At 31.0% G+C, this 124,799-nt stretch overlaps 5 protein-coding genes across 7 annotated transcripts; 2 read left to right on the top strand and 3 right to left on the bottom strand.

The window, feature by feature from the left end:
* Positions 1–1,290: 1,290 nt before the first annotated feature.
* On the bottom strand, positions 1,291–5,711 carry LOC108777469 (uncharacterized). The gene is made up of 4 exons (XM_018544379.1): positions 5,499–5,711; positions 5,115–5,272; positions 3,170–5,018; positions 1,291–3,094 (listed from the first exon to the last, which is right to left on the bottom strand). The coding sequence occupies exons 3-4, from the start codon at positions 5,016–5,018 to the stop codon at positions 1,365–1,367; spliced, it is 3,579 nt and encodes a 1,192-aa protein (XP_018399881.1). The 5' UTR covers positions 5,115–5,272; positions 5,499–5,711; the 3' UTR covers positions 1,291–1,364.
* Positions 5,712–6,919: 1,208 nt separating this feature from the next.
* Snap29 (Synaptosomal-associated protein 29kDa) lies at positions 6,920–8,418 on the bottom strand. The gene is made up of 2 exons (XM_018544381.1): positions 8,017–8,418; positions 6,920–7,459 (listed from the first exon to the last, which is right to left on the bottom strand). Exons 1-2 carry the CDS (start codon positions 8,278–8,280, stop codon positions 6,938–6,940), a joined length of 786 nt encoding a protein of 261 aa, XP_018399883.1. The 5' UTR covers positions 8,281–8,418; the 3' UTR covers positions 6,920–6,937.
* A 12,538-nt stretch (positions 8,419–20,956) lies between these two features.
* LOC108777474 (calcium/calmodulin-dependent 3',5'-cyclic nucleotide phosphodiesterase 1A) lies at positions 20,957–112,516 on the bottom strand. Of its 3 annotated transcripts, XM_018544384.1 has the most exons (12): positions 112,361–112,516; positions 38,258–38,422; positions 37,137–37,347; positions 35,784–35,897; positions 33,894–34,046; positions 26,799–27,048; positions 26,286–26,543; positions 25,538–25,707; positions 25,029–25,274; positions 22,721–22,947; positions 22,153–22,248; positions 20,957–21,265 (listed from the first exon to the last, which is right to left on the bottom strand). In XM_018544384.1, exons 1-12 carry the CDS (start codon positions 112,383–112,385, stop codon positions 21,174–21,176), a joined length of 2,007 nt encoding a protein of 668 aa, XP_018399886.1. In that variant the 5' UTR covers positions 112,386–112,516; the 3' UTR covers positions 20,957–21,173. The 3 variants fall into 3 exon arrangements, with proteins under 3 accessions (XP_018399886.1, XP_018399887.1, XP_018399888.1); XM_018544385.1 differs by lacking the exon at positions 33,894–34,046; XM_018544386.1 differs by lacking the exon at positions 112,361–112,516 and having other exon boundaries at positions 37,137–37,342; positions 38,258–38,350.
* Positions 45,957–55,139, top strand: Hbg3 (alpha-glucosidase). Its single transcript, XM_018544387.1, has 8 exons — positions 45,957–46,110; positions 46,749–47,086; positions 48,532–48,657; positions 51,915–52,325; positions 53,094–53,349; positions 54,156–54,351; positions 54,487–54,624; positions 54,979–55,139. Exons 1-8 carry the CDS (start codon positions 45,957–45,959, stop codon positions 55,067–55,069), a joined length of 1,710 nt encoding a protein of 569 aa, XP_018399889.1. The 3' UTR covers positions 55,070–55,139.
* A 3,932-nt stretch (positions 112,517–116,448) lies between the features above and the next one.
* LOC108777465 (histone-lysine N-methyltransferase SETMAR-like) lies at positions 116,449–117,015 on the top strand. Its single transcript, XM_018544375.1, has one exon. It carries the CDS (start codon positions 116,449–116,451, stop codon positions 117,013–117,015), a length of 567 nt encoding a protein of 188 aa, XP_018399877.1.
* Positions 117,016–124,799: the final 7,784 nt, after the last annotated feature.

Here is a 124,799-nt window from a genome sequence, read left to right as displayed (position 1 = left end):
CGGCGATGACCTGTAGCTGCACCCGGACCGACATTATCGAGAAGGAGCCGTCAATCATTGAGGATTACGATCCATACCGCAGCTGGCACGGTTCTCAATACGGGTCGAGGTTTGACTTAATTACCTCTCTAAAGCGAATCGCGTGACTCGCCGACAAAGTATCTTTATTAATTGCGTCAATAATATATGATTACGCACTGTATAACCATGCGGCATGATAATCACTTAAGTGCCTCGAATCGATTATTTATTGATAACCTAATGAAATCGCTGTCAGATTAAATACGAATTTATATATATACACATATATATATATATATATAATCATTTTTGAAGTCCTAGAAATAACTGAAACCTTTTCGGTAATATTTTAAAAAGATTGCAGATTCATTCTGTAATGTTTAACAACGTTTCAACAAAGTTCCATATGCAAGAATTGTAGACTTTTTGCTATTCCAGAACTGCCTCAGAAATATTGCAGACATATTTTGCAACTTTTATGAAATGTTAATGAAAATATAATATATTCAGTCTGCGATGCTTGTACTTTGTGTGTGCGCGCGCGCGCACTCAGCACACATCATCGCTTTCTTTTTTTTAAAACATTAAATATATATGTATTTCATTTTAAGTACACTTGGAGATTTCACGACACACAATTTAGAATAAAAAATTTTTTTGTTATACTTTTTGTTATTTTCCAAATCTCTCAAGTCTTTTACTTTTCATAACAAGATTGTTCAAGAAAGATTATTTTATTGAAAAAAGTCATTGTGCGCCGTAAAAAGTACGTCCATTATTTACTTAAATTGGTTTAATATAATGTATTGAAATAAATAATATTGTGAAGCGTATTAAATAATTTATAATTAATTAAAATGGATATGTGTTGTGCAATATTTATATAATTATATATTAAAGTAAGGTATTTATTTTAAAGTATATTTATTTATTTTTGAGAAATTTTTAATATATAATTTATACATTACGTTTTAGGACGGGTATATCAATGTAAAAATATGCATGTCTCTATTTTATTCACCGAACTAACAGCTCTTATATATATCATTTTTTCAAAAAACATTTTAAATAATTTTCTGAAAAAGAGAGAAAATATTCGTAATTTATCTTGCAAAAATAGAAAATATTCAATAATTATTCTATTTGAAGAATATTTCAATAATTATTTAACAATTTTTTTCTATAAAAATTCAATAACTATTAAAAATATACGCACTAATAATGTAACATATATAAAGGTTTTACGATTCCATCAACATTGTGTAATAAGAAAATGTCATTATTTATCGTAACAAAATATTATCGCGGAGGATACACAACAATATATAACTCACTCGATTCGTTTAAACAATTTTCAAGTGCGTTTTATTTAAATAATTGCATAAAACAGTCATGGTAGCAAGCTCCTCATGCATTCCTCGTAACTTTTCAATGATTCGATCGTATCTTGCCATGTGTTTCGTATGGATCGTTGAAGGTAACATATTCACAGCCATAAAACAGGAATGCGTATTACCAGCTTCAATGAGACCTTCTATGACACTAAGTTTGACTTCTTCCAGTTCGGAATCTTTGTATACTTCGTCTAAGAAGTACTCGAGAATCTCAACCATAAACGAGACTAATAGCGGTGAGAAAATGTTAATTAATTCATGTAACTGCTGCCCGAGTTTCAGGCCAAAAGAGTTCTTGGTTGATTCTTGCAACGTCTTTGCGTATGTCAACAACAAATAAGACTTTGCGTCCTGGCTGGGTGATAAGACAGATAGAAATATCATTTGTATGTCATCGATAACTTCTAGGTTAATAAATTTATTACGGTAAAACTTATCATTGATGTAGCTAATAATGAAATCATTTACGAATAAACGCACGGCTCGGTTGATTGGATAGATATATAATTTTTCAGGATGGGGTACATTCCAATAAGTTACCACTGCGTTACGAAAGAGGTCAGCAAATATTTTAAAGCGTGCTGCATATTTATCCTGATCAAATAAAATATGCGATATTGTGAAACGTCTTGCTTCGTCGGATACAACAATATCGATATGGAATAAAAATCTTCGAAGTAGATTTTCAGCAAATTCTTCTGATAAAAGATTGAAAATAGATGTAGTAAGTGTTTCTAAGAAATCGGCAATGTATTCGTTTTTGCTTTTGTCGTCCAATCCTTGAAAATCGTCTATCGTTTTGAGCCATAGATCCAGAAATCTTGTAACGTATTCATTAGGGATCTCGGGAAATAGCTTCATCTCTGAAAGCAGCAATGTTTTTTCATCGAAACTCAACGTCGGTATAGTTTGACAATATAGAGACCATGTTTCAGGATTTAGCTCTTTAAGAAAATATTTTTGGAACGTATGCAATAAAACTTGTCGTATTGAATGATGCTTCTCGGTTTCCAATGCTTTCTGGAGAAAATCTGTAAGCTCATGCTTAGTCGCTATCAAATACATCAGCCTAACTCCATGCTTACGTGTGCTCACACGCATACTCGTCAATTTTTGTACAGTTGATATAACTTTAGGCAAAGAAGTTCGCCTACTTACACTTGTTAGTGTCATCAAAGCTATTGATAAATAATCTCCTACACACAATCTAACTATGAGATCGAGAGGTATTGGTGGATTAGAAAGTCTCATGCTCAATGGTAAATATTTTATAATTTTATAGTTATTTTTAGCATTGGAATGATTGATATCTATCGTTGTTTCTGTGGGTATGAAAGGATCGATCAGTTTTGTCAATTCATCACCATGACATAGAAGAGCCAAGACAACTAGGCTTGATGATATTTTATTTGAATTTTCATCGTAAATATAATTCGTGCAACGTTCAAAAAATTTAATGGGCAAGTCTTTATACCATCGCGTGGCCTTGATAAAGCGTTGTACATGTTTTATATTATAGTTCTTCATGCAATTTGCTAAATATTCTTCCCAATTATCCAGTATGTTTCGTAAATCTCGTTTCAATCGAGCGAGCGCCGCGTTTGACGTTACATTTGCGATATTTGAAGGAAACCAACTGCAGTACAGTTCTGGTTCATTTTTCTGCAATATATTTTTTAAGATAGGATTTCCATTATCAAAATATTTATGAGAAATTTCGTCAGAATATTCGTCAGAATTTTCATCAAACTTTTCGTTATAATTTTCATAAAAACGTAGAATTCTGTAAATGGCATCCATTAACCAAGGATAATCTCTAATTGTCATTTTTTCTATTTTGATGCACGATTTTTTATATCTATTGTTAAAATCATATATTGCTTCAAAAAATTGGCAGAAAATTTTTTTATTAATTGTTTTCATTAATTCAAAAGATTTTTTATTAATTGGTTTCATTAATTCAAAATATTTTTTTTCAATTTGATTTGCGAAAGTTACGAGACATTGTCTCTCATATTGTGGATATTCTTTAAGTATGTTAAAACATCGCTTTTCTAAAAGCATATTGATCAACCCCTCAATTGGCATATTGTGTATAAGTTTGAAATGTATTGTAGCCACAAGTATCTTTTCCGGTATGAATTGATTTTTTATATAACATAATTGAACAATGTCTAATACAAGAGAAATCAGCTGTTCATTTGAATAAGGTAACTTGTTTATTTCTGAAAGTTGATCGAATATTCTTGTGAACACATACAAGGTTTCGTTTTTATGTCTATCTAAAAAATATGTTAAGACATCGAACAAGGCATTATCATCTTTATTAACATTACAAACATTGATCATTTGCAAAAGGAGATCAATTCTAACTTTTTCTTCTTTAGTTACATTTAATATTTCTTTGAAAAACGGAATAACTTCGTTAACAGGTAAACAACAAATCAAATCTTTTTTTAGGAACGAAAGGTTTACACTAGGTTTATATAGTTTATCGAATTCCATATAGACTTTATAACGATTCTCATCTAAGTTCAGCTCCTCAATAATTTTAATTTTAGTCTGTTTGATCCGTTCCTCGACAGGTAATAACTGTAATAAGGCAGTCGTGACATTTTTTGTTTCGTCAAGAAGATCAACGTTATATTTATCCTTGTATGATTTACGAAGCAAATCGTATTGTTTATCACATGGATAATGTTTCAAGTACCCGAGCATATCATCTGTACGGAACTCAGACATTGTTGGAGGCAACAGACCAGGGAAAACTTTTTCCATTAAATCCTTATTAATTTTTTTGAGTGGTAAGATACGAATATATAACTGTGGCTTTTGTATCAGGTGTTGCTGAGCTTTCTTAAGAAATATTTCGGCGCACTTGTTGCTCAAAATAATATTCGGTGGAGAAGTTTCATGAATCTCAAACAGTTCTATAAAAGCCTCCAGTCGTTTCTTTATTAATTTAGGGAGGAAAGATTTGTATCTGTCAATACCGATCGCGAAGGAAGTACGCTCAGTCGCACTTAGTTCACAGGGTTTCAATAATTTGAGAAAACGCACTACCAAATCCGGATTGATATAAAAGATCTTTTTAACAATTTTTTTAGGCAACACTAATTCCTTCTGCACAATTATTTTATAAGCGAAAGTCTCATTGCAAGCTATGATCAACGGATAAGCGGTTTTAATGCCATAAATCGATACAATTTCTGTAAATATTTCCTGCGCAAAAATTGGATCCTTGCCAGACAATTGATGTGCAAGTGTTAGTACAATACGTGTTCTTGTGTTTATAGAAACGTAAGGGAAAAGATGTTCGAAAAAATACCTGACGTTAACAATTTCTTTATGGCTACCATCAAAAAACCAAAAGGCTTTAAAGGCACGGTTTATTATCGCTGAGTCTTCGCACTTAAGAGCAAATGTTATATCTTCATGTTTCTTTTTTTTGATGGCAGTTTCTACATTTAATATAGGCAGTAATTCTGGTGGAAGTTGTTCAAGATCACTACTGCTCTGGTACAAAGTCAATCTTCCGATCCAACGTAATTTCTCATTGGCAGTATCGCCTGGTATTTTTTGAATTGCCCGTAAATAAGACATCTGTAAATCATGAGGTATTTTGTAGTCATAATCCACAGTGATGGTTAAAAACGAACAGACGAACAAAACAAAATAAAATATTCTATGTATACATACTTGGTAAATATTATGTGTCAGTTGTGAAGGTGCAAGTATATGAGAGAATTAATTGCTTTATTTTCTTGTTATCTGACGAAATTATCACCATTGATTGAATGAATTCAAACGTCTTGCTTATTTTGTTTAATCAGAAGATCAAGTTGATGCGGATTAACCTGTTGAACGTTCCGATATGAAATTTTTACATGGAAAATGAAACGCTGCGTAAATATGGAAAGTTTATTTCCAAAATATACGATACCAATAATACCATCAATATACGGTACAAAATTTAAAAAAAAACCGATATACGTGGCATAAAACCGAAATATATTTTTTGCTAAATACACAAATGCAATTTCGTCTTTGGCGAGAGGAACGTTAGTACTGCGTAGTACTTACTCAATTCAATATTGCCCGTACTAATTGTAAAGTCAGTCCGGACTGACTTCTTCTTCTTAAATTTATTGGCCTTGCAGCCTAACTGGCTGAAACTTTACCACTGAAGCAATTCTCAATTCTTGAAGTGAGTGGCTTCGAACATGTACAGCGTCGACACCATTAACAGTACATATACATAAAGTAACGCAACTCTCTCTCGGCACCTTTGATGTAGTGAAGCCCGAAATGGAGTGCGCATGCGCGAAATAAGCTAGTTTCCCAGTAACGTCATCTAAACTTCTATTTCACTTGCTCTTTACTTTCCATCTCTTTCTAGTTACTCTAGCTCATTTGTAGGTACTACATGTAATAATAACTTAAAAAAAATAGATCCATAATTGTAATGCATTGTAAAATAAAAAGATAAGAAAATATAAACTTATGTAAATATTGTATGATATAAATATTATACAATGAAAATATTTTAATTAAAGTCTGCGACGTATACAATGCGTTTCTTCCTGTTAAATTTCTTGCGTTTTTGTAAATTATTAGAATTTAAACGGAAACGTTTAAATGGTCCTGATAGAGAGAGAGAGAGAGAGAGAGAGGGAGACACAGAGAGGACAGATAAGAAGAAGTGAGATAGAAATGTAAATAGCGCTACTGCAAGCATGCTGCACTGTCCGAGTGTTGCACTGATGGGCGATAGTGCAGCCAAGAGAAAATGCTATAAACATTATGAAAGAAAGATTGTTCCTATAATTATAATTTATAGAAATGTCATTCCATCTATTTACACAATAAATACTTTTACATAAAACTAAAAACAGTATAAATTATAATTTTCTCGTTATTATATAAATATGTTCACGTGTATAATTTTGCAATATTTTTATTTCTTTAGGAAATTAAGTGGTTTCATACTTTTGTAAATCAAGATCTATTTAGAATAATTGTTATAAAAAAAATTTCTATTTGTAATTGTCATACACGAAAATGTGTGTCTGTGTGTGTGTGCGCGCGCGCTTATCACAATTCTCATTTTAAAAGATGACAAAAGACCTCAAGAAATATTGAAAAAAATCTTTTATTTAATATTCGTACGTAAAGATATCACGTTTAGTTTTATAGTAAAACAATTGTAGAAGAAAAGGTTTTTCCGCATTAAAGACCATAATTTCTAATAATAAACATGTTCTGTAGGTTTCATTATAATTATAATATAAAGATTGCATGTATAATCTTGCTTTGTGAAAAACTCTATATAAACACATCACACAATATAATTGCAAAGTGCAACATACCGATCCAATACAAATAAATGTAAAAAAAATTATTCTATTGCTCGATATATATATATATATATAATACATCTATACTTCATAGAAGTACAGTTAGTACATAGTATTACCAGTAAAAAGTTTCTGATATATGACGGATTTTGATATATATCGAACTTATTTTTTCAATAAATGTAACATGTCTTTATTTTGTTGTTGCAACGTTATATCAGCTTTCTCAGTTTTATCAGTGATATTATCGATTAGGTCATTCTGTGAATCTATTTCTTCAGATAAACCAATTGCTAGATGTTTCAGTCTTGCCAATGATCCACTCATTTCACTTAGATTCTGTTCGAGAACTTTAGTTACTCTATCACCGACAGGTTTAACATCTTCCGGAGTATGATCATAACTTCCTCTTATCATTGTTGAAGAATATGAATTGTTTATGTCACTTTGTACTTGTTCTAATGTATTGGACAATGCAGGAGATGTCATGGAACCAGAACTGGAAGATTCTGATAACTTTGTAGATGGTATCGGAGTATCTAAAGATTTGCCACTGAGATAATTTTTCAGGCTACCAAATACACTCTTTATGCCCTGTATGTGTTTTTGACTAAATCTTAATGTGCTATTAATATCATCTAATCTTTTTTCTGTCCTCTGCAGTTGTTCCTTTTGTCTGATTAATTCCTGGAAATATAGATTTAAATAATAATTGATTAAAGAATAAAAGTGCCTTTATTTAAGAAATAAAAGAATAAAAGGCCAAACACAAGATAAATATGTGTAAATAATTTTATTTGAATAATACAATAATTATAGACGTTTCAATCTTCTCAATTTGGATCCTTCTCAATATAAAAATTTTAAATACAAATCATATAATAAAGTTTCTGCTACATGTGTGATGTTACAAAAAAATGGTTTCATATTGAGAAACATTACATTGGCGATCAAAACATTTATAATTATTGCATTATTTAACTAAAGTTACTTACTCGTTTATCTTGTGCTTTGCTCATAAAGGCACATTTATTCTTTGATTTATATTTTTGCAAAGTCTCTCCTTAATATTAATAATAATTTATACACCCATTAATGACAATATAAATGTCACAGAGAAATCAAAATTATTCTATTAATCAAATATGTTAAGCAGACATGAATCTTGTGTCAGTTGTCATACTATCGGTACACAAGTGACGATAGAAAACTGACAATGAGATGGGTGTATCAATAACAATTACCTCGGCTGTGGCTACACCAATTTGCTCCGAGTCTCTCAGAAGCGAAACAGATCTTTCAGAAGACTGTACCGTACGCTCCTCGATTTCCTTTTTACGTTGCAACAATTGCTGCCGCGTTTGCATAATGTCATTATCGAGGTTCTCATAACGCCCCGCGGGTACAGTTCTAATTGGAGCGTTTCTCAGAAACGTCTCGTCGTCTACGTCATCCTCTAACGAGAAGAACGGATTTTTAGGATCGTTCAAATAATTATGACTCGCCATTTACCCGACGATTTTTCGCAACGTGCCGGGATCAATGCAAGATACTCTTTTGGCGATATTCGTCGACTGCACTTGGATCGAATTATTCACATTTGGTTGGACGTTCGTTCATCAATCAATGGCTGCTTATCCACTGCTATCCTCGCTCGACGATCAGAAAAAAACTAAAAGAGGACATATCGGCTGTTTCCCTGTTACCGACGAAGTCGTACACTACCGCCAGTACATTCATTTTCGATTTGGGAACTATACGTGACTTCATCCATTTTCTGACTCTATCGATAACATCGTAATGCCGAACAAACGTGTATTTGTTTCAATGGTTTCACTCATAGAGATTTGAATAATTTATAGATCAGACGGTGCAGGAACAATAAGGGAACAGAGAATAAGAATTTCAACCTATCAGAAATCGTATACTGTGGAATAAACAGGTGAGTATTCCATAATTTTTCTGGAACTTGTCAAATTTCGTAAAAATTTTCAGGTTTGACGCACGTTTATTTATGTTTGTGTAACTTGACGGAATATCAGTTAAGACCGCGGCGTTTTTTGAAATACCAGTCTGAAAAGTAAAGACTTCAAGCTTTGATATACTTTTTTAAACATATATCTCGATTCGACGATTTTTGACGAAGTTATTTTATCTTTGAACAGAATTCCGTAACAGATGTAAGAAATAAATCAAAAATCGTATCGTAAATTGTAATTATCGGAGAACAGTAAAAATGTGACAAATTTTAATTACTTTTTGTAATACGCGAGCGCGTTAACGAAAATTTCGACGGTTATAATATTAGACGGTTAGTGAAAACAATCCTTGGCAATTGTTTTGATGTGGAAGGGCGGACGCGGGTCGCACATCCCCCGCTCACCCGGCTCGCCGATGAACCGAGCGGCGAACAGTCATTTCATTACCGCGAGTTCCGAAGAGCCGCTCGGCCGCGGCGGGCGCGTTTCAGATCGGGTGCTTTCCGTTTTATATTTTTGAAAGCGTTGCCGACTTCGACTGAGCAATTGAGCCTCACTGATGAGTGTCCGTGGATGGGCTCGTCTCGATTGTTCGTCGTTTTGACGACTGGGATTCCTGACGCGCGTTATTGCGACGTGACGACGCCGTAGAAACACGCGCCCGGTATTCGTTCGAGCAACGCCATTTTCGCGGGCGTTGCATCCCCCGCTGTTGTACCTACATACGAAAAAGACGAAATCTATTTTGGACGTGATCTGGCGCCGTATTGCCTCCGCTTGTGTATATAAGAAGAAGAAGGAAAGATTTCATTACCGCGGCTCGGTGTAAGTAAGTAGCTGTACCGCTCTACTTAATATTTCTTTCTGAAACGTATTTTTGTGACAAACACTATTAAAGGTAATACTGAACGTTGTATTTTACATTCCAAAAACTTACTTAAAATATTAAATAAGAAATAAGTTAGAAAAAGTTTTTTTAAAATACGAAATGTTAAATAACTGCTTCACACATTTTGCTTTTACATAATTTAAATACATATTAAATACATATACATATATATATATATTTGAAATATATATTTTAAATAAAATTATTTTAAATACTACCGACTGCTGACTGGTAAGGCGTATTTAAAATAAAAAACATAAAATAAGTTTTAAAAACTTATTTAAAATAATAAAGATTAATCTTTTAATCTTTTTTACTAAAAACATCTATTTTTTTTAAATAAAGTAATAAAAAACGTTTAATTCTTTAAAGAATTAAATTTAAAGAATTAAACGTTCTTTATTACATAACTGGCACTTAGCTCATCAATTCTGTTCTATTTTGTATTATTTTTTTAATAGGACCAAATTGTATATTAGTATAATAATAATTTGACTTTAAATTATTTGAAACAGAGTGAAATCCAATTAGTATTTTATCCTAGAATTAATGAGACAATTTCTAGCAGTTTAATTTTAACAGCACGAATCGTTTAATATGACACTTTAATTGTACACCAAAAAACATATTTTACATTTATTTTATAATTTTAAATAATTCGTATTAACTGTTGTGCTGACATAAGACGAAATAGATAAAAAGTGGTTTTCACTAGCGTAACTTTTTTGCATAATCATTTACGTGAAGTGCTTGTAACATTCCATTATATTTCAATTTTTATAACTCTCTCTCTCTCTCTCTCTCTCTCGTTCTCTCTGTTTGTTTGCAATTAAATCGCATCTTTTGTAGTATAATCCGTATAAAAACAACTTGTACGTATGTGTTAGCGTAATTATAGAACTATTTGTCGCTAATAAAAGGAATATTTCTCATTTTTATTAATTTCTAGCCCATTTCATGGATCCTTACTGTGATATCTAATAGTTATTATAATAAGAGATCCAATCCTTTTATCTGCTCTTAATTTATTTCGTGACAAATTGATGTGTATTTAATATTCATTTTTAACTGATAATTGCATAGTAATATTAATAATAAATATATATTTTATTTTTCAGAATTTCATATATCTTCCCTCTCACGGGTACGACCTTGACGTGGTGAGAGGGCTCAGTACCCCGAGGATGTACACGAGGAAGTAAAACGATTTTCCTAAAGTATCTCAAAATTATCGAATCTATCTAAATGATACGTATCTAGATAAATTTTTAGATACTCGAGTAAAGTCGTTCTCTTCTCGTGTAAAAATCCAACGACGGGGAAGCCAACGTACCCTTTCGTCGCCGATTTAATTGAAAATATACGAACCGCAGCCGGTTCGTCGCGTTTGTTTCGGGAGTGCCGTTGAAGTTGTTATCGGACTAATTGACACGTGTGGTATTGATTCCACCAACCGAAATGGAAAACCTATCGTGGGTTTTTTGTAAATCCGGAAAACGTCAGTGTCGCGCGAAAGACTTTGGAATAATTATAGTCCGCGCGCGATTGTAGTATGCTATTCGCGAGTGTTTTACGCGAGTGACCAGTGCGAGAGGATATCAATCGAAATCTGAGAGGAGGAGGAGGACCGGCAGAGGCATCGGGCACCGGTGGAGCAACCTTGCGGTAAATATTATTATTTTCTTATGTAAATCGGTATCTTTGCTTAATTTAATATCTTAAATAGTTTTACTTTACTATAATTTATAAAAATACTATTTGATTAAAAAAAGGATTGCTTCAAAATTTGAAATTTTATAAAAATGTTCCTAAGAGGTCTTTTCATAAAATTTATAATTGTGTTTTAATTTGGATTGTGTATTTTTTTTGTTACAGAATCATCGTAGCGACGTTGCAGATGTAACTCCGCTGTTGCGCATCGGATCGGTGAGTGATAAATCAAAAACTCTTATTGAGGTAATGGATGTATTGGTAATCTTATTAATATGGGTATGTTAAGTCAGCACCCCAACTATAGTACTCGGGAGTTCTAATTAGAGTTCCCACTTCCTTTTGACGAGACGAAGAGTTCTCTATAGTTAATAACAAGAGCTCCGCTCAATAAACATTTTTTTTACATCATATCTTAAAATTGGCGTGTCACACTTTTTTGATGCCTCTTTTCGTTGAGGTTGTTGGAATTCTCTGATTTTGATGTGGTTTCGTATTCGGGGGTTTTCGGGGTCGATTATTTCGAATCTGTACTCAAAAATTGAAAATTCGAAATAGTGGATCCAATATGGCGGACGTAAAATTAACGTAAATCCTAAAGACTGTTTGATTTTGGTGAAATTAGGTATATTGGTGATTTAGGGGGCGTTCGTTACGAATCGTGGACAAACGTCCACTGTTTGTTCACGTTTGTCCACCCGTTATTTTCATTGGACCACCCTCCAAAAAAAAGTTATGCACAAAAAAAATTGTAACACCCCCAAGTGATTATTTTACACTATTACGAAAAATATAATAAACGTAGGGTGGACAAACGAAAATAATGGGTGGACAAACGTGGACAAACAGTGGACAAACGAATGCAATAATGATTTTACCAATATTCGCATTTAAGGTGCCAACTTCACAAAAAGCAGTTCTGTAAATTTGGAATCTGTATAAATGCGAATATTGGTAATATTATTATTCCTTTCGTTTGTCCACTGTTTGCCCACGTTTGTCCAACCGTTATTTTCATTGGACCACCCTCCAAAAAAAAGTTATGCACAAAAAAAATTGTAACACCCCCAAGTGATTATTTTACACTATTACGAAAAATATAATAAACGTAGGGTGGACAAACGAAAATAATGGGTGGACAAACGTGGACAAACAGTGGACAAACGAATGCAATAATGATTCTACCAATATTCGCATTTTAGGTGCCAACTTCACAAAGCAGCTCTGTAAATTTGGAATCTGTATGAATGTTTTAAAAAATTATTATATAATAATTATTAAGCGCATATGTCGTTAAAAATCATAGAGAACTCTTCGTATCGTCAAAAAGAAGCAGGAATTATCAGCAGAACTATTGTATCTAAAAATTAATTTCTCTAAAATTTTTAATTTTTTTTTTATTATTCGAAAATTTTTTTTACATATTAGGAACTCTGGGCAATCGCAAATTGAAGCTATTAAGCCGCTCAGAACTATTCCACCTCGAATTCGATAAAAAGTTAGCACCCCATTTTTAAAAAATGTAGAAAAATGTTTATTGAGCGGAACTCTTGTTATTAAAATTTAAATTGTAATAAGGCTCAATAAATTTAAAATTAATGAGAGTATAGGGCTACGAGCCATAGATTCATTAAAATCTTTTAATCTTATTTATTCTAATATATTGCGTAGAATATCACGTAATGTTGGCGTTTCGTCCCGGCTTCCAATACTGGACTCATCAGTAAGGTATTGTAATGGAAGCCTACCTTAGACGCCTGTTTTAGTTATTAAATCGAGATTCTATATATACAGATATACGCGTATCAAAGCACTTGCGAGAATCTTAGCGAATATCTATAGACCTCTGATGGCGGGTCGACGTAGTAATATTCTTCGCAATATATTATTCAAAGTGATATATGTATATGTATCCCCCCCCCCCCCCCCAACTTGCGCGCCGAACAATCGTCGGTCTTGAAACGCAACTCTATCTGAAAAATTCCCCCAAATTGCTATTAACTATAGGGAACTCTCCGTCTTGTCAAAAGGAAGTGGGAAGTGGGAACTCTAATCAGAACTCCTGAGTACACTATAGTTGGGGTGCTAACTTAACATACTCTAAAAGATGTTGTTTTCTAAGTAATTTCATCTATAGCCTCATAATTTGTAATTGTATGTTTTTTGAAATAATATAAAACGTTTTAATACTAAACAGTATATGTTTCATACAATTCATTTTGTTTTTTGATATAAGACGTTTTATAATTTCTGATTATTATTATCTATCTCACTGCACTAACTTTAGCTTAAACTTTTATAACCTATCCATATGTAATAAATTAGTAACTGGATTTTATACCAGTTAAGGTAGTAACATGACTTTAGATTCAATTTATGTTTTATCACAAAATAAAATAAGAATTTTTTTTAATAACTGTTTTAAAACTGTGGTCAAATTTCCGTCATTTGAAATACTTGATTTTGACATAATTATTATAAAAAATAATTCTAATAAATTATAATTACTATTAAAAAAGTGTCTAAATTGACACTATTGAGGGAAATTTATTTTCCCTATCGAATCTTACGTCATTTTTCTGAATTTCTCATCTCCGCATGCTTTCGAGATGAAATTCAGTAACGAATCGGTCGAATCGATGTAAATGGGCTAGATTCTATCAAATAACAATTGATTGAATAATTCCTTTTCATTTATTTTTAAATTATAATTTTATTTTTGTTTTATAATAAAGTTTACGTCAAAAACAAATCTGAATTTTATAATATTCGCGATAAAGCATTTTTGAATCAGATCAGTATCTCAAGATCAATACAAATATTTTCTTAATTAACATTTATTTTTAATCTTTTATATATATTTTAATAAATAGATACATTTTTAATTACGCAGAAACGCGAACAAAGAATAGATTATTTGTATATTAATGGAAATATTATAGTATCATTGACGGTTTATTTTCGTGTTTAATATAGCTCTTCGCGACGCGTCCGTGTTTCGCGCATCAGACAAAAGCGTAAAAATTTTACGCTTATTGCCGGTAACGATAAACGTCAGGCAAAAAGGAGTTTCTCCTTTTTATGTCGATTTCTGGCACACGAAGCCAGAAATTATTTGCCAAGATCAACAAAAGGTTGGTTCAATTTGGCCAGAAAAAAGAAGACGAAGAGGATCTACAAGGTAGGTTGGTGTGTAACACCAATCAAAGGTACAAAGGTAAATGTAAAATGTGTAAGTTCAATGGTCTTAGCGTTGAGACACTACCGTGTCTCTTGAAATTTGGGAGGGTAATCATCTTTGGGAGGGCAAAATTGCTTGCAGTCTAAACTGCGAGCAATTATATTTTTAAAATTTTCTTATTCGTTTGATATCGTGTTTAGGTCATCCCACCTGTTCATAGACGAATAGAGATACGGGTAGGCAGGACAATAGGTATAGATAGGCAAAGTTGAAATCTCTCTCTAATTAACGTACTATATAGGTAGGGAAATATAAGTCCCTATTCCGTTTCACACACAATGCGCAAGTTATTTAATTTTATCCTTGTCATTTACCGAAAGATGAAATGATACATAATGCGCATTATACGTGAAACGAAACTACTCATAAGTATCGTACAATACTTGATAATTCGAAAGAAGGATAAAATTGAATAAAACTTTAAATTTTATTCACTTTTATCAGCATTCTGTTCCAATTAGCAAATATCGAAATGATCTAAATTATTTTATATTTTATTGTATTTTTAGGTGTATCGAAATAAAATTTTTTTTAAGAAACGACGGTCTAAATTGAGCGGATAAATAAGATCTTTTGTCGCATATAAATTTTTTTTAAATTGTGGTAAGATATTTTATTGATTATAAAAGATTGAAAAGAATACAAGTTAATTAACAAGTTACATTGTAATTTTGATATCGATTAATTACACAGGCCCACAAAAAAAGTATCCTGTACTCTGATGGACGCCATATTAGATCGGTCATTTTGTATTTCATACTTTTGACATAAAATTTAGTTTCAACGACCCCAAAATAAACTCCCAACACATTTTACTTTTTAAAATTTTCAATTTATTTCATCTATAATATGTTAAATGTACTCCTTACCTTTTAGGAGTAGTTTTTACTCTTTAGAGTGAATCTTTGCCGATAAAAAAAATACGTATCAAATATTTTTCCTAATTCTTCGTAAAGTTTCATTAAAATCGGTGAGTGACACCACCGTAGGTTTATTTATCAGAGTCCATCGTTAGAAGTTATGCAAGAGATGTAGATCACGTAGATACGGCATATAGACGTCTGAAAAGTATTTCTCGGGAAACATATGGTCTAGGTGTAATCATAAATTTTTGCCAATATCAATAAAAACAGATTTCGAGGTATTTGACCCATTTTTTTTGCTCTGGATTGAAAATTTGTCCAGAATGGTTATATTTTTATGTCAGATTCGTATTCAGCGTCTTAAAATACATAAGAATAGCTGGGTTTCAATCAGAGTACAGAATATTTTTTTTCGTGGGCCTGTGTTATAGTTATAGCTTCTATGAAACCGTATTTGAAAAGTTATTTATAAGCTAAATTAATTGAAAAGAATTCTTTGTTATATGGACCACTTAGAATATATAGGATTAAGTTAATTTTTGCTTCTATGTAAAACAAGTATTAGATTCATATATAATACGTTATAAAAAGGCGATTAAGAATCATTTTATTCCATCTTCTCTCTCTCTTATATATGTATGTATAAGCTACTCAAATTAAATTGATAATATTTAATCGAGTATTTTTATTTCTTTGTAAAGTTACGCAGAATACAATGCTAATTATACACATGACGTATCTTTGTGTAATATATTAATATATCTCTCGTTAAATACGTTTACATTTCATTACATCACATTGAACGGACATGGTGCTGAAGTTACCGGTTATGTACACACTCTTGTATTAAATTGTGCTGAGAACTGAATCGAGAATGTTCATACAATCATTATAATATTCGCGATAATACATTTAGAAATGATTAGCGTCAATGTAATGGCGCGAACGCGTCGTTCTAAGATTTATAATAATTATAATCAAGACTAATAGGATTTACAAATAGTATATGGACGTATTAATTTGAGAGAATTAAGTAAAGACTTGTAAGAAAAGAAAGAAGATTTACGTGTGCACTTTCATCTTAAGAGTTAGTAATATTGGTCGAGTATTATTGAACCGCCTTCATCATCCGAGCAATATTGCAAAATTCTCGCTCATCTTGTCAAACGAATCATTTGCATATATATCAAACATATTTGGAAAGTACTTCGTCTCAAACGTAATAACATGTTTGCAATACCGTTAAATATCACCGTTATTTTATTTCTTTCTTTCTCTCTTTTCTTGTGATTTAAATTATCTTGTATTATCGCATATATATTGTACATACAAGGAAAGGCCAGTATTAAGTTCAAAAATTCTAGACGATAAAATGACCGAGTCACGTAAATAAATGTGTATGTTTGACGTAGAACAGATTAAATGATCTTTCGAGTTTAACGCCTAGCAATACATTTCGCCATTCATTTATTAAAAGCGAAAGTGCCATGCAAACCCAATTAATGTCTTTACACTGTGACTAATTAATTTTATTTACGTGACTGATCAATAATTCTTTTGATGCAATCATGATTTTAATGTATTTTAATTCTATCACGCGTTTTGGCCCCTCGTCTGCAGAAAAAAATTTATACACGACCGGCGTACAGCTCTCGATTAAAGTCTGTCTTTTATGAAATAATTAAGCTAATTTTTTACAATGTGTACTTACAATAATATACAACGTGTGTTATTTGCACGCTTGCAGTAAGAAATAAAGTAAACGTAAAAAGAAATAAAGTAGAAAAAATTTTGCTCATTTAAATTTTTGAACATTTATTTGCATAAAAGTATCTAAATAATGTTTGCGTTAAAGAAATTTAATTTAAAACAAGATTCAGTTAAGTATAGCGATTTTAATTTTTTTAGAATTTGTTCAGTTTTCGAGCTATAACATTTATGTTAAATTTTTGATTTAGTTGATTTGGTCAGACTACGTTACAAGATGATTATAAGAGGATAAACATTACCTGTTATATTACATTAATAATATGAAACATCTGCTTCATATAATAACGCGAATTCTTAAATAAGAGAAATTAAATAAATACAGGACGGATATGTTCAATCTCGAAATGGTGAGATTATTCTATACTATACATCTATATATTAATATATTATATGTATGTATGTATACGTATGTATGTGTATATATACGTATCATACACGCATATATATATATATATACATATATGCATGCGCGCATGCATGTATATCTATATCTCTCTTTAACAATAAAGCGTTCCACTCGAAGTCTGCTAGCTTTGTGTTCTACTTTACACTATACATATACATATATGTGTATACGTATACGGTACATATATATACAGGGTATCCGGTAACGATCGCATAATCTCTCTTAAGCTGACTAAACTGACAGTGAGTAAAAAATCCTGTATCATCCTGCAATTTTCGCAACTTTTTTTAGTTATTCAATGAGCAGAATGTCTAAAATCGATATATGAGACAACTTTAAAACATCTTTTTAAGAGTATTAGTTATAATATAAGACTCTATAAATATAAAACAATCAAGTAATAAAAGGGCAAAGAGCCGACAATCTTTTTAATAGTTCCTTAAGAAATATTTTTAAGATATTTAAAAAAGAACTCTGTTTCAAAAAATGTTTCAAAGTTACCTTATTACGCGTTGATTTTATTCACTTATTCGGCACTTTTTATAGAAATTAATATCTCATTAATTATTGCGAAAATTGCAAAATGATAAAGGACTTTTTAACTCACAATCAGTTTAGTTCGCCTATCTGCCCACGAGAAATTATGCGGTCATCATCTGCACTCCGTATACAGATTTCTCACACACACGTACGCACGCACACACACACACACACACACACACATATATATACACACACACACATATGTATAATATAACAAATTTTTTTATAGAGACTTATCAAATTATTGCCACGTACACAGAATCGGATTTAATTTCGGTAAATACTTTCATTTCTTTTATCATTTGTTATAAATTTAATAAGCAAATAAGAACAAATTAAACAAAAATAGAGGAATAAACAAATTAAACATTCTCTTTTCTATAATGTAACTGATTATAAAGAAGGTAAATTACTATTTTGTTACAATTTAATTAATATACAAATTACCAACAAGAGGAACACTACCATATATACCAATTTTGATGAAGCTTCTATTACTAAGAGTCTTGCAAATTGTTCATGTTTAATAGGAAAAATTGAAGTGTTTATGAAAAATTTATGAAAATTGAAAAAAATTATTAGAAATAATGATGCCTGAATGAAGTAAACAGGTTTACGAAATGTTGGTATTAACAATAAATCACGACACGGCGATAACTCGTAAAACCTTTTGGCATCTCTGAAAATATGAAAAAATTATAATATTTAGCCACATAAATATGAATAATTATTTTAGATATATTTTTGCTTGCGGAACACAAATCTGTTGTATAAATGTGATTATTATATCACAATTTTGAGAAAAATGGCGTTAAAGAAGTAACTTTCAAAATTTTTATAACATTATATAGCATCGATAGAAGCTTTTTTCTAAATTTCGTTAATGTCACGCGAAATCAACTATAAACTTTAAAATAAATTTTTTTATTTCGATATAATATTTCGTTTTCGAAATATATTAATTTGAAAATGGGTCTGTTCTTTTTTAATATAATACATGGAAAAGGCTTTTTATTCCATTTTAATTGTTACGTAGAAAGTAACTGCTTTTATATCTGTAAAATAAAAAAGTATATAAAATTTTGACAAAATATATATAATGACAGGATAATTATCAAACGAAGAATTATAATATTCCTGCCGTATTGTATTTGTTAGTTTCACATTTGTATTTAGTATGATTCGATTGTATTATTATGTAAGTACAAAAGCATTTATTTTTCACATAATAACAGTATTAATATGAAATAAAATACTTTTTTTTATTATATATTACATGAGAAAAGGGCTATTTTTAAATTACTATATCTCGAAAATAAAATAGTATTATGAAATAATTCATTTTAAAAGTTGATATTTTCGCGACATTAATAAAATTTAAAAAATTTTGCCGACGCTATATATTGGGATAATGTTATAAAAATCTTCAAAATTGTTGTTTTATCTCTTTGGAAATAATTATTCACAATTATACTGGAAAGTATAATTTTTTCATATCTTTCTTTATTTTCATTATTTTTCTATAAATATTCTAATTATTCCTTTTAAATATATTGATGATTGCCGATATGGCATCACTGTTCATCATTTCGTAAATACTTTTAGTAATAAAAACGTCATTAAAATTAGTATGTATATGTATATTAGATAGTATTTCTTGTAAATAACGTGTGAATATACATATAAAATATTAAAATAATATATTTATAAATCGCGAAATATAGATTCTGCAATAGCAACAACATTTCTTTGCATAATAGGAAGTAAAAAAGAGATAAAGAATTTTTAATCGTTTACTGCACCGAAGTCTCCGATTCCTTTACGCATATAACATAAAATGATAATGATGTATTGATACAATGGCAACTATCCGTCATTATATCAAGAATTTATGCGTTTTATAATGCGCACTCGTTTATGGATATCTAAATAAACTTAAATACGGACATGTGCGTTACTAATATGCGCTAACATGTACATTTTACAATTACGATATCGTAAGGAGTTCAACAAAATAATTTGTTCTTTTTCTTTCTTTTGTATAATAATATGTACATACATATACACGGATTATATCATACGTGTACATTGATAAAACACTAGCCATATTTTCTTATTTGTTTTTCTTTATATATTACACATACATTAAAGCTGAACCAGTACGTGTATACATCTAACAAATGTACAAGAATACTTTGTTTCCTATAGATCTTTTCGCCGCGAATAATTAATAAATATGTGAGAAGAAAATTTTTCACGCTTTCAAGTCTCCAAATGTCTCGTGACTTTAGATTCTATTATTACTTTCTTGTTCTGTGTGATTAAAAATAGTAAAAGGAATAATTCACATTCTATATAATAATAGTTGCAACATAATTCAGAATTTATAATGTGTGTCGTTCTTTTATCAATTTTTCTACTATATATATATACCGTATTATATAGCACATATTTACTTATTTATATTTATTTAAACAATTTAGAAAAATTTTAAGATATTAAATCGTTGATAAAATATATCTCACATAAAAATTAGAAACATTCGCAAAAATAATTCTTAAGGAGTCTTTAAAATCGAGAAACATTTATGTCTAATCTAATTGCAATATCGACGATTATCTTGAGGAGCACTGTAACTAACGTAATGAGATCAAGTATGGAACTGTAGAAAGCAATCGGTTACGATATATTATGTGAATATTCTACAGAAATAGCAGGATAAATATATAATTTAAGTCTTTGGTGTCAATCCAAACAAAGTATTCTCCAACAAGTATTTTGTGTATGTGTATTTTTGTGTACATCGTCATTTATTTTTCAATTACTTATCTAATATCAGTGTGTCTATTTGTACTACCGAATGACGCTTGGCTATCATTTATAAGCGTAGTAAGAAGTTCGTAAATTTATTATAGATGTCACCTAATGTAACCACAAACTTCCTCGCAACCTAAAGTTGTAGAGACTTTTAAAAAATATAATTGTCCAATGTATCTTCTTTCATTCTTCGGCCAAAGCTTGCGCTCCCCCACCGTCTTCGCGATTGCTGCTAACCGTTTGTTCTTGTTCTTTTTGTGCTTTGACTTCTGCATCTGAAGATAAAATATTAATCCATTATGCCGACGAGAACATGCCATAACAGTAAAGCTAGATCTCTGTTTCTATATAATTACGTGTGAATTTATATACTACGTTTGTAGATTCTTAATTGAGCGTCGAATTTTCTTCAGACTTGAAACTTAACACTACTAAACTATTGCAGTAATATCACGAGTTAAATTGACTAACAATTTAACAATTTTTGATGCTCTTTACACATCTTTAGATCGATCTTAATAATGTTGAATATGACATATTAAATCTGTAAATCATTAATTTTTCCTTAAATTAAGCCTTTAGACTACAGAGGCCTCCGTAATCTAAACTAAAGATTTAAAACGCTCGCACGGAATACCAGAGATCCGGGTTCGACTCCCGGCCGAGGTAATATTTTTCACAATAAAAAATTAATGATTTATAGATTTAATGTGTCATTCAACATTATTAAGATCGATCTAAAGATACGTAAAGAATATAAAAAATTGTTAAATTGTTAGTTAATTGATATTACCGTAGTAGTTTAGTAGTATTGCGTTTCAAGTTTGAAGAAAATTCGGCGCGCAATTAAGAATCTACAAACGTATATAAATTCACACGCAATTATTATATATAGAAGCATCGGAGAGCTCAGCTTGACCATTATGCCATGTTCTCATCGGTATTCATTTGGTTCTAAATTCTCACGGTCTAATAAGATGTGATTAATCCGTTATATTTCTTATTATTAAAAAATTATTAGCTAAATAAACTGCATGTATAATACTAATAATGTATAAATAAAATGTTCATAATTCTGTTAAAAATTCTTTGCTAAAAATAATTCTAAAATTACAACTGATTAAGTAATCTCCATTTAATTGTGATAACATTTATAACGTGCCTCGAACTGCTTGTTCCTTCCAGATCTTTTTATTCTCTGCAAGACAGGAAATCCAAGGTTTACTGATTTTGGACCTTCTATTTTCTCCTCCCGAACCTACAACATTATCATTGGATAACTGTTAACAAATCCATAGAAAAGTAAAATTTCAAATAATTCAATTGCACACACACACACACACACACACATATATATATATTAGGGAGGGTCAAAAAAATTCTTTTTTAAATCGATTAGGAATACTCCCGTAAAATTAGCTATGGTAGTATTAGTAATTTAATGAGGTCATAAGTGAATTATGAAGATTTAATGTCTCATTTGTTTATATACTTTTCAATCTTCCTCTTAAGAAAGATTACGCCATGGTTCTACAATGTACAGTAGATGAATATTTGTGAAATTTAAGAGGAATCGAAGATCGAAATGTCCGTCTTTTAAATAATAAAACATATATATATGTATACACACACAAACTTCTTGTGTCGGCCCATACTCGCATGTTCCAACTTTGATTTAATTTTTGTTTATGCCTAAAAAATATATGCAGCACGTGCTGAAAAAGTTTTACCATTGCTGGGTTCATCCGTGGTGTCCTTGACATTGAGCGGCGCGAGAACGATTTCCAGCATGTCACTGCATACTTGCATACTAGGCTCGACAATGAATTCTATGAATCCTATTTGAGATTCGGCTACCAATGTATTATTGCGATCGCATAGAGGAGAAAATGGCAATCCAAGATCTCTCTCTTTATCACCTTGTCTGAAGAACTCTTCAAGAAGTTGCATCGTCCATCTGTGTAAATTGAGAATTACAAATAATATTTATTATGATTTTAATGTATCGCTTTGTTTCTGTTTCTATTAGAATGTAAAAATTAATAGAGAAGAGAAATCTTTATTAATTTTTCAATTTTTCTTTTATTTTTTTAACTGGCTTTAAAAATATATATAAAAAAATAAAATTTCAGTAGACAATCCTAATAAATTAAATCGATTACGTATGCAATAAGACATTTAAAACCAATGCTGAATGTGATTGCAAAGATCTTTATTGTATAAGGCAATTAAATTAGTACGTTTCGATCCTTGGGTTTTTAATCCTCTTAAAATACATTGATTAATAATTAAAATATATGTGCGCAACAGTTGTCATTAATTATAACCATAAAGAAATGTTTTAACTTGTATTGTTTACAAATTATATTGTTCGTCTTAGAATGAACAGTGGATAAGGTTTATTCGCATTAATATGTCAAAATTATTCATTAAATTATCACGTTTACTACACAGACCATTTTTTTCGTCTAGATATAAATTTTTAATAAATAAGATAGAAATGAGACTATAACCGTTATAATACTATATTGAAAAGACCATCTATCAAAGTAGGCGATGAACTTCCCAGATATCATATTAATTAAAAACAATAACGCAATCATACAGAATCTTTATCGAACGTTCTCTGATCGGTTTTAAAATTTTTTTTCTCAGCATCCGCTATGTCAAAAAGTAGGCATTATAACAGGACTAGTCGATCGAATAATTCTTTTATCAAATCCTAGATTTCATTTCAAAAATTTTGATAAAGATATAAAAATATTGTTAAAAAATGGATATTTACTCTTTTCATCTAATTTTTTCCCGAATCACAAAAAGATTACAAAAAAGTTTTCACAGATAAATGATAGGGCCATCAACTCGCAGAAATTTAAAAACAGATGAAAAAGACAAAGAAAAATGTCGATATTTTTGTATTTCCTTTATTACTAATATATCGGAGAAAATAAACTTTTTCAAAAACAATTCGACGATACGAATAACATATACAGAGATTAATGAACTGAGTAAATTTATTAAAGTACTTAAAGATAAATTTTCTGTCATGTCAAACTCGAACGTGGTTTATAGAATGAATTGCAAAAATTGCGATGCATCGTAGGTCAAACTTTGAGCAGAATGCTAAAGAAGAATTAAGGAACCACATTAATTGGAAAATAATTGGTCATTACGACATACAAATTAGAATATGGAGATGATTTTGATTGGAAAAGAATATTAAAATTTTGGATAAAGAAAGGTTCTGAAACAAACGACTAACATTAGAGATGATTTACATACATAAGCAAAAAAATGGCCTTAACGTACAAAGTAATATCGAATTTTTAGATCCGTTATATGCTATTTTAATTTCAAAAAATTGATGTTTCTCTTTCTTACATAATCTTATTTGCTTTATATATAATTTCGCGTCAATTTATATATTGATACATAATATGTAGCCTTTCTAAACTGCGCGCCGAACAATTGTTGGTTTTGAAACGTAACTCTAATAGACTACCGCAGTACTATCACGAATTAAATTGATTAATAATTTAATAATTAATTGATGCTTTTTTGGCATCTTATATCGATGTTAAACTATATTAAAAATTCTTCTTATTGCGAAAAATATTACCTCGGTCGGGAGTCGAACTCGGATCACTTGCTTTATACGCAAATGTTCTAGCCAATTTGCCTCGGTAGTCTAATTGGTTCTCTCTATACGAATAATAATTTGTAAGTAATACAAGTTAAAATATTTCTTTATAATTATAATTAACGACAATTGTTGCATATATTTAGTTATTAATCAATGTATTTGCTGATTCAAAATCAAGGATCGAAGCGTATCTACTAATTTAATTGTCTTACACAATAAAGATCTTTGCAATCACATCCAGTATTGGCTCTAAAAGGCTTATTGTATACGTAATTGATACAAAAAAAATTTGTAAAAATTATATTTTATCTTTATAATAATTTCTTTCAGACTATATTTCATCAAAATTAAAAGAGAAAAAATATTGACATTCTCTCTGAGTAATAAAACTTCACCTATTATGAAGATCCCATCTTTTTGCGGGATGCGAGATATCGCAACAATGAAGGACCAAGCTAACGGCTTTACTTTTGTCCACGCTTGGCTCTGCCAAACTTAGTAAATTTTTCATATTTTTTAGCTGTTGAAAGTGAAAACTCATGTCGGTGGCAAGAACCATGTCAATCACAAGCGATCGAAATTCTCGAAATTCCTCTCTTGACAAATTCTGTAGTATGTTACAATCATCTTCTCTAAGTATCCTAAAATATGCAATTGTATAAGATATAATATAATATTACTATAAATTATGATAATAATGTATTATTTTTTTTTTTATAAAAAACCAAAGCTATTTAAATAAAAGAAAATTTAAAAAAGATAGAAAAAGATAATAATTACTGATCGATATTTAAAATATTTAATTTAATATTTGTATAAAGCAGTTTTTAAAGTTACTTAAAATCCGATTAAACTACGAACTGTTCGAGATTGCAGTAACTATCGCAAAATAGAATGCATATACCGAAAGCTGGCCGAGATGTGATGATTTTCTAGCACGGCTCGGTCGTTATATAGGAGCGCTGTATCACTACCGGACATTACGTGAAAATTGTTTGTGGTCCCAGTATGCTCGTAATCATGAATAATAGCTGCCACAAGAGTAGCGAAAATCTCGAGATCGGTCAACCAATTCTGCAACGAATTATTAACCTGAAGCTGTCTCGAGTACAATACATATTGAACAAAGAAACATAAAAAAAATAGCATATTCAAACTGAAAGTAGGCTCCCTATATACCTTTTATCAAATTAATCAACAATTCGAATTAATTAAACTCTTTTTATTTACGTCTATCTTATGTCTATGATTTCTATTTTTTCGGACAAAGGAAGATTGCTAAACAAAATTATACTAACTCTCTTTTTAAAAAGTACATATTTATATAAACTAAAGGTAGATGGGAGCGGTTCACTTGCACATTGTAGCTATTGCCCACTGCCTATCACAGCAACTTCTGCGTAGGGAATTTTTTATTTTTTTCTTTTTCTAGCGTTGTGATTGGCTTGTATGCAATTGATTGATACACCCAAGATAGATCATCAGATTTATGTATCCTAATATGGGTAATTATACCGAATAGGGATATACTTTAATTGTACATAAGTACATAAAGTGAGGTCATATATATAAAAGTACTATATATACTCCTTTATTCATCCCCCCCTCTCTCTCTCTTTCTCTCTCTCTCTCTTCCAAAAAAAGATACTCACCATCAAACCCGTCTGACACAAGATGTAATGCATTGTTTGCGCAACATCAGCAGCATGGAGGTTGTTGTGATATGGATTTCGATGCCTACAATAACCCTCTTCAACTCTTCCGAGAAAACACTCCAAAACTGCGGGAGGTACTTTAAACTTGTGTATCATACCATATCGATTGAGGAGGTCATAGCCCAAGTATTTCACTGGCGTCCCCAGAGCGGCCTCATTCAAAGAAAATACATCGAACGACCAATCATCTAAAGTCTTGAACGGTAAAGAAAGGAATTTGAGCAGCTTAAAATTTTGTTTTATTGCCAATAAACCAAATTTTCATGTACAGAAATATTCTGATCTCTTCAGTACTTTTATTACAATTTTGTTTAAACGTTAGGGGGTACGATATAGGCGATTTCCCCCCTATATTATATAAGTATATTATTATATGACGTAAGCATAAACATAACTACATTAGTTAAATCATATTATGTAAAGATACCTTCCAACTACGCGACAGATTACCTTAAGTACTTTCACAACTTCCGGCGGAAATTGCATGAGAGCGGTGTTTGTAACCCTCCTATAGATTCGATCGACGAATATGCCTGCTCTGATAGCATGAGCGACCGAACGGAATTTCGGTTTCTCATCGGCTTTCCGTCTAGTAGTGGCGAGTTGCCTAGTGAAAGTCGATGCCAACCATTCGCGCACTTCCGGTGGTACCGCATCTGGTTGCACCTCCGATAGTTCGTCATCTTCATCCGCCAGTCGTCTATACGAGAAAATTATAGGAGGCGACGTTATAGATCAGCGACGAATTAACTCACTGATACATTTGACATGAACAAAATGTCTACCTTTACTACACACGCTCGAGTATCAAGAGATATTCGATGTTCTCAAAAATTGATCATTGTACTAACTTGTTTAAAATTCATATTAGGTTCGCTCTACATCATTATAAACGAAGAGAAAAGACTGATGTATATGCTCTTTCATATTGGCTTATATTATTTGACTCAATGTAATTTGCGCTACCTAGCTATGTTATTTTTACATTATAAATATCGTGAATTAATAGATAATTAAAACGTTATTTGTTTCAAATCGTCTCAGGTAATGGTTCATGAATCAATTTTGTATATGCGATAAAATAATGTCGTTTGCTTGCAAGTCGTAAAAGTAAATTACAATAAATTACGATATACATCCGAAAAGGTAATCGATATTCTATCATACTATATTCTTTCTACTGTTGTACATACTGCATTCTATAAGAATGTAATGTATAAAATATCTAAATCTATGAAGGTATATTTTCAAAGCAAATTTTTTAATACATATATTATTAAAATCAATGAGAAGTAAGTCGTAACGGTCAAACGGGATCTTGAATGCTTTATAATTGTATGTGAATTTATATACTATTACGTATATAGATTTTTAACACCCCGAACTTTTTTTAGACTTGAAACGTAAGCTCTATTAAACTATCGCAGTAATATCATGAGTTAAATTAATTAACAATATAACACTTTTTGATGTTCTTTGCGTATCTTAGATCGATCTTAATAATGTTGAATATTAAAATCTGTAAATAATTAAATTTTATCGCAAAAAATATTATCGCCGGGAATCAAACCCGGTTCTCTTGCATTCCGTGCGAGCGCGTTCTAAAAGTCTTTAGACTATATCGGGGCAAGTCAATTTAACTCGTGATATTACTGCGGGAGTTTAGTAGAGCTTCCGTTTCAATTCTGAAAAAAATTCGGCGCGCAGTTAAAAATCTACATATGTAGTATATAAATTCACACGCAATTGTAGAAGCATCCAAGATTCACTTTTCTCATTACAGCTTGTTTCTCATTGGTTTTAATTTTCACGATCCTTTAAAATTTAATATTACTGTGTATTATTAAAGTATTTTTTTAACGGTTTCATATATAAACCATCTTATATTGGATTTTCTAAATGCGTATCAAGATTCTATTCTATTCTATTCTATTATATAGTCCTAAATATTTACTCGCTAAAATTCACACTCTAATTAAATTAATATTTAAGTATCGGCAAATATTTTAACTAGTTCACACAGCACGGAACATCTATGATAAATATTCATTATTTATTATTATTTAGTTTTTGAAATATTATATAAATATTTTATACAAGCTTTATATATTTTTGAAAACATTAAAATATAGACTAAACATTCTATATAATATTTATGATAATATTTTTCATTTAGATTATAATGTCTTATTAAGTATTTTCGTAGCATTTACTACAATATATACTTTAATTATTTCATAATATTTATAATAAATATTTATAATCTAGGCAATCCAACAATAAGACCACAAAAATATTTACAAAATATTAAAAATAAGTCTTACAGATATTTTGTAAATATTTTATAAATATTGTGTGCTATATCTAGGAAGGTCATACAATTTTATCACTTCAGTGAGGAAGTTAAGTGTGCGAGTTATAAGTATGCGAATTGGAGAGGAATATTGCATAAAAAAGCGAATGTAATGGGAATGAGGATATAAAAACTAAAATTTAAATAAGCCATTATGATCTTTCGATTTTTGTCTCCTTTTGATCGTAAACCTGACTTGATGTACAGATCGCAGCAGTGATTTGATCATAGACTCGAGCAAAGCTCTACGACAATTAAGTCAATTAACTTGACAAATAATTTTGAAAGTGTTTCTCAGTGTCAACATTAATGCAACTGTGATAACGGTATAAACAGTACTATACTACAATATGTGCAATGTATCACGATTTTGATTAAAGGTACATTTTCGATATATACTCGTACATTAATCTCGGGTATGAATTACACAAAATACAGAACACCTTGTAGAAATTATTGCCGGTAATCGGGTGCAAAAATTTATATTGGTACCACTATAAAGGGCAATAACATGTATGATAGTTAAAAATGAAAAAACAGTTACGTGTGTAAAATGTATCATAATTGTATACATAATTCATCAATTATGGGTGATAATTAAAATTTCAGATTAAGTATTAATTAAATAACTAATAAATTTTAATTACATATATATGCAAAAAAGCTTCATGTGTTTGCATGCGCATCATATGCTGCTAAAAGTTATTGCGTTATGTGTAAAGTTTCAGAGCCAATATAAACAATACATATATAATATATACACACAAATAAGTTTTTCTATTCATAAATTTCATAACTTTTTCAAGTAAATTTTCCCTTAACATACATACATTGGTATCTTAGCGCTATACATTATATATATTTAAATACATATATATATATATCTAAATATTTATACATATATATTTAAATCTTGAATATATAATATCAAATCTTAAATTTGTAATCAAGTAAATTTGCGTTAAACTTAAAAAATTACGATATAATATCTCTCTTATCTATTAGACTTTAGAGATGCTTAATTAATAAGAATTAAAAAATTTCAATGTTAAAAACTCTGCTCTACTTAAATACTTTTATTGATCATTAAAATAACATCTTAGACTATCCTGCAGTAATATTCATGGCACAAAAGAATATAATAGATTCCTGAAACACCTATGTAGTACATATAACATGTACGAAAAAAGCGAGTGTGCGTTAGTGAACGATTTTTCATGCAAAAAGAGCTCGATGACACCAAGCTCGAAATACAAAATGCAAAGAATGTAGCCTCGTATGCATTTTCGTAACTCGCGCTCAAGAATGGAAATTTTAGGAGAAACGAACCTACGGCGTATACCTGGACGACATGTGACGGTTGATTCCGTATGCTCGGCATCTCTATAATATGAAATACGAAGGAAAAACATGTATCACATTAAAAGGTTTCACATTTATCTAAACGCCTTGCTACATTCAAGCAAACATCCCTGCATGCCAGCAGCGCGTAGGATGATTTGATAAAAAAAACTCCTTTTTTCGTACTCTTCGGTAACGTTTCCCTGGATGAAGATTATTTCGGGGTAGCTATATCCTTGTAATCATTCTCGTAGCTTTTTCGAATCCCATGTGCACAGTTATATTATACATATATCCACAATATACACATAGACATTACGCGACGCGACAAATTTATAGGGGATGCTTGAGGAGACCACCCGACGATAAACGTCCTACATATATACATGCACTTTTCTCGGGCAAGAGTAGTGCCGGTAGGGAACGGTCTATTATCGTGAAAATGATGCATGTTGCACAGCAGGCAGATACGTCCGACAAATTGAACAGGTTACACCTAGGAATCTAGAAAAGACGTAAACTAGAGACGAAAAGAGCGAGAAAGAAAGAGAGTGAGAAAGATAAGAAAGACAATCCATGCTATGCTTAAAAATGTCATTTAATCCTCAGAATCAATCTTTATCGATTTATCCTTTTAGCGAAACTCAACGATTGTATATGAGAGATGCAGAAATAAAAATAAGTGAATTGATAAACAAAGTTTGATAAGTATGGTTATAGGAAATTAAATTAATGTTTCTTATTGTATTGTGTCCAATTATTCAAATTTATTACATGTTGTGAAACAAATATTTTCGTAGTAAATACTTTCGTGGTGCAAAAATGCAAAACACTTAAATATAATTGTTTCCGTATTTATTTATATGTAACATACGCAAAAGTTCTATGATTAAATATTAACTGCAATAATATATGTCAATAATCTCGAAAACCTGACGAAAGTCTTTATTAATATTGTCTAGGAGAGTCTACTCACAACAATTTAATATAACATGCGAATTTTATATTGTGAGACTATCAAATATAAAATAATTTAAGTTCATGGTCTGCTAAAAAAAAGCTTTATTAAAGAACTAACGCATAGCTATTTTATGCGTTTTTTTTTTAATTTTTATACTAACATCAACTAATCTAAAAAAAATACAACTATTCATGAAAAGATCAAAAAATTTTGACACGTTCACTTAGCGCTCTAGTATAATTGGCATGTTTACAGAGGAGAGCGACATCTTGAATTTTTTTCAAAAGAAAAAAATTTCTTAAAATGTCGGCGTAAAAAAAATGTAACATAAGATTGTTGTTTTTATATAAATTGGTTTAATATAATGGTTTAATATAAACAATTGGTTTAATATAACAAAGCACGTCAATTATTATAATTTTAATTAGATTTTTTTATTTGATTTGTAAAAGATATAGTACGAAATACTGGGTGTTCGAAAATTCAATCGACAAACTTTCAGAAATTGTCGGAAGCGTTCTTTTAATGCCCCCGATAATCTCTGAAAGTTTGTCGGATGAATTTCCGAACACCCTGTGATATCTTGAAAATATCGTTGCCGCTTCTCCATGATTAGTTGTCAATCGCGTGCACAAAATTCAAGCCAGTGATGAATATTGGCAGATTGACATTCAGCGGTTAACTGAATACTGAGAACGATCAATAAACAGCAAAATAAAGTGTTATATAAAATATTAAACGTCATGTAAAATAAAATATTGGAAATAACAAATATAGAAGATTTTATTACAGAATAATGAAATATGTATGTATCAAACTTGTTTTTGCTTCAGTTCTTTGATATATTTTTAAAGTTTTATGATCTATTCACCATAGATTACAGTAGTAAAAGACTTTGATTACTAAATTAAACAAACTGTTCGTCTTTTCAAATTTAACAATTCTTGTCCGCTATCAATATTCAGTATCAAACGCAGCATTTTGATATCTAACTAAGTAATCTTTGAGATATTTGTACATATCTTTTTATATAAATCTATTTTAAAATTAATTAAAACTATTTTATTTTTTAATTAATTAAAACTTGTAATAATAGAAAGAGTATTATTATAATTTTATTTACGTTTGTAATTGTATTAATTGATTATCATCTAATATATCGTTCATGTTCATATCGTTGTTTTAAATGATTAAAAGGAACAAAATTGAAAGGAACACTTATAGATACTAAAAATAAAGTTCCAAGTATAATATATACAAAATGTATTTAAAAATCTGCTATTTATGTTGTTCATTGATTTTAAATATTACATATATATTATATGTAATATTTGAACTCATAGTTCCAAATCGGACTGGAAAATGCATTTTTACATTTTTCATTATAGTTCGACACAAGTAAGAGATACGTCAAAACGGTCTGAAGCAAAAATGAAGGGGAAATTAAATGATCTTTCGAGCGGCACTATTGGTTTTATGATCGGACTTCATTTACGCCTTGTAGAAAACAAAAACTGCAACTAGGTCCGGTTTAGACCACTCTCCCCTATAATAAAAGGGCTACAATCCGAACAAGACTTTGAAGGTTCAAGAAATAAAAACAAACGTTTCGACACCAATCGGGTCATTATCAATGTTAAACGCAAATTTAAAATTATTACGTAAAATTGTCAATTATGCGAACAATTTCATAATCAGTTAAACATACAAAGGTAATCTCATCTATCCAACAAATCCATGCGTTCAATTCGGTTTAAACGAACAAGTGTGGTTTATCACTAATTGTACTACGAAGTTGATGTAAAATTCCTTTTATACAGATAGTCGCTCTATCAGAGAGAATATAAGAAGAAAATAATCAAACAAACAACGGTGTTTAACACATTAGTGCTATCAAAAGGGCTAAATTTATGTTTATTCTTTGTCTTACAATTTATATTCTACGTCATTTTTTGATTCATGATTGTACTATCTTTTTACACACCTCTTTTTCGTATTATTGTAGAAAAATGACTCACTCATCTCTGCTACTATGTGTAGAACTTTTTTGTCTGTTGTGTGGAACTCAATAAACGTATATCCGGTATATTCAAATTAATTGTGCCAATTTACTGCCAAAAACCTATCACGCTCCAACAGTAATTATTGGACACGATTGGTCTTTTTATAAATATAAATTCTTGATCAATGTGAGTTAAACGACTAGCCAAAATTACAGTCAATTAAAATAAATTAAAGCAATAATGCAATAAAGAATAGAATATAAAAATATCCAATTCCATATCAAAAGATATAGATTTAAAAAAATGGTATCTCTATATTATACAGACAAAATTCATGATTGTCGCTCGCCGCCATGATTATCAACGTTGGTCCTTAAGAGAGAGAATATTTATATATATGTATGTAAAATTATAGCCAATTTGAGCCAACACTAGTTGTCGTGTGAATTATAAGTAACTTTAAAAATCATACAATAATATGTATAAGTAAAGATTACTTTTCAAATTTTGATTCTTTAATTAAACTTATACTGATGAGGACCTAAACGAAAGATCGAAACGTTTATTTATATTATTGTATGATTTTTAATAAAGTTACTTATAATTCACACGAACAACTAGTGTTGGCTTACAATGGCCATAATTTTACATATATTTTAGATTTAATCTCTTGAACCTATGTTCTTAGAGAAGCTTCTAAGACAAATGCGAGCATTCTCTGGTTTGAAAAAGAGGATGACAAAGAGCGTTGACGATATGAATACGGTGTGGGAAAATCAATAACAAATAGGGCAATTAGAAAACGAAGGAGAATCAAAGGATTTATGTGTTGTATGGAATCAAAACATGGATCGTAAAGGGGGTTGGAAATGTGAATGTTTCGCAACCTTGCCCAAATGGGGGTGCGAAGTTTCCGTTTCTGGGTTACCACCGTGTGGCCCTGTGGTCCATCTGAGTCCAAGCCGCCCCCCAGGGATGTAGACGTCAGGCCCGCCCCCCTACGTGATGACCGAGCGCACTCATTCCCGCCTGAACTCACCCTGCGGTAGTGCTTGTTAGTTCATGTGTAAAAAAGATTAGAATAATACAAAATTACAGTTTTTTTTTTACATTTTTTCCTTTTCATTTCATCTTTTAAATACAATATTACGGCTATGGCATCGCACTGCTGCGCTCTCATCGATGATTCCTCTCTTTCACGTTGCAATAAATCTAGTAGGAATATATTATAATAAAGCTATAGTTAGAATAAAATAAGATACCACTCGATGTGTCGTGCTTCACGGCTGCATAGTATCGTTGCTGAAAATAAAGAATATGCAGGATATGTAAGCGAGCTAGTTACATTTCCATTGTATGTACACGATTTATCGCAATTGCGTGAGCAAAAAAATTAGAAATGAGATCAAGCATTCAACATCGAAATCTTCAACTCCGAAGATTTCATCATCTTCGAAACGGAGAGGTGTATAAGATGCAAATAGCCAGCTGTGTGCATTTGTCACGCATTTGATGTATGTGTCGCACATGTCTTGTACAATGCGCGACATTTAAAACAAATGGCATATCATAGATAGAAATTTTTCACAAACAATACTAGAAAAATGAAATAAAAACTTTGTATTCATTTAAACAAATATAATTTTAGGCATAAAAAAACGCGCGCCACAATTGGAATTATTAGACATGGAAATTTGTAAAAATTTTAAAATCATGCGATTCAGTATAAATTCTGCGTAAGTAACGTAAGAAATCGAAATCATCAGAGATAATTTAGTGCGCCCAATTATTCAGATTCTATGAAATGCATAAAACGAACTGTAATAACATTTAAAATCGTACTAGAAGCCAAAATTCACTTGCTTCTTATGAGGATTGAACTCACAATCCTTGATTTACAAGATCAATATATACCACTATGAGTCGAAGAGGCGTTGACGTCAATTTCTCTCGGGCAAATCCACAGGAAGGATCCTGTAGGGATTCGAGGAAGAATCCTTACGGATCGTTGCAGATAATGTTACATACGATTTGTCCAAGTTGGAAAATACATCGATTCTCTAATGTCACATTCGAGGATTTAGTGCTTATTCATTTTATATGATTAATCCCGCTTACGGATATATGGGAAATAATCTTTGTCCTTCATAGTTAGCTGAATTTTTGATCGTCTAATAATTGAACAAGGATTGTGAGTTTCATCCGGTGTCGTGAAAACAAAAAGTTCTCAACGTTCATATTATGACAAATCGACGTAAAATTGATTTCAGTTGCATCTACAGCAAATGGGAAGGGATAGTGTCGTGTTACAGGTCATAACTCCATAATAAAATAGACCGATAATTAATACAGTTAATCGCAGTGAACTCCATTGCAATCATCATGTTTCGTAAAACAATCAAATTGATCAACATTATTAATCACGTAAAATGCGAAAAGTCGATTAGATATATATATTCGTTCATGTCTGATCGACATGTAAATGCTACCGCATAAATAAATTATATTATTCGATATAATAATTAATATATTATTAATCTCGTTTTTATCAAATATTCAATAACATTGACAATAATATCTACAAAAAATATTTGTTATTAACCGTAAAATTTAGGATATTGAAATCGTTACATACATATATAGGATGCTATCAGTGCCTACAAATTTTGATAAAAAAGTAATAATACTTGAAATAGTTGCAGATTATGATTAGTATAGAGACTGTAGCTTTCCATTCGTTCATGAGATTTGAAATTCTCGCTTATAAAGAAACTTACTTGGTCTCATCGATGAAAACAGCCTCGAGTACGCGAGCTGCGTAGTGCAAGTTTCGTTGAAGTAATTCGGCGGATATCTCCCCATGTTGTAGCTGCCTCAATAAACACCTCAATCTATGAAAAAAAAATATCACGGAGTCATTTCCTGTGCATCATACATTTTAAATTAGACGTTTATTTTCAATCGCTTTTCAGTAATTACACGACAAATCGAGATTGCAAACGCAATTCTATTTAGAGGAGAAATTAAAGGAATATTTTCCATGACATAGAAATCTTACATATAAAATCTTAAATATAAAATATTTAGCGCGCGAGATAAATAAATAAAATGTTACAAATATATTCTTACAAAAATCATTAACATAAACTTATATACTACTACAATAGTTCCGAAGAAATATGCAGGTGTCGACCCGAGTACTCCTCGTTTAATATGTTTAAATAATTTTTTAAGTTTTCCGCTGGCACCGGTCTCTGTGAAGTCAGCACCTCAACTTTAAAAATCGGAAATTTTAATAACGGTACTGCTTGCACCCGCAATAGTTCTAGAGTTCCTGATAGGTTTCATCAATAGTACTGTTTATTTAGAGGCCAAAAATTTTAAAAAATAAAAATATGCGGTGCTAACTTCGCGTGGCACCGCAAGATTTGAAAAAGCCGATTTTTATGACGGAATCTCACAGTACTCGAAGAGTACTACAGTTCCTGATCGATTATAACAATAGTACCGGCCATTAAATATTTCTAAATAAATATTTCTAAATAAATTTTTAAAAAAAGAGCTCGCACCTCAATCTTTCAAAAAAATTATTTTTTTTGCGCCATTTTGTAGTACTCGAAGAGTACTACAGTTCCTGATAGGTTTTAGTGACACTACCCACCTTTTTAATATGTTTAAACAATTTTTCGATCCGCGCGCTAGCACCGCACGTCAAGAGTAAAGTACCCCTAAACGGCCAGTACTGGCCGACTTTTCGACTTTTTCCGACAGTACTAATACAATTAATAATTATAAAAATTGTATGACAGCTAAATTCAACAAACTAATATGAAATAATTGTCATATTATTTATTTAATTTGTAAATTATAACAAATTGATAACACAATTACCTATGATACAATATTGCTCGCATATTGTAAAAACGTGCTCCAATAATAATAATTATTTAATTCAATACATGTTATATGTAAATTACGAATTACAATATGTCGTGCGTTAATGATCAAAGAATTACGGATTATATATATGTATATATCTCTGGATCCAAGATTAAACTTTTACTTTTAGATAAAAAATATTAAAATTATTAACATTAGTATAACCATTGTATTTGTATAAAATGTAATACCTAAGGGCAGCTTTATCGCATGCATCGGGAGTGTCAACAGCAGGAAGTGTATCTGTCGTAAGATCAACATTATCAAGAATCTCTTCGAGATCGACGGATTGGCTCGATAGATACGAAGTATCAGGATTATGCGGTGGTGGAGAGCTTTCAAAATTCCCACCGCTTTTGCTTTTGCTGGAACTTCGGCGTACTATCGTCAAGGTGCCCTGTTCTAAAATAAAATATTATTAATATCATCGTAATCACTTCTATTAATGTGATAGAATGTGGACTTGTGTGAAAGAATACATATTGAATCATTGAAAAAAATGTTTCAAAAAATTTTATATATTGTAGAAAATGATTTAAATTATTTAAAAAAATAAAAATGAAAAATTTGCTAAAGTTCTCTATATAATTAATTATGTAATAATTATGTCCTAATTATATATGCAAGATTGGGAAATAACGCGTTACTAGTAATGACGTTACCGTTTTCGTTACCTTTTTTTATAACGTGACTTTTTTCTCTCTATAACGGTATAACGATAACGTCGTTACATTTTTACTTAGACGGTCACAGTATCATGTATCTTATATTAGTTCCCTATTATTTTTACACCTATTCAATATATATATATATATATATATATATATGTGTGTTTGTGTGTGTGTGTAATATAATTTTAAAATCTTATAACTTATTTTAGTATTATAAACAAAAAGTAACGAAAATGTAACAAATCGTTATTTTTCAAGTAACGGTAACGCGTTACTTTTTGGAGATAACGCCCACAACCCTGTACATATGTATATATTACACATATATATGTATATATGAACTCGCAAATAATTCTGTATCAAAAAGTGTAATACGTCCAGTATCTTTCTGTCTGACTGAATAACGTGATCGTTCTACCAAATAGTTTATACGTATACGATTTTCTATAACAATGCGAATATTAAAGAACTTTATAGCAAGTTGATAAAAAAAAAAAGAAACGTGTATGGATGTATTTACGAATACGATCGGTAAATAATACACAGATATAGAGATACATTTGTGTGATCGTGTAAATAGATAAAATCCAATTGTCGAAGCATATCTCGACCATCTAGGGGGTAATACCTCGGAAACTTACTGGAGAGTTGGCCATTTCGACCAGGAGAAGAGGAAGGATTGCGTGATCTCGAAGACGCGCCGCTTACACTGCTGCAGCTGGTAGCAGCCGTGTTATTCACCGCTACACCGGCCGAGGCTACTCCAATATCGTCTCTTGTAACTCGTCTATCCGGCGGAGATGCAACTATAATTTAAAAAAACAGGAAAAATAAAACAACATGTAAACAATAAGTGATTTATTAGGACCGTATAATGTAAATACACAATAAGTAAGAAGCAATGCCTATACTGGTCAAAGATGCATCTTGAGTGCTTTAAATGTGTTAATTCATGTGAATTTAGTATAATAAGAGGGTATGTTAAGTTAGCACCCCAACTATAGTACTCAGGAGTTCTGATTAGAGTTCCCACTTCCTTTTGACGAGACGAAGAGTTCCCTATAGTTAATAACAAGAGTTCCGCTCAATAAAAATTTTTTTTACATTTTTTAAAAATGGGGTGCTAACTTTTTATCGAATTTCGAGGTGGAATAGTTCTGAGCGGCTTAATAGCTTCAATTTGCGATTGCCTAGAGTTCCTGATATGTAAAAAAAATTTTCGAATAATAAAAAAAAAATTAAAAATTTTTGAAAAATTAATTTTTAGATACAATAGTTCTGATGATAATTCCTGCTTCTTTTTGACGATACGAAGAGTTCTCTATGATTTTTAATGACATATGCGCTTAATAATCATTTTTTAATATTTTTTAAAAAATGGGGTGCTAACTTTTTAACGAAATTCAAGGTCGCATAGTTCTGATCAGCTTAATAGAAGTATTTTGTGAATACCTAGAGTTCTTGATACATAAAAAACATTTTCGAAGAATAATAAAGTTTAAAAAAAAATAGTAGAAATCTTTGAAAATTTTTTTGAGAGTATCGAGTTGTTCTGAGTTGCGTTTCTTATAGTACTTGACGAGTTCTATCGCAAACTGTAAGGTGAAAAAGTGATTGGACCAACGGTTTGCAAGATACAGCGACATTTGTTGGAAGATCAACAATTTTTAAAGTGAGTATATCTCGGAAACCGTTGGTTCAATCGCTTTGAGCCCTGATATTTTTCGATAGAACTTGCCGAGAACTGTCCAGAACTCCGAACAGAACTACTCGGTACTCCCAAAAAATTTTCCGACGTGGGACTTGGAAAAAAATTTTTGATCAAAATTTTTTGGGAGTACCGAGTAGTTCTGATCGGAATTCTGGACGGTCCTCGACGAGTTCTGTCGAAAAGTATCAGGGTTCAAAGCGATTGGACCAACGGTTTATACTTATTTAAAAATTGTATGATTTTACAAATGTAACAAATGTCGCTGTATCTTGCAAACCGTTGGTCTAATCGCTTTTCCACCTTACAGTTTTCGATAGAACTCGTCAAGTATTATAAGAAACGCAACTCAGAACTAACTTTCGTTAAAAAGTTAACACCCCATTTTTAAAAAATTATTAAAAAATGATTATTAAGCGCATATGTCATTAAAAATCATAGAGAACTCTTCGTATCGTCAAAAAGAAGCAGGAATTATCATCAGAACTATTGTATCTAAAAATTAATTTTTCAAAAATTTTTAATTTTTTTTTATCATTCGAAAATTTTTTTTACATATCAAGAACTCTAGGCAATTGCAAATTGAAGCTATTAAGCCGCTCAGAACTATTCCACCTCGAAATTCGATAAAAAGTTAGCACCCCATTTTTAAAAAATGTAAAAAAATGTTTATTGAGTGGAACTCTTGTTATTAATTATAGGGAACTCTTCGTCTCGTCAAAAGGAAGTGGGAACTCTAATCAGAACTCCTGAGTACTATAGTTGGGGTGCTGACTTAACATATCCATAGTAAGACCACGTTTATAACTCTCAAATTGCGCGTAAAATTAATTTTCCAGACTTGGAAACGCAATTAAACTATAATTACAATAGTAACATCACAAATTAAATTGCTTAGCCCTGTTTTCACCATTAGTGACATTAATCCAGAGAATGGAAAATAAAGGCCTTCACACATAAAACTCCGTAAAGACGTAAAACGTAACCATAAGGAAATCGACCAATCCCAATCGAGTATTCAACTCCCGGAGGGATCTTCATGGAGATTTATGTGTGAAGGCCTTTCCTTTTTAAAAGTGATAAGTTACAGTGTTACTCATTACCGAGTAAAAAAAAAGTAATAAAGTACCGTTACAGTTACTCGAAAAAGTAACTTTCGGTTACTTTTTTAAAATCAGTTTAAAAATGTACTTTTCCAATATTTTTTGTTCAAATGTAGTAAAAGCAATCAAGAAACACGATAGTGTCTCGCGCCAAGTGAACGCGAAGCGAGATCGCACCGTATATTTACGCGAGTCGGTGAATTCCGGAGCACCCGAGATTTCGGTCTCACAATAAATGACTGAATTAATCGACTTCTCAGTATTCTCAATTTACTCAGAAGTTTGAATTTTATAATAAATTTGTTTTTTATGGTCTACATATCCTACGAATGGAGATATGAAGTCCGAATTGTCAAATTTTGATGTCAGATGCTTCATCATTATCATCATTATCGCCATCAGAAATATTGTCTGTTTCACATTTTAAACGTCACATGACACTCGTTATCTTATTTTATATCGATGTAACACTATAAATCTTTACCATACGAGATAAATGAACATTATAGTTACGAATTTGAAGAATAATAAAGTTTAAAAAAAATAGTAGAAATCTTTGAAAATTTTTTTGAGAGTATCGAGTTGTTCTGAGTTGCGTTTCTTATAGTACTTGACGAGTTCTATCGCAAACTGTAAGGTGAAAAAGTGATTGGACCAACGGTTTGCAAGATACAGCGACATTTGTTGGAAGATCAACAATTTTTAAAGTGAGTATATCTCGGAAACCGTTGGTTCAATCGCTTTGAGCCCTGATATTTTTCGATAGAACTTGCCGAGAACTGTCCAGAACTCCGAACAGAACTACTCGGTACTCCCAAAAAATTTTCCGACGTGGGACTTGGAAAAAAATTTTTGATCAAAATTTTTTGGGAGTACCGAGTAGTTCTGATCGGAATTCTGGACGGTCCTCGACGAGTTCTGTCGAAAAGTATCAGGGTTCAAAGCGATTGGACCAACGGTTTATACTTATTTAAAAATTGTATGATTTTACAAATGTTTCAACTCCCGGAGGGATCTTCATGGAGATTTATGTGTGAAGGCCTTTCCTTTTTAAAAGTGATAAGTTACAGTGTTACTCATTACCGAGTAAAAAAAAAGTAATAAAGTACCGTTACAGTTACTCGAAAAAGTAACTTTCGGTTACTTTTTTAAAATCAGTTTAAAAATGTACTTTTCCAATATTTTTTGTTCAAATGTAGTAAAAGCAATCAAGAAACACGATAGTGTCTCGCGCCAAGTGAACGCGAAGCGAGATCGCACCGTATATTTACGCGAGTCGGTGAATTCCGGAGCACCCGAGATTTCGGTCTCACAATAAATGACTGAATTAATCGACTTCTCAGTATTCTCAATTTACTCAGAAGTTTGAATTTTATAATAAATTTGTTTTTTATGGTCTACATATCCTACGAATGGAGATATGAAGTCCGAATTGTCAAATTTTGATGTCAGATGCTTCATCATTATCATCATTATCGCCATCAGAAATATTGTCTGTTTCACATTTTAAACGTCACATGACACTCGTTATCTTATTTTATATCGATGTAACACTATAAATCTTTACCATACGAGATAAATGAACATTATAGTTACGAATTTATTTTAAGTTGAATAATGAAATAAATATATGATGAAATTTTAAGGTTTCAACAAATCTCAAATGTTTTACACACATATTTAAATGTTTTATATTTCAAACGTTTTATATATTTTGCTTTGATGCCGATAGAGTTTCAAGACAAAACCCAATAACCACGTCTACTATCACTTTGCATGCAATGGATATTATAACATCGCAAATGCTATACATCAGGAATCAAACGTATATTACCGTAATTAATTTGACAAATGTAATGTTACAACGTGTAAGGCTGTATCACTGCAGTAAAACCGCGGCAGTAGAGCAGTTATCGATCGGTAGTACCTGTCTGTAGTCCGCGAATTAGTCTCGTAGCTGATCGATCGCATAAGAGTTCCTAATAGTTTCATTTATGGTTATGATAACCACAAGTTGAAGTATTTCTAAACGTCAAATATCGTTTACCACGAGGAATTTAACGGAAGTAGAAAATAAATATAAGTATTCATATTAAACATCGTAAAAGCAAATCCTGTTTAAAGTAAATCTCATTTAAAGAGTTATTTTTTGTTGCTCCCTCTCAAATATGATATTAAATTAAATATGAATGCAATAAGAGTTTAACATCGGATATATAAATGACATATTTATTTTTGAACATAGCTGAGACAATAAAGAGAACACAAAATAAAAAGTAGGAATATTATATAATAATTGAAATGAGATTAAAAAAGACAAATTTAGCAAAATCAAACCACCTTCATTTCTTAATGGAACAAAATCAAAACTAATAAAATAATATAACCCAACAGTTAAAACGGAATTATTGCATGATAATGTATTTCCATTTCTATTACCTGGTAAATCCATCACCCGTGTGAAGCTGGCTCCCCAATATTAAGAAATCGATTTTTTTCTTCTAGCATTCGTTTGATCATCGCTTGCTCACGTAAAAGTAACTTTCGGTTACTTTTTTAAAATCAGTTTAAAAATGTACTTTTCCAATATTTTTTGTTCAAATGTAGTAAAAGCAATCAAGAAACACGATAGTGTCTCGCGCCAAGTGAACGCGAAGCGAGATCGCACCGTATATTTACGCGAGTCGGTGAATTCCGGAGCACCCGATATTTAATCTTAATTTTTTAACTGCGTCATTTTTCTACCTAAATCTTAACACATCTACTTTTCCCGGATTTCCTCTAAACGTTGTGTAAAAAATAACGACGTGAAAGAATAGAAATAGATATTGAAGATATTCCACATACTTCAATAATATGCGAACTTGAAATTAATTTTTATGTCAAATATATCGATATTAATTTCGTTTTTCATTAAATTTTCTATCACGCATAATATAATTTTGTTAATAATAACCGCTTGTATAACGCGTTATCTTTCTTTACATACATATTTTTATTAATTTCAAAACTTTGTCCAGCAAAGTTGACATTGTCAAAATGTTAATTTTTGATGAATGTTTTTATTACACTGTTATATTATGTATCTACATTGATGCATTGTGTTTAATCATTGTCTTGGTGATAATTGTTATTTTCATCATAAAATTTAATCTCATATCTAATCACACCAATTTTGATATCTTTACCGCATTCCGGGATATTATTTTAACAAATAAACAAGTTTATTTGCACAGAATCATATAGTTTATAAAAACAAGTATCGAAAATAAGATTATTTCAAGTATCAGAAGTAAAACAAGTATCGAAAATAAGATTATTTCAAGTATCAGAAGTATCAAAGTAAAGTATTTAGTGTGTGTGTATATATATGTATATATATATAAAATATTTAATTTTAATTCTATTGTGGATATGATTAAATATAAATTAAAAAAATGTTTCCTACGACAATGTTTCTTATTAAAAATTTACGATGTATCTTACTGATTACTGACATTATATGACGTCATTATAGATATCAAATATTATAGATATGATATATCTCGCCAATTATCAATAAATTTTTGTAATCTCACCGGAAACATAAATATATACAATATATATAATATCATCTTTGTTTTGCAGAAATTTCTCGGAATATTATCTCAGATTGGTAGCATATATATATATTTAATATATATTATGAATATTAATTTAATATAATAATTAAAACACTTTTGTATTAAATGGATATATGGATGTCTCACACAACATTTTTTTTAAAAACGTATTTTTGAAATAATATTATGACGAGAATCTTAATACAAAAATATCGAGGCTATAACAGTGCTTAAATTAATCGCAATTAAATTTCGCTAATTACACAGCTGACATTTTGCGTGCTTAGGCATGACGATATGATAAGTGATGAAAGTGTACCACGAGGGCCCCCTTAACATGCAATATTTTTCAGAAGGTTGTTTCTGTTTCTAAAACCAATTTGTACATTTTTAATTATACACACAAATACATATTTAATATGCATAATTAATATCGGAATAGTATGCTATCATATATACTATTATATATACTATATTATTATACTGTTATATATTACTGTAGTATAGTATTCTAATATTATATAATATAGTAATAATTTTTACATGAACGAAATCTCTATATTTTGTTTTAAATTTTGTTTTAAGAAATGGATTTCTTTCACGCGTTTCAGAAAATTGACTTCAATAGAAAAATTAAATCTGGAGGCAATCAGAAGATCTTTAATGAAAAATGAATATATTTAAAGCATGACATTCTGTGTACATATTTCAACATAATCTCTACATTCTAATTATTCAATTTTCTCTCGTTTTGAGAGACACTGCTTTAGTTGTTATACCATTAATGACTTCTTATCTTGAAAGAATTAGATAAAACACAGATACATATTTCGCGATTAGACATATATTAATATAACGTCACATAATTCGCGCAGTTGTGTATTCATTAGTTATGTAGACGAAACCCTATTTGATTGTAATTATATAACGAGGCTATAAAAGAGGAAAGACTCGTTTATTTTACCACAGTAGATCACAAAGCAAGTGTCCGGACAGTATCCAAACATAAACATTCGGTCCGACGAGTTAGTAAGTACAAATATATAGAAATAATTTAATTGCTATGATAGTTATCATTTTGTAAACTTTATAATAATACACTAACAAAAATTAAAATAATTAAATGAAGTGGTTACTATATTTCGAGGTGTCTGAAAATATAGGTAATACAGATAGATATTAGAATAATGATAGAAAAAATGACAGGTATCTTGTAACATTTTAGAGATAATTTATATTACTGTTCAAAAATTTCATATTCTCTATTTATGAATTTTCAGTTATATAATATAAAAATTATGTATAATTATAAATTTTAATATATTATTTCATATATTATTTCCACAATAAATCTTAAAATTTAATGGACATTAATTCTTTCAAAGAAGTGTTAGATGGATGCGATTTTTAAAATTAATTACACATAAAAACACATAATGTATAACTAATTGTAAGTCTAAGAATCAATTATGTAGTAATCTTACTTCTCTAATTTACTTTTTATTTATTGAAGAAGACCTTAGATGTGAATTGAAAAAAACGTCTATTTAATTGTATCAAACTAAATACCGATAAGAACATTCCATAACGGTCAAACTGGATCTTGGATATTTCTAATATATAATTTCGTGTGAATTTATATACTTGTTAATTAATGAAATGCAAAATGATAAAAAATTTTTTTACTCATTGTCAGTTCACTCTATATGTACAAGAGCGCTTTAACAAATATCTCATATGCCTTTTATTAAAAAAATGTTTCAGATAGAAATTTTAGAGTTTTAACGGCACATTAAATAATAATATTATTATGACCATTATGACACTTCATTTGGAGAATAACAGTCTATACAAATATTATTACTGATATTTATTTATATTTATCGCACAAGTAATTTTTTATAATTCATATTTAGCTCTAACAAAAATGAAGAGTATAATATCGCTTTGTGCGATATTATTATTGTCTAATCCCGGGTATAGTGAATCTACTCCAAAATGGTGGCAATCGATGTCCCTTTATCAAATTTATCCTAGAAGTTTCAAGGATAGTGATGGTAACGGTATCGGAGATCTTAAAGGTATTTAAAAAAATTATTTTTCTATTTGTGTGAAGTAAAATCCTAGAAGAAATTATTCTATTTTCATAAAAAGAGGGAGAAGCGAGGAAGCAAGGAAGGGAGAAAGGGAAGGGGGGGAGAAAGAGAGAGAGAGAGAGCAGTATACTTTGTATATAATTATATATAATAAAAATATATCGTTTTAAATAATAAAATAGTATAGTAGCATTATAAAGAATAAATAATAGTGAATAAATTATCGTTTTCGTATCATTTTATTAAGATTTCGTTATTACAGTAATATGATTTTATAGGTATTTAGAAATGTAGATGTTTTGAAAAGAAGTTTAGATGTTGAGGTATTTTATATAAATTTATAAATTTAGAGTTTTATTAAATAATTCTTTATCAAAATGCATATAGAATCGGTTAAAAAAGAATCTTCAATCCTTGCACCTTTCAAATAGTTTGAAATAGATTTATTAAATTTTTTAAATTGTTCATATTCTTTTAATACATTATAATTGTATAACTTAATAATTTGATTGATTACATATCTACTTTTAAAATTAAACGTTATTGTATCTATTTACTTACACACTAAAAAAATAGCAGAAAAATGTTTCGTGAAAGGAATTGGCAGATTTTTTTACATACAGGTGTCATGAGCAAACTGGAACATCTCGTTGAGTCAAATGTCGATGCTTTTTGGTTATCTCCGATTTATCCTAGCCCGATGGTTGATTTCGGTTACGATATTTCCGATTTTGTCAATATCGAAGAAGTGTTTGGAACTATGAAGGATTTTGAGACACTAGTAGAAGCCACGCATAATGCGTCAATGAAGATTATCATGGACTTTGTTCCTAATCATTCATCGGACCAGCACGAATGGTTCCAAAAAAGTTTACAAAAGATAGAACCTTACACCAACTATTACGTATGGCATGAAGGCAAAAAGTTACCGGACGGAACAATTACAGTGCCGAATAATTGGGTAAGTAATTAGGTAACTCGAAGCTACATGTAACATGACTGAGGAGACAGCCTAAACTGACGAGGCGAGAGATGTGAATGGCCGTTGCTAAAGTCGATAAATTAATCCAAGGCTGAATACGCGAGCGCAAATACGATGTTCAAATTTCAAGTATCCTCCTTTCATGCTCTCTGAATGAAATTAAGCGTAGCTTTTGTTATTAATTTCCTATTTCGCAGTGTAATATAGACAATGATTAAAGGGATCCTAAAGCAAAGCTCGAACTCTAACGAAATCGCCAGATATCGCTATTTTACAACACATTGACATATCATTTATATACTATCACACTAATATCTCACACAGACAGTGATGTACGCAGCCGCATTACGACGTGTCAATTTTCGTATCGTAGATTCGTCGCGATAAAATGTATAAGTTTAATTCTAAGCACTCACTGTTTGTTCATGCAAACTATGTAACTGTGGACTACTATTTATTAAGTATAGATTGTGCAGCTTTTATATGAAACAAATGTTGTTACGACGTGACAGCTCTGGAGTGCCATATTGGGCAAAAAAATAATAAAGAAGAACTCAATTTTGAAATTTTTTATCATTTTCAGCGTAGATTCTACCTCATAGGCACGTATTGATGCATATACTTTAACCCTATAAAAAGATTTTCGAATCTGTGAATAACAAAAAAGTATTTACGATACAAAATGTAAATTTTTTAGTCGGTAATACAGACCACTTTAGGATCCTTAAGGATACTGGAGTTACCGACGGCACACTCATTTCGTATTTCTCAGTTTTTGCAGTATTTCAGTAGTTTGCATGAAGAAACAACGTGAAGTTCTGAGATGTCTTTTAAAATATTATTGTTGTACAAAAATTTATGTGTATGTGCGTGAGATATTGATGTATTACGTAGTATTTTGTACGTAGTGATGCGTCAGTATATAGTATTAAGAGATTTTTATTATAATTATCAAACTAACGTCTAGATATATACAATTAATGCAATACAATAAATTATCTTCAATTAAGATTAAATGTCGATTCAATTGCAATAACAAAGGCAAGCGGATTTAAATTAATACAATGCGTAACTTCTGAAAAACTTATACTTCATCCCCATTGCGACATATCGAAGATACTGACGACCCATCCATCATCGTAATTACAAGTTTTGTATGCGTGAAATGATTCGTCCATTGCAACATCATCAATATCATATATAACGTCACACGGTGCAACATGAAATAGTATATTCAAATATTTACTTGCAATATGAAATAATACATTCAAACTGAACAACTCTGCTATATTCTAGATAGCACAAACGCATTGTTCTTTTGAATATCCTGGTGTATTATACTTGAGATTTTGTATCTGTAAAATCTTTTTAATGCATAACATACACGTATAATAAAATAATTGTGCGATTATTTGCACGCATAGGTAAGCGTGTTCGGTGGACCAGCATGGACCTGGCGTGAAGAACGTCAAGCGTATTATTTTCATCAATTCGCAAAACAACAGCCTGATCTCAACTATGAAAATGAGGATGTAGTAAATGCAATGAAGGTACGTACAAAGTAATAATTATGATGACGTTTAGATCAATATTACATGTCAAATTATTTTGACAGACTAATTGTCTAATATTAAATTATGTTTCATTAGTATAAATATATTTTGCGAAAAATATTGATAACCTTATAGGTCTTATAACAAGAATATATGCTAGAACCGCTGTGACTTTTCGCTTATTTATTATTATAATCTTGTCAGTTAGATTAATTTCGTATTTAATAATGTAGAGACAAAATTCGATAAGTGGCCCAATTGCAACTATATGTAAAAAAAATTATCATTAATGAAATATCCATGGTTCTCGCACGATCAGAACTTATGTTAGATTAAAACCGATATCGGATTATCTTATTATCTCGTTGTCTTGGGGATTCACGACAGCAAAACTTGCGTAAGGGCAACGGATTACAACATGTCGTCGATGTCACGAAGGGTGAAAATAAATCCGACCAGTATATATCATGCAAGGACATCGTTTTTCCCATCATCGTCGTGTGTGCGACAAATTTTCCGTTCATCATTGCGCTGCGAAACAAAAAGCAAACACATCGTTCTGTTTTTTTTCCGCTCTTTCAGCAATTTGTTTGAAATTGACATTTTAGAAAAATAATAATCGCGATAAAAATCAATCGACGGTACGATGTATTATACGTAATCATATTTATCTATTTCGTATACAAAGTTGCATTCTTCTACACCAAAAGTAATTAATTCACACATAAATCAAGACAAAAGAAATTGAAATATACATAAAATAAACAGCAAATGTTTTCTTCGATCACGTTGTCGTGTTGATTGACAAACGGATGCAATTAACTGCTCGTTGCACGAACGCGATGAGCGTAAAATTATGTTTGCGGAAGGAATCAAGAAGCAGGTGTACAATTTGTCAATTTTTCAAAGATCACACTTAAAATATCATTCATATATGCCACACTAACACGATTTAATGAGGAAAATAATCGATAATAACGGTCCAACTATAGTGACAAATAAATAGCGGGCGTAAAGCGAGATAATTACGATCAATTCAATAAACAAAAATTCCCCGAGCTGGAATAACAACTTTTGAACAAATTATTTGCTTAACATCGTACTTAATTAAAGGTCAAGCTTTTCCATGGTCGTTATAATATGTTTCCTCTTCTTTTTATGTTACAGTCTATAGAGAATTAGTAGAATTATAATACATGAAAGTTTTGTGAACATTCATATTCTACGATCAAATCCTTTGCGCGTAATTTGAGAAACAATGAAATGGTGAAATATCTAGCCGCGTAATATCGAAAGTTATAAAGCACACGTAATAAAATCTGGATTGAAACAATCTATCCTGTAGTGAATAGAGCAGCAAGCTCGCGTGACGCAACACAATCTATACGAGGGCAAGTCAATAAGTTTTTAGAACAACATGGTAAAGCACATTTTTTTGATCGATTAATTTTTATTTCTCAACATATATGACTATAGTCTCCTTTCAGTTCGATACACAACATTGATCCAACGATTCTCCAACTTTTTCGAGCCGTCCGAATAATGATTTGTCCAATCCTTCAAAATAAGCCTCTGTTTCGGCGATGAGCTGCTCTCTCTGGTGGTGATCTCTTTCCTCCGAACCATTTCTTCAGGTTTGGAAACAGGAAATAGTCGCAGAGAGAGAGCTAAATCTGGCGAATATGCTGGATGGGGAAGCAATTTGTAGCGGAAATTGTTGAATTTGGCCATCGGTGCCGGGCACGTGTAAACCCGTGCATTGTCTTGATGGAAGAGCACTTTCTTCTTTCAAATGGGGACGTTTTTTCTTTAAAATGTTGTTGAAACGGTCCAATAAGCCTGCGTAGTAATCGCCATTGATCGTTTGCTGACGGAAGGTAATCGATATGAATTATACCGCGTGCATCCCAAAAAACTGTGGCCATCACCTTTCCGGGCGACTTCACGGTATTCGCCTTCTTCGGAGCTGGTTCACCCGGTGAAGTCCATTGCTTTGACTGTTCCTTCGTCTCGAGTGTGAAGTAATGGATCCATGTTTCATCCACAGTAATGAATCGACGCAGAATTACGCAGGATTACGTTGAAACATCTCCGAACATTGTTTTGAAATCGTCACACACGATCGCGCTTTGATCCACAGTGAACAAACGCGGCACTCATCTAGCCGATAGCTTTTTCATACAATTGTTCGTGCAAAATTGAAATCACTGTGCCATGTGATATGCCTGTGATGTCAACAAGCTCGCGCACTTTCACTCGTCGATCAGTCAAAACAATATCGTGGACTTTATCGATGATCTCATAGCCTCAATTTGGACGTCCCAAACGGGGTGCATCACATATGTAGATGTACGACCACGTTTAGAATTCATTCACCCAATTGTATACAGTCGCAAACGCTGATGCAGATGTGCTATGAACATTATCCAACTTGGCTTTGATTTCTTTAAACCTTTCGTATGTAGATGTTTTATCACTGCCACGAAACTCGTTTTTTTCCATTTTGCAAAAAATAAAAAGTTGTTCGCTTTAATCGTCTACAGAAATGAAACCTCTCAATAAATTCCGCTTAAAATTTGACAGTAATTAGTTGAAAGATGCTACTTGTCAAAAAGTAATGTGACATGACACTGCGAGTGCCCTCTGACAGATTTTCTAAGAACTTATTGACTTGCCTTCGTATCATTTTTGTATTTGGCTCTAAAAACTCGACGAAACAAATATCTTTCGTTTGTTTTATTTTATAGTTACAAAAACCTTTTTTTTCTCATTGCGTATTCATTAAATTAGAACAGTATGTAACAAAAATCTTTTTGTCATTGTGTATTTCGTTGCTCGTGTCCGACAGATTTTATTCAATTTCTTTTCTTCTATTTCACCAAACTATTTCACAAGATACTTCTTTTTATCATTCCTGCAAATCCCTTATGACATATAAAATTTTCTCAGAGCGTGCCACATTCATAATGTATTCCCTTTAATTTTGGTTCTATTACCGATATACTAATCAGGTTTCCAAAGTAATTGATTTTAAGAGATTAATTGATAGATGGATGGTAAACATGTCTATTACAACTATTATTTCAAGCGAGTGTGCCTCTTTCTCTTGAGGAAGATATAGTCTAGTAATATTTTAATCTATATTTGAAGATACATATAGTAGATCAAGTAGATGTAATAGTTGCTGTACTTAAGCACGTATAGGTACATATATATATATATATATATATTGTGCTCTCTACTCCTGCCCTCAGAATGTCATGAGATTTTGGCTCGACAAGGGGGTGGATGGCTTCCGGGTAGATGCGGTGCCACATTTATGTGAGGACGTCAGATTATTGGACGAACCACTCACGGGTAATCCAAATCCTGATGACTACGGTTACACAGACAAAATATACACGAAAGACATTCCGCATACCTACGACATAGTCAAAGGATGGCGAGAAGTGCTGGACGAATATTCAGATGAAAAAATTATGATGATCGAGGCTTACTCGAATATGACGATGACGATGAGGTATTATGTATACGGCGCAAACTTTCCCTTCAATTTTGGTTTCATTACCGATACAAATCAGGATTCCAAAGCAATTGATTTCAAGAGATTAATTGACAGATGGATGGTAAACATGCCTATTTTGAAAGCAACTGCTAACTGGGTGGTAAGTCGAATAAAAGAAACTTGTCTATCGAATCTTGTAGAAGAAATCAATCTTTAAATATCTCCACTTTATTAAAAATTTAATATATAAAATAATAAGGCTCAACAAAATTTAAAATATCAAACAAGGAAAGGGCAACGAACCCAAGATAAAAAGACGTTAGTAAAATATAATAATATATTAATTGTTAGCAAACAAAACAAAACAAACAAACGTTTCGATCCCCATCGAATCATCAATGTTAGATGAATTTAAATGTTTGGTAACAGTAAAATTAAGTATAATGTCAATATAATAATAAAAAAAAATATAAAAAAAATTAATAACGATAAGAAAAGAGTTGTTGCTCGAAATGTTTAAATTTATATTGATGTTTAAAACCAGTGTGATGAGAGTGAAGTTGGAGTTTATTCTCAGTGATGTTTAGAGACAATATGATCAATATTGTTTCTAAACATCACTATAGGGACGAAACGTTTGTTTGTTTTGTTTTGTTTGCTAGCAATGAATGTATTATTATGTTTTACTAACGTCTTTTTATCTAGTAATCCTAGTTGCTCTTTCCTTATTTGATATATATTTTTAAAAATTTAATATTTTTAACATATTATAGATACTAATAATAAATATACAATATACCTTTTTTTTTAAATACTGTACAATTCGAGATACGCTATTATGTATAAACGTCTTGAGCTCTATTCTTAAAATTAGTAATAAATTAAATTGATAATATAATTCATATAATTATACTCTCCTTTTATATAGGCAGGAAATCATGACAAACCGCGATTAGTCACTCGTTACGGACGATATCGAGCGGAAGCAATGACCATAATAACTCTATTGCTTCCTGGAGTGGCTGTAACTTATAATGGGGATGAAATCGGCATGGAGGATACGAGGATCTCATGGGAAGACACCAAAGATCCACAAGGTTGCAATGCCGGTAAAGATGGTTACGAGAAAGCATCTCGAGATCCCGCAAGAACGCCGTTCCAATGGGACAACACCACTTCAGCTGGTATACAAGTTTATTTAAGTAACTTCTAAAATCATTATGTCAAACTATCAGTTAAACTCTCATTGAAACACAATTTAAATTGATTATTATTTGCAGTAATAACTACGAAAATTCACGGAGACTGCAGTTGATAAATAGAAACTAATTGTAAGCTGATAGCAAAATTTGAAAAATTACCTTTCGCTGGTTCAAATAATAAAATATTTGAATCATTAATAAAAAATGTGTTGCTCATCATTTTGTAAATTTATTAATAATATTAAAGTAGAAGAATATTTAGAACGTTATTATTTGTTTTAAAACTTGAATATTGACGAAGTTAAATAGCAATTTAATTATGTTTTCGAAAACATTTCTTCTAAAAAAAAAAATCGATTGATGATTGACCTGTTAATAAATAAGCGAGAAATTCCATTAAATAACGGATTATTGTTGTAAAACTGGTTCATATCAAACGCGCGAAGTATGTCATTTTAATATCAGTCTCATGTCATGACCGACATATTAAGAATCAACGCGACATGTTCATTAGGTCACGCGTCATATTTTGAGATTATGAAAAGAAAGTGGGTGAAAAATTCGAGATGAAACAGATTGCTTACAATCGAACGTATTACAACATATTATCGCTGTCAGTTGTAACTTATCATTTGCAGCGACATAATCTTGAAAAGGCAATACATTTGAAAAACTATAATATCATATCACATGCAATATTGAAATCATAATTGAACTCAAACGTGATATACATATAATTATAGAATTTCTTTATATTAAAGAAATCTAATTTGTGTTTATAATTTCAGGATTTTCCACAAGTGAGACAACCTGGTTACCGGTGAACGAGAATTACTTAACGCTTAATTTAGCCACACAAAAAGAACAGGACAACTCTTACAATGCTCTGTATAAAGCAGTTTCTGCTCTGCGAAAATTGCCTGTAATTAAACGTGGAACCTTAACCACGACATTATTGAATGATGATGTTTTCGCTTTTACCAGGTACAATAAATATTTAATCATAAAATATAATAAAAAAACATGTAGTCCTCTAATAATATTGTTTTTTAGAAATTTAAAAATATATTTCATTTTTTTATGTACCAGTAGAATATATGTATCTATATATTATTACAGGAAAGTTGATGGAGACGTAGTTTACGTAGTGGCAAACTTTGCAAATAAAGAAGAAACCGTTGATTTATCAACGCTTGTTTATGCATCAAGTCAATTAAACGTTTATTATGCCACTACTAATGCTCATCATCTTATTGGGTAAGTACTTTTTCATACATAGTATAGCAATTACACACTGTTATAAAATAAAATACATGTTATATATAGATATAATATAAAACTAAAGGCCTTCTTCACTAACTCCGATTAACGCAAATTGATGGTTAACTTAATTATCACGATTGCTAGTGTAAGAACCAAGTTTGTCTCGAAAGAGGGAGAGAGAGGAGGTTCTTATACATTAAACTGCTGTTGGCACTTTTGTGAGTTAATCGTTAATTAATTTAATCAGAAATTGATGAAAGAGGCCTTAAAGCGTAAGAGAGAGGCGTTATATGAATTATTTCTTTATCTCAAACGTGTACTTACATTTTTACATCTTTTCAAATATAGAAACATCGTCAAAGATGTTCACACCGTAAAAATTCCTGCATCAGGAGCTATAATATATACTAGCACCATTGCACCATATAATAGCAAGTAGAAAGCCATATTCGAACGAGGCAACATATTTTTTCAACCTAATTATATTTATATTATTACGCTAAATAAACGAAGACATAATTATACGTTAAAATAATTATATTTCTAATCTCTTACATACTTTGCCGTTTTCGATGTTCTATATTTGTCTTATTAATCAGATTTGTTTCCAAAAAATACTATAGATAATAACATACAAATAACACATGATATAACAATGAAGTAGTAAAATAAATAATAAATTATTATAATATAAATTAAGACATACTAATGTTAAATATTTCAAGTAATGTAAATTTTAGTTATCATATTTTTACGTATGTACATATTTATATAATATTACATTTCTATATATATAAATTTTTTTGTCATGATTTATAATGTATGTAATAAAATAAATAAATAAGATAAAGTTTTAAAAAGTTATAGTTATTACCATATATTGTATATCCTCTAAATATATCATTACTTATATCGCGTAATACGGGCTATGTTTATTTTTGCATGCATTTATACCTTACAGGCCTACAAGAAACCATTACCTAAATTTTAAAGCCACGAGAAATTGATCAAACACAGTCGAATGAATCTGACTATATTCAAGAAATCCTGATAAGATACAATATGGAGAACTGTAAACCAGTGAAGACGCCGTTAGATGTGAATCAAAGACTAGTCAAGAATATGGAGATAAACAATGACAGCGATTTAAATAATGTCAAAAACGTATACTATAAGAAAGCTTTAGGTAGCTTGATATGTATTTACCGGGTAACACGTCCAAATTTAGGTTCGGCAATGATGACTTTAAGTACATTTGCAGAAAAATCGAGTAAAGCGCATTGGAATACATTGAAGTGTACCTTAAGGTATTCGAAAGGGACCAAAGATTATAAGTTAAGGTTTAATGGATTAGATAATATGAGATTAATAGGTTATAGTGATGTCAATTGGACTGGTGATATAGATAGTCATCGATCAATAAGTGGCTATATGTTCTTACTTGGTGATAGTGAAGAATTAATTTGTACACCTAATATATTTCTACCAAAAGCGGTGACTAGAGATAAAAATAATTTCCGTAATGACGGTATGAATTTATGTGAGTAAATTATTAAACATTTATTATTTGTTTTCAATTAGTATCTCAATAAGCTAAGATCAACAATTAATAAATACGAATATATTCAATTAACAAAAAAGTAGATTATCGAAAAATGTTTTTTTCAAAGTGATCAGAAGTGTGAGGATTTGATTATGTTTCAATGAATATCATCTATAATTATCTATATGTCATTGATAATTTTGTATAATAAATAAAAGATAAATAAACAATATATCGTGAGCAAGAGATTATCGTACGATATGAAATTTTCAAGTGCATACACGTGCGATATGACGAAATCATATCGCACGTGTATGCAATATTAATTACACTTTGTTAAGTGTAATTAAGAGATATTTTTCTTTTTCCCTAATATAATTAAATTTCAATATTATGTAATAATTAATAAGCTTTAAGCAATTTTTCTTAAGGAAAAATTGCTCACGATTTAATTAAAGATTCGATCTTTCAATTTCTAATAAACGTACAGACAATTCAAACTGTAATTAAATTTTCCTATAAGAGAAATTTAATAAAAAGATTCATGCTGAATAAGGAGAATAGACAAATAAAATAAAATTACCGCTGCGCAAAACAAAATTTCAGATTGTTAAAAGTGCTTAAAAATTTTTCTTTTTAACTTGTCTATGATTTTTTCTTTTTTCTAAATTTATAAAATGATTACATCGAACAAAAAGCCATCCGGACTTAGATGATTAGATCTACTTTCAATGTACGTTTACTACCAATTTTCGGAAGACATATGCTTTATTACACAATTTTATTCGCCCGAAACGGGAGATTGTTATCTATGATTAATATTATCCAGTAAATCCTAGATAACACTGCCTATCAAATAACCTGACAATTATCACAAGCTCGCGAGATTTTTCTAGTTCGTTCGATAAGGCTCATTTTTCCAATGTCATCCGCTTCATATATAAATTACGAATGTCAGAAAGCATGCTACGTATGTAATTGTAAAGATACTCGAACCCCGCAATACCGCGTCATCCTCCTAAGTCTGATATTGACGATTGTCCTGACGTCTAGAGAGATCACGAATCGAGGATGATGGAAACGTACGGTTTTTTTTTATCAAATTTATCCTCGCAGTTTTGGATTTCAACAATGACGGCGGCGTGAGTGATCTCCAAGGTGAAACAAAACAGAAAAAATAAACAATTTATCGAGCATTAAAAACGCATTGTACTATTATAAATGTATACATTTGTGTTATATATATACATCCGTGCTTCGTCTACATAATAATTTTCATATACTTTCGTAATGAGGAGAAACTCGAATAGTTATTGCTTTGAAATTTTACTGCTTAAGTCATAGCGCGTGGGAGTATATTTCCAATATACGGTGAGTGCAAGAAGTATTTGTACAGAGAAAATATCTTTTTTAACTTATTTTTAAAAAATAAACATTATCCATTAAGTTAAACCAGTTTGACCACCGAAGCCTTACTAATATTCTTCGCGATATAAATTAATTATTTACAGATTTTTAATATGTCATTCATAGATTTTAATATGTCATTCAACATTATTAAGATCCAAGATGCTATGAGCATTAAAAATTATTAAATAGCATATAATTGATAGATAACTTAACTCGGTGATATTATTATAATGAAATTTCGTAGAGTAGCGTTTCAAGACCGAAAAATTGTTTGGCGCGTGGTTTAAAAGACTACGTAAGTAAGATATAAATTCATACGAAATTATAATAGCACCTAAGATTCAGTTCGATCGTTAAAGGGAATTTCTTATGGTTGTGTTTCTCACAACGGGGTTCTACAAAATTTAGTATAAAAATAAAAAGTCATTTAATGTATCAGTATTTCATTATAAACAGGCATTACCTTCTACTAATGCGTGATTAAGTTTGTAAAATTCGTATCAACTCAGCATATAATCGTAGTAATGTGGACAATAAACGGAGTGTTTATCAGATAGAGTCGTCGTCTCGTGGCATCCGTTCTCAATGCTCGTCCATCGGTTTCAAAGTATGAATTATGCATTTCGCGAGAACATCGATATTGCTTCTGAACAGAAGACGTTCGAACCACACTATTACAGTAAGAAAAATGATTTATTGTCTCCTCTCTCTTTAAAAAACTTTCAAACTTATGTTGTGACTGAGATAATTGAAGAACGTATCAGGAAAGGCTAATAATCTGTAATCGAGTCTATAATATGTATAATATAATGCTTTTTTTATATTCGCTTTATATGCACATTAATAAATATATACTCGTAAAAAAAACATTAATATCACAGAAAAACATATTAAATTTCTGTATCATATTTAAAAATCTTATATCTTTATGCAATAAAATTTAATTAAATTTAATTATTTAATTAAATTTAATTATTTCAGAATAGTTATGCTAAAAATAAAAAGGAGAAACAAACTAGAGATGGGAACCATTACTCTATTACTCTTACCATTATTTTTACTTTCTAATATTATTACTTTCAAATCGAAATATCAATTATCATGTCTGAAAGTAAAGATTTCAATATTTAAAGTGTCTTTTAAAAAAATTTTTTTAATCATTTTTGACTAACGATTATTTCTTAATAAAATAATATCGAGAATATGATATGGAGGACGAAATTATTTCAGAATAGTTATGCTAAAAATAAAAAGGAGAAACAAACTAGAGATGGGAACCATTACTCTATTACTCTTACCATTATTTTTACTTTCTAATATTATTACTTTCAAATCGAAATATCAATTATCATGTCTGAAAGTAAAGATTTCAATATTTAAAGTGTCTTTTAAAAAAATTTTTTTAATCATTTTTGACTAAATTACACTCTCTTGAAATTTTGCCTATTTTTGGGAGGTAGGATGACGCTTTAATTTTGTTGTTGAGTGTGTATATCGAATTCTGCATATCGCTCACCGAAATCATTTTGACTCTTGAAACGCAATCATGAACAGAACTCATAATATCATATAAATTACTCGACAAACAACTTTAATCATTTCTTTATATTAATAAGCATTTTAAAAGGCTATATATTAAAAAAAATAATTTGAAAATTTTATTCATACCCTTCTAAGATGCTTATTAGCACCACAAACTTTTTAGCTGCAAAAAAAATTACACTCTACATACGATGGGTCTTATATGTATTAAAATAAATTTCCGAAACATTCTTGTCGAAAGATACGCGCAGGAATTAAAGATTTCGTAACATTTTTAATAAAACAAATCCTAATGCAGCAATGGTGCGTGCATCTGACACAAACGAAATTGTTTTCCAAATCTTGACACAATTCACGTATAATCATTTTACACTCCAACGGGACTTTGAAGCTCTTATAACTGGTTTGTCGCAACCTCTTTTCTGTTTCTGCAACAATTCTCAGTGACATACTGCCGCTTTTATCAGACACGAAATATGCCTTGTAGATGAAGCTATTTTTAGGTAATATTCCTATAGTCAAATTCAATTTAGCAAATCTATGCTTACTCATTACAAAGACTTATTAAAATTGTTGAACAAACATATACAATATAAGATATGTACGTGTGTATGATATTTATTATAATATTTAGAATATTTATATAAAATTTGTAAAACATTTATTAGAATATAAATATCTAATACGCGTGCGCACACAAATTTAGTATTTTATATATTAATATCTAAAATACTTTTTTTAAACTGTCTCGTGTCTACCTCTTTTAAAAATAATAAATAAATAAGTTTCCTATTACTTAAATGTCATTTAGAGACTTTCTGCAGATCATTGATTCTAATGGATCGTGCAATATCATCCAATTAATAACTCGATGACAAGTATAGGTAGAGTAAATGTCAATACTATCTCATACAATAGATATCGCTAAATTGAAGAGTTTTATTTCGGAAATAATAGAAGAATTCATCGAACCGTATAGTAACACGTGCGGCAGATCAGTCGTAGTGTTTCTGGAAACAAACAGAAAAAAACTGAATCTAGTATGATTTAAAATCTCGTTAAACAATTAACGACTTTTTTTTTTTAAGTTTTTTATCTTGTCATTATTCGTAAAAGGGAATAAAATTGTGAGTTAAGATACGAAAACAGATTGTATCTCTTATTTTCATAATTATACGTAAAAATGAATTTTCGGTGCAAAAATAAAAATAAGAGTTGCAATCTCCACTTGATCATAACAAATGTCCAGATCATGATCCTGAACAACATTCAAAAGGTTTTAGCCGTTCATTGGATACCTTGGGTAATATTGTAACTTTTAAGTCTCATAAAGTACTCTCGAAAAGTACTTAGTGGAAATAAACTTTATTATAGTGTTATGAAAAGCTGTTGAAATAAGTTATGAGAATATATAATAAAAAAATGGAATATTCCATTAAAGAAAATCAATATGCCCTTGATCTGAACTTGCCACCCACGATTAAAATTATCAGATCAGTAAACAAAGCTTTTTAAGCCTTACAACTTTTATCTGAAATACTTTTCTGTAAAACTTACATTTTCTAAAATATTCAGGAGTCCCGACTTTTTTTGGATACCCTGTATATATACACAATATACAGTTATATGTATACATTGACGAGCAACAGCATAATCATTAATTTGCGAAGACTTGTTAAAAAGAATTGATACAAAAGAAGTAACTTGCTTTTTCTACGCCAATCAGAAACAAATACTGATTTTAATTAATCTTAAATGTTCAATTTTTCAGAAAAAATATTTCTTTCAAATATGTCAATATCTTATTTTGAGAATAAAATTAATACATTTACACGAAGTATTATATATATATATATTTTTATTAATTACAAACAAATTGTAAAAAAATTACTATATGTTATTTATGGAAAAAAGATAGATTCATGATATTACATTTTTTTAAGAATGAATAATCATTCATTATATATTCCATAGACACATAAATCATGCAAGAGTAATACAAGAGAAGCAATTAACTATCCATCTAAAACGCGACATTTATGTACAATCGATTGAATGAGTGGATGTGAATATTGAAAGATTGTTACGATATTTAAACAGCGAACAATTAATGCCATTCAATAAAGAACAAGTATTTATACACTTTATTTATCTATTTCATAATGTTTATATATATTAGTATATATATATATATATACGCGCGCGCACAATAAAAAGAGAAAGAAAAAAATGTTTTAATATAAATAATTACAAATTTGGGACTAGCAAATTAATTTTCGAGTTTTTATAACATCTTAGATATAATCCTGACGAATTAAGCTTAATGCTAATTGTAAGTCATATATTATTTGTATTGCAATGACTCATACTAAAGAAAATTGATGGATAATGAAACGATTTGTGCATGTTAATAGAAATTGAAAATGGAAATAGAACGTCAACTTTCTCTTTCGTCGTAAAATTGTCAGATAAATTAAGTTCGCAAATTAGAAACATTGCGACAATATTTCTTCTAAGCTCTCTCAACATACATATATTAAAGAAAACGAATAGGCATTCGAAGAAATTTAATCACACAAATAATTTCTTCATAAATAACGGTCATGGCATTAATTTCCTCGCAATAAGCGGACAGAAATGTCAAGTTAAGTCAAGAAGATCGATGTCAATAAAAGACGTTAACCTCATTAAATAGTTCTCGTCTCTGACCTCGAACTTTGTATAACCAAAGACTTTGCGGATTAAAAGATTTTCCAACGAATTTACGTTCGAGTTGTTTTATGAAATTATATACAAAAAAAATACAACAGGTATTTTTTTATCTCACACATATAATGTGCATGTTATATATGATGATAACAAATAAATCTTGCATATTACGCGTTGAAAAAAAATCTAACAAGCAGGAGCGCGCAGAAAGAAGAAAAAAGAAAATAAGTGGATCACAAAAATGAAAGTCTCTTTAAAACGAGGCGTACGTCTTTCATTAACCGTGAACGACCCGTTTTTTTTTTGCGGACGACCTCTTTTGAATTCGCTTTAATGATAGTAGTTTTCGAGTTATGTCGAGTTGTGGTAACAGCGGCCATATACGCGACCCATATTAATTTATTTTCTCTTTCTCTCTCTCGTATTCTAAAAGAAAAATAAAGTTTATACCGGGAAAGGATGCAAACACGTTTCGTTCTTGTTTTCTGTCACATTACTGCATGCAAGATAAGTGCAAAAGGCTTCGCATGGCGTGGCCGCGGCATGCGGTGGTTTGGCGCAGATTTGCATAATTCTTAATAACTGCTCTCGTACATTCGCGTGCACAGTTTTTTAGTTGGGCATCCGATTACGCTTTCGGACATTATACACGCGATACGCGATACGCGATACGCGATATGCACAATAATGCTGCAACAAGATGCCACGATCGGAATATGTATATTGCGGCTAACGAATAATTAATCATTAATAGTGAGATTATATATGTAATTACAATCAATTTGTATTCCAACTACCAAATAAATCCCGGAGAAACGTCGGATCAATTCTAAATTACATTGTTGCTCGCATTAATTAATTACGTTCGTCGAGCACAATCTCGAACGATGTTAAAATGGATAATAATTACGCAGAAATAATCATATTGTAATATATTATATCTATGTGAAGCAGTCAAAGAAAGGCATCGACTTATATTTATAAATAACATACATTAAGTATGTACAACTTTTATTTTAATATAATCTCCTATTCTCTATGAAACAGATCCCTGTATGGATATTTTTTCGTACATATATGTAAAGAGTAATTGTAATATAAATATATATATATATACTACACATTATGTATCAATATGTATATATGTATATATTTTTAAATAAAATTTATAGAGGGTGTAGAAAAGATTAAACTTTGCATTATCATTAAATTTTAAATTAAAGTGTCATACTAATTTTACTTTCGAAAGTGAGAAATCTATTAAAATATTGATTTTATAAAGAGTACTTCGGAATCTAAACTTACATCAGTTTTAATATACTACATATAAGAAATCTATAATTGGATCTGAGAAAACCAATAATTTTATCACAACGGTCACAAAAATATAAAACTTCCGCAAAAGCGCCCAAACATGATAAACTGACGTTAGTTCAAGTAGACTTTCAGTATTTTAATTTTTTTAAATCTAGAAGAGAGATGCCGAATGTGTACTGGTCACCTAAATCATATCTTGTCAATATTTTATACAATATCATTACTTAATATGGGCAATATTTAGTAACAATAATATATTATAAAATAAATAAGAAATGAGAGTAAATGTCTAGATTAGGGGTTTTTTTAACGTAAAAATTTTTAATTTCATCAAAAGGTATCGTGTTTCTAATCATGCATGATTATAGGGAATGTACAAAATTATTTATCAGGCAATAGAATTAATTAAAGCAAAAATTTATGCCTAATTTTTATGATTTCCGAAACAAAGACTGTGTTCAGCAGAGAAAACAACTTTGCAACTATTGTAAAATATGATTTATACGTTTAGCTCTATAAGGAACCAAAAGCAATCGTATTGAAGAATTTTACAACAGTTGCTTCCTCTGCTGAAAGTAGCTGTAAACAATTTTCCAATACTTTTTATTTTTACATATATTCTAATCTTCTAATTGATTAAATTGGCGTACTTAAAATACAAAATTTTTGACACGTATGAGTTCTTTATGCGTTTACATTATCTAACAATAAGTAATGTAAGAGAGCAAAGATTAGTTTATAGAATGAATCAGTATTTGCATCATATTAAATTAATGTTATTTTTTTACTTAAAAAATGTTTAGTCAATATTGTTAAGACTTGTTTCTGATCAAACAAAACCGTCAGATAGACAGAAAGTATTAGGTGCACAAATAAGTTTTAAAGCGTTCTTAATGAAATTTAATATTTATTTATTTAGTAATGAAAACACACTTAATTATCAAAATAATCCCCGTCATTATCTATGACCTTTAACCATCTTTCGGGCAACTTGTTAATTCCAGAAGCGAAGAAGATCTCGATGCGATAAAATTGTCCACCCATTTTCGCACTTTTTCAAATGCTCGAAATGACCGGAATAAATGATAGTCTGAAGGAGCTATGTCTGGGCTATACACCGGGTGCGGTAGAATTTCCCAACTAAGCGCTAGCAACATTTTCTTCACAGTTCATCAACATGTGTTGTCATGAAACAATTTCACGGGACGTTTTCCTTTGCCAGTAAATGGACAATTTCGTTTGATTTCTTGATTTAAACGGATCAATTGTTGACTGTAGCGATCACTGTTAACCGTTTCGTTCGGATGGAGCAGCTCATAATATAGCACACCCTTCATGTCCAACCAGATGCATAGCATAACTTTTGCTGCTGTGGATGTTGCGTTTAAGCATTGATGCGGTGGGTTGTCCTGGATTCACATAATATTTTCTCTTTTTAGGATTATCATAAAAAAATCCACTTTTCATCACCAGTTACGATTTTCCTCAAGAAAGATTTTCTATGCTGTTTATTGTACAGATTCACACACTTCTCAAGACGATCATTTTTTTTTTTCTTCACTTAATGCATGCGGCATCCACTTTCCTTCGTTCAGAATCTTTCCCATCTGCCGTAAACGAATTGAAATATCTTGTTGAGTTACTCCAAGTTGCTATGCAAGTTCTTTTTGTGTTTGACATGAATTTTGATCGAATAATGCTTGCAATTGATTGTCTGTAACCTTCTTGAGAAGCACCACTACGTTTTCTATCGCTAACATCAAAATTATCCACCTGAAATCCTTTAAAGGCTAAACCAAAACTCACACGTACTTTTGGTTACAACATTGTTTCCAAGAACAAAACAAATTGATTCACATGCTTTAGCAGAGCTTTTTCCTTGATAAAATTCGCATGGAATGCAGTGTCAAATAAATTGCTTGTCGCTCGCCATTTTAAAACCATTTAATTTTGAGATTAAGTTTCCAATTGTGTGAAGTTAATTGTTTTTTACATATTAAGCGCCACCACATATCAGAAGGGCGCGAAGATATTTGAATTCTAAGTTTAAATTGTACGTTACACAAAGAACGCTTTAAAACTTATTTGTGCACCCAATAAAATAGAAATAGAGAGAGGAGGGGAAACTCATTCTTAATTTGTTAATTAAGAATTATTCGCTTTGTATTATATGTTATTGAAACTTATTTCTCTCAATATTATAATTGTACGTTGCGTATGAAAAATTATTTTATATAAAAAATAAAAAATTAAAAACAAAAAATAAAATCATGTTTAAGAATATATTGAATTGTAAATATTAGAGCTATATTCTATTAGACTTATAATTTGTAATTATTTGTTATAAATGGTTAGAGTTTGTATATTTACAAGTACCATCTGGTTCAAATGCGTATAATCTTAAATATAATTAGATGTTAGACGTTAATGTGTCAGTAAAGTTCAAACTCACATAGCAACTACATTACATCCCACGGCAATCTATACAATACTCTCTCTAATTATCCTTCAAGATAACAAAACGACGTATCATGAATTTCAAAACTGTGTAAATACACTTGCTTTACTATGGAATTAAATCTTTATAACAATAAAATAAAGGCATTCTCTCTATAATCTATGTAAAGTTATTTTCAGCAAAAAAATATTAAATATAATATATATGTAATTGAATTCAGGATATTAACCGAAACGTTGATTAAAAACCAATAATATGACTAAGGAATTTTTACTTTTTATTATAATATTTTATATTATTGGCAGTAGTTACGCTGTAATAATGTGTGTGTATTATATAAGAAGGTTTGCAGGTTGTCACCATATGCATACATGTATCAGGGTACACCTCGCCCTGATGAAGTGACAAGGTCATGAAACATTGGCATTAGCAATGGATAAAAACGGTGATAACCCTTCTGGTACAATTGAAGATAATACCCGTGAAAGTCTCAAATGCGTTATTAATGTGTGTGTATATATATACAAAACACACACACACTCGACGCACGCACGCACATTATTGCAGAGTACATAGGTATACATTAGACTGACATAAAAAAGAAATTTCGGCCTCAGCTTAAAAACTTCCATTTCATGCCAAAAGAACACCCCAAATTTTTATTAAAAAATCAAGATTTAAAGGTCGCTAGTGAACGATTTTTAAATCAAAGTTTCGAATTTCCTTAATACATGTTTCATTTGATGCAAAAATGGCTTCATTTGGATTTGGAATGTGGTATTGTATGTTTTTTTTGATCGCTGAACACAATGTAATAATTCATTTAATTCTACGTTTTAAGAAATATTGCAATTAATGCGAAAAAATGACCAAATTTCGACCGAAGGTCGATTTTAGCAAGGTTTAAATGGGCCGCTACTTCTCTTAAATTTCCGGTGAACACATTTACGTATTGATTCACTCTTATTTGCTCCTTACTCTCGGAACATTTCGGTCCACTGCAAATATTTATAAAAAATCATGTAATATTCAATTACTATAATACAAAAAAATATTCTTTTATTTGTATTGTATTAGTCAAGTTAAATGAAACTTTTAAAGATCTTGTAAGAGGTTCCGAGAAAATTCCAACCGGATTTTGCTCTGGGTGAACGGATCTACAATTTAAGAGAAGTAGCGATCCATTTGAACGTTTGGAACCTTGCTAAAATCGACCTTGAAGTCGAAATTTTGTCATTTTTTCATATTAATCGGGAAATATTACTTAAAACGTATATCGCAGAATTAAATGAATTATTACATTGCGTTCAGCGATCAAAAAAAACATACAGTACCACATTTAAAATCTGAATCAAGACATTTTTGCATCCAATCAAACATGTATTAAGAAAAATCGAAACTTTGATTTAAAAATCGTTTAATAGCGATCTCTAAATCTTAATATTTTTGAATAAAAATGTAAGAGTGTTCTTTTGACATGAAATGGAAGCTTTTAAGCTGAGGCCGACATTAAAAAAAAATTTCTTTTTTATGTTAGTTAATATATATGTATAGTATATATACACACACACAGACACATACATATATATATATATATGTGTGTGTATATAATACGCTCATCGATCGTTCCAGTTATTGTTTTCACATTCACTGAATATGTTATCATGATCAAACAACGTCATAATATAGTTGCATTTCGAGATACACAACAATAGAACACTAATTGTAAATAAAATTAATTCGACGTCAGTGCTTATTGTCACATATAACGTAATTCAACAATATAATCCTGTAAAATCTTAAGCCAGATTTGAAAGAAGAGAGATTCATGTAAATGTTTTAATGTTAATTCGTTTTTTACTTTATTAGTTATAAAAAAAGCAAATATATGGAATACTATTCTTACTCTTGTACCATTACTCCTACTACTCTTCCACTCATATTTATGTTGGATATTTATATGAGATGTATAGTTTATTTTACATATATCGTAATAAACATGACATAAACGCCTCTCTCTTACATTCAATTATTATGCATTATTATTTATAACATCTTGATGCTTATCTAGACACGCTCTCTGTTATCGTTTATCGTACATATTCGAGATATTATCGCGTCTCTACTCACCAATCACGTAATTGTATCCGTCCAAGGTTAAAACGCACTTGCGCGTGTTTGGCGAGGACGGAACGCATGGCACTTGTCTCCGTGAAATTCGCTTGCTAGGACTACACGAAGAGCCAGTTGCGCCAGGATCTGAATGACACTTTTGCACAGGATCTTTGCCAGGTCTAGACATTGTCATCAATGATTCAGTTTTATTTCCTCAACATCTTCGCCGATTTTCTCGTTCAAATATGGAAGCGGCGCTCCATCTTTTAATGTAACTAGCACTTCATTAATCCTATATCCCTCATCGCTATCAGTCAATGTCCTAAGCAATCCTTTCAATTCCACTGTCGCAATGTAAATTGATGCGTGATCTTACCCCTGTTTATGACATTTGTAAAATCCGTCTATGAAGATTTGTATTTTAGCAGTTCAATTTATATAGAAATTGTGTCCGTTTATTTCCAATATCGCGCTTTATATTGAGGGCATATGCAACGCATCGAACGCTGCGGTTCGACACAATCAGATTTCCAAGCTCTCCGTGTGATAAACTATTAGAAAGTAGAGATGTTTATAGTTCAATCCTCGATTTATAGTTTCTTCTTTACATGTTTCATGTATATTAAAATAATGTCAGTTATGTTTCCTTCAGACGTGAACCAAATTGGAGCACTCGAAATGTGAATAATCATTTGTTTTATCAAGAAATAATGGCACAGCAATTTAATTTTTAACATACACCAAGAGAAAAATGAAAGCTTCTGTCCTTTCATAAAAGTACACAAGGATTTTATTATAAAAGAATACATTCATCTTTGTTTCCTTTACAATTCACATATTATCTTGATCTAGCACCTTTAAGGACGCTTTACACAAATTATTTCTTACATTTTAATAATTTTTTTGTACGTTTTATACACAACATAGTTTTTTTTCCTTTGCTTCGTCTGCAATATAATTTTTCATCAAACTCAAATAGCAATTTGAGTTTCAGTTCCGATCGACGAGTCAGGCGCGATCATCATACGAAACAAGAATCAACATTTATCACAATCTTGTCAAAGTCTTGATTCTCGGTCGAAGAATATATTCTCTAATTAAGACGTTTCCTGTCATAATCGCCAGTACATAACCGAGCGAACATTCTGTAAAACAACATGAACTGTATCTTCGGTGAACTATTTTGTAGTACATACAGTACAGTCAATGTCTCCTTCGTAGCGTAAAGAATGGCTTTCAAAAAACCGAAAACAGACTTTTGGGAAAAGTGCGCAGGTTTATTTTGAAAAAAGTTTGTATGTCGTAGAAAACATTGGCAAAAATAGAATTTCGTGTCTACCCTCATTAGATCGTATCTACCCTTGTCGTACCGAACACGCTTATGAGCGGCGAAAAATCACCGACGTACTAATACTCCGTGATGTGCACGCACGTCCGCCTGCGAGTTCTTGCCCTGACAGATGGTATGGAGGGAGAACGAAAATCAGGCGATCGATTCACGTTACCATAACGTTAACGTCGCAGGTTGGTTACCCGTACCGGTACGCTGGCGCGCCCATGTCGTCTCGCTTCCAACCATGCCGTGCTGCGCGGCTGCACGCACGAGTTTTCACCGCAGGATACGATTCGAAAATGCATGACAGGTATCATTGTGCAGGATAGACTCCTGGGTCCTTTACGCTCCTCTTTTTGCGATCACGTTTCACGCGACAAAATCCAGGAGAAATTTTCTTATAACTGCACTCGGAACAGGATTGCATTCGCGTTGTAACTTCCAAAGTTCCCGCCTTCGTTGAATTCAAATTGCACTGAAAAGCTAGGATTTTCTTTTTCTTATCTTACATATATGTGTGTGTGTGTGTGTGTGTGTGTATAAATTCAAAAATAGAAACGTAATGTCCGATTTTAGTTACATTCGAATAAACGTGGATAAATGGAACCTTTTTTTTTTTTTTTTTTCAGAAATTGTGATCAGCCAATTCGACGACTAATAACGGCAAAAGAAGAGAAAATAATGCCATCAGGATATGTTTGTTAGGATTAACCCCCCCCCCCCTCTTTCTATATATATATATGTGTGTGTATAAAATTGATATTTCTCAATAAAATAAATCGTAACAGTTGCAAGCGTTTGAAAGCTCTGCGTACGGTTCGTAGTGAAAATGGGAAAACGGTGACGGAACGTCACATGCACCGTGCGACTAGTAGAAGAACCGAACGCCTGATCAGACGCCAACGACAGAGTGGCAAGAGCTAGTGAACGAACGAAGACAAAACGCGGAACTAGACGGGACGAAACACGGGATTAAACGAAACCAGACGAAACGTAAGAAATAACGCGCGCGTGTAACCACGATACGTGCAAATTGTCAGAAAAAAATTAACGCGAACGGTCCGGTCTCAACCACGGTGTTCCTACAACTGAACCATTCGAAACCTCCACCTCTCGCCGTCGTCCTCCCTTCTCTTTTCCGCGTCCCGCTTCCAATACCCCGGCAACCCATTTGACCTCTCTATCCAACCACCATCCGCTTTCATCTCTCGTTCTCGCTCCCCGGTTTTTTCGCCATCGTGGTCTCTCTCCCTCCCCCTCCCTCCCTCCCCCCTTCTCTCTCTCTCTCTCTCTCTCTCTCTCTCTCTGATATCTTCCCCATTTTCCTTTCTTTCTCAACTGAAGCTTGCCCATGCTTCTTGTTTTTTTCTCCTTCATTTGCACCGTATTTGAGATTGCTTTGCCCTTCTACGTGTACGTATTATAATATGCGTGTGTGTGCGTACATGCGTATGTGTGTCTGACATTGACATCTCCCGACACTTTCTACAGCGCTTATTTCGCCATCAGTCCCGCAAAACGATACTCAACGTGAGATCAATTAATTTCATATCTTTGTTTTTTTCTCTCACGTTTTGTTATCTTCATTTATTTAATTGCTAGCAAATTCATCGAAGATTGGTTCAAAACAGGGACAATAATTAGATGTTAACAGCATTGAGAAGGTTGAACTTACTCTTATCTTCGATTCTTTTCCTAAAATTTAATAACAACGTAATGACAATATTGCCAAATCTCTCAATTTCTTTGTTTTGTTTGTAAAATGTATTAAAAATTTTTAATGTTACAGAAAATATAATAAATACGAAAAAGTATACAGATAATATAGTGAAATATAATAACTATAAGAAAAAAAGGAAATAACATGAATACAAGATCACACACGAATTGTATATATATAAAATTAACATTTACACTGAGAAAAAATTCTAATAAAATATTTCTAATAAAGATTTAATCGCAAAAATTTGCAAAATTGCATTAAAACATTGAGATAGGCGCCTAATATAAGATAGCGACGTTTCTGCTAAACTAGTAAACGCTATCTATTGATTCCACTATGAAATTATTGCTCTTGAATTGAAAACTATTTAGTGGAAAATTCATTGTTGGATCATACCTACCGTCATTGTAAAATAAAATTTTATAATTTATAATAAATGTGTCTTCAAGTTTCATTGAGATGAATCTTTAATCTTTGTTTATTATTTAATAAGTAAATATTTGGCAATAAATTCTTCATGTAGTGATAGAGTAAGATCATACTAATAGAAAAATACGGAAAAATATGTTGAATTATATTCAAGTAAAGAAGTTAGACTTGATAATAGTAAAACCGTAATACGTGATACTCGTAATATGAGATACCCAGGATATTTCTAATATGAAATAATTTCTTGTGTAAATATATTCTTGTGCCCGAGTGAAAATCGATGCTAAAGTATAAATGTTATTGTACAATAATAAAAAGGATAACCGGAATAAACATTAAGAGTCTATTTCTGCGATACTTATTTTTATTTGTTCCAACTACCTGTGTTTCTTCATTCTTATTGTTATATAAATTTACTTACTTCTTTATCCGAATACTCGTTTATAACATCCATGAAATTTTTTATTTTTGGTTTTTTTTCTTTTATCAATTAACAATAAAATTTGCTACCTCATCGTCACTAATTTTGTTTAGAAACAAAAATCGGTTAAACGCCATTACTTCAATCTAATCGCGCTTACCCAGTAGTGTCAACAAACTGCGCTGTCGAAATTGGCAGTGCAAGAAATTTTGCACTCGTTCAGTTTGCTTTATCTATCCATCCGAATATAAAGTCAGTGCCACACTAGTGTAATAATTGTGACTAGTGTAATGTGAGCATTTCTGAGATTCTTCTTGTATGGTAGTTTGTTTCAGTATTTAGAATTGTAACTCCTTCCCAATCAAAATTGATCAAGAGAGAAAAAGAGAGAGAGAGAGAGAGAATTACAAAAATAAAATTTACGTCTTTTACATAACAAATTCTTAAACTGATCGCCTTGACGTGCAGATTTATACTTTTCTTTGCGGAATTTTATAATGTAAGGCAATCCTCTTCTTTACTTGCCATCGAGATTATAATCCTAGAGGGGAATAGCAGATTATAACGAAACGATGTAATAGTCGCCAGACAAGCTATACAGTAGTCAGCGTTTATTATAAATGCAAATGCATTCTGTTCGCGATATTTCTGCTCTGATAAAATGGAGAGAGATAAGGGTGACGGCAATTTCGATTACGACTGGTCGCGCGTGTCTGCGAGAAGGACGTCAATTTAGCGAGAAGATAATCTTGCTGTTGATTGCCGAGCCTTTTCTAATCTTTCTCAAACGAAATTCTATCTCAAGAAATTCTCTTCCGTCGCCTCCATAGGTGAGCAATGAATCTTATTCACCATCCTTCTCTCTGTCATCCCCTTTCTGTTTTCTCTTAGCTCTACTCTACTCTTTTTTTTTTTTTTATGATAAAATCAGTATATCGTACTAACATATACATTAATTCGTCCAGTTTTATAAAAACGCAAGAATAAACACAACAAACTGCTTTGTTAAATGCGTCTTCACCTAATGAGTCAATGCATTGTAGTTGTTAAAAACACGCTTAATTTAATCAAAGATATAATGGTCAATAAGGACAACTTAAGTACAATGTAGACCTAACAATGTTTGCTGCTTATATATCTGTCCGCCGATTTGATAAAGAAATGGAAAATAGAAACATAGAAACAGTATTTTCAACAGATATTCGACAATTAATTTTCAATCTAAGGTGTACTATACGCAAACATGGAACAGCACGAAAATTATTCACTAACAGATAAAATTATTCTATCACTAACAGATACCAACTTCCCACACACCACGCACGCACACACCTATTATTTTGGAATTTTGGGTTAGAAAATTGTTTTACTATTTTTCTTGTGTTCCTTGCTAAGATTGCTTCCAAAAATCACTTTTATTTTGGGGGGGCCCTGGTTATCGTAGTGGAGCCTTCTTGTAAAACTTATAAGAACTTTTTAACACTTAATTTAAGTGCTTATATCTTTATACAATATCTTTTTACAGACAGCTTTTTACTATAGCTATAATATTTATAAGAAATTATAAATATTTACTAACAATCATACATCTTACGATACATATGCATAAAATTAGAATAATAGTCATATATTAGCTGTTTATTATAAAGAAAAAGATTTCTTTGAATTTAATAAACTTTATTATATTCAAATAAATTTGTTATTTGGAATGGTCCAAACAAATCAATATTTAAATCAATAAGTACAACTGTTTGAATTTGAAACAATATATTTTTATTTTAAATACATTTATTTGAATAGACAATGTCTATCTTTGGCATTTGCGTGACCAACTATATGGCACAAACTTAATTGATATAACACATAGCACTGCTCGTTTAATCTTGTTAGACGTATAAACCGTTTCTACAATTTCGACTAAAAAATTTAATGGTTGTTCTAAGAAAGTAATTGTATGGAATAAAACCTCTATCAATATATTTTCATATAAATAATTAGTTTTATTTTCTTCGTCTTTATTATAATCAAATAATATATTATTTGATTAAAAGATATTACTTCAATAATACATAATGTTAAAAACAACAGTAAGAAAAGGCATTGAACCACATTCGCATAATTTTAGTAACGGATAATATGCTGATTTATTAATTTAATAGTATTAATATATATATATAAACGAAATAATGTTATTTCTGTCAAACAATAAATGTTTCTCGAATGAAACAACATGAAAATTTTTATTCAAACAAATAACGTTTCCTACAAGCATATATTGTTTCACTGAAATAAATTTGAGTCAAATAAATGAAAATACTAGTACTCGTACTAAATACAAAGAAACCTTTTTTTTCTCTGTCCATCATATAAATGCTGAATGGTTTTTTGGAAACATCCTGTGTAATGCTTAATGCAATATCGTTTGTTAAGAATATTGGTGGCCGGTGGACGGACCTACGAACAATCATAAGTTATGCGCGAGTGATCAATTTAAGGAGAAGAGAGGTGAAAAGATTTAAATTCCCCCCGATATAAAGCGTCCGGTGTTGTAAAAGACGTATATAAACGCATAATTCATCCGATGTTGCTATAACGTGGATATTTCCACGATAAAAATGCTGTGACTTACGATAGTGCTGGATTCACCTCTATTTATCACGCGCAATATACTTAATGGCGACCGCTGTATACCTATCAGTTAATATCTATGTGCTCATCAAACGGACATAAGAGAAATGCGATGGCGGGGCATTGGATTAAACCGATGTTGAAATCAACCAATTATATGTAGAAACTGTATATTCCTATCCGCAGCGCGTGTATGTCCTTTGTCGACTTAATGTCGTATCAATTATCGACTACTATTATCGGCCCGATAACAGATACTACATTGTAAACCAAATTCGTCAATGATATCGATGACGATCTGATTAAATAAAGTCATTGCACGGAAAAAAAAAAAAAACGATATAATAATGGCTCACGTGAATATTTCATCGCTTATATCAGAAACGTTTTTATTTCGCGGAAAACCGATACATCCTAAGTTGCATTTTGTCACAAACAGAGCGAAATTCTTTGATCTCGCGAAAACATCGTTGATCACTAATGACTAAGCGTATGTAATTTATCTTCATGATCGAGATAATTAATTATACATATATAATCTTTATAAAAGCAGTATTCGCTTTTGTTTGCTTTAAAAGCCTGTTCCTGCAGTTGAGTGAACATTAGTTGCTACAATCTCACACGCTGTCTAATAATTGTGACTCTATGTATGTCGGAAAATTCAAAATAAATCGAATAACTGTTGAAGTAATGACATCACATTTACTCGTAGCGAAAAAAAAAGTAAATAGACAAACCTGTTTAATTAATGAGAAAAAGCCAAGTGTGTCTAAATTAGTAATATTGCAATTAAGTGAATAAGTGAGTGAGTAAATGAATCAATAAATGAGAGAGAGAGAGAGAGAGAGAGAGAGAGATAAAAAGAAAAACAAAAAGCTGTATCAAATTATTTAATTTAATAAAAACTCGGTTTGATAATATCGCATGAAGTGAATACATTACTATTTTAAACGTAATAAAAAGATTAATTAATTTTCTCAATTACAATTAATATATTAATTAAAAATATAAAACGCTTGTTATATTAAAAAAATATATATATTAATTAAACGTGAACATTATAGTATTTTATATTATATATATGTATGTACATTATATATATAATATATATAATATTGAAGCATTTTTAAGGGAACGTGTATCATGTATTTCTTTCTGTGTTAGCATATGACTATACGAAATTGGATCAATGAAACGTTAGGAACAATGGCTCAATTAAATTACTTCGTCCGCAATTATATATCATTAATTTAATTAAATTCTATACACGGTGAGACCCAGTAATAACGGGTAATAATCTGATTAAATGTAATATCAAAAAGTGTGTAACAATAACTTTTTCGCAGTTTCCGTAGTTAATTAAATATTCACATTAAAGTAGCGGACAGTTCTGTTTCTCCCAAGAGAAACCATTACTATATTAGAACTAAAATCAACCGCACGATTCCAATGGTGACCACACGTAATCCGGGCTTAAGTCGAACTACACCGCAGACGCGTAAACTCTGGCCTAATTTCGCACACACAACCTAAATTCAATCAACGTTTAGTAAGTTAGCTCCATACCACTAACTGTTTCAATTTAAGACCACCGAGTTCGAGTGTCTTGGCAAAGTTTATTGCAAAAGTGTCATTATGTGATAAAATTTCTACGCTGCAACGTTGCAGCAAGTATTCATCCTTTCTGAGAAAAAGTGTTTTTTCTGAGAAAATATATTTGGAAAAGTTTTTTTTTTTTTTTGAAGAATGAAGCCAATCTAAATGTATTCTCATTACGAAAAAATCTATTTCTAATTCGGATTACAACATTTGTGATAAAAATTAGATCGATCTTTTTCTATAGGGACGCATACTTATTACGTTACGTGTATAACGTTATGGCTGTCAATGCATAAAATTTACACTAATTTCTTATAAATTTCCAACAACTTGATTGTCAGGAAATACCTTGGCGCACAATATTATCAAGAAGATATTTATGTAAGATACAACAGTGTATGACAGTACATTTGAAGATGACAGTCTTACGGGATATTTCAGATAGATGTCTATAAGGTTGATTAATAAAGGTGACTGCCAAGTTTCCATCGTCAACTAAACGGCCTTATGGCTCTCGATTATGCTGATCCACGTATGCGAGAATTACGGTACAATAAACAATAAATCTAAAATTGTCATGCATACTGTTAGATATTGTGGGAATTTTCAGAAACGTGTGATGGAACACTCATTTCGTATTTCTTATATCATTTCGTTTTCCTTATATAAAATAAAAAATCCTTTTCCAAAAGAAAAGGAAAAACACAAATAAATGCGGAAAAGTACAAACTGCAGTATAAAAGAATCCCTTAAAAATTGTAAATTATTAAATTAGTTTTTTCTGTTACCATGTAGGTTTCTTTCTTCATATATGTATAAATAAATGCAAGCATATATCCAAACAAAAAATATTTTCTCGCATTTAACTAATTTATAAGATTATTATGAGACCTCTTCGAATTATGATTTTGAAGCTTACAAGAGAATTGGTATGAGAAATACGATTTGAGTGTACATTTGAGTCTCACATTCAAACGATATATAGAATATAGCAGAACAAGAAATGTATGTTTTACTTAATGGCTTATTTAATGTACGTAATGTTTTACTTAATGTATGTAAATAGTTTCTTGATGTATGTAATATTTTGGAATTAAAAATCTGTTTTATCGACATCGATTAAATCCAGCCATCTCTCCAGCATCGCCTTAAAGGCAATTTCTTATATATATTTAGATTTTATTATATACATATAAAGGTAAAGATAGTACACTTTTACTTTTTTAATTTAGTAGAATTTATTGATAAAGATTGTACCACACGAGTTTATAAGATGGTACCACTTGGGTTTTACTTTTTAATTTGGTAGAATAGGATTTAACTTGGGGTCGCTATTGATATCAAATCTTTTATCAAATGATACATATTAGAATATTATTTACTTAATTAAATAAATGATAAGAATAATACCACTTAGGTTTTTAAAGATAAAATTTATTTTTTTTCTGCGTAGGAAAATCTGTGAGATTTAGGCCTAGGTTGTTCCATCTTTTGATAAATTTCAGCTTACTAGCTCTCTCGCTCTCGCTTTCTCTTTCGTTTTTTTTCTTTTGTCTGTTAGATAAATTACTATATAGTTATAGAATTCACCTAAAAGTAAAACAGTCCTAAACCAGTAAAGTTAATTAAGATATAAGATAAAAATAACTGTGAAATATAAAAACTCCAGTTTATAATTTCGACAATGCAATTCCCTGCAATATCCTCTCTCTAACTGATGCATATGTTATTGTGAGAGGTTCTCACATACATAACATTTAAAACCAAACACACCAGACAATGCAATCGATTTTTGTTCTTAGCTTTGCTGCAGCTCTACTTTACCGACCTCCGCCGGAAATTATGGTAGGTTACATTTCCGGTTAATTTCATAGGCATTGACAAAAGGGATATTAATGTTCGACAGAATTAAAGCCACGCGTTTCCTTCAGTTATCTACTTTTCGTTACAAGTATACTGCCGCCGCATAGACTGACAAAATTCTTATTACAAGAATTGTTTCTTATCAAACTATTTATTTTTCGATGAAAATATCAAATCTAATCGCATCACATTAAGAAGAATTACATTAATAGTATCGTCAAACAATCGGAGGGTGAACTTTCAAAAACGTCCAGCACTCGCGAGTAACATGAATTTTAATAGAAATACTCTAAATGATGTCAAATAAATGCCCTTTATTAAATGGATTTTTACCGACAAAGAAGTTTAATGCCAAAAATGTTTGAATGAAATTATAAAAGTTCAGGGGCGCGCGACTCTCTCCCCTGCCTGGGGGCGCTGACTTCCGCGCGAAGCTAGAGACTCTCAATCAGAGGTCAGAGGGCGAGTTCAAGACGGCAAAGCGGCTAGGTACGCTTGCCGAGCGATCGAATTTGATTGGTTGGATCTATAAGTAATAACCAATTACGTTCGATCGCTCGGCAAGCGTTGTACCTAGCCGCTTTGCTGTCTTGAACTCGCCCAGAGTCTCGCCATAAAGATAGCCAGTTTTGATTGGTCCTCCTAAAGTGGGCAACTCCCGCTCATACTTTAATCGCTAACGTTATCATTAATGTTATAGCGTTATATTTCGACAATACAAATAAAAATTGTTTTAGCACACTGAAAAAAGAGTTTGGTTGGATTATTTGAAAATCTGGTAGATTCCACCAGTATTGTCTGTTCAAAAACGAACGAATCAGAATTCTTGTAATAATTACCGGATAAATTTCATTAATTCCTTCTAGTTAAATTTACCAGAATTTCTTGTCAATAGAATACATTTTTCTCGTTAATTAATTGTATTAACGATAAATATTTCGTCGAATATCAATCCACATTTGAAGTCTGTTTCTTTATTAAAAGAGGATTGGAAGACTTCAAATTTAAACCTGGAATATCAAATAAAATGTTTGATTTTTTTATATATTTTAAAAAGTCAAACATTTTATTTGATATTCCAGGTTTAAATTTGAAGTCTTCCAATTTTTGTGATAATGTTCTTAAAGTGAACGGCTATCATGAGCGACAATCATGTCATCGTGCGTTGAGTACATCCGGAAAAATTAAATTAGGTTTAAAGAAGAAAAAGGATGGATGTATATTCTTCTCTCTCTAATTTTGCTTACTCGCCTTATGGCGAGACTCGTGATTGAAAGTCTCTACTCGACTCTGACCCGACTCTGATTTGATTCCAACCCTCGGTGGAAACTTAGTCAATAATCTCTGTTTTTGGACCAAAGACGTATTTTTAATTTTCATATTGATAAATTGAGAATTCTATTGAGTTTCCAGATTGTGCCTAAAGTTAGAAAGTTGAATCTCTGTGTTTGTGTGACGAATTAAGAATTCTATAAAGTTTCAAATAAAATAATTCAAAATGAAGTAAGAAGCTTAATCCGTTCAACTATTGAATCAACCTTTAATGTTAATTGATATTTCTGTTTATTTTTACAGAGTTTTTAAAAATATGTTTTTTCTTCTTTGCAATTCCAAGCCACAATTCTAATGTGGAAAGAATCTTTAGCTTGATGAAGAGAACGTTCAATGGAGTTAGGAGAGAAATAGACTGAGTGTTGATACCATTAAAAAAATAATTTGTTAATGATTCAATATATATTTTAAACGGTTTGATTGTTTAGAATTTTACGAATGTTGCACGGAAAATAAAAAATTATTAGCAAAAGCAAAACCAAATACTCATTTTAAAGAAATATACCTATATTTATGTATGTAATATATATATATATATACGTTTGTTACATAAAAGTTAAAGATTTGGTTATATATTTATAGAAAAAAATAAATTTATTAAAAATCGGATGTTGGACGTTTTCGGAAGTTTATCCCAATCGAATATTGTCACAGCGAACACTAAAGATGTTTGATAAAAATAAATTGCCGAAATATGGCAGGCGTTTAAAGTCTTATCCCTGTTTCTACAAACAAGTTTTATATGAAATATTCATACGAGCGAAATATGAAAATGCGCTTTACAAAATACAATGCAACATAAACGACGCAAGTTTACGACCTTCACCTTTAAACGCACAACGGAGGATACATCAACGTCTCCGAACAAATGCACCGTTCGCGGCGACGCGCGTCAGTAAATACGCGCGCACGAATAATTCATCGTATGTGATATTTATTGTTGCGCCACCCGCATTTGAAAAGTAAGCGTATTCTTACTTGAAGACTCGTGTGCACATGGATATATTTCTCTTATTACCAGTCGCAACGCTTTAATAACTTGCGCATGCTTATCGCCGTTATGCATTGTCCCTTCATATAAGAGAATATCTCACATACCGGCTCGAATACTCATCTCGACTATGAATATTTTATTGCCGCATCATGCCCATGTACTCTATACATATACAGGGTATCTCACAATTACTACACTTTTTAAAAGACGTATTTTTGAGATAATTTTATGATGAGCGAATTTTAATATAAAAATGTCGAGGCTATAATAGTTTTTAAATTAATCGCAATTAAATTTCGCTAATCAAGGAGCTGATATTTCGCGTGCTCAGGCATGACGATATGACAAATGTTTATCATACGAGACAAATGAACATAGTTACGAATTTATCTTAACAGATAATACGTATCGTAAAATCTTACTATTGAAGTGACTGATATTTTACGATATACTATTTCGATATTAATTATACATATAAATTATGTGTATATATACTTAAAAATTAAAAGTGTACAAATATTTTTCAAACAACTTCCTGAAAAATATTGCATGTTAACGGGGCTCTCATGGTACATCACCGTTTGTCATATCGTCATGCCTGAGCGCGCGAAATGTCAGCTCTGTGATTAACGAAATTTAATTGCGATTAATTTAAAAACTATTATAGCCTCGACATTTTTGTATTAAGATTCTCGTCATAAAATTATCTCAAAATACGCCCTTCAAAAAAAAAAAAAAATGCGGTAGTTGTGAGACACCCTGTATACAATCAACAGAATGTTCGGCGAATAGATAAACGAATAAACGGATCATCGTATTGAACAAATGTTTTAAAGATTAGGAATTGTTGACATTTTAGTCGAGAAAAAATTTCCGAATAATATGAAGCCTATATTCGCTAAACTATTTATTATGGAGAGAGGGGCAGGGGAATAACCAGAATTTATAAAACTATTCAATGACAGAGATCACGATCATAAATATTTTTTTATACATGCATACATTCATCAAATTAATCAGTTATCAGAAGAGTTAATTAATTAATGGACAAGAATAATATTGCGCTGAAACAGGACCGTGATATCGTTGCAAACAGAGCACCATTCGGTATCGATCGAGAAAAGTCGAGTTGGAGAAAGCTCCATCGACATTTTAGCTGGCGAGCGGCCAATCCATGCATTCGTGGCAAGAACTACCGACGTGTGTCTTCCCGAAAATATAAGTGTAAATCTACATTTGTCATTATTTTCGTACACTCCTGCATCCGAAGAATTTTTAATCAAGCATGCTGCATTTCATTAAAAGAAAACACTCAAATATGTATAAATTCAGTAACAACATTTGTAAATGTCCACACATATTGCAAATTATCTAAGATTAATAAATATTTAACAAAACAACAATCATTCATGAAGAACAATTGACGATTATTTAAAAAGAAAATTAAAGTTTACTGTGCATATTTTTTTTGGAACTAATACACATAAGTATGCATGTATGTATGAGACAATACTAATGAAATTGAGAAATATACAATATATTGCATATATATACATATAAGGTGTCCTGAAATTCGAGAATAATATTATTGCAGCGTGAAATTTTATGAATAATCAAATAATAAAAGCGTAAGCCATTTTCTTTTCGTAATTTTTCAAATATAAACGTATAGAGTTTGACCTCGAGTTTGACTAATCATAAGTATTGGTTGAAAAACCATGTGTCTGTGTGATGGTGTGCATATAGCGGTAATGTTTTGTTCAGTATTCAATATTATTATACACACGTCACACGGGTACACAACTTTTTAACCAATGCTTTATGATTAGTCAAACTTTAAACGTTCATACTTGAAAAATATACTTTACGGGGAAAAATAGCTTACACTTTTATTACATAATTTTTCACAAAGTTTCATGCTATAATAATATTATCCTTAAATTTCTATATATATATATATATATTTTATATAAATCGAACATACCCTAGTATATTTGTCCAATTTATAAAATAAACTTGTATAACACCCGAAATTCATATCTTGATTAAAACTTAATTAACACATTGTTTTATCGAACTAAAATAATTTTAATGCAAAACTTATCTAAAATAAAACAATCTTGTGATTATCGCGGAATACGCGGTGTAATAGACCTATGTTGTACAATATATATTCGCATAATACCTTACTGTTTCTAAGTTATTGACATCATAAAAAATATATATTTCTGTCAACCACTCACAACCTTGCCTGTAGAAATTAATTATGAGATTCATTAAATTTCTTGTACACATTGCGAAATGGCGTTGTTCAACTTGATGACTCTATGCGAGAGATAGCGAGACACTAATTAGAATTTTTCTTTGACCCGAGTTCTTAAATTGTAAGATCCCTACGGCAAATTTTGTGGTGCTTAAAAAGGGTTAAAAAGGGTGCTTAACAATTAATGGAAAGTGTACAACTTTTGCAAAAGTAGGACAATTTTTTTTCGCAAGAAAGAATTTTATTATTTCGTAAACTTACATTTTATATAAAATAAGAATTTTGTTAAAATGTGATGAGTTTATACGAATAACGTAATCATAGAGTGACTTTCTTTGTCATTATTTATTAAGAAAGAGAGAGAGTAAGAATAATTTGTTAAATAAAGATTATCATTTAACAAGTTAAAAAATTATAGAAAATATTGCAAATTGAAAACGGGATCATCTACAATATATTTAAATTCTTGCAATTGTCGTTTTAACAAGCTAAATTGAACAATTTAAAAAAAGATTTTATTAAGTTAAACAAAACGCTATTTCTATAAAAATACGATAACACAACGTTTCATTGATGACTATAATACAACCTATTATAGTTATCTTGGCAAGAGAAAGCAGACTAAAGGTTTAACGATCGTTTATGAAAGCTTATGTAGAAGATATGTCACTACGACTCACGCTATACATATATAGAATTCTAATTATGTTTTCGACATAATGATCATGTTTCTCCATAAAACTCGCTAAACTCATCGTGCTTCCATTACGAACATGCGTTCGTTGCGGTTTATGACGCTGTCGACGAATATATATAACCAGCAAATCCGAGGAGAAAAAAATCAATGCATCTTTCCGTTAAACGAACCAGCATTGAATCGACATATGGCTGATATGATTAATACGAGAACGGAAAAATGTTGATCCAATACCGAAAGCGATACCGCTCAAATACGTACCACGTACGCGGACGATATAGCTTCCATTGGAATGACTTCGTCACTGGCACGTAATCCCATTCATCTTGTCACTAACTCTAAATTCTCATCGATATTTACCGCTCAACTGTCGTACCGTGGATAGATGAATCATTGATCTACGTACGTATTTTCTCGTCTCAATTGTACTTTATTGCTAGATGTACTTGAGTTACAATATATTGCAACTTTATCAACCGATAGATAATGCGTAACTATTATACTTCTGATACAAAATGCTTCAAATAAAATAATCCGAATGCGGCCATAAAAAGACAGCGTGCAAATTATGCACATGAATATCACGGACTCTGTCGATGATTAAATTGTCTCTGACTTAATTAAACGGACGACTGATTTGGGTATGTTAAGTTAGCACCCCAACTGTAGTACTCAGGAGTTCTGATTAGAGTTCCCACTTCCTTTTGACGAGACGAAGAGTTCCCTATAGTTTATAACAAGAGCTTCGCTCAATGAACATTTTTTTTACATTTTTTAAAAATGGGGTGCTAACTTTTTATCGAATTTCGAGGTGGAATAGTTCTGAGCGACTTAATAGCTTCAATTTGCGATTGCCTAGAGTTCCTGATATGTAAAAAAAATTTTCGAATATTAAAAAAAAATTAAAAATTTTTGAAAAATTAATTTTTAGATACAATAGTTCTGATGATCATTTCTGCTTCTTTTTGACGATACGAAGAGTTCTCTATGATTTTTAATGACATATGTGCTTAATAATAATTTTTTAATAATTTTTAAAAAATGGGGTGCTAACTTTTTAACGAAATTCAAGGTCGCATAGTTCTGATCAGCTTAACAGAAGTATTTTGTGAATATCTAGAGTTCTTGATACATAAAAAACATTTTTGAAGAATAATAAAGTTTAAAAAAAATAGTAGAAATCTTTGAAAAATTTTTTGAGAGTACCGAGTAGTTCTGAGTTGCGTTTCTTATAGTACTTGACGAGTTCTATCGAAAACTGTAAGGTGGAAAAGCGATTGGACCAACGGTTTGCAAGATACAGCGACATTTGTCAGAAGATCAACAATTTTTAGAGTTTATCTCGGAAACCGTTGGTCCAATCGCTTTTTCACCTTACAGTTTTCGATAGAACTCGTCGAGTACTCTCAAAAAAATTTTCAAAGATTTCCACTATTTTTTTTAAACTTTATTATATTTCAGAAATGTTTTTTATGTATCAAGAACTCTAGGTATTCACAAAATAGTTCTGTTAAGCTGATCAGAACTATGCGACCTTGAATTTCGTTAAAAAGTTAGCACCCTATTTTTAAAAAATTATTGAAAAGTGATTATTAAGCGCATATGTCATTAAAAATCATAGAGAACTCTTCGTATCGTCAAAAAGAAGCAGGAATTATCATGAGAACTATTGTATCTAAAAATTAATTTTTCAAAAATTTTTAATTTTTTTTTTTATCATTCGAAAATTTTTTTTACATATCAGGAACTCTAGGCAATCGCAAATTGAAGCTATTAAGCCGCTCAGAATTATTCCACCTCGAAATTCGATAAAAAGTTAGCACTCCATTTTTAAAAAATGTAAAAGAAAATGTTTATTGAGCGGAACTCTTGTTATTAACTATAGGGAACTCTTCGTCTCGTCAAAAGGAAGTGGGAACTCTAATCAGAACTCCTGATTACTATAGTTGGGATGCTAACTTAACATACCCGACTGATTTTTGCTGAGCAAATCGATACGATCATCGGCTGCGATAAAAATGGCAAAGTTAATTGAATAAAACGCAAATAATATGTTAATGGACAACAAAACGAGTATAAAGTAGACACTACACGTATTATTATATTTCGAAATTAAAGTATTCATAATGAATTACATTTAAATTAAAATTTCGATATTGTGATTTCTTTGCATCGGCTCCTCTCCCACCACACACACACACACACACACACACACACACACAGAATGATCGTATCGTTCCTACAAAAGAAATATGCATCCTCTCATTGCATCTCAACTATACGTATGTATGTACCATACATATCATTTAGACAAAAATTGACAATATCATTTAGTTGTGTGCATCAAGCATATCATTTCCTATTGTCAATAGATAAAAGGTTTTTGCGTAGCTTCCGGAACTTTAGAAAATATGAAAGAAATGATATACGTGAACAATGAAAACAACCAAAATTACTTATCTTCATTATTATAAAATACGATGCGAAGAGTAATCACTTAATGCAATCGTGGGACGGAGTCCCTGAAATCATTATAAAATTTATATGAAATTCCGATATATAATCCGATAATTACATATGCAAGTAGAAAAAATAATTGTGTAATGTTACATAAAGTCGTTTATTTTACCAAATGACCGCATATATAGCAAGGAAAATTATTTGTCATCAAATAAAATTATATAAAATTAAATGAAATCATGTAATTTGTAGGACAACATTTCAGATAGTGGTTACCCCCTTGATACGATATTTAAAAGTTCTATAGCTGAAACAATGTTTTTATGTCATGATTGTTTATTAAGTTCATTTTGATTAAAATGGAATTTTGCAAATTTTCGCGATTTTGTAATACAAATTTATGGTAATGAGGAAGAAGTACATATACTATGGTTCTTGTGACAAAAACAAGGTCAGCGAAAAATATTCGTTTGCGAAAAGAAATGATACTATTATCATCTTCTAAAGAAGCGATTGTATATAAAACGATACCAACCGGAACAACACGAAACGCTGATATATTCGTCTAGATGATAAGAATAGTACGCTAGAGAAATTGGAAATCAATATTTAAGCCCATTCGTGAGGTGTCGTGACCAAGCTGGATTTGCGTGCGATACTGAATAGATAAGAAGAGTACTAGAATAATATTAGAAGCCGTGCATCTTATCGAAAGGAAACGTGTCATGAATCCATTACTTATTATCGTTACTTTTTATCATAATAAATAGCAGCTTAATCGACTACTTAAGTATATGATCAGATTTAATTCGATATACAATAATAATAATAATACCTTCATTGTGTGTACTGTTAACATTAAAGAGATCAAATACAGTAATGTTGATATTACATATCAGTTGCACACTATAATAGGGTGGGCGATAGCTAAGCAGCTGATTTGAAGCCGTACCTGAATATCAGAATAAGTGATTTACAGAAATTAAATTGATTCAAGACAATTAACATTATAAATACATAAATACGTAGACAACTTATAAAAATCTGTCCATATCTTTTTTTCAACATATATGTATATTGAATTCATCGTTTTAATTTCTACAAACATTGCGTTTTGTTCTGCAGTTTCCAGTAGAAAATGATGTTAAAGAGAAAAGAGCATATGTATAGAGAAATAGAATTATCGTTAATCATATGAGCTGTATAGTATGTAATACAATGAACCATACACACGCAACGCTTGGAAATAAATATTCAAAAATGATAAAATGAGATACATGCATAGAAAGAGAAAAAGACAGAGAACATCGATAATAAAGGTTTTAACGACAAACGATTACTTCAATTTCTTGTGTAAAACAGCGTGATCGTATCATGGAAGAAAATAATCTAAAGTTTTAATTAAATATCAAAACAAGAATTTCGAATTATTAATTAGTTGATTAATTACCTATAGTTTGCGTTTTTAATTTTTTAATATTCCATACATTCAGCTTATTGCATTGCTATTGACATTTACGCGAGAAATACTTACACATAGTAAAAAGATAATTTAATTCAGAACTTTGAAATCAATCTTATAAAGATATATTTGCATTTTAAGAGAAATATCTATTTTACAAAAGAATATTTTTGACACACGAATGTACCAAACAATTTCATACATGTTTTACTAAGAAAATAATAATATATATAGTGGAAAAAGCTGGCAGTAATATATCTAGACCATCTTATTTTACGGTAGAATAAATGTTGGTGAAACTAAAACTCTCAGCATTAGTCTTTAAATTCCGTTTTTGCATTTGGGCCGTGGCAAATCTATCTTCACGCTTGGTAACTTACGAAAACTCTCCATGAAAAGACGTGACCCGTGATATACTTGACGTGGACTTTTCGTTTCGATTTATTCATTCCGTTTTATTTTTCATTATGCACGACCTTTCCTTCAAAACTTTCGACAACAATTATTCAATAACCACCCGAATTCTTTATGATTTAAAGTTAGTACTAATCAAATTACAAACATTTTTTCATTACGCGATATTTTCTGATTTTTCCTTCACGAAACTGTACATTCTATTAAACAGATTTATACAGAAAAGTCATACCTATCGCATGAAAAATAATGGCACATAATGTTGAATATTCAGAAATTGTAACAACAATTTTTATTATAAGAATAAAAATTTACTTAAAAAATCTGTGGTAAAATTTAACATAATAAAATCCCATTTCAAAAGCATAAATTATGTATATTATGTACGTATTTAAACAAATAATATTATTATTGCATATTGTAATTTGTAATTTTTAATGCGAGAAAAATAATTGTTATAAAAAATGATAATGAGTTATTATATCTCTCTCAGACTTCACAGTAATGTTTAAAAAATGTATTTAAAACGTATATGTTGGACGTTTTGGACATATTAAAAACATCCAGATTAAATCCATGGACATTTTAAAAACATCCAGTTTTGCCATTTTGGACTTCTTAAAAACGTCATTTTAGGATGCAATGGACTAAAACTAGACTAAATTAATATAACTATTAAACAAATTTTAAACCATAATTCAAACAAATCAACTTTCGCTGATTTACCAAATAAAAAGTTTTTTTAAGATCGCACGAGGAGATTTACTTTTGTTATCTCTAGTAACGCGAAAATTTATCAAATTAAAGCTTAGTTCAGACAGCAAGCGTCAAGCATCATATTTAAGAATTCTACAACAGTTGCAAAGCTGTTTTCTTTGCTGAACGCAGCCATTGGTAAATCAATACGTCGCGAGCAGATTTAGATAATTTATTGTATGAGATGAATATTTTTTAATTACATTTTCCAAATGTAAACCTATTTTGTATGTTAAATAACGTACATTTTTAAAATATTCGTACTAAGTTCATGGACATTTGGACCAAATTAAAATCAAGTCTGGATGTTCTGTGCTGTGTCTGGGATGTATATTCATTGCAAAGAATGTACATAAGACATATGGTGGAAGAAATTTCACCCACCATAATGTTTAGAACGTATTTTCAGAGATAGTCAAATTGATTTAAATCTGAACTAATAAAGCTGTAAACTTGAAATTCCCATTACGCGAAAAAACAGTCCATATAGTGAACGCTATAAATTAAAGTTTCACTACTTTTGATGAGTATTGTTTGCGGATAAGTGGTTTCAGCGACACATCCCAACGCGTGTGAAGCTGGCCCCACAATATTAAAAAATCGATTGTTTTCTTCTGGCATTCGTTTGCTCATCGTTTGCTCACGAATGCTCAGTTGGTATTTTCGTTTGCTCATCCTTAGTTCAAAAGATATACGAAAATTATGTTTTGGGGGTCCAACTTCACCCTAGCCCCCCAATATTAAAAAATCGATTCTTTTCTTGATGCATTCATGGGTCACATCCCACGTATATACATATCGACATTGGATCACAGCAATTTTTCACAAAGGATTATATTATACATATACATATTCTCAATAGCTTACAAGCGGAACTTTCATTGTTGTACTTAAGTATTATATATTTTTTCTGCAACGTACATCTGAAAATACTTAATAGATTCATACAATCGTACAATGCAACATATTGTGCATCTCATAATATTAATATAACATAATATGTATATATATAATAAATAATATAAAAACAGTACATAACTATTATATTATGTACATATATCTAAATAAATATGATATAATAGTATGAAAACAAAAACATATTAATTTTTAATAGTAAATATGACTGCTTAAAAATTAACAAATATCCGTCTATTCCAAATTGCTCTATATGCTATATATTTTCATTTTTTAATTCAAAATTGCAATATTAACTCAATTTTATATTATTACAATATAACAATATCATATATGATATGTAACGATATTTTATTAAATTAGAATTTGATATTAATTCTAAAATATTTTGTTAATTAGATGTCTACTGCGTAATTGTCAATCGATATGAATAATAGTTTTACAATCGATATAAAATAGATTCGTATCATTTGAAAATTACCTATGGTATATGTCGCGCCATCAAGTTGGAACGTCGCGCTCTTGCATTTCTTGAAGAGTTTTTGGTGCGAGGAAGCTGGAAACTTTGACAAAGGAAATTGTGGTGGTGGTGGTGGTGGTGGTGGTGGTGGTGGTGGTGGTGGTGGTGGAGATAACGACGGCAGTTGTGGCGGAAGAGACAGAGATGAGCCCTTAGGATCGTGCTTCACGTTCCTTTCACTCTGACTCATTTCTTGGGCGGAGAGGAAACGTAATCACAATCTTCTCGTCTCACTTCCGACAGCAAAGCAGACAAGTAATTGGTGCGACTTTAATCGTAGCAGGATAAGTGCATGAATTTAGAACACTGTATCACTTATTACAAGCATTCTTAATCGTTGATCGATCTTGACACGAATTGATTGTGACCAAATAGAGTATTATAGATTATCTTCTTTTAGTTCTCACAAAATCATCATTCTTTTTTCTCTTTCTATGGCGCACACTTAAATCATTCTTTTTCAATTCTCTTAAAAACTTGTCACACTTCTAATCTGATTAATATGGTTTCATTCTGTGAAAATTTTTCTCGTTTTCCAGTTTTCCAAAGTTATTATATTCTAATATATGTAAAAACTAATATATATACTCTAATATACCAATATAAGAACGAAGAATTAGTATTTTCTAAATTATGATTTTATTTTCCAAACTATGATTTTATGCGAATCTACACAAATTTAATCCGAAAATTCACATAATTAGAGAAATTATTAATCTTTTGCCGTCAAAGGATTAAAATTAAAAGTCTGTAATTCAACCCAAAATCTCAAAATGTTTACGTTATACTAAAAAATATTTGTGCATCAATGATTCCAAAATCGATGTCAATAGATGTTAAGTTTACTGAAATTATTTGATTTGATTGTTCTTGTTTATTAACAGAATAACTAAATAAATTTCGATGTAAAAATAAAAAATTCACGTCAATGATCATAAATGATTTGCAATAAAATATTAACAGGAGACTTCTGACTTTTCTAGGTGTAGAGTCATTCAAACGGAGGGGGAGGGAGAGATTTCAAAATAAAATTTTGTTGTATGCACGAAATATATTTCTACATTGTACATTACAGTCGCAAATACCATTTTTTATAAAATTACTCAAAATTTTTTAAAATTAATCAAGAATAAAATTTTGTTTAAATATCCTGAATTCTACATGTGAAATTCAACACACACAAAAGTGGAATGTTCCACACCTTGAATAAAGAAGTCTCCATCTACGAAAATGTAATTTTTATTTTGTGTCGTTTACTGTTAATGAACATACAAGTCGATATTTTTAAAGGATAAATATGCTGAATATATAGGGGAGATAGTCCCAATAACCTTAAGATAGTCCCAATAACCATCGTGTGGCTGTCTCTCCTATTCGGCATATTTACCTTTTAAAGTTAACTATTCATTGCAACATTTTCTTCCGAGGTATATATACTACAGAATGCGAGTATTCATGTACTTTTTGGAACGCTTAGATTGCTTGGAACAACCTAATTTGTACTGAACGTAGGGCTATCTGCACGATGTTTCTATTCTTGCTAGTATATATGTATTATATTATATATGAATGAGATAACGATGTTATTCATAAATTAATTAAAGCTTATCTAAAGAAATTATAAAATTGTTTTATCATTAGAAAATATGTAAAGAAAATATTACAAATTTAACTGACATTAATTTATAATTTTAAATGACAAATCATTACTTATAAATTTTTCATAAAAATATATGTGTGTATGTAAAAATAGATGAAGTTATTTCAAAAAGAACCCTTTAGAATTAAAATTAAGTTTATTACTCGTATAACGAAATGTAAAAGCACATAAAAATAAAAAAAATCAGCTATTCGAAATTACAACTGCATTAAAAAAACTATTCTAAAATAATTTAATTCTCTATCGACGTAATAGAATTACATTAACATATAATTGCATATATTTAGATTAATTATACAGAATATATTAAAGTTGGAAAAAATGTCATAGACAAAAGAATAGTTTAAGTATATACAATAAGTACATATAGAATGCAATACATATATAGATAAATTGTATCGATTAGAGATAGTCAACTAGTCAATTTACTCGATATACCTTGCCTATTAAATTCACCATAAGCCGGATACCAATAAACTTGCTTCTTTCTCATCACTAATATTTTATGTCTCATTTTATTTCATCATCGATTTGCGGTGAAAAAAGATACGGAGTGAAAGTGTAAGAAAGTCGATCGTTTGTAAACAGTATAAATACGTAGTACCGATTATATCAAGTTTTATTTATTTTATATATTATTTGCATGTATGGAATACAAATACCATGGAACAACATTCACATTTCCACATCTTTTCGCCAAGCTAATTTAAAATTTCACTACACACATTTCACGAAACGATCTGGAAAATTTCCCAACGCTCTCACTTCTTTCTGCACTCGAATCTTCTGCATTATTACACATTTTATCTTTTATAATACATTTTAGAGAGAACCAAAAAGCAGGACAAATTTCTGTATGATAACTATATTCACATATCATTATATGTGTTTCTACAAATGTGGGACACGTCCGCATAATTAAATTCTACTATTAAATCTACTATTTCAGCTAGTTTTTTTTTATGTTTCCCCCCTTGACATTCTTTCACTTTTTATTTACAGATTTTTTGTTTTATCATAATAAAATTTCTAATATGATTTTAATTCTTAACCGTTAAAATTTATACATTTGATAATTTTTTTTGATAATTTCTAATATGATTGAAATTAAGCGTAAAACTAAATCGTATAATGTAAACGTAACAATCTTAAATAAAGTGCTTTATTAAACAAACAATCAAACTTTTAAAGCATCAAATTAACTATCGTTTTGAAGAAATTTAATTCGTAGAAGCAAAACTCCGCTTTTAACGGTGCTAATTTAGGTCGAGAGTATAATGACTAGGAGAACAATAAAATTAAAGAGAAGGGATGCGACGCTTTGTCATTGTTGCAACAACTTTCGAGCTTAACAACTTATTGCTTTTACGTCAAGATTATTCGTGCAATTGCATTAAACCAATCCGTGTTATAGCTGTTATTATTTTATAATAATTATTTAATATATATCTTTTAAAGTCGATCAACATCCGGCGTTTCGTGTAACACATTTATTATTAAAATCATATTCTACTTTGTAGACAGTTTCTCTGCACAGTTATTTTCTCGTGATGGAATTTATTCTTCCCTATATTTATATAAATACATGAATACTCGCTAATTATTATTTAAATATGCACATAATAAAAGAGAACGTAGATAAATAATAATATTATATGTATAATTAAAATTAAAAAAATTAAAAAAATGTTTTTGTGATGTTCGCATTATTAGTTTTTGTAAGTTTATTATTGTAATACATTCATAATTGATAAATTTTTTCCTCTTATGTAATAAATGGATGTCTAGTAGTCTTTACGTGTTATTCCAAAAATTATGTTAAATGTAAAAATTACTATGTAAATGATAAAAGAAAATATCTAAAAAAAATTTTTAATTATTTAAATTATTAAAATTCAAGAAAACATTTAACACTATATGTCTCTCTTAATCAACAGAAGAAATATCGGAGCAAATAGAGAATGCCTCGTTCGAAAAGTTACTAAGGAATAAACTACATATACTTGTGATTATTGAAAAACAAGTTTGTATATAACTATATATAAAGATAAAAAAATGATACATTTTGAAAAAAATATCAAGATAGATATATATATTCAAAGAGAGAGTGTAATATAATTTTTTATTATTTTAGATAGACTATTCCGTCGTATCAAACACTTCACTGGATTGCACTATCAGCTTTGCACCATACCGATAACTTCGTTTTCATATACATTTGCACATGCCATAAAGACAAAACACACGAATCCGTGACGTTCTTGTACTTATCACTCGAACGATTCAACAATTAGTCTATTTCTTGTATTAGTTAAATCTAAATTTCATGAAACAAATCAAGCACCTTATCCACGTAGCCACGTAGGGGGCGTAGCCAAAATGAAAAATATTTAGAATATAAGAATTTATTTTCTGATACGCGCGTTTGCGAACGCGACTCCACGTGCCACGGTCTGCGATGCGACTCAAATGCAGCTCGAAAGCTCACCTCGGAAAGTTTGCGCAAGCGTGCGATGGTGCGGCTCGACGAAAGCCAATCCGCGTAAACGTGTATCTCTGTTTGCAAGGGTTACGAAGAGGAAAAGAGAACGAGAGAGCCGAGAGCGAGCGGAATGCAAGCACTCTCGAGGCACTGCCTCGTAAGAAATTCGTTCTCCTATAAGAAATTGGAGTGTATGCACTTTCCGCAAAAAGAGAGAGACGAATGTGAGCAAGGGCCTACGTTGACCTTTTTAAGCAACGCACTAAATCTTCCGACATCGGTAAATGAATTATTCTCTTTCACGTTAATTTGTTGATTTTAGATTCTCATGTACATAACATCAGACGCTTTTCCAAATGCACAGGCGTATTTAAAGCAATTAAACAGGCAAATTTATTGAAAAATCAATAATTTCACTACTTATTGCATAATAAGAAACACAATGCACCAAGTGATTTACATTAGATAAGTGATGATATTACGACATAAGCAAATAATGGGGCAATACGTAAACATAAAAATCATTCATAAATTGAATTGTTTAAAATTTTAATTTTTTTAAACAAATAATATAAATTTTATATTCAGAAAATCGCACACGTACATTTCGAGAGATTCTATTTATCTATGCAGATAAAGCCGGACCTCTAGATTGAAATAGTTCTTGGCTTTATTAGCGCACCGTTCTGTGTGAGACTCGATATTATTATCGAAACTTGAGTTGCGTAAATCTGAAGAATCGCACATCGGATTTGTCTAGAAAATAGCACGTTGCACGATTGCCAGAAATTATCACGCGGTTTATCTTGACTAACCGTCGTTTATTTCAATTCCTTAAATATATCCAGCCATGTCTATGTGTGCAGCCAAAAAACAGCTAATAAGCGCGATAAATGCAAGATAGAACAAATACACTACTTCTAATTCTACATATAAAGTGGCAGTTTGTTCAATGACCATCAGATGCTTCTTTTAGATATAGATAACTCACTCTCTCTCTCATATATATATCATATTCTTCCCACCCGCTGTATACTTACTAGTATCGATCTAACGTTCATGCATTTGGATATAAATACAGTAAGAGCGTGGTAGGCCTATCTCAAAGAAAAATGGCTTATTTAGTCTCTTATTATTTAGCCTTAAATTTATATTGATTGTATTTAGTAGGATTATGGCCAAAATGCAATTACATTAATAAGGAGTCCAGTCACGAGCTGCATCTATAATAGACTGACACCTCCGAGGTATACTTTCCACTACATACATAATCCTTATTTACAATAAAAAGCTATTTTCTTCTTCCTAAACAACACATTATATGGCACGTTATATATATAGGTATGTTTTTTACTTTATGCATAGAACAAAGATAATTGTTTACAAAACTAATTGTAAGAAAATGTAATGCTGTCACTCATTATCATTTATACCGGCAATATCAATAAAATCATGTAACGATAATGGCTTTCTCTCTTTTAGTTCGCTTTTACTTCGTTGGTAATGTTCGTTCATTATTATATCTTATAAAAATGATAATCTTTTGCAAAATTAGCTGTAAGATATATATTTCCGATATAAATATTGTCTTCTATACGGAATCCTATATGGAATATGATTATTAATATTTTAACACAGTTGATGGATACAATATTATTACAACTGTAAGATGCCGAAATGGAAAAAAAGAATGAAATAACTGTTGTTCAATAAACACTGGTCGATATAAAATTGAGCAGTCAGCTAGATAGATAAATAGCGATATCATTGCGGTCGAAGAGGCTGACAGGGTGAACGCGCATTGCGGCCTATAGCAAGCTGGCTGGACAAAATCGTTCGACCTCTATGGTGTAATTTAATTCAAAGGTCGGATGAGCAAAGACAGATATAGATGTATGAAAATGGAGACAGACAAAGTGAAAGTAGACGAGATAGAAGCGTGATAAAAAGGCCGAGCTGGAATGAGGGGTTAAATAAAAGGAGACCGTTAAGTGACTTCGAAGGAAAAAAAGGAAAAGACATCGTAGAGACTCAAGATAGAGAAAGAGCAATGTGAACTGCGAGATAAAAAATGGCCCATAGGCAATGGATAAACGGAGATAAGATTGAGAATGATATCAAACGAGGTCTAAAACGACATCAATGAAGACACGTCAAGAGTAAAGGATAATGTTTGGACTCGTGCTATCATCGAGAAAACGCTCGGCAATGTCGAAGGTCGTGAGGAAATATTTCAACCTTGAAGCCTATCCTTTCCATGAGGAAAACTGAGTGCGAGAAGCGAACAGAATGAATATATATATATAATAAATAATAATCAAATCGCGGGATATTTCAAGACGCGCAACAACGGTTTTATTTAAAAATGATTAGTTATCTAATCAAATCCTCAAAATTTATCTATATTTTTTTATATACAGTATAATAAACTCTTTAATAAAGTTAAAATAGATCAACACGTCGTGCAATTTGTAGTGCTGTAAAATTGTAAACGATGCGTTACGTCGCGTGTATCCCTACAGATATCAATTAAATAATTGAAATAATCATTATTATTTAATGATTCGCGCCTAGTTATAATAATAGTAAGACTAATAATAATGTGATCGCACATATCCACGACATGATTTATGATTATTACATAAGTAGACTAGACATTAACAAATAAATTCGGTTAATAGTAATATTACTTAAATAATAGAATAGAAAATTGCAAGCGACTATAGAAATCATTGTTTAATTTATCTGACATTCTCTTACTTACAATTTATACGGCACCTTTCCTAATTATTTGTTAAGTATTCTTTACATGAATGATTCAAAGATTATGGTGCAAATTTAATTATTAAATTTAAAATTTAAAATATTTTCCAATTTAGAAACGATTAGGCAAGATATGACCGAATGCACTGATTGCACAAAAGGACGTATGCTTCTAACAATAAATTAAAAGCATACATAAAAAAAGTAACTATAATACGAATGCGAAGCCCATAATAGTCTAGCTTGGATCTTTAATTGCTTATATACATATAAATTACCGCGGTACTATCACGAATTAATACAAATTAATAGTTAATCAATTCCCACCAAACTGCGCGCCGAATAATCGTCGGTCTTGAAACGCAACTCTAATAATCTGAAAATACTAAATCTGGAAATAATTATTCTTATTGCGAAAAATATTGTACCTCGGCCGGGAGTCGAATCCGGATACCTTGCTTTACGCGCAAGTGTCCGCAATATAAGAACAATTTATTCGCTGCATTTACATGTTGGAGATGAAAGCGCAAATGTTAACGATGGTGATTTGCAATTTTATTACACGATGCGTATAAAAAAAAAAATACTTATAAAAAATATAACGCGTCGTGCAGTTAATCCGAAAAATTTACGATACTTGAGAAATGTTGGCCCGCGAATAGTACAGCCTGGAAAAATTATTAGCAACCTAAATTTGCAAATACACAGTTTACTATCCCATTTATTGCTGAATCTCGAAGATAAACGCGCACTTTACAGCATAACATATATATATTCTTTAGGGCACTCTGAACATTTTTCTTTCGACATACTCTCGGCTATCTGCCAAATAGAAAGAATGTTCTCTCATCTTTATTCTATCGATATGAATCGCGAGCGCACCGTAATAGTTCTGGCATAAAATACACTTACGTATTCGTATGACCTTAATATCATGGCTACATGATGATGCACGAAATAAAAACAATACTGATAGCTGAATATGTGTATGCTCATAAAATATCGCATTATTAAAGAAGCAAAAGTTGCACGAGCAATTTACATAAGATATTAGATAGTTGCTTCCTATTCAATATATTGGCAAAACCAAAGTATAAATATAGATGATCGATTCTTAAGCAAAGTGTAAATATAATTTCTATATCTGGATTCCACTATTTCCAGTGAAAATAAATCATACATTATCCATTTTGATGATGTGACAATAAACAGATACCTACAACTCAAGAAAACACCCGGTATCTCTATAATCCGGGTCTTACCATGACGAGCGAATGATGACACAGCAAGCGGATTACTTGTGCATAGTGATATACAATTATTACACGTATATCTTCCGTATTGTTTTGTAGTCACATTATCCAAGTTTAATTCCACTCAATTGAGCTTTACCGATTGAAAGCTCGAAGTAAAAGTATAATCTAATTTTTAATATTATGACAAAGAAACTAAGCAATTTCTAGCAAAAACTAATTGCGTAAGCCTACTGATGTTTATTTGGCAATTTTCGCACAAATTCTTACAACTGCCTCTGGCATTCAAACAATTAAACCGTAAAAAATAAATTTTGGATTGTGTCTCAAGGCAAACTTCTTTGAAGTGTTTTTTTTTCAAGTGTTTGAGAGTCAATTCGATATTTGTTTGTTTTGTCATGTTTGTAATCGTAATACGATCGAAAAATTTGAAAGAAGTTTGCCCAAAGCATACAAAGTGCGCAGATTGGATTCAGAGCACTAAAATGTAATAAACGTATTACACGAAATATGTACCTCATGTCATAACACTTATAATATATGTAGGAAGATTGTAATTATCCTATCGTTTGATATATCTCCATGTTTTTATGCTACTTTATTATGCATTCTTACGCATTCAGTGATGTTATACGCCGAATCTACCGCGTGACATCGTGCACATTTGTGATTACACTATAAAGATAACGATATGCATAATACCGTCTGTCTCAGTCAGCCGCTAAGAGCCGTCGGCTGGCGTCGCTGTGATCATAAATTTGTAAAATAGAAAAGTGTCGTTACCACATCGACCTCGAAAGATGCATACATAAATACCAGAGAAAATTGCGAACAACGTGGAATCGAGAGAATCATGGGATACGTTTACGAGTCGTATTTTTATAAAATTCAAGTTGGCATGAAATCGTAATTTATGATCTCTGACTGTAAGAAGAAATGTGAGTAATGTAAGTTGGCTGAATCCGAACAAAACTCTCTCCTTTCCTGTTTCCCTCGTTTTTCCACTCTTCCACCCTCCTCCCACTCTCGCTTTACTTACATTATCTACATTTTATCACGAACATGTATTATATATACTTATACATATAAATATAAGTATGCATATATACTGTGTTTTCATACTTGCTTAAATTTAAGTAAAATAGCCGCCAGAGACATTAGGCGAGTTCAAGACGGCAAAGCGGCTAAGTATATATGTTTGCCGAGCGATCGAATATGATTGGTTGGATCTATAAATAACCAATTATATGTTCATCTGCTTGGCGAGCAGGCTTAGCCGCTTTGTCAACTTGAACGTGTCCATTGAAGTCGAATAATCGAATGTCTGTACTTCAAGTACCAGAATTTGTTGATAAAATAAAAAAAGGCTCGAAAAAAGAGAATATAAATAATGTACAAATATCAGAGCGGCATCGTAAACTTGCAAATATTTAAATCGGAAAACAGAAAATTCAACATAAAATCAATGTCTATTACGTTTTCCCTCCGAACGTCATCAACCACTCGTGCATTATCAATCGAAGTTGCATATTGCTTCACGTATTTTCTTTGGATAAATCTTAGAGCTCTCGCGATAACGTTAATTGCACTCCGACGTTTGTGTGTGTTCAATTTTCTCAATACATATATGAATTTTGGTACACTTTTTCCGATAACTTTTATAAAATAATCTTTTATATATTTTAATTAAATGAGAATATATTATATTAATTATCTAAATATATTATATAAAACTAAATTTCTTCTTCACTTGCTAATTATAATATTTAGCAAGCCTGTAATAAACAACACACACGCACGCACGCATATACAGAGAGAGAGAGAGAGAGGGGGGAGGGAGGGGGGAGGAGAAGGGAGGAAATTATCTCATAATTAGAGAGATTTCTGAAAAGTCAAGGATATAAAGTAATATTATTTGTTTCTAAACAACAATCTAATTCCTTTGAAACAACGAATGTATGAACGATTATAGATAAATTTTTGATAAAATTTCTGAACATGTATAAGTGTGAAGCAACAATTTACGAAACGGTTACGCGTTACAATTAAATCATTCGACGTATACCGTATGTATCATAACTACCTATGATAAGGAGCCAGTATGAATGTATAATGCGTTCTTAATGTACATTTAAATCTGCATTTTAAAAGCGGATCGTAAATGCACATTTGAAGCGCATACTTGCTCCGCATTATATACGTATTTAATGCATGTTATAGCAACATATTCCAAAAAGTGTATCTGTGCTTACTGAGAAGTCCAGTTAAATTCCATCAACTTGTTTAAGCGGTAAGTACAGACCTTTGCATGATGCATAAAGCATCATGTACAAGAGAGAATCAAAACCAAAGTCCTTTCTTACTACCAAATAAAAAGAAAGAATTAAAGTACTAAAGAATTAACGCAACATCTGTTTCACTATGCAAAAATAGGCAAACTTCAAGATAGAATAACTTGGTCAAAAATCATCGTATCGAGATGTTTAAAAAAGCATTCTACAACTTTCTGAAACCTCTACTTTTCAGATCGCTACTTGAAAAAGTGGTCTCACGGAGATTCTATGATGTTACACAAACATAAATGAAGATATATCAGATCTCAAAATTTTTTACGAAATTTGCGGAGTTCCACGGGGCGGACTAAAAATTGTACGCAAATGCGATTTACATTACTCGAAAGATCGAATCTTTACCTTTAATTTACATTTTTTACGAAGCTCCATACGATTTTTTTTTTACCGAGTTATTCAACGTTGAAGCAAAAATGACCCTTTTACTACAACGTTGAATAACTCGATGAAAAAAAATTATACGGAGCTTCGTAAAAAAGTAAATCAAAAGTAAAGATTCGCTCTTTCGAATGATGTAAACCGCATTTGTGCATAATTTTTATTTCGTGCGTTGGAACTTTTCAAATTTTGATACAACCACATCTAAAAGGTTTTATTAAAGTTAATGATTTATCATTGTATAATAATAGAGGTTTCTACACAAGATTAAGAAAAATACAATTTAATAATGTAAAAGCTATTTTGCAGCTGGAATTAAAGGACTCATACTGTATGATTTTTGAATGTTTGAATTCAATATTTCGTTAATTTACGTGGCTCTTTGCCCTTTTCATATTTATATTTTTCAAATTTCGTATCAAACTTAAGTTTGACACACTTTTATTTATGCTGTAACTTCACAAAATATCAGTAAGACCGGTTTTTGAAGTACCAGTCTGAAAAGTAAAGATTTCAAGCTTCAAAATGCTTTTTTAAACATCTCGATTCGACGATTTTTGTGTGTGACAAGTTATTTTATCTTGAAATATGCATGCAGCTACTGAACAAAATTAAAGACACTTAAAATAAGCATTAGTTTATAAGCACGGTTTATTTTTGCATAACTATATTCACGTTAAATGTTTTTAACATTCTAACATATATTGTATCTTAATTTTTATAAATCTCTCTCTCTTTCTCTCTCTCTCTCTCTCTCTCTCTCTCTCTCTCTCTCTCTCTCTCTCTCTCTCTCTCTATTTGATGATTTACAATTAAAAGTTGATATGTTGTAAATTTTTTAAATAAAAATAAATGAAAACATTTTTTAATTTTGGGAATAATTTGTACTAAATAGAATAATGTGTATAAATAGCATTCATATACATTCAAACATATATATATAATTCAAATATAATCTACTTTTTGATTTCGGATAAAGAATGTGGATTAAGACACAAAATTAAACAATTTAAAAGTAACAAAAGTCACAATGCACGTCAATCTTTTGATAAAAATATATATTATGCGGATTTAGAGAGAGAGAGTAATAAAAAGTTATATTATAAACTAATAATCACTTATTATAAGACAATTTGAAATATCTAAAGATGAAGTATTCAAGAGCCGTGTATGTGCGTAACAAATGTAAGGAATAAAGCAAAAATCGTATCATAAATTGTAATTATCGGAGAACAGTAAATATGTGACGAATTTTAATTATTTTATAATACGCGAGCGCGTTAATGAATATTTCGACGGTTAATATTAGACGGTTAGTGAAAGCAACCTTGGGAATTGTTTTGATGTCGAAGGGCGGACGCACAGTCCCCGCTCACCCGGCTCACCGATACACCGAGCGGCGAGCAGTCATTCCATTACCGCTGCTCGGTGTAAGTAGGTAACTGTACCGTTCTAATTAATATTTCTTTCTGAAACGTATTTTTATGACAAATACTATAAAAGATAATACTAAACGTTGTATTTTACATTCGAAAAACATACTTAAAATATTAAATAAGAAATAAGATAGAAAAAGTTTTTTTAAAATGAGAAATGTTAAATAACTGCTTCACACATTTTGCTTTTACATAATTTAAATACATATTAAATACATATACATACATATATATATATATATTTGAAATATATATTTTAAATAAAATTATTTTAAAGACTACCGACTGGTGACTGGTACGACGTATTTAAAATAAAAAACATAAAATAAGATTTAAAAGCTTATTTAAAATAATAAAGATTAATTTTTTACTCTTATTACTGAAAACATCTATTTAAAATAACTTTATTTTTTAATATAAAAAAAAGTAATAAAGAACGTTAATTCTTTAAAGAATTAAAGAATTAAATTTAAAGAATTAAACGTTCTTTATTACATAACTGGCACTTAGCTCTTCAATTCTGTTCTATTTTGTATTATTTTTTTAATAGGACCAAATTGTATATTAGTATAATAATAATTTGACTTTAAATTATTTGAAACACAGTGAAATCCAATTAGTATTTTATCGCAGAATTAATGAGATAATTTCTAGTAGATTAATTTTAACAGCACGAATCGTATTTATTTAATATGATAATGTAATAATATCCTGGTACACCGAAGAACATATTTTACATTTATTTTATAATTTTAAATAATTCGCATTAACTTATGTGTTGACAAAAGACGGTAAAAAATGGTTTTCACTAGTATGATTCTTTTACATAATCATTTACGTGAAGTGTTTGTAACATTCCAATATTATATTTCAATTTTTAATACTCTCTCTCTCTCTCTCTCTCTCTCTCTCTCTCTGTCTGATGGTTTACAATTAAATCGCATCTTTTGTCATATAATCCGTATAAAAACTTGAGCGTAACTATGGAACTATTTGTCGATAATGAAAGGAATATTACTCGTCTTTATTAATTTCTAGCCCATTTCATGGACCCTTATGATATCATAATAAGAGATTCAACCCTTTTATCTGCTCTTAATTTATTTCGTGACAAATTGATGTGTATTTAATATTCATTTTTAACTGATAATTGCATAGTAATATTAATAATAAATATATATTTTATTTTTCAGAATTTCATATATCTTCCCTCTCACGGGTACGACCTTGACGTGGTGAGAGGGCTCAGTACCCCGAGGATGTACACGAGGAAGTAAAACGATTTTCCTAAAGTATCTGAAAAATTTCGGATCTATCTGAATGATACATATCTAGATAAATTTTTAGATACTCGAGTAAAGTCGTTCTCTTCTCGTGTAAAAATCCAACGACGGGGAAGCCAACGTACCCTCGTCGCCGATTTAATTGAAAATATACGAACCGCAGCCGGTTCGTCGCGTTTGTTTCGGGAGTGCCGTTGAAGTTATTATCGGACTAATTGGACTTTTCACAATACCCATTCGATTGAGATCTATTTCGATGATCGATGGAATCTCATCTACAATGTTTCGACAGGAAACGGAACTCTCTTTGAGACGTTGCTGCACGTGTGGCCACCATTGGTGGTCATTGCAACTCTCATGCCGAGTGCCCGAGCACGAGGTGATGTCGGCCGCGTACATGTCACGCACTTCGCACAGGGTGCTGTGTTCGCGCGGTTTCGACTGATAGAGGACACGCTCCGTCTGCCGGCAAACGGTTCGGCCCTTAGCGGTAGAAGCGATCGATTGTCTTTCGGGTTCATCTCTGGGTCGCCCAAAAACGCTCATTTCTCTGCTTTATACCCGTTTGAATCGCTTTAATCTGACTTGGTCAGAACCTAGCTGTTGATCTTATGATCTGCTCGGGACGAGGGGTTGGATCCTATTTCCGATACTGTCTAGATTGTTAGAATCGGCAATCGGTACCAACTTTTCTCTTGTTATCAATTGATATAAATCAAGAGGCGCTCGTCACGTCTACTAGCCTCGTGTTATCGCACGAGGTACAGCACCTTTTGTGTCCACGATGAAATGATAGTTAGGACGTATGGCTGAGTCAATTTTAAACGTGATTTTCCTTAAATCAGAGGTGATGGACTCGATACGATCGATTACGTCTTCTATCGTGTGGGGCTTAACCCTTGTTCGGCAACAACCGTGTGTTTCGCAGTACTCGTCGACGTGTGGTGTTGATTCCACCGATCGAAATGGAAATCCTATCGTGGGTTTTGTAAACGCGAAAAACGCGCGCTATTGTAGTATACTATTCGCGAGTGTTTTACGCGAGTGACCAGTGCGAGAGGATGTCAACCCAATTCTGAGAGGAGGAGGAGGACCGGGAGAGGCATCGGGCACCGGTGGAGCAACCTTGCGGTAAATATTATTTTTTACTTATGTAAAAAATCGATATCTTTGTTCAATTTATTCTTAAATAGTTTTACTTTACAATAAAAATACTATTTAATTAAAAAAAGGATTGCTTTAAAATTTGAAATCTTATAAAAATGTTTCTAAGAGGTCTTTTCATAAAATTTATAATTGTGTTTTAATTTGGATTATGTATTTTTTTGTTACAGAATCATCGTAGCGACGTTGCCGATGTAACTCCGCTGTTGCGCTTCGGGTCGGTGAGTGACAAATTAACATTATTATTGAGGTAATGGATGCGTGGTAATTTTATTATTATATTATTTATACCTTATAGATACACACACATATATATATATATATATATCAATTCTATAATAGTAATGTACAAATTTAATAAACGAGAACGTAACGCCATACATCCATTACCTTAAAATGAATAAGTTTTAATAGATTAGGATAAACTTAATCTTGGATCCCTCTTTATTTCTGAATATAAATGTGTGTATAAATTTATGTGCATACGAAGATACGTTCGAATGCACATACATTTCGAATATATATAAGCGAAATTTTTTAAGAAATTGAGAATACCATGAAGATATAATAGAAGATTATTGATTCGCTCTTGTATTGACCGTTTAATATTTTTTTAGTATTATAATATTAAAACCGAGTACATAAAAATTGATTGGATTTTTATGTTTATTAGTTAAAAATGTACTGCAATTATATAACTTTTTGAAAATATGAACATAAAACGGAACACGTAATTTTAGAGATTAAATAAAACGATAGAAGATTAAAGTAAGTTGATTTTTTTCATTTACAGTTGTTATTTAAATTGACTCATGGTATTCTTACATGATTAAATAGAAAAAAAGAAAATCTTTTAATATAAAGAAAATAGAATAGATGGTTAGATAAGTATAATCAAAAAATAGAAAATCAATGAAATATACAATTAAAAACGAGGGAGGTGGATACACATGAAATTAATACATCGAGAAATAGAAAAAAGAAAATATTTATATAGGGTAAGGTAATATTGGGTAAGGTAAATACTAGTGATTAACAATGATACAGTGATTGACCATTTGCTATGAATTTTTCTTTATTTAAAATCCAAGTCAAATTAACAGTTAATTTCACAACAAACTACTGTTGGAAAAAAGAAAAAACATGGTTTTATTCAAAGTTTTTTGTATTTAAACATATTCTTTGAACCTTACTAAACGTACGCTTTGCGTCAAATTCAAATTTCAAATATTATAATTTCAAGAGTGATTACAGCGATTATATATTAAAGTTCAGGACTTAAGTGGTCAGTCACTGTACACTTTATCCTACCATATTTTATATATTTTAAATAACAAGTGCAATAATGTAGTAAAATAAAAAGAAAATACAGAAAAATGATTAAAGTTGTTACTTATATTAATAAAAACTGTGACGTTTATTATTATATATCTCAGATTACGAAAATTGAAGTGAAGTGTTACAAATGTTTTATTATTTTCGTTCCCATCTATCCCGTTCCAAACAATTATCTAAGATTAAGTTTTGTAAAAGTTAGTGCAAAAAAGCAATTGCATACAAAAAGATATTGTTCTCTAGGTAACTTATCCATTGCCTCATAATTCATATTGTACGTTTTATGAAATAATAAAACGTTTTAATGTTGAACAGTATATTTTATACAAATCATTTTGTTTTTTGATCTAAGACGTTTTATGATTTCTAATTATTATTATCTATCTCACTGCACTAACTTTAGCCTAAACTTTTATAACCTATTCATATGTAGTAACTGGATTTTTTTATACCAGTTAAAATAATAATATGACGTGAGATTCAATTTACATTTTATCGCAAAATAAAATACGAATTTTACTTAATAACTGTATTAAAACTGTGATCAAATTTTCATCACTTGAAATACTAGATTTCGATATAATTATTATATAAAAAAATAATTCTAATAAATTATAATTACTGTAAAAAGGTATTTAAATTGATACTACTGAGGGAAATTTATTATCCCTATCGAATCTTGCGTCATTTTCTGAATTTTTCATCTCCGCATGCTTTCGAGATGAAATTCAGTAACGAATCGGTCGAATCGATGTAAATGGGCCTTAGATTGTATCAAATAGCAGTTGATTGTATAATTCTTTTTATTCATTTTTATATTAAAATTTTAGTTCCGCTTTATAAAGTTTACGTCAAAAACAATTCTAAATTTTATAATGTTCGCGATCGAGTTTTTTTGAATCACAAATCAGTATCTCAGTACAAAGATTTTTTTAATTTACACTTATTTTTAATCGGATATATCACAAATATGTTTTAGTAAATAGATACATTTTTAATTACGCAGAATCGCGAATAAAGAATAGATGTAAAATTTAATCGTATATCAATGGAAATATTATAGTGACCGTCATTGACGGTCTATTTTCGTTTAATATAATTAATTTCATTAATATGTGGTGGCCCTTCGCGACGCGTCCGCGTTTCGCGCATCAAAAATTACTAAAGTGTAAAAATTTTACGCTTATTGCCGGCGACAACAGTTGGCAGACAAAAAGGAGTTCCTCCTTTTTATGTCAACTTCTGGCATATGAAGCCAGAAATTATTGGCCAAGATCAACAAAAGGTGAGTTCAATTTGGTCAGAAGAAAGAAGACGAAGAGGATCTACAAGGTAGGTTGGTGTATAATACCAATCAAAGGTACAAAGATGTAATGTAAGATGTACAGTACAAGATGTAAGACAAATGGTCTTAGCGCCGAGACGCAACCGTGTCTCTTGATATTTGGGAGGGTAATCGCTTTCGGGAGGGCAAATTATGGAAATGTAAGAACTTGCAATCTAAATTACGAGTTTTTAAATTTCGAAAATTTTCTTATTCGTTTAGTATCGCGTTTAGGTTATCCCGCCTATTTATTAGTGAATAGGTACAAAAAAATACGGGTAGCTAGGTCAATAGGTATGGATAGGTAAAGTACAAGTCTTTGTCTAATTTATAAACGATATAGTTTCGTTTCACACACAATGCGCAAGATATATAATTTTATTCTTGTCATTTACCGAATATACTAAAGAAAGATGAAATAATACATCATGCGCATTATACGTGAAACAAAACTACTCGTAAGTATCGTACAATACTTGATAATTGGAAAGAAGGATAATATTGAATAAAACTTTAAATTTTATTCACTTTTATCAGCATTCTGTTCCAATTAGCAAATATCGAAAAAAATGATCTAAATTAATTTTACATTTTATTGTATTTTTTAGGTGTATATATCGAAATAAAATTTCTTTGTAAAATAGGTGTAACTCATGTAACGCGGTAATGTTGTAATTGTGATTTGTATTGTAAACAAATGTTTATATTATTGGATATGCAATGTAAAATTTATGTGAACTTTGTCCAGATAAATGCCATCAAATTTACTTTTGTAATTTTTTGTATAATTATTACTAATAAGTTATATGTTTATTAGATTATTAAGGTAATATGTATCGGATTTAAATATCCTGTATTTAATAGCATTTATCTTGACTTAGTAAACCAATTTGTTACTTCACTGATGTAAATTACACGAAATCGACGAAACATATGATAATTTTTCTTTGCAAAGGTTTTACGAATTTGACGTAGAAACGGAATACGTAAAATTCGCTTCCTATACTATGAAGATTTTTCTTCTTTATATCGGATTAAACCAGCACATCACAAGAACATAAATCTATTAAATTTCATTAGATTATGCTTAATAAATTTTATAATAATAAGTCAACAATTAAAAATAAATACGATTCAATTATTGTGAATATTTCATCCTATTTTTCATTATTTCAAGAACCATCGTTTTATTAAAATTTTGTGTTATCATACGTATTTTCGACGTTTTCGTGTCCCGCATTATTAACACTTTTTAATTATACTTTTAGTATCATTTTTAATGTATTTTAAACAGTACTTATAATTGTATATATTATTGTATGTATTGTAAAAATAATTATTACTATTGTATATTATTATTACTATTATTGTAATATAAATATAATTATTGTATTACATTGAATAAAGAATTATGTAGTTAAAGATTGTATTAAAAAATTGTATTCCAAATATATGTATATAAAATAAAATAATTAAAAATAAAAATAGAAATAAAAAAATAAAACAGCATAAATACTTACCCGCAAAAACAGGCTGTTACATTTACAATGGCCCGTTGTTTGCGAATGAGTATATTAATATAAAGAAAAGAGGACCGCTGATAAAATCGGCGGGGGTGGTGGAGGGCCTCTAGCTCGTTTTTGCTAAAAATTACATCTTAAATTATCATCTTAGTATTATTAGCGAATATAATATAATTTATTTATTTATATTTAATAATTATATTTAATAATTAAATTATATTCGCTAATAATAACCAGCGGTTGACTCATATTACCTGTCACGTATTGTTATAATTCACATGTTAAATTTGTTATAAGTTAATGAGTCGTTTTCCAAAACTTGAAAATTTTGTTGTGATAGTTTTTGTTCTTTTTTAAATTAACAATATATATAATTGGAAAAGTTTAAAGTGTATTCAAAGTCTTTATAATTATAGCTAATTATAGAAACTTTAAATACACTTACATATTAGTAATTATATTTGGTAAAAACGAGCTGTAAATCTGCATTAAAAAAAACATAACTTCGAAGTTATGTCTCATTAAAGTCTCATTATTATAGGTGCATTCAATTATTCACTACGAGTACAGAAAATCTACAATAACATAAATTTTCAGTACTCGCACATAGTGTGTGTGCGTGCGTGAGTGTGCGTTGCATGTAGTCCCAACAGTGGATAATTTACCGACCTAAGCTTCTGGCGTCAGATTTTGTAAAGAAAATCTCAATGGAATGCTGGCGCCCACTAGGTAACCGCTATTAACCACTATGGGTAACCTTAACATTATTGATTTTTTATATACTGTAGAAGATATAATTTGACAGGATTGGGTAATAACTAGTTAAAACGTTAAAAGTTGAAAAAAGTTAACAACTTTTAACTTAACTCAGTTAGTTAATTTTAAATGCAATTAATTTTTAAATTAATTTAGTTACTTTTAAACTTTAATTTATTAAATTTTTTTATTTTTTCTGGTAAAAATTTCTTATGATATTCTTTTTAAAGCATTTTAAGTAAGTATCTCTTTTCTTAATGTGTTTTGAAATTATTATTAATTTAATAATAATTAATAATTTATTATTAATTTTTACATGTGATATTGCAACATTATCAGTATTTTGTATTTTATGATAGTTATATCATATAACTTATATGTGAATAAAAAAATTAAATTTACGTAATAATCTATATTTAAAGTAATTTTATTTTTAAAAAATTACATTCTGATATAAAAAATAATTTTTCAAAATTAACTTTTTTTTAACTGAAGTTAAAAAATTCAATCTTAGCGCGCTTTAGTTAAGTTAATTTTTTATTCCTTCAATTTTTAACTTAATTTTATTAATTTTATAAGCCATTAACTTCAACTTTATTTAGTTTAAAAAAATATAAACTTTACCCAACCTTGTAATTTGAAGCATAATAAACATACGATTCAAATATATAACACAATATTAATGATGGAAAGATTATACTTATTTTATACTTCTTTTAGACTATATAGCGATACAATATGTAATAAAATTAATAAAAAATTGAAATTAATTCTGGAATTTTTTGCGTTTATAGTATTATACAATTATACAATTATTTTTAGTTCATAGTATATTTATATTCAAACAGTTTAAAGTTATAATAATGAGGAAAGTCATGAATCTAATAATAAATATAATTAATATTTTTGTAGAGTTTCTTTAGTGTTATTATTTTATAATTTGTGTACTTCTCTAAATATTTTATAAAAATATTGATAAATTAATACAAAATATTAAAAAATTTTTTTATATAAGTATTTTTCATATAAGAATATATTCGTAAATTTTATCTATAGGTACCTACTAAAATTTTCACATATATGTATTTAAGGCCAACAATTATTACAAATGTCATATCAAAATTCATTATTAATTAACGTATTCATTACTATAGAGAGTAAAATATATACGAATATTATGCATTTATAGAACAGGCTGATTATCATTTATATGATGATTGCGTTAGTGATTTACTAAGCATTTGAATAATTCATAATTATATTTGGTAACAAATGCAAGCTCTTTTGCATTATGGTGTATATAAGTCAATTACAAGTTACAATAAAATTTTAAGGTTTCGCTATTCACAAAACTAAATATGACGGTGCTCTTTCAACATAATCATCATCATAAAATATAATTAAACATTTGGACACATTTCAATTTGTAACTACCTGACTTTTGTGCGGAATGCATATAAACGCCGCAGCAAAAACTATGTTGTTGCTGTTATCGCGTGTCGTGTAATAATTCTTTAATACTTTCTCGCGCGGATTTTGCGAAACGCAGGCGGCAACAAGCGGTTTCGCGATCACGTTCGCGGCGCGAAATCTTTAGGCGTGTTTCCCCGATGCAATGGATTGCGGATACGAGCGGCTATTGACGACGCGACGGAGACGGAGAACCCTCCACCGTTCTGTTCATTATCGAAAGCCGAAGGAATGGTACGGAGAGGCTGAGAGCTGACTGCCGAGAACGCTCGATGGAGACGGAGAACACTCCACCCCCTTTTCCTCGTCGAATTGCCGGTGAGGATCAGGATCTGGAGTACGAAATTTGAACGGTGCTCGAAGCTGGACAGAATCGAGAGGTGGTGGCAATAATCGAGTATTTTTGTACTGATTGTTGCTCCCGCTCGTATTATTCCGTCCCGGTTCGGTCGCGCTCGTCAATCAACCCTGGCGGGGGAAGTATCGATCGGCGATTTTCGATTACGCTTGGTGCTACTGTTATCAGAGACTTTTCACTGGTTGTAAAAAGACACACGAGTGCACCGCGCTCTCATCGCTGCATTGGAATACCAACCGGTATCCAGCCGATTTACTGGTCGGAACGATGTACCACGGGATGCATCTCATTACAAATTTTTGAAAATAATTCTAGTTACCGTTAAATTAAAATTTAATAATAGAATATCTTTTTCAAATTTCGTTTAAAGTGCTCAGAACTATTCAATCTCGAATTTCGATAAAAAGTTAGCACCTCACTTTTAAAAAATTATTAAAAAATTGTTATTAAGCGAATCTTGCGTTAAAAAGTACAAAGAACTCTTCATCTCGTTAAAAGAAAGCAAGAACTCTAATCAAACTATTGTATAATATTAAATATTTAACGAGATGAAGAGTTCTTTGTACTTTTTAACGCAAGATTCCCTTAATAACAATTTTTTAAATAATTTTTTAAAAGTGAGATGCTAACTTTTTATCGAAAGTCGAGATCGAATAGTTCTGTGCACTTTAAACGAAATTTGAAAAATCAATTGCAAAAGCACATATCACCTTATGTAGCCATCCAATCGTTTTGAGCCCTGATACTTTTCGACAGAATTAACCGAGAACTATCCAGAACTCTAATCAAAACTACTCAGTATTCTCAAAAAAGTTCCAAGATACACTACATGGGAAGTCATCAAAAATTTTTCGATTTTTCAAATTTCGTTTAAAGTATATATCTTATTAATTTGATGATAAGTTTATATATTTTCAATTTCTGAAGAAGACATAAAAAGAAACGTTTAAAGATTGAGAATAAATAGATAATACTGTATAAACGCGATATTATTATTAATAAAAAGATAATTTTCTCGTTTATTAAGCCATCACTGCAGGAATATAATGACCAGAAGAATCAGTCAAAACAGAATATTTTCTTCAACAAAGAAATATTTATCTTGAATTTAAATTTCAGAGAACGGAAGGAGCACGAGACAGAAAGAGAAAGAAAGAGAAAAAGAGAGAGGGAGAGAGAAAGAAGAAGATGGAGAAGAAAAGAAAGACTTATCTTTATAACATGGGATGGCTCGTGAGAGATCATCGATAGTGTTCGGAAATAAGAACAGCATCTAAAATAGCTCCCTTACCTTGTACATGCCTGTCCTTATCCATTTCCTTTGTAAAACGAGCGGTAAAGCGCACTACTGTCTCTTCGAATCACTGCATCACGAAACTTTCCAACTTTGATCAATCTTGAGCCGTAGCACTTGTATCGCTTTTGACAACTTTTCGAAAAGTGTGCGCATCTGTCGCAAATGAACTAATCACCGATGATAGATTTGCTGGTAAAGGGATTCAATATTAATGCAATAAGAAAATTTTACTCTAAACAAATCGTTCATTCTTTTTCGAATCACTCAAATCCGAAATTAATGGAACCATTGGCAACAACAAGAAAATTCTAAACTGATGTGTGATGAGAGTACTTTTAATTTACTCATATTATATGTCCATCTCCATTCGATAGATTACACAATGTGAATTACGAAGAATTCAAAATCGCGATAAATCGATGAAAGCCAAAGAATTCGTCACGTTATTATGTATAACGTAATGTATGCAGTAATCATTACTTCAAATTACACGTACAAATTTGACATTTATGCGTAATAATGTATGCACTTACACATATTCATTCTTTATGTATAATATAGTTATTTTCTTTTTAATTACACGTACAGATCTAAATTTAAAATAAAACTTCTAATATTTGCCTTCATTTTCGAGATCATATAAAATCAAGTCAAATATTAATCGAACACTAAAGATAATATCCTATACATATATTTTACATACACTTTTCTGATATTATGAAATAATTATTTAATGGAATTTAATTAATTATTTAAAAAAAAAAACTGAGTTTAAGAAATTGAAATGTTTTAAATAACTTTCACAGGAGTACGACTTAAAATCAATTGTCAGATAGTCAAGTGACAACAAATCATATCGTGTTCTATGGCTGCGGAAATTGCATTTGCAAGTAGACGTTACTAATTTACATCGCGTCTCGATAAAAAAGAAAGAAAAATATGTACATATATTATTATGTGAAAAAGTTAGTTGACCGATGTCTTCGAGCGCCTATTGAAACGGTTGCGAAACAGTTTCGAATCATTAACATAAAAATATAAAGTACTGTAAGCTGAATCAAATTAGAGTGTAAGAGAAAATCGTCTTCACGTGGTGAAAAAAATTGAAGGATACTTGGGATTGGAATCGTATATTTAATGCCTTTAGATTGCTAGAGAAGTTACGTAATTTGATCGAAAAAAAGATATGATTTTTACAGCAAAAATAATGAAAGAAATATTATATACAATAATTTATGTGAATTAGATGTTAGAATTTAGTTAGTTAAGTAACTATAAAAGATAGATAGACGGCTAAAAAAATTTGTAAACCAAATCTTTTTTATTGTAACATATAAGTTGAAGTAAATAAATTATTCTACACTATTTTTACAACCTGTAGCATTAAACTTTTTTGTTTATTATAAATAAAAATTATCTATTCTTTAAAAAAATATTCTTTTTTATTTGTAAATAAATTTCTGTGAGTTTTAATTGGAATCCATGGAAAGTCGAATTAATACAAATCAACTGATAAACAGTATAAAAAGGAAATTGATTAATCTAAGATAAAATTGAAGTTTTCATTCAAAAACTTAAATCACTTATCAAATAAAATATACTCATACGGGAATATTGTAAAAAATATACAGATATTCTTTAATTAACAATTATTTTATAAATGTTTAGATTAAACACTATTAGAGAAAAAATCTTTCTGAAAATTTTAATTATCAAAGTTAAAAAATGCAAAAAGAAAAAAGATGAATTAATGTCAATCATAAATATAATTATATGTATTATGTAATAAATTTATCAGAAATAAAGTCATATCGTTTCGCCAAGATATAATTTGTTCGGAAATAAAATCTCTCTCTCTCTCTCTCTCTCTCAATTTTTTCGCTCAATTTTTGAAGCTATTTTGTATTATAACTGCCATTCTCTACATTACGATACGAAAAGGAAAAACGTGACCAATGTCGAAAAACAAATCGCAACAGATGTGAGAAAATGACGAAAGGATTAAACCGACAATTCACGAGGATTAAATTGATAATTCACACATATACATGAGGGAGGCTTAAATGAAAGGCCATTCGTAACTGATGTTTTATAATCCTTTGGCTTTTACTAAGGGGATTTCGAATTGAGAGTAATGGATAGAAGAACGGGCAAATAAAGCGAAGAAGAGCATATTACAAAATAGTAACAAGAACGGTTCTCTTATTCTCTATCTTTTTCACTGACATAACAAAGAGCTTACGAATGTATGATACATATACACTAGACGATGAAGAATGGCGGATAAAGAGGAGTAGTGGGGAGAGAAAAAGCGTAAGAGAGAAGCGCGAGTTCACTCTGCACGCGGTTACAGCTACGTGAGAAAATAATAGAGGCTGCGAGAGAGAGAGAGAGAGAGAGGGAGAGAGAGGGAGAGGGAGAGCGGCGCAAGAGTGACAACAAGACAAGAGACAAAGGCATTGAAGGCGTGCGAACGTCCGTTCGCTCTGAATTCGGATCTTTGGGAAACGCGCGTGGTAATGTAATAACGTGTCCTGAGGAGGATAGTACGGCTAGACTACCACCCGACTACGACGAGGCGTCATAGGATAGATAAAGTAGATGCACTTCGACTGAATGTCGTTGGACTACTGACGATCCTGAGAGAACTGTTGGCTGGGACGCGGTAAACGCGGTGCGGCGCGGCGGCGGTGCGGCTGACGCCGACGCCGACGCCGACGTCGATGACGACGACGACGACAACGATCTCGCGAAAATCTGATATGCGTGCGCACGAATGGCGAATCTCTCCATTCCTGCGATGGATCTTTAGAGGAAGGTTCATGACTGGTCCATCCGGCCATGTGAAGTGGAGATCTTCGCGAAAAAAAAAAAAAAGAGATAGGTACTTCTGGAGCATAGAAAAAGTGAACGGTACGAACGACGATAAATTTCTCTCTTTACAACTACGTCCAAAGAACATAAGAGAAGTTCAGCAAAAAGAGGACTTACTCAATGATATTGATCATATGAAAAATACAGCAGAACCAAATTCAAACTATTGGATAAATGGAATAACGTGATATAATTCGCTAGTCATAAAATTTATATAGTATATTTACAACCACTACAAATTATCCCAATTAATAAAAAACAATTATAAAACCATTAATAAATATATTTAAGAGAGGATCTTAAAGTCGTCTATATTACCAACTAAGCCTAAATAAAAATATCATTTTTATATAACAATATTGCTTTTTCTTATTTTATATAGATCCAAAAATCCTTTTCCAAAATTGAAGTACGTGGGCGACTTGAAAAGTTTTCTTAAGTCATACAGAGATAGCGCGCGTATCGCAAAAAAGACATAATAGCCAAAGAGTACATCTTTTATGGTTGCTGTCAAATTTTCAGACAATTTCGTCCATTAATCATTTAGTTACGAGCAGTCAGACAAAGCATGTCAAATATTTTTTCAACAATAGATGAAAAGGAGTTTCGTGCAGTGATAAAACACTATTTTTTTTTGAAAGGGAAAACAGCTACGCAGATTCAAGCAGAGTTGCAGGAGATTCATGGCACGTACTCCTTCATTATCCAACTATCAGTTTTTGGGTAAACGAATTTAAACGCGGTCGTACCAACACCGATGACGAACCACGTAGTGAACGCCTGAAAACTGCTACCAACGAAGAAATGGTCAATAAAGTGCTCGATATTGAGTGATCGCCGTTTCAAGTTGCGTGAGATAGTAGAGATGGTATAGGCATCTCAAAAGAACGGATATTTCATATCCTGCATGAAATATTGGGCACGAGAAAGTTGACGTCGCGATGGGTGCTGCGTTTGCTCATCGTAGAGAATAAACGCATGCGTATGACCATCTCTAAGGCCGGAATGCAGACTACGCATTGAAGATTGAAGATTGAAAGATTGAAGTTTGGCTAATCAAAATAATAGGAGTTAAAATTTCTTTATCCTCATTGTGGTCAAATTTCAATTTTCAATCTTCAATCTCAATTTTCAACGTGTAGTCTGATTCCGGCCTAAGGAGCGTTTGGATCTGTTTAAGCGCAGTCCACGAGAATTTTTTCGTCGATATGTGGACCGTAGACGAAAAATGGATTCTCCATTACACACCCGAAACAAAACAACGATCAAAGCAATGGACTTCGTCTGGTGAACCGACCCTGAAGAAAGCCAAGTCAGTTCCATCGGCTGGGAAGGTCATGACCACCATTTTTTGGGATTCTAAAGGCATCATCCACATCGACTACTTAGAAAAGGGAAAAATAATTACGGGAAAATACTACGGCGACTTGCTGGGCCGTTTCGACAAAGAATTGGAAAGGAAAAACGCCCTCATTTGGCCAAGAAAAAAGTGTCGTTCCATCACGACAGCGCACCGTCCCATTCATCCGCAATTGCCCACTGCAAAATTGATCGAATTACGATACGAATTGCTATCTCATCCACTATACTCTCCAGATTTGGCCCCGTGCGACTTTTTGTTCCTAAACCCGAAGATTTGGCTTGGAGGAAAGAAATTCGCGTCGAATGAAGTTATCGCCGCCACGAATGTCTATTTTGCAGAGTTTCAGCCATCGTACTTTTTGGACGGCTTGAAAAAATGGGAGCACCGCTGGACTAAATGTATATCGAAATAAAAGGAAATTATATTGAAAAATAGAATTGGAACCTTTTCCGAAAAAATGTTTTCTTTCTGACTTAAAAAAACTTTTCAAGTTGCCCACGATATACTCATTAATATGTGTCTGTGAGGTGGAGTTTGTCAAAAAGAACAAAATATTTCGAAATTGAGATCTTTACCATTTCTTAGTTCAACATGACCCTTTAAAGCCGTGACATTTGCTTCATATATAATAAAAGATATACGATCTGTATATCTTTTCTTACGAAATAACAGTTTGCACGAAGAAAAAACATGGAGTTAAATTGAATTTAAATGTCTAATTAAAATATTATTGTTATGTTATATGAAAATTGATGTATATGTGCGTGAGATATTGATATGTTAATAACACGTAAATCGTCTGTGTATAAATTCTATTTACAATATGACTAATCGTCTTTAGGATCCTCTTAAATTGGCGTCAATGTCTCTTGTTATCTTTGCATCCTCCCTATACTATCTCGCTTTCCATCCCGTAGCTAATTGTGTAATTTAACTAACAATAAGAGTCCAAATTTGCTCACAGTATCAAAAAAAAAAACAACACGTGGAACAAAATCCAGCTTAAAATAACAAAAGTGAAGGAAACGATGTATCTATGATACAAAAATAACAAATCATATAATAAACTATCGAAGACCACTGAGCCGCGAGAGAGAGGAGAGTATTTTAGATCAAGAGAAGAAAGCACGAAGGAAAATATTTCAGATTAAAATAATATTGAAAGGAAATTATTAACTTAATTTTTGAAAAAACAGATAGTTAGCATAGCAAGTTCAAAGTTTCCGCGATATTTCTCGTAGTCTTATCCATTTCACAATGTTTCCATTATATTAAATATACAATGAACGTATATAATAAAGATTTTATTTTCTCTAAAAGAGAAAACCTATTCACACATCGCAATCCAGCAATTTGATTTGGAAAGGTTTTCAATTTCTAATCATTTTATAACCTGAAAAATATTCCAGCTACCTCGTTCCTTATTTTGATAAATAGAAAAAAGAAAAAGTAGAAAATATCAACATAAAATTAGTCATAAAAATTTGTTGTCAAAATTAAAATCGTTTTTTGTAACAAGCCATCATATACAAATAGAATCAATTATCATAGCTATCTAATTGTGCTGCAAAAGACAGAGCTCATGTAGCAACGATATAACTGCTTTAACGAAATCACTATTTCGCGTGTCAATGTAATCGTGTATTTTTGTTGTAATTTAATTTTGTGCGAGCGTTTATTCGTAGCTCAGTGTACGGATTTCAGAGCGTGATTCTCTCACAACGAGCGAAGACTTGGAGCGTTAAAAGCAGCAGGATAGGAAGAAATACAGAGAGGGTGATAGCCACGGACCCTAGATATTAATACGTGTACGGTGTCGATTTACTTTGTCGAGCAACGACGTGTAAGATCGACTCTACCGAAGAGGTACGCTCTCCGCGCCGTGCCACTGATACTTTGTCCTCGTTGCAAGGTGAAATGCTAACTAAAGGGGATGTTTTAATGGCAAAGATAATAATATGCCTGGTCGCGATGGCTATTCCTAGAATCCCTGATAGAGATATTCGCATGAAAGCAATACACGCCATTCGCTATATAGCTATACGGTAATTGATTTAAACAGGAGGTATTGCGATCATAGCTAATTAATTTCAGAAGACTACGAGAAAAATGCACTTACAATGTAAACATACATTCAACTACAAATATTTGATATAAAGAGATATATTAATTATGCAGTATAAGGGACTATCCTCCAATGACCTTAACCTTGACACATGTTTTCAAGGTCATGACCCCGAGTGACCTTGAACTTTTAGCCGTCGTACGTGAAAAAGTTATTAACAAAAAAATTCATCGATAAAACTTAACTTTGGACTGCGTTCCGAAAGAAATTCCTTTCTTTAACAGCGCTGAATGTTTTATTATATAATTTCTTATATAATCTTTGTGTCTTTTTTTAGAGCAGAAAATTTTTCATTTTTTAAAGCATAGAATTTCTATTTTAAAGAAAAAAATGTGGACTACGTCGTTGTAGCCCAAATTTCTGTAACGATCGAAATATACGTTATAAACGTGTTTTTTTATTTTAAGGAGTTTCCACACTTTTAATAGATCTTGTGTATATATGTAATATATAATATACTTTTTTATCTTGATATATTATAATACATATATATATATATATATATGTATGTATGTTTAGCTCAGAACTGCTGTAACAACTGCATCTTTAGGTCAAACTGTGTAATACAGATTATGGGTGCATACAGATTATGTCTAAAACTTGATTCTATCAACTCCGGTGTGTTCAACATTCGGTGAACAACAAGGATAAAATGATACTCGGATTAACAGAGTTGAATTTTAAAACGCAATCTATAGATAACTGTCAGACAAAGAATAAATACATTAAATACAAAATTGCATATTGAAAAAATTCACAAATTTCGGATGTTCTGATTGAATTTATGTCCAAAGATAACATTTCTCTATATATATATGTACTGCGATCAGAAACGTATACTGCCCAGGTACATGTATCACATTACATACTCTAATTATTCGATCCACGATGCATTTTCGGTTCATCGAATTTCAAAGGATTTCTTTTCGTCATACTTTAGTCAGCCCTTCGACAAGTTGAACTTGACTGGAAACTGTGTTAATTTACCTGGAATGGTAAACGTAAGTATTTCGCAGTACAATAAAGCACAATATAAGAAAAACGTATACGAGTGAAATTTTCTTCTATACACAAGTCAAGCGTGTGTTATCTACTATTTTTCTGGCTAGCAGACTTGCCGCGATGTCGTACAACTAATAATCCGTGCTAATAAAGCGGCGTACTTTTAACAAGCTTTCTACGATATATGATGAGCTGCTCTCTTATGAAAAATAGGAGAATTTACGGAACTCAGAGTGAAGAAGCAGGCACTTAGTGTCAGAATAGTAAACTCGTATATCATTACAAGAGATTACCATCTTTCAATTTATATTAGGATTACGATGTGCGAAGTAATATAAAATCAGGATTGGCAACGTTACCTCATAAAAATAACTCGTTACCGTTCTTTTTCCTAAAAAATAACTCGTCCCCGTTACTCGTTATTGATTTGCAAAAGTAACTCGTTATCGTTATCTCACTCAAAATATAACGAATTGTTAATTTTTCGTTACTTTTTTTCTTGACACTAATAGAATATTATTCTAATACGATATATATTTAATTTCTTAGAATATAAAAATTACAAAAAATAGAGTATATTGCATGATACATCATTTTATCCTTGTTGTTCATCGAATATTAAAGAAAGATAAAATGATACATCATTCGCATAATACGTGAAATGGAACGCGGCGTGTGAACTGTGAATACAATGTGAAAAGAGGCGTCGTGATTACGTGATTAAGAGCCAATCAGACCTATCCCTTTAACGCAGCAAGCTGCAGTTAAAATTTCAAGAGAATCGGTAAAGATTTCATCGAGTTATCCTTTTGTCCGATTTGAAAAACATAGTTTCGAGAAAAATGCGTTTAAAGTTTCATGTAGTGTTTAAATGTAAGAATTTTGTATTTATCTTCAGTCTGCGATGTTTGGACCATATATTGCCCCCTTCTGAATTTATGTTCTCCTCTTTTTCTTTCTTTCTTCAATCCCTTTATTATCCCTAAAGGTACAAGCATAATAGGGTTTGACGCGTCAAAAACGGTCAAGACACTTTACGCGCGCTGGGAGACGCCTCGGTGTAATCCTCTTAATGAGCTGTTACAAACTTTTCCTATCTATGAAACATTTTGTATCTTATTTCTAAGGCCCTAAAGTATCATTTAAGCAAAAAAAGTTTCAAATCTTTGAAAATTCTACAGTATATAAGTGGTAGGTTGTTCCCAAAGGTTACAATTGAGCACTAAAAATAGGAACCTGAGTGCGTCTAAGTAGACAACTGCATATTGTTTACTGCGCAAGCAGTTTTCCTGGAGACGCGTCACGTGGATTACAAACGTGTGCTTATACGGAGGTCGACTGTGGACTATTGGGAGGTCGCGACTATAAAGAGGTGGACTATAAAGAAGTTTTACTGCATTCATCATAATCGATAGATACTTCAGTTTTCTAATAAGAAAAGACAAATGACAGAGATAATAATTTGAAGTTGCGCGTCATTTTATAGCAAAGAGAAAGAGAGCGAGCGAACGAACGAGAGAGAGAGAGAGAGAGAGAGAGAGAGAACAAGAAAGCGATCGAACGCCATAAGAATCTTTCATTATTCTCCCTTATATTGAGAATTCCTGCAAATCGATTAACAAATACCTCTCAATGTCTGGATCTCGATCTTTCGCAACTCCTCGCTTTTTCATCCTTTCAAGCGCCCTCATACGAAACACCTCTTTCTCCTTTCCGCCCTCTCTACTCTCTCTCTCTCTCTCTCTCTCTCTCTCTCTCTCTCTCTCTTCCTCCCTTTCTTTTATTTCAGACTCTCCGCCTCCATTCGGCATTTTGTGCCGAGATATTAGAATTTAAACGAACGCCTCGAGAAATTCGATCGAAGAACGCCTCGATTGGTATTCCTAATGGCGAGAAAGGATGTCGGGTTAACATCGTTTAAAAGCACAGGCCGTCGCCCATTAATGCGCCTGATAGTTCTCCAGAAAATCTCATCACGGTTCTATTTTTGATCTTATAAACGTCGATATCGAACAGCGCTCTGTAACAAATTGTTCGGTAAGAAACGAGTTTCGCGTCAACGGACAAACATAACGCCACACAACGTGTGAACATAATTTTCAGGATCAATTGCACTAAAATACGCTAAAATTTATTTATTTCGTACAGTAGTTGAATATGATTTTCCTATTTTCATGTACTGTTATGAGATTTCGTAACAGAAATCTATTAAATGGATATTTCATGCAAATATAGAATATTCCAACATTATAAATAAATAAATTGCTAATTAAGAATTTATATACCAAATCCATAATAAAATAATTAGTCCTATTAGTTAATGTAATTTTTACTATTAAAATTACAAGTAATATTAATTCAAAGTTTAATCATAATTTTTATTTATGCACGATAATTTATTTTTTATGAAGATTATTTTTATGGCCATAAAAAGATATTTTTTTAAATATCTTTAATATTGTATATTTTTATAATACTCTTAAATACATATATATATTTAAAAATGTGTGTATATTTGTATGCGCATTACATTTCAAAGAGAGAATAATCTCAATTAAATACTATACTGATATTTCGGGCGTATATACTTATTTAATTTTCTCTTTGAAATATAATGCGCACACAACAAACACACATTTCAAAAAATTCCTGTCTCCATAACTATCTCCTCAATTATACATATATTCAATTATTCACTGATCAATATCCAATGAGTTTTATTTAACCCTCAATTACATGTCTCATTTTAAAGTCTTAATTTACATATCTGGATCCGATAATACGTCACTCGCGTTTTTGACTGGCTCCATAATTATTACAAATCTTAATGGAAAAAAAATTGTTTAATAAAATGCCAACATATATAAAATCAAAATATTAAAACATAAAAAGGTTTTGATAATAACTGAAAAAGTTACAATCAAAAATATTTTAAGGCTCCTGTAGTCGCCGCAGCCATGTTGAAATCGTGACATCATAGAAAACACACAATTTGATAGCCGTTGAAAGTAGTCACAGTTTCACAATCAAGCACGTATAATAACGAAAAGGTATGCAAAAAAAAATTTCGTCGTCAACGTATCATTTTTCACGCTATTAGTTCAGCCCTTTATCGTGGCGTTGTAACACACACATAAGCACAAGCCTATATCCGTGTGCTCGCCTTCAGCTAGAAAATAAGCACACGGACATGGACTCATGTTTGTGTGTGGTTACCGGTTTCACCAAGCCGCCGACTAATTCAGTGTCGCCACCATCAACACAAAGTTCTTATCAGCCTCTTTTCTTCAAAAATTAAATTTTTATAATAAAAAAAAAGGTACATACCAAATTAAATAGTGTTTTAAAAAGAGGAAAACGTGAATTTTAAGAAAAAAAAAAAAACGTTATATGATTCATTCCGAAAAATATAATTATTTACTTATGAATAAAGGAGCATTTTATACATGTTCGGAAAAATGATATTGGAGATATGTCGGAAAAAAAAACTTTATAAACAGATTTTAATTAAAAAGATGTATATAATTGCAATACTTAGTGAAAAAATAATGAAAAAAATACAACATTTCGATTATTTTTTTACTAAAAGCGCAATCATGGCACGCTTTCGTAAAAATGCTTTTTCTGATAAAGAATATAGTAGTGGAAAGTATGCCTCGGAGGTGCCAGTCTTGTTATAGACGCAGCTGGTGACTGGACTTATTAATATAATTGCATTTTGGCCATAATCCTACTGAATACAATCAATATGAATTTAAAGCTAATAAGCCATTTTTTTTTCAGATAGACCTGCTACGCTCTTCTAGACAGACTGTATGTCGTAAGTCGTAATTATAAAAAAACAGCACATATATTTAAATGCAACACTAATAACTGGCAAAAATCTGTCAAATTTACGTTTGACGGACTCAAGTCACCCAAGTCAAATTTTTATTGCATTATAAAGCGTCAAGGCTGCAAGAAAACAATTGAATCACAGCGATTGACAAGGGAAGTTTTCCCTCCTCACTTCAACTCTACAAAAATAGCGGCCGACTAAAATTTTCGCCCTGGTCCTGATCCGGATGATCCACTCGTGTAGTTGCAGATTAAAGCCCATTCTACAATTGCGTAAGCGTAGTTGTAACTGGTTGTAGTTGTAAGAATTAACCAATCACAGTCGAATATTCTCCTCCTATTTGACTGTGATTGGTTAATTCTTACAACTACAATCAGTTACAACTATAACGCTTACGCAATTGTAGAATGGGCTTAAGAAACATAAAATCGGATGCAAATAATGTATGTATGACTTAAGTGGATAAATAGATTTGTTATCATAAAACTCTGGAAACATAACAACTTCCCACGAATAAATTACGTTTACTGTTAGCTTAGTTATTAATCGAATCACGAGCTAATCTCGCCGGCGAGTAAACTGATGATGAACGGAATCGACGAAGGTAACCAGTAAATGGTCAGTGGAAGTTAGTTACAAGGTAAATCTTGCTACAACATTTAATTGCAATTATAATTCGAGATAACTTAATCCTCGCCGCGGAGATGTAATCTTTAGATGAAATCCGCACAAACGAATCCGCTCAAATCTTAATCTCGCTCAACGAACAATTTTTCCAAACAATTTGTGTTCTTTTGAAAATGTATCTGAAAGAGATGCGTTTTTTGTATCTTTTTAAATGTTATTTCATTGATATTAACTAAAAGGGATGATGTAACAGAGATGTAGCTTTTAATAAATAAATTAGATTCTCAAAAATGATAAATAAATGAAGATGAGAGTAAATTCAATAGAAAGCTATAAATAATAGTACAAGTGTGTGAATTGCATTTCATTTATTATATCTAATAAACGGTAATTAGCACGCACGCAGAAAAATGTTTAACATTATTCCTTTATGCAGACAGCAATATATATATATATATAAACATTGTACTTTATTTCACATTAATAATTCGGAGTTCCGAGCGTTACGTATAAAATCAATATTTTGTTTCTACACGAGACGTGATAAAATAACAATAAAATTAAAAATAAGTTAAATGGCATCATAACAATAAACATTTTTAAT

This window comes from Cyphomyrmex costatus, unplaced genomic scaffold (assembly GCF_001594065.2).
Source record: "Cyphomyrmex costatus isolate MS0001 unplaced genomic scaffold, Ccosl1.0 scaffold431, whole genome shotgun sequence".
In the NCBI taxonomy this organism is placed as follows: domain Eukaryota; kingdom Metazoa; phylum Arthropoda; class Insecta; order Hymenoptera; family Formicidae; genus Cyphomyrmex; species Cyphomyrmex costatus.
The sequence above is the reverse complement of the archived record's forward strand: the minus strand, read 5'-3'. Positions and strand labels throughout refer to the sequence as shown.

Coding starts and splice junctions, on each gene's coding strand:
- LOC108777469 (XM_018544379.1), bottom strand. CDS start 5,018: ATGTCTTATTTACGGGCAATTCAAAAAATACCAGGCGATACTGCCAAT. Junction 3,095..3,169: donor TTTTTATGAAAATTATAACG/AAAAGTTTGATG, acceptor GAAATCCTATCT/TAAAAAATATATTGCAGAAA.
- Snap29 (XM_018544381.1), bottom strand. CDS start 8,280: ATGGCGAGTCATAATTATTTGAACGATCCTAAAAATCCGTTCTTCTCG. Junction 7,460..8,016: donor TTGGTGTAGCCACAGCCGAG/GTAATTGTTATT, acceptor CTATATTTCCAG/GAATTAATCAGACAAAAGGA.
- Hbg3 (XM_018544387.1), top strand. CDS start 45,957: ATGAAGAGTATAATATCGCTTTGTGCGATATTATTATTGTCTAATCCC. Junction 48,658..51,914: donor ATGTAGTAAATGCAATGAAG/GTACGTACAAAG, acceptor TCCTGCCCTCAG/AATGTCATGAGATTTTGGCT. Junction 54,625..54,978: donor AATGCTCATCATCTTATTGG/GTAAGTACTTTT, acceptor TTTCAAATATAG/AAACATCGTCAAAGATGTTC.
- LOC108777474 (XM_018544384.1), bottom strand. CDS start 112,385: ATGGATAAGGACAGGCATGTACAAG. Junction 25,708..26,285: donor TGTGTCAGACGGGTTTGATG/GTGAGTATCTTT, acceptor AATTCGTTGCAG/AATTGGTTGACCGATCTCGA. Junction 21,266..22,152: donor GAAGGAACAAGCAGTTCGAG/GCACGTTATAAA, acceptor TTTTATCTTCAG/ATGCAGAAGTCAAAGCACAA.
- LOC108777465 (XM_018544375.1), top strand. CDS start 116,449: ATGTGGACCGTAGACGAAAAATGGATTCTCCATTACACACCCGAAACA.